General features: G+C 35.9%; 3 protein-coding genes and 2 long non-coding RNA genes across 7 annotated transcripts; 4 read left to right on the top strand and 1 right to left on the bottom strand.

Annotated features, from left to right (window-relative positions):
- Positions 1-15,011: 15,011 nt before the first annotated feature.
- On the top strand, positions 15,012-15,598 carry LOC113466822. The gene is made up of 2 exons (XM_026822524.1): positions 15,012-15,160; positions 15,299-15,598. The coding sequence occupies exons 1-2, from the start codon at positions 15,043-15,045 to the stop codon at positions 15,493-15,495; spliced, it is 315 nt and encodes a 104-aa protein (XP_026678325.1). The 5' UTR covers positions 15,012-15,042; the 3' UTR covers positions 15,496-15,598.
- A 30,298-nt stretch (positions 15,599-45,896) lies between these two features.
- Positions 45,897-114,897, bottom strand: LOC113466894. 2 transcript variants are annotated; one of them, XM_026822673.1, is made up of 5 exons: positions 114,545-114,897; positions 114,155-114,200; positions 103,099-103,168; positions 102,077-102,176; positions 45,897-46,083 (listed from the first exon to the last, which is right to left on the bottom strand). In XM_026822673.1, exons 1-5 carry the CDS (start codon positions 114,566-114,568, stop codon positions 46,036-46,038), a joined length of 288 nt encoding a protein of 95 aa, XP_026678474.1. In that variant the 5' UTR covers positions 114,569-114,897; the 3' UTR covers positions 45,897-46,035. The 2 variants fall into 2 exon arrangements, with proteins under 2 accessions (XP_026678474.1, XP_026678469.1); XM_026822668.1 differs by lacking the exons at positions 102,077-102,176; positions 103,099-103,168; positions 114,155-114,200; positions 114,545-114,897 and adding exons at positions 86,645-86,983; positions 87,140-87,576.
- On the top strand, positions 104,835-109,073 carry LOC103507867 (galactoside 2-alpha-L-fucosyltransferase 2-like). 2 transcript variants are annotated; one of them, XM_026822657.1, is made up of 7 exons: positions 104,997-105,142; positions 105,471-105,608; positions 106,516-106,761; positions 107,200-107,326; positions 108,041-108,567; positions 108,657-108,842; positions 108,941-109,073. In XM_026822657.1, the coding sequence occupies exons 1-5, from the start codon at positions 105,079-105,081 to the stop codon at positions 108,468-108,470; spliced, it is 1,005 nt and encodes a 334-aa protein (XP_026678458.1). In that variant the 5' UTR covers positions 104,997-105,078; the 3' UTR covers positions 108,471-108,567; positions 108,657-108,842; positions 108,941-109,073. The 2 variants fall into 2 exon arrangements, with proteins under 2 accessions (XP_026678464.1, XP_026678458.1); XM_026822663.1 differs by lacking the exons at positions 104,997-105,142; positions 108,941-109,073 and adding an exon at positions 104,835-104,981 and having other exon boundaries at positions 108,657-108,825.
- LOC113466904 lies at positions 106,824-107,097 on the top strand. Its single transcript, XR_003391161.1, has 2 exons — positions 106,824-106,927; positions 107,025-107,097. It is a non-coding gene; the product is annotated as an uncharacterized LOC113466904 (long non-coding RNA).
- Positions 111,215-112,031, top strand: LOC113466901. Its single transcript, XR_003391158.1, has 2 exons — positions 111,215-111,265; positions 111,525-112,031. It is a non-coding gene; the product is annotated as an uncharacterized LOC113466901 (long non-coding RNA).
- Positions 114,898-121,200: the final 6,303 nt, after the last annotated feature.

A 121,200-nucleotide genomic window follows, 5' to 3' on the forward strand; every position in this document is an offset into this window, starting at 1 on the left:
GTATTATGCGTTGATCACTTTTATGACCATTTCTTCTTTCTCGCTTGAAACGTTCATGTATATCTTTTGAACTTGCTAGTATTACATATGTATGTACCTACTTCTTTACTTCAACGGTACCTACTACCTATAGATCAGGTAGGTATTATGCGTTGATCACTTTTATGGCCATTTCTTCTTTCTCGCTTGAAACGTTCATGTATATCTTTTGAACTTGCTAGTATTACATATGTATGTACCTACTTCTTTACTTCAACGGTACCTATAGAATGAAATTTTTTCAGGGTCTCTTGTTTTGAATATTATACTGAAGTTGTGTACAACGTAATCCTAATCACCAATGAAACCTACCTATAGAATGAAATTTTTTCAGGGTCTCTTGTTTTGAATATTATACTGAAGTTGTGTACAACGTAATCCTAATCACCAATGAAACATACACCAACAGATGAAATAAAATTAATGTATTACCACGAACATCGTTTTTGTGAATTCAGCAATAAAACTTGATAAACAGCCAACACATTCAGTTAATTCAGTCTCAGTGCCTAAAAAAGATAAAAATCAACAACTATTGACTGACTATCCATTAGGATCTCAGTTGTGTTTGCTCAAATTTTGTTAAAGCCTTCTCATAACAGTATAGATGAACAGCAGAAAATATGTACCTTGATTGAAAAGAACATCATGTTCTCAAACTTGTTCCGAAATTCATTTAAACTTGAGAACCCCTACACTTCTACATGAAAAACAAGTATCCCAGTCCGTTCCAATGTGTGAAGCCACCTCCATAAATAATGGCCAATATAAAACTGCTATGTAAACATTAATATTTTTTTAGAAACATGAGTAATGATATTGGGCGGCACTTGACACATTCCGATGAAAGAGAAAATCTTCCTGGTCACCTATCATATTTCTAGAAATAATTAAGGGACCCCGCAATGTGCACGTTGAGTTTACTCACAACTTCTAACTGCATCACACAATTATTAACATATACATATTATGAACTACCTAATTATTAATTATTTTTCAGTTGGCCGTTCTAACGTTGGGTAAAGCCAGGATATTTTTTGTCAAAAGTCACCCTTTGAAATTGGAGTGCACTGATACTAGTAAGTACAATTGAGAATCTAATTAAAAGCCCAGAGAAAAAGGCATAAATTCTGATATAAATAAATAAAAAACGACGGACTTTAACCAAGAACAACAAGAGCACAAACAAGATCACAGACATTCTTTCATTACCAACTCGAAAACCCCAGAAACCAGCAAAATTCCAGCGACACTCTTCAAACACGGGACGCCCAAATTAATGGTACATATTATGAACTACCTAATTATATTAATTATTTTTCAGTTGGCCGTTCTAACGTTGGGTAAAGCCAGGATATTTTTTGTCAAAAGTCACCCTTTGAAATTGGAGTGCACTGATACTAGTAAGTACAATTGAGAATCTAATTAAAAGCCCAGAGAAAAAGGCATAAATTCTGATATAAATAAATAAAAAATGACGGACTTTAACCAAGAACAACAAGAGCACAAACAAGATCACGGACATTCTTTCATTACCAACTCGAAAACCCTAGAAACCAGCAAAATTCCAGCGACACTCTTCAAACACGGGACGCCCAAATTAATGGTTTCTATAGGAATCCATTCTAGGGAATGATTAATACTATACATTACTACATAGTATAATCTTAAATTTTGGATATAAGATTCCAAATTATCTGAAAGTTAGGTTATCAACCTTCTCGCAGACCTGAGGATAGTATCTTGTGTGTAGTCACAATGTGACCGTGTTCTTCAAGTCCAAGCCAACCAGTAAGAGTGAGACGTTCCTTGGTAATACTTGCATACAAATCTTCTTGGGCTGATAGAAATATTTTGGATAGTTTGTGGAAAAAATGCTATTTACTTCTATTGTACAGTAAAGATGGCTTTTGAAAACCATCCTGGTTAACTCCCATCGCAACATTATTCAAATTATTGGTTATTGGATATGTTTGAATCAGGATAGCATTGAGTACATCATCTATGGCTGAACAGACAGACTCTTTCGAAATTTCGGATAACTTTTTACCTGAGAAACAAAATATAATTAAGATTCAATGAAAGTAACTTCAACACAGGACAATGAACACACAGCAGTACGTCTTGTTTTAAAAATCAGTATTCTCTGTCTACTATGGAATTTCCAAACCCAAATGTCTGACACTATAGGTGTATAGGTATGTATTTTCGACCCAAAAGAAGACAGTATAACTTATGGCTGAACAGACAGACTCTTTCGAAATTTCGGATAACTTTTTATTTGATATCGAAAGTGGCATACCTCAATAAATGTACACTTTACAAAATGGATCACAAAATATTCTAGTCATCTTGCTCTTCCAAGTAATTTCAAGAACAGACATGCCTCTCCCTAACGACCATCAGACCCATCTCAGCACTCAGCCTCATCATGTGGTACTCTTTCTACAATCTCAGATACCATTGGATAAATCGGGGGATACCATTTGAATAGAAAACATCATTAATAATACAAAACAACGCATACCTCGGCACCTAAACCCTCAGGAGCGTGGTTAGGTCGGGGGTTTGCGGGGGAACATTTCGCTCCCTAACAGTTTTCTTGTATTGCTCCTGAACACATATTTCTATTCGGCATTTCTTATTAGATAGGCACTTTCGTTTTTCTTTTCTCATTACTACGAGTATGTATTTCAAGTTTTGAAGTGACCTTTCGATGGATCAATGTTCTTTCTTATGTGGTCTAGAATCTTTAGATTACCTATCATCACTGGTATATGCGGTCCCTGATATCAGATAGATTCTCCCTCCTTGGGGGTAGAAATGAATAAATAGATATAAAAAGAATTTTTATTGTAATTTAAGTTTTGGATTTAATTTTAATTAATGATTTTTTTCTTTCTTATTATTATATCTCACTCCAAATGCCTATTATTTTCGACGAAACAAATTTGACTAATAATGTAGCAAGTCGTGATTCAATATGCCAAGCCATTCCAAAAGATGTTTTTTTGTGAAACCATAACATCAAATGTGTCCGTATTACTGAACTTTCTTGACTTGGCGGGGCGGAGCGCTACCGCGCTCCTTAATACATTGGACACTCAAAAATAATACCAACGGAAAGTATCCAAATATATTATTTAGATGTTTTGATAAGAGCTAGAAAATATTTCAGATGTTTTGAATCACACTACTTTCCGATAGGAAAAGAATACAATTTGCTTTTAGTCCTTTCAAATATTATTATATAAAGATTTTGGTTCTCACTCAAGAAAAAAGAAAAGAGCCCGCACAAATCAAATCCAACCCTCCCTCCCTATCAACGATGATCATTTATTTGGATTCTTTATTTTCAGAGATTGGATGGTAGGCGCCAACAAGCTAGGTCTACACTAGATCAATAAAATAAAATATCTAAAGAAATAGATCTTCTTCACAAAGAAAAAAAGTAAAAGTCAAATTATGTGAAACAAATTACATTCTTTTTTCAGGTTAAAAATGACCAAGAGATAATTAGGTAGAAACGATAATTGTAAACATCCTAGTGAATTTAGACGAATGAACCGTGCAGAATTTTCAGCTTTTTAAAAGACCGGGAGACACTTTTGAAATGTGATGTTGAGAAAAATAGAATCGCCTAAATAATGGGATTCACAGTCGAAGATCTAAAGATCTAAGTGTATGAGGTCATTGAGGTCTGTCCTTAGTACTTACTAAGTTCATATCTATCAGATAAAAATACAGAGATGATCAGACCCTCTACCAACATTTGGAGATTTCTAATGTTGGAGAAACAATTTGTTAAAATTCTCTTATTGTGTATCCTATTTATTTAGATTTTAGAAAATCAACCCAATAAATTGAAAATCTTATATTATAAAATCAAGATCCATTCACTCATTCACATTTCACACACTGATCGCTCTATCTCCTGAACCACAACACCTAGAAAGCTGAAATTTGGTAGGAATATTCCTTTTATGGTCTAGGTGTGCAATAAGAAAGGATTTTGCGAAAATGTAAACCGATCCTGAGATGTGATCAATTTTTGATCGCTAAAATGTCCGCGACAATCTAAACCGATCCTGAGATATGATAAATATTTGATCGCTAAAATCTCCATAAGAAATACACAGAGTGATGCAGAGACTGCGGGAGAGAAATGTTCCCCTCTCGACCAACATTTTGAGTTTCGTTTATGTTTTTAGTTTGATAACTATGTAGTTGATAGGGAGCGCGCAGCGCGACCGTATTCTTATTATTTTCTACAAGTTCGGCCATGCCTTTTCTACAAGTTTGGCCATGCCTCGGGATGAACTAGCGGGATTCCGGAGCGAAGCAACGGAATTCAGCTAGTTATGTATAAAAACCAAACCCGATTTTTGAAAAAGTGCCTCAACTCCACTAGTATTTGACACAGTGAGCTAGAACTTTTTAGAATTCATCAAAGAAAACACCAACCTCTGTGAAACCATAACATCAAATGTGTCCGTATTACTGATACATTGGACACTCAAAAATAATACCAACGGAAAGTATCCAAATATATTATTTAGATGTTTTGATAAGAGCTAGAAAATATTTCAGATCTACCACCTCTCAGAAGACATGATTATGGTAAAGTCAATTTTGAGTCACCGAGTCCCAAAGCGAGTTCAAACCGCGTCCTTCTTGACCATCTGGCGTTCAAATGGTATCCACCAGACAGCTCAAATGATATCAACTAAGAAGCATCGAAAGTGTTGAAGTTCTAATGACGAGTCGTATTTTATTATCCCTACCATTGTCATTATTTTCATTTCGTGGGCTTCTCTACCTGGTAATTAGCGCGGGTTATAAACCGAAGAGAAGGTTTCTTTCTACCTTGCCTACCAATAAAACTGGGTCTATGTCCGTGGTTGCATGTTGGACGTGATATGATGTATCAAAGTACCTATTGACAATACCTACATTACAGCACTCATGTTCAATGTTAATGTATTTCTCATGTCTCAAGAACACCGCCAAGTTTTCGGACAGAAAATTGGTAGGTAGGTAATCCAATGGAAAAAATAATTATTTTCCTTTTAGATAAAATCCAAACACATACACAGGCACACACTTCACTTTACTATGAAATTTCGTAAAAAAAAAAAAAAAATGCAAAATTAATTGAACAGGTAAGGAAATCAGTTTAATTATTATCAAAGAAATTGAAGAAAATGTGAATATTTCTTTTAAATTTAAAATTTTGCTTTAAAAGTTTTACAACTAATTGAGACCCAACAATACACATGTATAAATTAAATAACAAAAATAATTTATTAACATTACTAGAAAATTATTTCAATTTATTAAAAAAATAATTGATAATTTAAAATAAAATAATTGTAAATAGGTAATAAGTTTAATAATGATAACGATTGATTATGAAAAGAATGCCGCGCGCGCACACAACCAGTTCGTCACTCAAAGACAACCTGATCTCAACTAACAACTATTACTAAAGTGATCATGAGATTCAAAACCCAACAGAAACCTAAACCAGAAAATATTTTAGTCAAGTGTCTAAAAAAACGGTACATCTCGGCTAAATTTTACAAAGAGCCAGCAGTGCTAGTGAGGGAAGTTTGACCAAGTAATGATTTCAAACTTTTGGATAATAAAACGCTGTTGTCTGCAGTGAGATCGGAAGGGTAGGTAGGTACATCTCGGCTAAATTTTACAAAGAGCCAGCAGTGCTAGTGAGGGAAGTTTGACCAAATAATGATTTCAAACTTTTGGATAATAAAACGCTGTTGTCTGCAGTGGGGAAACATTGGAAGATATTTCAATTCTCATTCAGTTAAGTTCACGTCTGCTGGCCTCGATCTATCGATCTCTCCGTTACAAAACCGCGGGTCTAACCACGAAACCGCCAAGATCGGGGAATGGCCCGACGAAGTTATTATTATCGCATTATGCAATTGGGCGGATTCCGTACTGCCTTTCCATGTTGATTGAGTAAGGACAACGTGAAGTCGGTATAAAAACCCTGTACCCCCACTTCGCTTGAATGACTTCGGACGCTTAACTCTCTGAATGATACTTCAGAATCATTTGCATTCATATTATTACAAGTTAATCGATAAATCGATATGATTTAAATTGAAATGATTAGATGATATAGGTAACATAACTACATACCAGAAAACATTCTGCGTTCACCAAAACTAACGCCACAATCATATCTTCATCAGTCAATGGGCAAGCTAGGATAACTGCATACCCAAGTCTTGGTTTATTCAATTATACATAGATCATTTAACAACAATGAAAATCTGGTGTGAACATCACAAAATATCTATTACCTACATTATGAAACTACATTTTGTACTTTCTATTATACTCGTATTATGAATGGGAACGTACTCGCTAACAACTATTACTAAAGTGATCATGAGATTCAAAACCCAACAGAAACCTAAACCAGAAAATATTTTAGTCAAGTGTCTAAAAAAACTCATTAGACCCTCCATCAAAAAATACTCTACCTGTAATCTTCGACATAAACCTACCCTACCCTTGTTTTTATGTTTTCACAAAAAGTCTTTGTATTCTTCCAAAAACGAATTTTGCTCTCTACCTGTAGTGAGGAGAAAAATATTAGTGAAAAAATATATAAATTTTATAGAAAATATAGGTAGGTATATTCGCCAAAAAATCGACAACTAGGTATAAGTTTACCATAGTAAACTCCGCCAATTTTGAAAATATACCAGCTAAAGTCCCCAATGGAGAGACATGTCAAATTTGTCATAAAACTTGATATTTCGTGCTTATTGAACGCCACAATCATATCTTCATCAGTCAATAGGCAAGCTAGGATAACTGCATACCCAAGTCTTGGTTTATTCAATTATACATTGATCATTTAACAACAATGAAAATCTGGTGTGAAGTGAACATCACAAAATATCTATTACCTACATTATGAAACTACATTTTGTACTTTCTATTATACTCGTATTATGAATGGGAACGTACTCGTATTGGAGTACCTATTGGAATCGGTCCAAATTTCCAAACTCATCAGGGGACCTCAAAACGGCTTTTCCACCCACAATCCTGTAGATTAAATAACGCAAAAAGCCGACACATATTATAAGCAGGTAAAGGTGAAGATTATAAATAATATTCAAATCTTTACTAATACTGAACCAAGGAGGTAGAAGCAAACCTAAATATTGTCACTTGACTTGGCGGTCATCAAAACGATCGCTTTGTCCGCTCGCAAAATAATACATTGATACATAGCACCGGACAATGTAGGCAGCGGATTGTTAATTAAAATGACTAGCCACAGGCGCATATTCATACTGACTGGCCTATATTAATACCCAGTACCACCACCTTATCACATACTAGATGCTATACTCCCAGTCTAATGCGAATAAAGAGCTTTGAAAGCAATGTTATGCGGAAAATTAAAGGTGAACCGTAAAATAGCTGATTGTAGTAGGTGCAACAATAACACTGTAAATACAATGGTATCAGCGAAACTACCAATCGAAGGAGATTCAAGTTCATCGATTGCGATCTAGACAGAATGTTTATGTGCTCACTAAGCACTCACTAACCGCAAAATAATTACATTTTCACACATAATTTCTTTTATAAAATCTTATACCTAGGGATGTACGTGTTCTCCGAAGCTGATGTATAACTAATAACTATAAACCTAATGGTTTCCATTACAACACCGGGCCTTGTCCTAAAAAGAGGTTGAGACCATCTTCAATAGAGTTCGGATTTCAGAGAATTCAAATTTTACCCCAATTTAATATTGTTTCCATATGGGTTCACCCGGTATGTTTTGCAATGGAAATTCTACAATTTATCATATTGCTTATAATTGACTTATTTACATGCCACAATCCACAATATTCTTCTGAGAGGCTCAGCATCAGCACTGGATAACAGTGGCGATGCTTGATTCGTTTTGAGTGGTTCACTGTTTCACCAGTAGTCTTGTCAGTTGGAATGCAACAGCCGCTAATCAAGATTATCCGTTAGCCGCTATTTGTGTGATCATGTCAACAGAGTCAAGATGGAAACAGAATTGGATGTTGATCCCTAAACTTTCCCTTTTCAAAAACCACATTTCTAAATATACATTTTCCAAATTTTCAGCATTTTCCCATGTTATGTTCACAGACCACAGGAAAACGAATGCCAAAAATCGAAAAAAATATTCAAGACCGAAAAATCACTGTGAAAATTTCTAAAAAGGAAATGAGAAAAAGCCATCTTGAAGTCCTTGAAGATAAAGCATCCGAAAAAATTTGGGTACACTTTTTGCACATGAAATGTATGAAAAATCTCCAAAAAATGTTCCAACAGAGAGTCAACATGAACATCGCGGTTCTTTTGATTCCTCAAATATGAAATCCGATTCCTTGTTAAATTTCTTGATATCAAAACTTTTAACTACGCCACTGGTCACAGACAAAGTATTGCAAAGTAATCTTGAGTTCCCTAGGTCTTCATGTCTTCCACAGTTGATGTGCCCCGATGTTCCAACAGAGAGTCAACATGAACATCGCAGTTCTTTTGATTCCTCAAATATGAAATCCGATTCCTTGTTAAATTTCTTGATATCAAAACTGTTAACTACGCCACTGGTCACAGACAAAGTATTGCAAAGTAATCTTGAGTTCCCTAGGTCTTCATGTCTTCCACAGTTGATGTGCCCCGCAATACGGATGATAGCTTGTTTTATTCTGGAGCTTGATATGGAGATTGTTAAAGTGCACTGATTCATTAGAGTTAAAGCTCAAACAGCATTTGAATCAAGTATTGGATTTTCTGCTATTGGTATGCGCTCCTTATTAAAATGAGATCTGTCTGTATACTGGTACAAACTTACAGCAGGCTCATCTATTGATGGAAGATGGAAAGAGGGGTGGCCTGTTCTTGTTAACACTCATAGGGACAACTCTTACGTGCGTTACCTCATCAAACCTAGGACTCAGACATAATGATATGTCTGAATATGTTCCAACAGAGAGTCAACATGAACATCGCAGTTCTTTTGATTCCTCAAATATGAAATCCGATTCCTTGTTAAATTTCTTGATATCAAAACTGTTAACTACGCCACTGGTCACAGACAAAGTATTGCAAAGTAATCTTGAGTTCCCTAGGTCTTCATGTCTTCCACAGTTGATGTGCCCCGCAATACGGATGATAGCTTGTTTTATTCTGGAGCTTGATATGGAGATTGTTAAAGTGCACTGATTCATTAGAGTTAAAGCTCAAACAGCATTTGAATCAAGTATTGGATTTTCTGCTATTGGTATGCGCTCCTTATTAAAATGAGATCTGTCTGTATACTGGTACAAACTTACAGCAGGCTCATCTATTGATGGAAGATGGAAAGAGGGGTGGCCTGTTCTTGTTAACACTCATAGGGACAACTCTTACGTGCGTTACCTCATCAAACCTAGGACTCAGACATAATGATATGTCTGAATACTCTGAATTCAGTCACAGAAAGAACTCATAAAATAACAGTGTGAACACAATACCTAATGTGGCAATTGTGGCATTCTCTCCTATAGAACCTCCAAAAGTGCGAATAACATGTTACATGCATACAGAGTTACAAAGTCTTCACTTTTACATAATTTATCACTGAAAAGCTTAGACTTAACCGCACTTTCTGGTCTTTCTGATTGAAATTTCCACAAAAAATTGACATTTCACAAAGGCTGCAAAGGGAAAGAAATGCCCAATGGCCAGTTTTATTCTTATCAAGATGAGAATCCAACACTCTCCAGTGTACCTATGTATATCTGCACAAGAGCTCAAGCGAAGCTTTTGATAACATAGTAAGAGGAAAGAAAGATAGATGTGAAATTAACGGTTACGATCATGAATAAGGATTACCACTATAATACGAGGCTCGTGGATTTGGGAGCTTACACAAGAAACTCTTTACAAAAGATTTACCTCTTGGATCTTCAAAGAATAGGATATACTTTGTTTATCCTGATCGAATAGGACTTCAAAATCCCTTTACTTCGGCAGTCTGTTTGATTTACCTCTTGGATCTTCAAAGAATAGGATATACTTTGTTTATCCTGATCGAATAGGACTTCAAAATCCCTTTACTTCGGCAGTCTAAATAAGGTCTTATGTATGTGTGCGACTTGCAAAAAATTGTTAGAAAATACCTACGTAAGTGTACATGGTCTCTTGGACTTGAAAACTAGTGAAATTGTTCCATGAAAATATTTATTGGAACATTTGTCGTCCCATATACATAGGTAGGTTACTTGTTACTTCCCATGATAGCGCTTTTCTTCTTGACTTAGAAAATACCTACGTAAGTGTACATGGTATCTTGGACTTGAAAACTAGTGAAATTGCTCCATGAAAATATTTATTGGAACATTTGTCGTCCCATATACATAGGTAGGTTACTTGTTACTTCCCATGATAGCGCTTTTCTTCTTGAGTTAGAAAATACCTACGGAAGTGTACATGGTATTTTGGACTTGAAAACTAGTGAAATTGCTCCATGAAAATATTTATTGGAACATTTGTCGCCCCATATACATAGGTAGGTTACTTGTTACTTCCCATGATAGCGCTTTTCTTCTTGACTACAGACAAAAACATCAAGTTAGTACTGTAAGCCAAGTCTATTGGAAAACTGACTACACATTCCTCAAAGAGTATTCCCCGTAGACGTACACAATGCCTATTTAATAATGCCGATGGTAATTTCTTACAAACAAATTATTGAGGTTATTACTACATCTAAAACTGAAATTAATTAAACGCAGGTAGGCAGTGATAATATTATGCAGGCTCATAACGCAATTATTATGTCGAACACACTTGGATCCATATTGTAGTGATCAACTCATACACTACAGTGGGATACTGAGATGGTGATCCACTAATCACAATCACAGCTCCATACTGATCTACTAAGGATCCATACTAAGATATCCATAGTGATCAACTAATCATATGCCACAGTGAGATATTTGGCGAATCTTCGGCTAGAGCACACCAAACTGATGTCGAACATAAAATTCAAGCTCACCCAGGCGGAAACATACCGACGAGTTGTAAATTGGCAGGTCTTGAATTTGATGACGTAGGTCAGGGAAGATGAGAAGAGAATGACCCGAGAAGTATCATTCACACCAACCAAATTGGCAATAGGGCCCCAGCAATGATGGATTTTTCCCTTGAATGTAAAAGTAAACTGAGAATCTTTTAGAAATAGTGCACAATACAGGAGACTTCTCTTCTCTGTCTTTCACTTTTACTTTATAGACAGGAGTTCGTCAACCTCGGTATAGAGGGTGCACCTAAATCTGAACAATTGCAACAAGAAGTGAACAAATAAACACACGAAATAACAAATCTTATCAGGACACGAGGTACACAATAGGGCTGCCTGGAAGAGACTGACAAGAAACGCCTACCCTACTTGAATAGGGAAAGGCTAGGAAGAAGAAGAACAAATCTTATAGGATATGCACTGCGAAACTTCAGGTTCAGATTAATCTAATCTACAAAATATCCAGACAATTGTAATGGGCAAAGATATAATAAAAGGAAGTTCGATACAAATTTATATCAGAGATCAGACCTAAGTGAACAATCTTTACTTTACTAAAGGTCCACAAAAATGTAACGGGAAAAGGAGCTTTAGGTAAAGACCCTCTAAAAGCTATCGGCCACCAAACTGTCTGGAGATGAATGATGAATGTATGACTTAGAAGGCGAGAGGGGAAAGTTCGTCAACCTCGGTATAGAGGGTGCACCTAAATCTGAACAATTGCAACAAGAAGTGAACAAATAAACACACGGAATAACAAATCTCATCAGGACAAAAGGTACACAATAGGGCTGCCTGGAAGAGACTCAGGAAAATAGGTCTCATGAGAAGAGATGAGAAAGGATTAGGAAGTTGAACAAAAGATAGGAAGAGGTGCTCAAAACAACAAACGAATGAGAGACAAAACACGCAAGGAAAGGCGGAAATGAAAAAAACGAACAAAAGAGCAGAAGAAAAAGTGTAAAAACTTGTGGGGTATGTCTGTTTGAGATTCTTTTTGGGGAAATTATTAAACGTCTGAGGTCATACAAACACAAAACCTACGTCATTCTGATACTGTAAACAAAATTCAAGCTACAAACATCAAACCAAAACTTCAAACACCTAACGAGAAGAAACTAGCTAGATGTGAACAATGAAATAACAATCAACTCCTGATGGAACTCAAGGCTGATGTTGAAGATTTTGATTGGTACTCCATATACTCGTACTCATGTTAGAATTGTGTTTAAGAGTTACAGTTTATACTGATCTACCTGTAGCAAGTACATCACATTGTTTTTGTATTCCTATACTAGAAGAAGCTTAAGTCTATGAACCTACTCTTACAAGACAGGTAAGTCTACACTTACAGGACAGGTAAGCCCTTACTTTTGCATCTACAATGCAATGCTTGTCTGGTCCAATCGAGCAGTCTGAACCAAATTTATTTCATGCAATAATTTACATCAAAATGGTCACTATGTATCGTGTGTGTACAATGCAATGCTTGTCTGGTCCAATCGAGCAGTCTGAACCAAATTTATTTCATGCAATAATTTACATCAAAATGGTCACTATGTATTTGGAAGTTGAGTCGATGTCAGAAGGTGTCTGGCTGAACATCTAAATAGGTATGTAGGTTGGATAGGTACATGGCTAGATGGCATAGAAATGCAAATTATGAACCGAATAGCATGACCACTTCACACCCTCTGTCTTGAAATTCATCAGAGAAGACAGATATGAAAATATGAAATCAATCGTAAATAACGTACTCGTATCCCTAATAAAAACAATCTTGCTTAACCCCTTTGTGACTTAACGGTGAGAAATTATTGACAACTTCCATTACAAAAGGAGTATTTCCTTTCGGGAAATTGACCACTGCTTCATTCAGATTTCAGTTTCCATTGGAGCAGTGGTCAGTTTTCCGAGAGGAAAATGCACCTCAAGTTGCTCTTTCCTTCTTCACCCGTCCATCTTCTCAAAGAACACATTTCTTCGTCTAAGTCTATTACTCTTGTACAAGTTTGAGCCTTGTTAGGACCAATACATCATGGGTTAAACGGCAACTGAAAATATTTTTTAGGTTTTGCTATTACTCTTGTACAAGTTTGAGCCTTGTTAGGACCAATACATCATGGGTTAAACGGCAACTGAAAATATTTTTTAGGTTTTGCTCATAAAAAGTAATTATAAAATAAATCTCATACAGAGAGATTCAAAAGTCTTCCTTATTATTGTTCATTCGAAAAGGAAAGTCTTCCAAAAACTCTAAAAGACTGATGTATCGAAATATGCTTTGAAAGAGATGAAATCGGGGGCATTGTCTGAGATTTAATCGGTTGTCAAATCATTCCCAGGACTGTCAAAAAGATAGGTAAGTCAGAGCATCTGACATCATAGAAACACACTGTATACTTCTCGATACCATAATATGTACAGGATTTTAATTATGAATAGAGATAGGTAAGTCAGAGCATCTGACATCATAGAAACACACTGTATACTCCTCGATACCATAATATGTACAGGATTTTAATTATGAATAGATATAAAATGAAGAGAAAAAATATTAATAGATCGATATCAACAAATTCATTAAAAACATGTCCGAAGTTTTCTGCCTTATCTTTTAATTAATATTCCACAGAGAATTCAAATCCTATAAAGTAAAGCCTTCTTCGTTCAAACAAAAGTGTTCTACTGAATCTGAAAATAATTAGAAAAATGCTTCAACGCTTTGCTTCGACCTTAACCTGTTGGTTCCTTGTGAGTTCAAATCGGTAGACCTCGAGGGGGCTTTTATAGATCGTAAATAACAAGAATGCAAGTAGGCACCTACTTACCTAGCTTTATAAATAAATCCTGCTATTATACATAGTTGAAAACTTGCTGATGAAACAGAGAAATGAAATACAATATTTATCGTCAGTCTCTCCTATTATATTAGTTATCTGCTGATCATACTCATAGTCATGGCTGATTGATGAAGAATCTTGAATTTCCTTTAATTTGTCTAATAGCGAGTGTTCAAAACATTGACTAATATTTTATAGCCTCAAAAAATCATGTAGCATAGCCTAGATCCTATAAGTTAGATGTTATCTCATCTCTTTATTCCAACTGAAAATAAAAGAAATCCAAATAAACAAAATCAATGATGGAACTCAACTATCATAAATAAGTTAGATGTTAGATGTTATCTCATCTCTTTATTCCAACTGAAAATAAAAGAAATCCAAATAAACAAAATCAATGATGGAACTCAACTATCATAAAAACGAGAACACATTTAATAAAATAAAATATTCAAATAAGAAACACAAAAACATGGAAAATACTTTAAAAATAAGAGTACCTCAGACCTTCTCTCTGTTGAGTTTACAATGGTATCCTATTCCTACATGAGAATCATCCTCAAAATCTCTAGTGAAGTATACCTACCGAAAGATCATCTGAATTGGTATAGGTACCTTACAGTGGATTATGATGATAGTAGAGTAGGAGGTACTTTCATAGATCCTCAGCTACCCTGCATGAGGTCGATAGGAACCTAATATCTGGCACCCTTTCAGAGCTCTTGTGAGACGATATAAAAAATCCAATAGCTCTGATGATGCACTCCTTCGTTCTTAATTATTAAAGTATGTTCCACATTGCTGGCATACGTTGTAGATCAACTATTGAAATGGATCTTCCATTAAGTGGTGAATTAGGCCGACATAGTCTTCACAAAAGCATCATCTTTTATATTTTGTTATCAGGTAGGTCGAGGGCTATATTACCTATGCGTTATTAAATTTCGGCCTCAATATTTTCGAAGCATTCAATACAAGCAAGAATCCATCATTTTCAATATTCATCAAATCCAATAGCTCTGATGATGCACTCCTTTAGTTCTTAATTATTAAAGTATGTTCCACATTGCTGGCATACGTTGTAGATCAACTATTGAAATGGATCTTCCATTAAGTGATGAATTAGGCCGACATAGTCTTCTCAAAAGCATCATCTTTTATATTTTGTTATCAGGTAAGTCGAGGGCTATGTTACCTATGCGTTATTAAATTTCGGCCTCAATATTTTCGAAGCATTCAATACAAGCAAGAATCCATCATTTTCAATATTCATCAAGAGACAAAAGCATCATCTTTTATATTTTGTTATCAGGTAGGTCGAGGAATACGAATATTACCTATGCGTTATTAAATTTCGGCCTCAATATTTTCGAAGCATTCAATACAAGCAAGAATCCATCATTTTCAATATTCATCAAGAGCATCTGTTTCGAACAGTTTCAAACATGGTGGGATTTATGCACATGGTATTGGTTTATTGGCGGCTACTTCACAGTACACACAACCTAGTGAGTGAGTCTAGGTACTCATAGCCATCTATTCTTGAAAGTCAGTTCCTGTATAGTGTATAAGTTTTGTTTAAAACCACCGTGTAGAACCCTGTATTAAGAGACTTGATTAATACAGTCAGGTACAAACGGTAGGCCCTGTATAAGGTATAAGTTTTGTTTAAAACCACCGTGTAAAACCCTGTATTAAGAGACTTGATTAATACAGTCAGGTACAAATGGTAGGTAAGTGATGCTAAGTAAAGTGCTCATGAGAAAATGAACAAATAAATTACCAGCAAATGGTGTGATGATAAAAATTGTGAAATAAAGTGCTCATGAGAAAATGAACAAATAAATTACCAGCAAATGGTGTGATGATAAAAATTGTGAAATCAAGAAGCCTTTATGACACCATTTCTGCACATCATTTGGATTTTATATTTTATGATATTCATGTATAAGCTAAAATATGAAAATTGGAAAAGGTAGATAGATGGAGGAGGGACAGAAAGAAAGGACGAGAGTGACCTCTTTCTCAGACGTGAACAGCCAAAGATTGAGATCCAGTATGGGTTAATTTAATGGGTAATATTTTATGATATTCATGTATAAGCTAAAATATGAAAATTGGAAAAGGTAGATAGATGGAGGGACAGAAAGAAAGGACGAGAGTGACCTCTTTCTCAGACGTGAACAGCCAAAGATTGAGATCCAGTATGGGTTAATTTAATGGGAGCGTTATGATAAATGTTGGTCTCATTGTTAAGTTAACACTGGTACCGTAACCTCCTCTATCTATCTCTGTTCCTCTAAAAAAAATCTGGTTCTTATTCTGCCTGCCCTCACAGAAATCCGATTTGGTTTTCAAAATACATATAACCACTCAGTATCCAGGTCTGATCCAGACCAAATACTACTGGAATGTCGCGTCACTAAGGCATGTTTTAGAGACACCCAATATAGCTACATAAGAAAGTGTTCCGGTAACATTGTAAGACAAAAAAGGTCGAAACCAAATGATAAGGTTATCTTGTAAGTACCCAATATTTGGTACAAGATCCTACACATGGGAGTGCAGTAACACCGAAGTAGTCTGTGCCCTTCCGAACCAGGTTTATCTAACACTTGGAAGGAAGTTTGTCCAAAACCTGGATGCAGGTGCAGGCTTGTCTAAAAAGGTTTCTAGTTTCTATGAACAGTATAAGAACCTTTAGTAAATTAAGAACAAACAGGTACGTAGATAAATATAACAAACTGAATATTCAGGTGAGTTGAAAATACTTTCAGATCAGTCGATGATGTGTTATTTGCAATTACATATTGCACATGAATATAAAACTTCTAGGTATTCTAAAAAAAAAAAAAAAAAAAAAAAATAACACCGAACAAAATTACCCTTGTCTGTTCAGTTTCTGATATCTCTTTCACTGCAAATGGATATTTGGTCTTAAAAAAAAAAAAATGCTGAAATGAAAAATATAAACAAATAAAAAAATGTGATTATAATAAAGCAAGAAGAATAATAGTGAGAGAAGAAAGAAGAAAAAAGGTAAAAAAAAGCAAGAGAGCGAGAGAGAGAGAAATAGCCTGTAAGGCAGACAGGAGCGAGAGGAGATTCGGAACTTCGGAGCGGCTCATGAATGGAAAGCTGAAAACCAGTTGTTACTCTCGGAGTAAGAGAGAGAGAGAGAAATAGCATGTAAGGCAGACAGGAGCGAGAGGAGATTCGGAACTTCGGAGCGGCTCATGAATGGAAAGCTGAAAACCAGTTGTTACTCTCGGAGTATGGAACTTGTATAGCATAGAACCGGTTGTACAGTGAGATGGAAGTTGACATCATTTCACTTGCCTCACACCGCGCCGCACGCGGGTAAGTTCAATAGTGAAGTTATCGTATTATCGAAAGAACGGTTGTTAAATGCATGAAAAATCTTTACATTCTTCAATGATTCCTCTGTCCGCAAGTACAATTTCTCACATTTCAGCGATTACCTGTTGAATAATCCAACAAATTTTTGATCTCTTCCGTTTCATTTTCATCTTCTGGAGTGCTATACAATCGAATTTTCCAGAGGTCCTACAAAACGGTCCACAAGGATTCAATTTCCAGTGATGCCAGTAATAAGGCCGCATGCCACATGTTGGCGGGTTAGCACTCTCATTTCAAGTTGATCCTGTGCCGCCCAAAGTTCAGGGCAGGAAGATATAATGAATGAAGCCAAGAACATACAATGTGGTAATCAAGTACCTATGGGTATATCAACTGGAATAGTAAGTTGTACTGTTTGGAACCTGACCTGTCTATCGTGTTAAGCAGTCCATTAAGATGTTTTTGATGTTCTTTAGTTGGTCAACAAGCTATTGCAAGACTTACAGAGCACACTACAGTGCAGAAATCAATAAATTGAGCTCATAATAATATTACTCCCATTATCATGTATATCTAAACGAGTATGATGTGTGAGATGGGTTGTAAAACGTCTTCTCTTCTACTTTTACTATCGAATAAATACCTACTCGTAAAATTTCTGACCAGACAATATTTCAATGCAGATATATCTACATCCAGGTAGACGATAGATTTTGTACCCAGTAGATGTATCCTATCTGATCAAATGATGTCAATGGGAATTTCGTTTCCTCAGAGAAAAATTGCCAGATAAAACGTAACGTAATGTGGTTAGATGATGACATTAGAAGATAGTATCATTGAGTGAATATTGGCAAGAAGCTACCCATTACCTTAGTAGCTCATTAACCCCAAACTGAAGGTTCGTCCACACCATAATATTACATTGAGCAATATTGTTGTACATCATTAATCCTTACTATTACCCAGTAGATGTATCCTATCTGATCAAATGATGTCAATGGGAATTTCGTTTCCTCAGAGAAAAATTGCCAGATAAAACGTAACGTAATGTGGTTAGATGATGACATTAGAAGATAGTATCATTGAGTGAATATTGGCAAGAAGCTACCCATTACCTTTGTAGCTCATTAACCCCAAACTGAAGGTTCGTCCACACCATAATATTACATTGAGCAATATTTTTGTACATCATTAATCCTTACTATTACCAACATTAGAATATCGTCGCTATAGACACAAAAGGGCGTAAGTGCAAAAATAGCAATTTTGGTTCTCTTGTATAGGTATATACCTAGGCATCTAAGATTTAACCCAATTTAACTTATAGCTTATACTACCTACATGAAAACACCTTGACCATTTTGTAGAATTTCATCAGTAAAAAAGTAGGTGCCCCAGCATGCTTAAAAATGGGACAGAATTTGTGTCAACATTAGAATATCGTCGCTATAGACACAAAAGGGCGTAAGTGCAAAAATGGCAATTTTGGTTCTCTTGTATAGGTATATACCTAGGCATCTTAGATTTAACCCAATTTAACTTATAGCTTATACTACAATACTACATACATGAAAACACCTTGACCATTTTGTAGAATTTCATCAGTAAAAAAGTAGGTGCCCCAGCATGCTTAAAAATGGGACAGAATTTGTGAAATTCAGAAACAACTGATATGTCATTAAAATATCATACACTCGTAGGTAGTTCCAACTAAATATACCTAACTGTTTTCCAAATATTTTATTTCATTTTATGAGTTATGATTTTATTGAGTCCTTAAGATATATTAACCCATACTGTCCCTGAGGTGATGATGATTTATATTTCATCTCGTATAGGTACTTGAACTGTCTCTCGCATGTAAAAATATTGAAATTTCTCACAAGTAAAAATCGTTTCCCAAGTTACGAGTAAAACCCTGAACTTACTAGTGCTGGAACAGGTTAAAGTGTTTTATTGCCTTTATTATTACTTTTTATTCCACAATAAGAACTGATAACGCGAAACTAGTTCAGAGGCAAGTACATGAGATTTATAAGGAAAAATGTTTGGAATTTTCGGTATAGAATCCTATTAAAATGAAGAGTTAAAAAAAATTGTGGTCAAGCTGCAAAGCTAAATGTAAAATTTGACTAGAAGTAGTACACGTAAATACAACTAACTGCTTGGCTTCACTGAGAGCAGGGCTTACTAAATCAGAATTGAGATGAATCTAAGATTGAGCTATACCCAGTTCAATCCAGAATTGAAGCCAATTCCGACGTCGTAAAACGCGATCTAGAACTATGGTACCTACTAGGTACATTGCATTACCTACGACTATCTAATACTTACTAGGGAAAAAAGGGTACATTAAAATCTAATATGTACAACTAATACCTAGACATCAAAAGGACCAGTGGGTGTTGTGAGAATTGCAGAAATTGTTAGCGCAATTTACTTCAATAAGATTCGAGGCCAACAGAACTGTTCGGTTGTGGAGCAGTTAAAATGTCCCAATGCGAGCATAATATGCTCCTAACATAATATTACGTGTATTTGAACAATGTGGAAACATTAAAAAATAATCCAGCCCTTCAGTTGTTCATTGCACTGGACATCTTAAGAGTAGCCCATTAGCTCAAGTTTCTCAGTTGAGTTTTTCACGTGAATCCTAAAAGCTAGAAATCAGAATCGAATCAATTTCATATCAGAGGTACACACACTCTACGTCACTTTGGCACCGAACCAAAATCATTTTTCTGAAGGATTGGTCAATTATCGATGAAGTAACCTATATTCTACAGGGTGGGTGGGAATACTTGAGTAACATACTGGTTCTACAAATATCTTAACATTATTAGGCCTTGCGAGATTTATAACAATATTATTAAGAATAATTTTATCGCATGTACATCCCATACTTAACAAACAATAACCTGAAAGTCGGTCTAACAATGGCCAATGAAGAAACTGTACTGCTACACAATCAAGAGAGCACTAAGATTTTATTTATGGAGTGTTTTCCTCATTGATAGGTACTAGTTGGTAATGGTCTTGTTATCAGATAATAACAAGTAATAAGCAAGTCAACTAAGTAATACCCCACAAAATGAATGGCCTATGGTAAGCTCACCTATCACAGAATAGGGTGATATGAATACAACATATATAGGTGTACATAATAATATTAGGAAAGTAAAAAATATGTCTAAAACCCAATAAATATCAGGGTTTCTAGAATTTTGAAGTAAGTATAGGTGGGTATAGGTACCCTGTACATATTATTACTGAGCTCGAACTTTGAGTTATCCTCAACATACATTTCTGCTAGATGTTTTCTCTCTTCTTTCTTCATTAAGACCCAGGACAAGACATTACATACTCTCCTTTTAGTTCTATTGAATTCCTTGCTTCTCATCTCTATTACTGGACCAGGTTCTATTCCAGATCATTTGCGTCGTTTCGATTTGAACCGTTTGTTTCATGTATATTGATTGACCTTAAAAAGAAAAGAGGATTGTGCGACTGACTATCTTCAAATAATTCATCCAGAAGATATCGGGCAATTTTGCAGATATCCGGATCATGATTTTAAATTGAGAACCTCAAAAACTGCTAACCACATGTACTAAAAAAATTCACTTGGTTCATAGGAGAATAGACAAAGCGTTCATTAGACCAAGAAATAAATCCGATCCATACCCCATTTGCCCATTACCAAGGTATTACCAAGTTTCACCAAATCACCCCAAGAGAGAGGTAAGAGTCCGAATTAGTCCCTTTTCCACCCACAGTCCCTTGAGATTTCGATCATTCGAGAACGGCCTATCCGATTTGGATAATTTTTTCGAAATTCTTTGATAAGGCGAGTCATGGAGCCTATCTAAAACTTTTCAAATCATTAGAGTTACGTCCAAAAAAAAAGTAGCAATAGAATGGTAAGTATAATAAAAAAAAAGTAAAAATAAAAATACTACGGAAAGCTCATGAGGAAATACATACATAATGGTTCAGCATGTTATTTTTTCCGTAGCAAACACGAGTCAGACTGGCTAGTCTTTTTCACATACATGTGTATTTTTTTGCCTTTTTTTTTTTTTTTTTTTTTTTTTAAATCGTAAAATATACTTGTTTCTATGGTAACCAGGCTCATATCTATTTCGTGAGAGAACAAATTCAATCTGACACTTACAATCCACAACGAAACTTGAATATCAACAATTAAGAGCGCTCTAGTAACTCCTTGTCCAAGATGTATGTGCAGAAACAGTTAAGATGACACTTCAGCTAAAGCCAATACCTAGACTAGATAGGTATCTGTGGGATCTCACGAGTCCATAGAATCTACACGAGGTGTCTACAGAGGGCATACTCAGCATACTGACTTGGAGAATTCAAATGATATAAGATGCTCTGCCTCTGCATATCTTGGACACTTTTGGTATAAGGATAATCCATAAGTTCAAACGACTGGTGGTGAATGGATAATTTTCTTTTTGAAATCGTTTTTGAGTTCTACTCCAAAATGTATAATGTGTTTTCCCTCATTCTAATAGGACCTTAATAGATTTTGACGGTTCAAGTCTTGTTCCAACGACCCCAGTCAAATTTAGTTGGTTTTTATATTCAATTCATTTTATCATCATCTGTTTCCAAACAAAATCCTCATCTCAGGATCCACTGGTTTGCTCTTTGCTAAATTCAAATTCATATTTTTATTATCGAGTTCATTTTCTCGACCCATTGTATTCTTTCTTTCATGCCAACCTCTCTTTCGTGCTCCGTCTGCAACCTATACGTGGCATAATAAATATAAAGACAGATAGAAAAAGAATAGGTAGAGAATTTCTTATTATACTGTCTGTTAAGTTCGGGAATAGAACCTGTTTTCAGAAATATAAGTTTAGTTTGCTCTGTGCTGTGTGTAGAGTTAAAAGACTGAACAGAAATTATTATTATCATTCGGATTTTGCTGGATCTCAGATAAGGACTGGAATTGGATTAAGATTGCGCTTGGATTCAGTTTCATCAGATCCCTGCTACCTGGTTTCAGCGCCTGCCCGGCACAGTTCCTCCCTGTCGATTAAATTTGGTAATCCACGACCCGTAATGTAAATTTGAAAAATCAAATACCGAATGATTCCATACTGGTAGCTCCTCTGTTAAGTTCAAAACATCTCTTTAAATGCTCAAATTTTCAAGGCTTGCAATTTGCCGGCTCGCTAAAATTGTGGGCACTTGTAAAAATGGGCAAATAAACAAATGATTAGGTCGGTAAAAAGGTACTACAATGGTACATACATAGCTATTTTTAGTTACATGTAGAAATGGAAGAGATCTCACCATCATCCTAAGTGAATCAATGTATCCTGCACTGACTCAAATTCCTATCTATCTATTTCTACTAACTAGATTTTAGATTACTCAAATTTTCAAGGCTTGCAATTTGCCGGCTCGCTAAAATTGTGGGCACTTGTAAAAATGGGCAAATGAACAAATGATTAGGTTGGTAAAAAGGTACTACAATGGTACATACATAGCTATTTTTAGTTACATGTAGAAATGGAAGATCTCACCATCATCCTAAGTGAATCAATGTATCCTGCACTGACTCAAATTCCTATCTATCTATTTCTACTAACTAGATTTTAGATTTCAAACATCAAACATGGAAAAAAAGGCACAACTTTGTATGTTAATTTGAAATTCAGGAATGCATTTGGTTTGGTAGGTACATCTTTTGGTAACGTGAGATCTGATTAAGGTACATGTATTTAGATGTAGGTAAGCAACTTTTGTTTTTAGTATAGGTACCTTATTTTTTGGTGCTGTTTTTGATTCCTTTACCTACTTTATACAGAGGAACCTTTACTATAACTTCGACACTTCAAATGTATACAAGAAAGATTTTTTTGTTTTAAATTAAAACTAATAAAATTTGATTAATTTGTTAAGTTTTATTTTTTACACAAAAAGACCATTTCCATGTTTAAAATAATGATATTACATATTTCGTATCAAAGAATAATAATACAAAGAATAATTTAACATATCAAAGAATAATACAGAATGTTGCAAAAAGTTTCAATTTGGTAGTTTAATTTTGATTTGCAGAGTGTCGGTGTTTGATTCTTACTTAGGTAGAAAACATGAATAAATTACAATTGCTTTAATTGAACAAAATTACTTGCTTGATTTATTCTTATAAAAGGAAAAAAGGACGTTAACAAAGTTAGATATGAAAAAAGATGACTTGTGGAAAAATCTTGCTTTTGAATCTTTTCCCTTTGGAAAATTCTAAAATTTTCTGATGTTTTGAAGAAAAAAAACCGGGCGAGAGCATGTCTGTGAAGTTAGAAACCAAAAAGAGAAATTATTGAAGCAAGGTTGCCAAACCTCACGCCCGCGCCAGTCGGTGCTTTTGATCTTTTGTCACCTTTTGGGTGCTATTTACAGCACAAGTTCAAGTTGGTGATATAACCCATTTTGTTTAAAATTGCGTGATATCATTATGCACGTATGTACTAATAATGTATTGTGATAAAGGTCAACTGAAACCTTGTGGGATTTGCAAAGCTTTTTAGGGCAGTATGGTACTGTGTGGTTTAGGCTATTAAAGGTATAAGTATAATATTTTGTTTGGAAAGGGATTCGAAACAGGCAACCTCTTAATTATTAATGTTTTTTCCAGTCGGTGCTTTTGATCTTTTGTCACCTTTTGGGTGCTATTTACAGCACAAGTTCAAGTTGGTGATATAACCCATTTTGTTTAAAATTGCGTGATATCATTATGCACGTATGTACTAATAATGTATTGTGATAAAGGTCAACTGAAACCTTGTGGGATTTGCAAAGCTTTTTAGGGCAGTATGGTACTGTGTGGTTTAGGCTATTAAAGGTATAAGTATAATATTTTGTTTGGAAAGGGATTCGAAACAGGCAACCTCTTAATTATTAATGTTTTTTAATCGAGTCAAAAATGTTTAGGTTGATCACTCTGTATTCACATGATGCATTAAATAAATCTACCTCTATCCTATGCCCATGTAATCGAGTCAAAAATGTTTAGGTTGATCACTCTGTATTCACATGATGCATTAAATAAATCTACCTCTATCCTATGCCCATGTTATACATTTCACTTTATTCAAATTGTTATCTTTTTTCAACTTTTTTTATAGATATTATTTTTTGGGCTGGTTTGATTTTCAATGAAACATAAATCATTTTTTGACATCCAAACATAAGCACTAACAAGAGATCACTCACCATTGCACAATGCTTTACCCGATTTTCTTCAATAAGACGAGTATCAAATCAATGGTGAATTTGGTAGCCATTGTTCCCCCAAAAAGTAGCTTCATCAAAGTTTTAATTATATCTAGAGTAGATAATAACGGCTACTTTCCCTGTCGCGTATAATATCTCTAGTAGCGCGGTCAAACTTTCTTGACTTGGCGGAACGGAGCGCTACCGCGCTCCTTAGTAACTCCACCTGACGGGGAGTTTCCCACGATAAATCTTGGCGAATTTCACCAACAAAAAATCTAATGAATTCGGAGCGCAGTTCTTAGTTAGGTACTCCTTGCATGGGACTTCCTTAAATAAGATTTTCAAATCAAAGCTTTTAATTAACTATTTTTCTGGGAGTAATGTGGACGCTCAACATAAATATAATAATTATTAAGAAGTACATGCATACATATTACTACTTTTAACAAACATGCAGTCATGTCATGATCACGTTGCTTTAGTGTAGGTGTTGTTAACACGGGGAACACTGCATTGGAGGGAATCAACACGGGGAATTCGCCGAATCTCAAGCCCAGAGTGTCCACAGACAAGTTGCTGTCGCAGCTTTTCATAAACGCCTCAATTTCTAACTCTAACACACTTTAGGCAGGGAATCAACACGGGGAATTCGCCGCATCTCAAGCCCAGAGTGTCCACAGACAAGTTGCTGTCGCAGCTTTTCATAAACGCCTCAATTTCTAACTCTAACACACTTTAGGCAGGCAAAGACAACCAGAATTTAAAATAACTTATCTATTAGGAACGCGGCAGTGCGCCAGGCCAAGTTCTGGCTTCAGTATAAAGTTCATTACAAATATTGAGGACTGAGGAGATTCTTCCTAGATGGATAAATGCTTGGACCTAGAACCCTGTACCATGGAGGAGGCATCCACTTCTTTGTAAGTCAACTTGCTATTATAAAGCCGCAATTACCTGCTAGATTTAATAAGGTGGGAGGTTTGTACTATAAATTTTGACGGCGTGAACCTAGAACCCTGTACCATGGAGGAGGCATCCACTTTTTTGTAAGTCAACTTGCTATTATAAAGCCGCAATTACCTGCTAGATTTAATAAGGTGGGAGGTTTGTACTATAAATTTTGACGGCGTGCGTTCTTTTCTTTGAGAGTTCTGAATTTTCAAGCAATCCTGACCCTCAAGCCTCGTGCTAATCAAAATATTAGCATGACCTCAATTAAAATTTATAACTAAATTGGTAGTAAAATATTGGGATTCAAAAAGATGTATAACGCAAGGTACCAGGCTCTTCTAGAATCTAGACCTATCAAAATGAAATTTATAGGTTTCCGAACCAAAACATGTGAATCAGTTACCGGTCTGAACCCAGAACCGATCCAAGATCCAATACCATCCTCGCTAAATACTTGGTCAGTGATCAATGGTGCAGAAATTTGAAAAGCAGATAAAAACTAGTAGAATTTATGACCTTTCTGTGCGCTATTTATGATTTCATAAAATGCAACTCAAGTCTTAATTATAATTTAAATTGATTTTTGGTCATCGGGAGAGGTGAAATGTGTATTATAAAAGGTCTTTGAGAAAATATATCTTTGCACAACTAACTATTATCTTAAAAAGTTAAACTGAAGAGTAATGAGACTAATGAGAAAACCACCTACAAAATACTCATGTATAGGAAGTTCAGGAGGTACAGTCCAAAATAATGACAACCTGATAAAAGGCAATCACTTCATTGCTAGGTCCAAAATTTCTTTCGAATCTTTTTGACGACTGGTTCTCGGGTTAATGCAACTATATACACAATGAATACAAATTTATTTTGCAGAGATTTCAATACCACAAAGTAACATAACTTCAATCCAAGTATTGTACAGTCAACGATGATATTACCACTTGCTCAATTGTGTTTTGTATTACCTGTTCTAGCTCAGTGCCCGCCCGCATCCTTCATCAGCTCATCAAATCATTTCAAGGTGTTAGTGGTTGATGTCAACATTATCATTTCAACAATAATCACAGAAAGGTTTTTGTCGAGACTCTCCTTGTTTCCACTATACGAATTTTACGATTTTCATAAAATCTTGTCAATATGAAGTTTACGATTTTCATCTCGTCAGAAGAGCTTGCGGTTTTCCATTCTGAGGGTTTCTTTTATTAACCTTCATTTTAACTCCGGGTATTTAATTTTACCTCATGAATGATTGTAGGCACCAGGTAAGTGATTTATCAAACCAATCATAATAAGTGCCTCCTAGGAGGAGTTAAACAGTTGAAACTTGAATGGGTTGAAGAAAAAAGTCCATTTTGCTACCTACTCACTAATCGGAAGTCAAAGCAAGGACAGTCACAGAGTCTGGTTTAAAAGTTCACTGACGAAACAAGAGTAATTATTAATGCTCGAGTAAGGGTTTAAGGCATATTTTTCCAAGTGTAATATCAAGCCGCCAATGGTTTGTCTTTTCTCTGTCCGCTAATGGTAACGGTAGATATTGAGAACCTTAGCCTACTTGGCCTAGAATCCTGGAAACGAAAATGTCTAGATAAATATGACTTTATCCGGTATCGTTTTCCTCATTCAATGAGTAAAAACTAATTATTCCAAGTTCTTCACACATAAAGAGCCATCACAGACGGTAGATATTGAGAACCTTAGCCTACTTGGCCTAGAATCCTAGAAACGAAAATGTCTAGATATGTAAATATGACTTTATCCGGTATCGTTTTCCTCATTCAATGAGTAAAAACTAATTATTCCAAGTTCTTCACACATAAAGAGCCATCACATCACCGAGATATCTTGTTGCTACCCGATTGAAGTGTTGGCCCCAAGGTTTACGATTCAGAAATATAAACTTTTATTAGATATCACTTGAGATGGGAGCTCCCGATGAAACACATACTTTTAATAATGATATAGCAAGAGCGTTATTAAGAGGAATAAAAGACGAGAGGAGAAAAAACCTAGAGAAATCTGTATCATTAAACCTCAGAACACATCCAAAATAAATTCCTACCAAAAGAATTTTTAGTTTGAACTCACATACAGGGTGTTACAAGACAAGATTGGGTTTTAGAATTTGCGTTTATCCTGAAATTTTTTACTTCAACTTGAAAATTTAAGAATTCATGTTTTAAGGTCAAATGAAAGTCAGAAGGTGAAGAAGATTAATTAATAATTGTTCAACTGAACGTAAACAAAATAAACAAACCCTAATTAAGTTCAATTAAAAAAAAAACCTCAAAAACAAGTTGATCTACACTAGTACCTACACTGTACATCTCATGATACTACTAATAAAAGTAATTATAATTACCTACAACTACAGATTCATGCACTCCGAAGTCCAAGTCTCAATCAATCATCAATCAAAGAACACATTGCAAAAATGTTCGAAACTCAATAAAACTACCTGGAACTTTCACAATAGAGAGCTGAGAGTCCTTCCTGGGCATTTCAAATCCTAACTCCTCACCTAACATGGGATGGTGAGGAATTATTTGTCAAATCATGATTAGGTGTGATTCTGATGGTGAGAAACAAAACTCCTATTACGATTGGTTTCAACAATGACGTCAGCGGAGATTCCACTAAAATAGGAGAATTTTAATCATCCTAAAAGGGGTTATTAGATAATTCTAGATTTGAAGGAGTTACGTTTGCAAATTGTTCAAAAACCCATTTAACTAAGTAGGTAAGTACCTCCTTTAAATCTAGAAATAACTATTCTTTTTGGATAATTTTTTGTATACTCTCACCCATCTGACATACTCCGAAATGAACATGCTACGACAAAGACCCTTAAAGCGTAAAGTCCACGTAATCCCTCAATTTAGAGCCTTAAATTAAACTACATAGAAGAAGCTTTTCCAAAAAAAAAAAATTGTGTTCACAAACTATCTAGAACTAATAACATTTGAAACGATCTAGAACCAACAAAGTACATTTCAACACATGGAACTCTAGGTTGAATAATATTGTTCAACTAGGTTGAATAATACTGTTCACATGTTCAGTAATATGAAGGACTAATGGTATGTAAGGAGTGCCGAATGTTTGGCCGGGTCTTTTTATGAAATGGTATCGGAATCATAATCCCCACCCTCTTCATTGATCTTATCAACCGATTCAGTAGATCGGTTCAACGTATTGAAACTCTGCTAATCACATGTACTATTACTCCTAGAAGGAAGCAAATGAGATTTTTACCATCTCGCGGTTCAAGATTAGGGGTGTTGGGAATTGGAAAATATTAAAACTAGTTTGTTTGCAAAATGGGGCAATAGCAAACAAACCTAATGAGCCAAGTCGAGTTTGTAACAAAGTGGATCTCCACTAACTATCCGTGGCAGGAGTTAAGTGACAAGTTAGTTTGGTTCATCTAAGTAAAATAGTAATTAGGTGGTGAACAACTGTTAGTGAAGTGATAAGGGCTTGGACTTCGGATCTGGATGTTAGAGCACAAGTTAAGGCATCAAATTTAATATCTAAGTAGTGTATTACATCGCGGGATGGGGGGACGACGTTTGTGTTTAAAATTCCTCACAGTAAGGAGGAGTTATTCTTCCCAACTTAAGTTCTACTCCAAATAAGTGATGTAACACGTGAGAATCTTACTCTTCATTTGAACTCGCACTAAAACTTGTACTAAGCTGAAGCAAAAGTAACCAAAGCACTGTAATTTTCTCTCCACAAATTGGGGTTATGATGTTGTATACAAAAACCTAGATTTAAACCCAGAGCCTCAACGTACCTATTTCCTATTATAAAACTTGCCCGACTAAATAACCTATGCCATGCTCTTTCTCCCTCCTCCATTTTTTAATTAAACACTATTTTTCTTCCTCTCTCTTTTTCTCGCAGTGCTTCTCTCTTTATCGAAATAGTTTACTACACCTAGGCATCATAGTACCAAACAGGGGCGGCTCATGACATATCCACAAGGGAGGTGCTACATTGTAGCACCACTGCTGCAAATAAGAAACCAGTTGGGAATGGACGAAAAAAGTTGATCACAATCAGGCTACACCTAAGACAAATCACGAAAAAAGGTAAAACTGATGTTTTAGAAGAGTGTTTTTACTTGAGAAGCCAAAAACTCATTTGAAGTTTTCATAAAATAAAAAGATAAATGTACTGACCTATGTAAGTATAACAAAATATTGTGGCTACATTGTTGCCAAGTTACTCAGCTGACGACACACTTGACAACACTGTGTCACATAAACATAGTCACGAGCCGCGTAACGACGGAGTATCTATAATATTTTATGATATTAAAAAGATTGTAATATATACCTTGTCCGCTGATTACTTCCAAAGTTCAAAATTAAGTATGTATATTCAAATTTGCATACGTACATAAGTCAGATCTTCTTTGAGTATGATGAACTAGACGTGTGCTAGTTTGAGAATTTTGGAGGGTTTTTTTAAACCCAAGTCCACATTTCATGATGAGAGATTTCTCAGTCTGGATTTTTTCCCAAAATTATAAAATTTAGATGACCAGTGGACTACGTGATAGCAGGAAGTCAAAATTACCTCCACATGACCGAATAATGTTCTCTCTCTAACTTACTCTTCCTTTCTCTCTCTGACTCAGCAAAAACATCTCTAGGTGTGAATTTCATTTTATTTGATGACCAAATGGCCAAGCTGGTAGAAATCAACATCCAAAAATAGCCATTCATTTCACCCGTTAGTAGTTAGTACTTTGGTAGTTAGGTATATCTACATGTTCTACAATGATCTCAATGTATACTTCGTTTAAATAGTCCCCTCTACAGATCGGAATGTCCATAAAAAACCCAATAACCATGGCGAGAGAGTACCCCATTTTAATAGCCAGGTACAGTACCTTTATCTACATATTAGATATTGTAGATACATATTCAAATTTGCATACGTACATAAGTCAGATCTTCTTTGAGTATGATGAACTAGACGTGTGCTAGTTTGAGAATTTTGGAGGGTTTTTTTAACCCAAGTCCACATTTCATGATGAGAGATTTCTCAGTCTGGATTTTTTCCCAAAATTATAAAATTTACATGACCAGTGGACTACGTGATAGCAGGAAGTCAAAATTACCTCCACATGACCGTTCTCTCTCTAGCTCACTCTTCCTTTCTCTCTCTGACTCAGCAAAAACATCTCTAAGTGTGAATTTTATTATATTTGATGGCCAAGCTGGTAGAAACCAACATCGAAAAATTGCCATTAATTTCACCCTTTAGTAGTTAGTACATTGGTAGTTAGGTATATCTACATGTTCTACAATGATCTCAATGTATATATCTCGTTTAAATAGTCCCCTCTACCGATCGGAATGTCCATAAAAAACCCAATAACCATGGCGAGAGAGTACCCCATTTTAATAGCCAGGTACAGTACCTTTATCTACATATTAGTCCAAACTAAGTACGGTTCAGGAAAGTACGTCAGGATAAAAACGGTTGTAAAAATTGCTCGTCGTAAAACGAAACTCCACATAAGCAAAACGTGGATGGTGTCCAGGGCCAAAGGGATTGGAGGGGGGGGGGTATTTTGGACTTCATTTTTTGGGGGATGCTTTGGAGAAATAGAAAAGGAATACGAAGGTCCAGGTTTCAACATTCGAGCCTGAGAAATGTGATAAAGAGATGACCCAGATAGTAAAGGGGCTTTTCAGTCGTATGGTGGCAGTAGAGTTAACTTCTGGCAATATGGTGAAATAAGAAGGGAAGGAGAGGACGATAAAATAGCAATGGCGGGCAAGAAGTGGGATGAAGAAGGCTCGAACCCACGTACCCTCATACTGAAGCTCGGTCCTGTACCTCTAGGAACATCAAGATGAAATACGAGAGTACGAGGAGAAGAATTCAATTAATACATGATGCTAACTTTACTCTTAGCCTATTGGGTGCGACATTCCCGGCATCGGATAGGTATGAAAATGGATGTGGGGAAAATGAACCCATTAGTAGATAATTAGATATTAATATGAAATCATCTACCTTCTGAAACAGAACCATGCTTGATTTGTTTTCGGATTCACTGCAAGATGAGGACAAAACCAGATGAATAAAATGATTAGCAAACCCCATTGCTACGTAGCAACGTTCCGTCGTAGATGGGCAAATGGTAAAATCTTTCTGAGAGACACGTCAAATTTAGTACCAACCTACATATAGTATTTGTTTTTGGTCACAGAAATAGCCCCACAAGCACTGTTATTCTGCAGCGTTCATTATCATAGATAAAGACGCGGTTCCGCAAAACATACGCTACAATGGGTTAACATACAGGTACCTTCCTCTGGTACTCTCTGACTTCTCTACTCCAGTTAAAAAAAGTACTAACTTTGTACCTATACAGTTAACAGTTATAGCCCGCTAATACTTCTGCCCAATGGTTACCCTGCAAAACAAAGTGTTTATATTTTTTTTTGCTGAACAAATAAAACGTTTTTATTTAATTTCTCAAATAGGTTACACAGCTTTACACTGTAAGGTTTTACAATAGATGGTCGACTTCTTTGGGAAGATACTTTACAAGAGGTGCTGTTACCGTGGACAAGATTCTGCTGAACAAATAAAACGTTTTTATTTAATTTCTCAAATAGGTTACATAGCTTTACACTGTAAGGTTTTACAATAGATGGTCGACTTCTTTGGGAAGATACTTTACAAGAGGTGCTGTTACCGTGGACAAGATTCTTGTCATGAGGTGTTCTTTGGAATAAGTGCGTATTTGTTTTCTCATTTAAGGACTTGGGAGCTAGGCCATTGTGTACCTACTTGTGGACCAAATGGTTCCCCTTGTGAGTGTGTATGTATCTCCCTTGCTTTATTCCTACATCAGCTCTCCTTGTTCGGAGATGACATCCTTTTCTGTTTTGGGTGTCAGAAAAGTACATATTTTGAGATTCGCCAAGAAGATACTCTTTGAACTTAATAAAGTAAACTTACATCCAGTTAAAAGTCATCATTTTGAAAAAAAAAAAAATCGATTGATTTTTTTTCCGATCTAGAAAATGATTTTCAGGATATTTAAAACTAATCTTCTGCATGATGGAAGATGATCTTTCCATGCACAGGACCACATGTCATAATAATATGTGAGAGATCAGTAAAAACACCAAACAATATCGCTCTGTACTAAACAATATCTGTACGAGGCACACAAACTACCTTACAATAGAAATTTAACAAATCTGTATACCACTGTCCTGATAGGAAGGCAACAAGTTATTATCTCGGTACAACGCTACAAAGAGTTGAAATGACCACGGTCTGCTCCGTGAGTAGATGAGTACTACAATAGTCATGTGTTATGCTGGAATGTCTATAGCATTTCAACTTTCTAGATCCGGACAAAATGAAAGTTATGTGCCTAGTATTATCCTACAGCTCGGTGATGAATTGTGATTTCAAAACCGAGTCAACATCATAAGTTTCAGACCTTGATCGATCCGAAAAAGTTTCATGTTCAAATGAAATGCCAAGTAATAACTTGAGCAATCCGAAACAAAAAGTTACGTACCTATGTCAAAATGAAACGCAAAGTAATCAAAAGAATAACAAAATGTATTTCTTGGCTATCAATATGAGAGTGGTCAACCTTTATCAATCGCGGAAAAAATTTGTGACTGAAAAGAAAAGATTCTTTTATTTTTTTACTCATTTAAGTAGTACCCACATTCCGTTCTTAATACTTTTCTCTTCACATAAGTACCTGGTAGCCCTAATAACAGTACATATTAGCTCCTTCAGTGCTTACTTAGGAAATACTTCACACTGTAATGGGTATCACTCTTGGATACATTGTGCTGGGAGTGGAATGCAAAGACCAAGCGAGGGTCTTTATGAAACATTAGATCTAGCCATACCATGCTCCACACAGATGTCTATAAATTAATGGAACAAGCAAAGACACACTATATAATAGACTATCGCTTGATTATCCCTGGCCCTCAGTCCTGAACCAACTCTACATTGTAGCACAATACCTAGAGCCTGTAGAATGCACAGGTTGGGTTGCAAACAAGGAGATATGTTCCTCTAACAATATTTTAGGTTGGGTAATTGTTGGCCTTATGTTATGTTTTGGTGGTTGACAAAATGCCCGCTGTCTTACCATTGGACAACAGTTACCCAACCATGTAACCATTTCCCAACGATGAGCTAAGTTATTGCTATGTTCATCACGTTTCCACTTTTCCTACCCTTTTATTATCTACATACCTCTTAGTAGTTTTATAGATCAGCAAGATGCGTGCACCTAACTATAAGTAGTATTATGTACCTATAAATTTATTAACGGGTCGGAAGCTTTGATCCTCAGATTCCTAAGTAGCCTAACTTGATTGCACCTATCACATAAATCGATCCATCCTTTTACGAGATACGTTCTTCACTTTGAACAAGAAAAGGATCTCTGTACGACTGAAGTCCTAGCATTGGTTCTTTGGATCAGGTAGAGAATAACCCTCCTAAGATTCCAACTAAGAACCAAGAGCTCTTCACAAACATCTTGTACGTTTCTGGTTGAGTAAGTTTTATTATTTATTTGGTTTAGTTATCTGGTCTGATGAGTGATGGTTCGAGGGTTCGGTCCCTACTCCGCCCTGTTTTGTCTCTGGATAATTATATTATTTCAACATGTTTTTGTGCGTGGACTGTTTGTCTTGTAGGGAGAGGTTCTTCAACAGGACAGGAAAAAAAACATGAGGACAGAACAAAAGCCAATTAATTTATAGAGGCTGTGTACTATGCACACATGATAAACCAACTCAGAGAAGAGGGTAATGTTTTAAGATTTGCAAGCAGAGTTGAGTCGCAAGAAGGAACAAGGTATGATCTATAAATAATTAAATACATAAGTTCTTGTGCCCCAACTATTTCGTACAGTGATTTCTAATATCTATATGTAGGTACCTACTGAACTTTTCCTGGAACGGACTACACCCTAATTGAGTTCAAGTTAGTCTTCCAAGCAGCACGGTATCTTATATGACTAACCTAGAATTAAACAGAAAGTGATTTTTAATTGTAAAACTATTTCAATAAACTCTTGGTAAACTCACAGCTTTAGAACTGTGAATTGTTTCGCTCACTCCTATAAACACATAAGTTCTCGTGCCCCCACTATTTCCTACAGTGATTTCTAATATCTACCTACTGAACTTTTCCTGGAACGGACTACACCCTAATTGACTTCAAGTTAGTCTTCCAAGCAGCACGGTATCTTATATGACTAACCTAGAATTAAACAGAAAGTGATTTTTAATTGTAACTATTTCAATAAACTCTTGGTAAACTCACAGCTTTAGAACTAGAAGGATTAACAAGACTCGAGTGTTCGTTTTGCACAACATACCTACTCCACTCTGGCGTTCTCGGTTGTATTATTAAGTACAAACTAGTTGGAAGTTCGAACACACGATATACAAATTACAGTCCGAATTGATGCTCAGTTCACGACCAGAACACCAGAGCTCACAGCTCAAAGCTCCTGCTAGTTACTGGTAACGTTTCCGCTCTCTGACTCCTGGTCCAGAATTACCTGTCTCTGTATTTTCTCCTCTGGCTCTTTGTTTCCGGCTGTTTCAATATAGTTCCGTTTCCGTCCATGCTTGTTTAATTTGAATGTTGTTTAATCATTATACCTTCATAGTTCACAAACATACTGAGTTCCCTACCTGAATGCAATGTACACATCACTATGTGTTCATATGTTTGTCACAGAGAACTCAGTGGGCTTGTTTAATTTGAATGTTGTTTAATCATTATACCTTCATAGTTCACAAACATACCGAGTTCCCTACCTGAATGAATTGTACACATCACTATGTGTTCATATGTTTGTCATAGAGAACTCAGTGAGAAATGGTTTCGGCATGAGCAAGTATATCAAGGTCTTTCAGTAAAATGATGATGGCATTCAATAGAGATCATCTAAACTCAGTGAGAAATGGTTTCGGCATAAGCAAGTATATCAAGGTCTTTCAGTAAAATGATGATGGCATTCAATAGAGATCATCTTCCACTGCAGTCTCGAACCAGAATATAGGTACTCGTACAGCAAAAACAGTGAGATTTGTATGAAAATCAAGTACCTAACCGCGGTATAGGAACTGACTGAATCAACGGGAGCTAGAGACATCATTTTCATCCTGAACAATAAAATCATTATAAGTAGATAAGTGAAGAGCAACACGCTGCGTGGTTAAAACAAAGACTCCAAGTTGAAGAACCAGAGGGGAATCGTCTAGGCCTTCATATCAAAATTAAAAGAAAACAAGAAGATGAAAATCAAGTACCTAACCGCGGTATAGGAACTGACTGAATCAACGGGAGCTAGAGACATCATTTTCATCCTGAACAATAAAATCGAATGTCACTATCACTACACTCAACATCAAGTTGGATATTGGTTGGCATTTATAATGACACTTCATGAAATAACATTACATGGCGTTGGGATTGGGATTTTTTCATTAATGTTACGAAACCATGTCCATTCTAAGTGAAAGAAATTGTTAAAGATGACTCAACAAGAGGAGAGTCTCAATTCTGCCTTGGCAAACATAAGTTTGCTCTTAGAGATTGCGCTGAAAAAATTAACAATGTTGAAAAGCTTTTGTTACACTAATATTTAAGAAGATAACACAAACAACTGATCTACTTTCAATTTGAACGACACATTGTTTTGCTTGCTAGTTGCTAATACACAGAGGTCAGCCATACAGACCTACATAATATTTTGAGCCTTATGGTCTTATACTCTTATCTCTCATTCTTGAAACAATAACCTAGAATTTTGAAAAGGTGAAGCATGTACATACATTATTTTCTGAGCTAGGTTCTACTTCAAACGTCAAAACAGTTCGCACTGACTGCTTGTTTGGAGACATCAGCACTTTTTTGGTTTTTACAACCTGGGTTCTAAGTGAAGAATAAAATCTGGTTACCAGTTGAGGTATTCCAGTATTTTCTGCTGTGGTGAGCACATAAAAACTAGTCTGTGGTCACCCAGAGTGCATAACAATGTACTCATATATCACTCTTTTTGACTACTTACATTTGTTACGTCTTGTACATTTATATCCCCATTTATCATTTCATATTAAATGAATGCAGGCTTGATTTTAAAATCTTTCAAGGACTCCTACAAAGATGACTTTTCCAGTTTCCGGTCCTCTGCAATGTCTGTCTTGAATTCTTCTCAAGATTTTAGATATTTTAGAGTGAAAATCCTTTGCTGTATGGGACAATGGGATGACCAAGCATATTGATTTACGGATTTTAAAGGGGTTATGTTGAATGTAATATTTTCTGTTTGAGTATTTTGCCCAATTAAAATAAGATTAAAATAAGATAAAATAATTAAAATGGGATAGCACCATTAAATTTTCACAATCCAATGGTAATCTGTTGACGACATGGATGGAAAAAACCAAAAAAGACATGTACATAACTACTTTCTGGAGTGTTCAAATTAAACCTCTCCTCGTTTGTTTTATCCTTCACATTTACTGATGGGATAGCACCATTAAATTTTCACAATCCAATGGTAATCTGTTGACGACATGGATGGAGAAAACCAAAAAAGACATGTGCATAACTACTTTCTGGAGTGTTCAAATTAAACCTCTCCTCGTTTGTTTTATCCTTCACATTTACTGCATCTTGGAATCGTTCCTGAAGATTTTTTGTATTTATGCTGGAACACAACAAATAAACAACAAACACGGAACATTAAATGTACAAACAGCTTCTTCAACATGAAGAGCCTCATGGCATTCACGCAGTGAGAAATTCTCACGCTTCCAATTTTTGCTGCAGACATCAACCAAATTGTTCAATAAAATTAACTAACTTGATTTCATGACTATTATTTTCGATGGTAGGTACCCTCCAATCTTGACTAATCCAAATTGAATTTAAACACTTTTCCTCAACTTGATTTCATGACTATTATTTTCGATGGTAGGTACCCTCCAATCTTGACTAATCCAAATTGAATTTAAACACTTTTCCTCAACTTTGCCACTTGAGGTGAATCAGACACGAATTTCTACTAAATAATATTCCCAGTAACATTTTTGTTGATTCTATTGTATCTGTCATTGACCTGTGTATAACAGTTTTGAAATTGATGTGCACGAAATAAAAAGAACATTTGAATTTGAATTCTATTGGTACTCAAAATTTTCCGTTTATTTTCAATTTTTGGTGGACAAAAATGCTTTTACTATAGCAGGTATAGAGATGGGAACTTGACATCCTCAGTTCTCACCGAGATAAGAATTATTGCTTGTTTGATGGGAATTTGTTCTTGTAACTGAACCAATAATAAATTATTAATTTAATGGTCTTATAATTTGGAAAGCAATAAAATGTTCTAAAACTCAGTTACCATTTCGCACCACGTAATTGATCTGTGTATAACAGTTTTGAAATTGATGTGCACCAAATAAAATAAACATTTGAATTTGAATTCTATTTGTACTCAAAATTTTCAGTTTATTTTCAATTTTTGGTGGACAAAAATGCTTTTACTATAGCAGGTATAGAGATGGGAACTTGACATCCTTAGGTAGTTCTCACCGAGATAAGAATTAATGCTTGTTTGATGGGAATTTGTTCTTGTATCTGAACCAATAATAAATTATTAATTTAATGGTCTTATAATTTGGAAAGCAATAAAATGTTCTAAAACTCAGTTACCATTTCGCACATGCTTGTTTGATGGGAATTTGTTCTTGTATCTGAACCAATAATAAATTATTAATTTAATGGTCTTATAATTTGGAAAGCAATAAAATGTTCTAAAACTCAGTTACCATTTCGCACCACTTAAGTTCCCTGATAACGCCTAGGATGATAAAGAAGATACCTCCTACCATTGACATCAACTCATTTGAACCTAGGGAATACAACTCACATCAAAGTAGTCAGATCTATTCTGATTGGTGCTTGTGGTTTAAAGACAGATTTTAATTTTTCAATATTTCGTCCCTATAGGTAGTTGAGGGACATAACGAGTCATAAAAGCTGTGCCTTCATAAAACAGTAACATTTTAATGTATAAGTTTATGTCCTAGCCTTCCAACCATAACGCAAGTTTATGGTAGCAGGTTCATAAATTCCAACTTGGAAAAAGATAACTGCTGATTGAAACTCAATGACACTTTATGGAAAGTCTTCGATTTTTGTGAACAAGGTTAGAATTTTCATTGCAAACAATTTTATAATCTTGGTGCTTGCTGTCACGAACTTTGCGTTAACGTGAAAGTTGAATTATGTTTCTATTTTATCTCCTAGGAAGTCAGGGCCAGGTCCTCTGTAAGTCAATGTAAGATGCGAGGGCGGTTTAAATCACACAGGGAAAAAGGCAGTGTAGATGGAATCAGCCAAGTAAACCTTTGAAGGGTAGGTATAATGAGCTCAGGTGGTAATTATAAAGCTGCCTACCTACCCAGCTCGTTAGTCAAGCTAGCATAAAACGTTATGATGGAACTGTAGATATCAGGAATAAAGTCGGAAAAATTACGATATCTATTATTTTCTAACAAGCATAACTATTTATGTCTGTTATCTTTGTTGTTATGAGCTCCAAAAATTGGGTATGGAAACCTTTAGTACCTCATTGTTCAACACCTTTGGTACTTTATTGTTCAATATTACTGCCTTTCTTATTGGTAAATTTCAATTTCTTCCAGGTAAAATCGTCACAATTCCTGCTCCTTGACTGTCTTGGCGTTGTGGAGCGCTATCATGTTCCTTAAAAACTTGATCATGTTTCACGTTACATACAAACACACAATGTATGGTGTTCCATTCATACTAGCATTGTTACTAGTCACTATTATGCTAATGGCACGGCAACCTAGATGAGAAAAACAACCTGTTGCACAATTAACTCGGGAGTCTTTTGTTGACGCTTGGGTCGGACGAGAGGCTCACGAAGAGTTAGAGGCGAGGAAAGGTATTCAAGAGCGCAAGGTTGAAGTTACCATCTTGAATTCCTGATGCTCAAAGGTTGCCAATTTGATCCTACGCTTTGCTAGGTGATATCATTCGATCGAGATGAATTCTGTTCAACTTTATTGTTCTCTAAAGACAGTGGAACTTGAAGAATCGTAAAATAATATGATGTGGAGGAAAGCAAATTGTATTCATAAGCAAATGCTCCTTGTCAGTAGGGTTCAACATGTCCCGAGATTTCATAACCTTAGTCAACCATTATCAAGATTGGGTACGATTAGAACAAAGATTTAATCAAATTAGAAGCACACTCCTTCCAAAAACTGATTTCACCAAGGTGTCAAACAAAGCACACGGTGTGGATACTCTTCAAGTGAAGTATCAAGTGGGCGCCGAAACAATGCTAAGAATATTTTGGGCGTTAAGCTGAGGTTAGGGAAAAACAATGCGTTTTGTGAGTGTAATTGTGACTGAGAAGACAATAGCAGACTTTGGTCTGAATAAAATTATAACGAGAACATAAGAACTCAATCCTCCTCAATTCTATGAGCTTTGCCTATTGGGGAGAATTCTGTATGACTGTTTGGACAAAGGAAGGACGTGGGAGTGTTGGCGGAAGACTTAAGAAAGTCTGAGGCAAGGACCAAGTAGGTACTTTAAAGAATACTTATATGAAATACTAGGGATAGATCTGGGTCAAAATACCCCAGAAAATCCTGTTGAACAGTTACTAGAAAAGGTTGTAGGAAGCTAACTGACAGATTCGACGAGAATACAGAAAAAGTATCAAGAACTCTCGATAGTCCCAAGTACCCATTTAAGCAAACGATGGAAAACTTTATAATGGGGAGAGTTAATAGATTCAAATGACACAAAAGTATAGATACTATATTGAGAACAATCTCAGAAGGTATTACCTACCATGATATCCTTGGGGAAAATCAATTAACTCGATTAACTCGATTGAAAGTTAATGGGTCAAATACATCTCATTACCTTCTTTCAGAGTGTTTGTGTACTATATTTTTTATGATATCGATATCGCTATTTTTTTTTTTTTTTTCAACAGTTGAAGTTTGATAGGTGTTATCTACTGTATACAGGGTGCCTAGAATCCGCGATGAACAAGATTTGGGTGACTTTTGTAGTTCTTCAAACATAGAAATTCAGGACTGGCGTTATCATTGTTTAGGGCCGATCAACTCCCAAAGGGGCATTCCTATTTAGCTGAGTTCATTCATCTGGTTTAAGTACACATCTCCTCAGTAAAACTTTGCATATCCTTATGAGTATAATATGTACATCCACAATCCTTACTAACACCCATGAGTGTTCCTCCATGTTGTGATGACCATTGGTACTTTGAATATGAGTGACTTTTGTAGTTCTTCAAACATAGAAATTCAGGACTGGCCCTAAACAATGATAACCATTGTTTAGGGCCGATTAACTCCCAAAGGGGCATTCCAATTTAGCTCATTCATCTGGTTTAAGTACACATCTCCTCAGTAAAACTTTGCATGTCCTTATGAGTATAATATGTACATCCACAATCCTTACTAACACCCATGAGTGTTCCTCCATGTTGTGATGACCATTGGTACTTTGAATATAATATGTACTAGCAGGTGAACATACTGTGGAAGAGTAAAGAGCAAGTCGTTCTATCATGACATTCATGACCATGGTTCAAGATCGGCATGAGAACAATAGCCAATACTTTGTAATTTTGTCCACTGACCAAGGGTCACACTGGTCGTCCTTGTGTCACTTCAGAGACCATCACTTGTTCCAAACACTTAACAATGTTCCACCCTGTAAGTAGATTCCGCCGCGGCATAATGAATCTTGCAGCAGTTATGCATTGGGTTTGAATTCTACGTATGTAACAATACTCTAACTTTGTCCACTGACCAAGGGTCACACTGGTCGTCCTTGTGTCACTTCAGAGACCATCACTTGTTCCAAACACCTAACAATGTTCCACCCTGTAAGTAGATTCCGCCGCGGCATAATGAATCTTGCAGCAGTTATGCATTGGGTTTGAATTCTACGTATGTACAACAATGTATCACCCTGTAAATAGATTCCGCCGCGGCATAATGAATCTTGCAGCAGTTATGCATTGGGTTTGAATTCTACGTATGTACTGAGCTCGGGAGTCAGGACTGCAATGGATTAGAGATAATCTCTCCGCTTGGAACGGATCATGTCGGTAGCTTACTGGTTGAAGAGGGTAATTGCTGTTCATTCGAACATAATTAAACTTATACGGTCATTGGTCACTAGCAGTTCCGGCTGATTGGTTCGGCAAGCATCCGTCGGGACCGCTGTTGCATGTATTGTTTATTTTAATTTTTTTGACTGATCAGAGCGCTATGGGAGAAAGTGATCACAAGACGTCAACAAATTAGTATAATGTGGTTGAACCCTCTTCAAGTCACACACGTATAGGATCAGAGCGCTATGGGAGAAAGTGATCACAAGACGTCAACAAATTAGTATAATGTGGTTGAACCCTCTTCAAGTCACACACGTATAGGGAGTGGTGACCAGAAGTTAGGAGAAATGTTGGAGGTGATATTCGCCAGAGAGATGATGTAACAAACTATAATCATATCAGTCAGTCCATGTTTGAAATTTCTCAGAAAGTGCCCAGCATGTGAGAGGTGAGACTTGTATTATGCAATTTGTCACAGAATAGGCACTCTATGTACCAGCATCAGGAGCAAAACAGTATTCTCAGTGACCAAAACTTTTGCAGAATCAAACTTTGAGAAAATAGAACTAGTTTAACCTAATGCCATCGGGTGACGGTGAACACAGCAAGGACAGACGAACGGAAGAGCCCAAGGTATTATGCTAAAGTATACCTAGGCATTGTAATAACAAACACAATGTAACATTAATGTTCCTTTATCTTAAGCTAATCATGAAAAAAAGAAACAAAAACACGCCAAATTAAAGAGAGAGTAAAAGACCATAAAATAAAATAATGGCAAAAAATACCTATGGGTTCCCCATGTAGGTGAATGATAGTACAGAAGACAATACCAACAAATCATTTCGTTCTTTTTAATAATTCAATAATAAAAATAATAGCTCAGTAATAAAAAACAAGGATTATATTTTTTATTATTTTTGTGTACAGAATAGATCATTTTGTGTTGGGAATAGCATCTCCGCAAGTGCAATAGGGTTTGAGCTATATGCTTCACTAGTTCATCAAGATACTGGTGAGTGGTGACTAGTGGTGATGTACTGTACAATGAACTAAAACCATCCGAGGTACTCCTCATTTGGAGAAAAAAAACTCTTTGAAAAGTTTCAATGTTTTCTGGTCTGATCAATGATTTCAAATGACTTTTCTTATCCTACATATACTACCTACTACCTAGGATATTATCTTAATAGGAAAGTAGTTTCCTCATTACGTAGTTGATAAATAGGTGCCTACATTTAAAACTAGAATAAATTAAGTAGGTAGGTACATAGGTACCTATTAATAATTCCTCATTAGAGCTAAACATCGAAAATTCGACTGTAAGGTCACTTGAAAATCAGTTCCAAATTAACTCTGTAAACAAGCTTGTTTGTATTTAAATTATTAATTTATACAAATCAAACATTCACTCTTGAAAAAGTAATTCCTTCAGGAGCCATAATAACCAATACTTATCATAATAGTTGGTATAATAATAGTACCTACTTCTGAAAAAAATAATGTTAGATCAATCACGTTTAATTAATTCTTTTGAATCTACTTATCATAATAGTTGGTATAATAATAGTACCTACTTCTGAAAAAAATAATGTTAGATCAATCACGTTTAATTAATTCTTTTGAATGATAATGGTGAAGTTTGCCTTCAGAACTGAGGTAGGACTTGGGAACCACCAGCTTTGCGTGTTATGCAAAAGTCTTGTTTTGAGAATACTCGTACGTATAACGAATAACTCAGCAACGCAACGGTTAATTAACTTGAAGGTTCAAGTTTTTAAAAACTTGAGCTGATCTTGAAGTTCATGGGACGCATTCCACTGATCTTTGTGTGATTATCCTAATAGACCTGAACAGCCTCCATATTAAAGCTGTTACCTGACTAACAATTTCAACATCTTCATGGTTGTTATAGGAATAGTGGAATTACAAAATACTGCCAGGTCAAAGGGTACTTGGCTGTCTAATATATTCTATTCTAACACAAGTCCACCCATATCTAATAGACTAACACATATCTAGTAGACATCAGAATCATTGAAAGTTACCTACTCGACACCAAAGATGAAGTTACCGCCATCGCCATAAGGATGCGTTCACAACAATGGTGCGATGAGTTCAGGATTTTACGGAAGTAAATGAAAACAAAATGTACCTCACTATTTCAATTCAATTACCTGGAAATATGTAGGTACTTAGAATGTATGAGGATTTGGTCACAGTTGGCATATAATTTTCAAGAGCAAAACAGCACACAAGTTGCACCTTTTTATGGCTTTACCTATGAGTAGGTACTTATTTATGATGAATTGATGGTGTTACTTGGAGTGAATAGAAACCATCTCTACTACAACTACCTAGTATGAAACAACAATAAATTCACACAGCTAGAACTCTGTGTTTTCTCTGCCGAACATTGTACGTAATACTATGGATATTATGATAATCCACTATAATTAACGAGATGTGAACGGTACCTTAGTAAGGAACCCTAACAGTGTCAAGCCAAGATTTGACAATCCATTGAACTTTGGACCCAGCACAGCAACATGTGAGAAACAAACACTCTAACGTATCAATTTATTATGGGATTTATAAAAATAAATCGAAAACTTTTGAATATAAAAACCAGTTCCTCTCATACCTTTCTAAATAAACTTGGTGGCTCAAGTCTCGATTCAAAGAACTCAGGAGCTTCCAGACAAAATCAACCAAAATGTACTTATCTATAATATCTAACTTGGGTTTTGAGTATTTTGATACTTCTCATAAATATAACTTGAGCTTACCAAAGAAAATATGTGAGGAAAATCAAGAATCGTTGAACAATTTCTAAAACATACAATAAAAATGCAAAATTAATTGAACTCATAAAATGATGTGTAGGTAAGAAAGTAGGTACTTTTTTCACATTACTAATTTAATTTCAAAATCAAGTGCATCACTCTGGGACATAAAGTTTCTGAGCCGCCTTAATCAAAATCAACTAAATTGTAATACCTATGTATACACTAAAATAGTGTTTATCCCCAAAATCTAGTGATTTGTTGATATTTCTAAAAGTTAGATACAGTTGTAATAGTTTAATAGAAAGTTACATTTATTATGTCTGTGCCTACATAACATGAACACATTATTCTAGCTCACAATAATTGAGACCTTTATGACTATAAAATATGTAAGAGTTACTATTTTCGAAATTTCCACTTTCTATATCACAAATAGGGGTCAATATGATGTAAGTTTTTATTAATTAGGAACTTATTATTGTTTTTATAGGGAATACGAGTAATAAGTAGGCAAAAGTAACAAAAAATCCGAAACGAGTTTTTGGAGTCAATTCCTGGAATTCTAAGACGACTAACGACAATTCAATAGTAGGTAAATCAGTCAATTACAAGCACGTGTGGTAGGCAAAAGTAACAAAAAATCCAAAACGAGTTTTTGGAGTCAATTCCTGGAATTCTAAGACGACTAACGACAATTCAATAGTAGGTAAATCAGTCAATTACAAGCACGTGTCCTGTTGGCTCTCGCTCTACACAGTATTTAGGTACAAGATGTACCTTTGAGAATCAGATATATTTGTAATATTTGAAAAATGTTACCTCTCTGAGAACATTAAGGAATTCTTTGGACCATAGTTTACCATCAGATAATTCCTTAAGTTTAATTTTATATGTCAAAATCAAAGAATTGAGACAAAGACAAATTTAAGCCTATTGAATGTGTTCGAAGGTGAAGATGACATCCAAGAGATTTGGACAAAATGACAACTGATTAAATAAAGCTGATTATAAGAAGCTTCGTTGACGGCTAACTTCAAAAGTCAAACTGGATTAGATCTTTAAATATGTCACGAAATGAATTGCCTGTAATACCGCTCCAAGAACGTTTGACCAAATGGTATGTCGATGAGTCATTGAAGTCTCTGAGAAACAGGCTATCAGCGTACATAAGACGTAATGTATTGAACGATAGACCGAGAATTGTAGGGTATGCTTCATATACCTCAATTAAATGTAAGAGATTCCTACACCCACTGTGGGTAAATTCCCTTAAAATTAATACATAATATATTAGACATCTAGGATCTGTTGGTACCTACTTCATGTCTTTAAACTATGAAAATGGCAAAAAATCGAAGACACACCGTATTCTTGAGGAGAACATCAATAAACTGAATTGAATGAAGTTCCAACTTACCTACTCATGTTTTAGCAATGATGGGTATTTTATTCTCAAAGAACTTCCGAACAGGCAAAGAAATGTTTCCTTATGATTCTTACCTGAAATCAAACAAAAAACATGAATAACATTAGTTTGTGGTCAAATATGGCAAAGACTTGGTCAAGTCGAAAAAACGAAACAATAGCATGATTATTGGTCTCTCATAACAGTACACAAATCACGGTTATTATCCTCGCGTAGCTCTGTGGTTTCCAAAGTACTCATAATTACATATAACAATGGAAATTATAAAGTTAAATGGCAAAGTCATGGCGGTATAGCCGGAGAACCTGGACACATAACATATTATCAGGATGGAAAAAACCTGATGGCAAAAATCATTAAAATTGGAAACGATTGGCTAGATCATCTGTGTCCTTACACTCGAGTCTGTTTCATTCCTAGGAATATGATGAGAGTTTCTTAAGCAAATATAATATCTTTTGATCAAATTAAAATCCTATGAATCATATTCCAAATTCCTTTATGAAAACTATGAACCATTACAGGAAGTAGAGATGGGAAAAGAACGTACGAACGAACTGTAGGAACTTGTTCTTTGAAAAAGTTCGTTCCTGAACGGAACTGTTCTTTCTGGACAAGTAAGCTACTTACGTTGTTTTAGCCTGTGGTGATGTATATAGGTATTTGTACTTTTCCTGATAATACATTGAGTGCCAAGACCATTAGCATGCGTCACTGCTCTAAATCTACCTACAAAATATTATAATCTTGGTAAAGAAAACTGATTGCAAAGACTGGGTACCTAATGGCATTCTAACAAGCTGGGTCCGTCCCTCCGGGAATTTTTTAGTCCGTAGTTTATTCGATCGTGATTAGAGAAAATCAGTACCTATGTACCTACCTCATTTAAGCAAACGATGGAAAACTTCATAATGGGGAGAGTTAATAGATTCAAATGACACAAAAGTATATTGAGAACAATCTCAGAAGGTATTACCTACCATGATATCCTTGGGGAAAATCAATTAACCCGATTGAAAGTTAATGGGTCAAATACATCTCATTACCTTCTTTCAGAGTGTTTGTGTACTTACTATATTTTTTATGATATCGATATCGCTTTTTTTTTTTTTTTTTCATGATTTCTAACTTTGAAAATGAATCTATTTTGGAATCAGATTTCATTGAACTCGTCATAAGCTGTTCTAAACTCCACACACAAAGCTGTATTAGGATATGCTAATACTGAGCAACATTCTGAATAGAAATTATAAACAACTTGCACTACATGGCTAAGTAGAATGATCATGTAGGTCTGCTTTCATTATCAGATCGATCTGACTGAGTTTCAATTTCAGTCTCAAGGTATGTGAGCTCGTTGATGAATCAGATCTCAGTGGAATATACCTTACAAATGATGAATTTAATTAAGTTCATCGTATCAGAACGTAAACCTTGGCTACATTGCTACTATGTATTAGAATGTTTCTCGAGGATTTAGGAATTATGATTTGAGTCAAATAAATATTGGCGCCTCGGATCAACTAAGCAAGCGTGCAAAAAACATTGATTCAGACTTGGTGAACCTCCTTATCTTCTGGTTAGTAAACAAGGTATCTTATGGTCTGAGCCTGAACTAATGCGGCCTGAGTGATGAATTTTCTCGGTCATTTTTATTCATCTCAGTTTGGATATTGCTCGTTTAATCTTTACCAATTCTGTTAAAAGAGATAATGTTTTACCTTTTGAACTTCGGCGAGGGCAACTTTCTCAAGAAATGACGTGGGATAGCTTTTAATATTAGATTCGTTGGTGGAAGTACTTGTAGGTAGTTCAATATAACATCAATAGTTGAATAGTATCAATATCATTCCCATCAGAATAATTACTTTAGAGCTGACATTGATAGTTACATTTTTCTCTACAAATGAAACACCTCTCTGCAGTTTTCTAGTTATGCAACATCACATTCTACACCATTGCATTGTATGTAGGTTAGGAAGGTATGTGGCTATTAAACTTTTTGTACATTGTCTTTCAAAACAAAGCTCATCTCGTGTCGGGTCCTAGCATCAGACACACCGATCTCGTTTTGGAGGTTTTCCCCATTCGACATGGCCATTCTACCCTGAAGCTATGATTGGTTGTGCAATCGGTTAGTAAACAAGGTATCTTATGGTCTGAGCCTGAACTAATGCGGCCTGAGTGATGAATTTTCTCGGTCATTTTTATTCATCTCAGTTTGGATATTGCTCGTTTAATCTTTACCAATTCTGTTAAAAGAGATAATGTTTTACCTTTTGAACTTCGGCGAGGGCAACTTTCACAAGAAATGACGTGGGATAGCTTTTAATATTAGATTCGTTGGTGGAAGTACTTGTAGGTAGTTCAATATAACATCAATAGTTGAATAGTATCAATATCATTCCCATCAGAATAATTACTTTAGAGCTGACATTGAGAGTTACATTTTTCTCTACAAATGAAACACCTGTCTACAGTTTTCTAGTTATGCAACATCACATTCTACACCATTGCATTGTATGTAGGTTAGGAAGGTATGTGGCTATTAAACTTTTTGTACATTGTCTTTCAAAACAAAGCTCATCTCGTGTCGGGTCCTAGCATCAGACACACCGATCTCGTTTTGGAGGTTTTCCCCATTCGACATGGCCATTCTACCCTGAAGCTATGATTGGTTGTGCAATCTCTTGACTGCTCATTAAAACTATCAATGACAGTTTCATCCTGGGAATATAACTTTCATTTAGATCTACCTGTAGTCCTATCCTATACGTATGTGCATATTGCCTGATAAGGCATGAAGGTGAAATTACAACATTGGTTTGCTCTGAGCTATAAGTTAGTATAAAATAGTTTGAATAATGAAGAACGAAGAGCTGATTATCATATGTAAGTAGTAAGTACGTAGTGTGCCTACTTTAAGTTTAGAATATCATCATCTGGCATGCGGTACTCGCGTGCAGCATATCAGATTTCCTTAGCGACATCAATATAAGGATTATATTTTTTATTATTTTTGTGTACAGAAAGATCAATTTGTGTTGGGATTGTTGGGAATAGCATCTCCGCAAGTGCAGTAGGGTTTGAGCTATATGCTTCACTAGTTCATCAAGATACTGGTGAGTGGTGATGTACTGTACAGTGAACTAAAACCAACCGAAGTACTCCTCATTTGGAGAAAACAAACTCTTAAAAAGTTTCAATGTTTTCTGGTCTGATCAATGATTTCAAATGACTTCTAACCTAGGATATTATCTTAATAGAAAAGTGGTTTCCTCATTACCTATGTACGAGTAGATTAAGTAGATAAATAGGTGCCTACATTGTACATTTAGAACTAGAATAAATGAAGTACCTAGGTACGTAATACCTACCAGTCTTAAACATTAATAATTCCTCATTAGAGCTAAACATCGAAAATTCGACTGTAAGGTCACTTGAAAATCAGTTCCAAATTAACTCTGTAAACAAGCTTATTATACGTATATCTGGATCTTTAATTTAAGTATACCCTATATTTAAGATCACTTTCACTTTCTTCGACGCAAAATAAAGCCTGTGTGTGTGTGTGTTTGTGTACTAAACTGACAGGTTCAACCATTTTTTCGTTATCAGATTTTTACAAAAAAGTAAATAATCATTATGCATGAAACTTAACGGTTGCATAATATGAGGATAAAGATAAAGTTTCGATAATGTTCAGAATTTATTCACGGACCATATTGAATATTGGAAAACCTGACTAACAATTTCGACATCTTCATGGTTGTTATAGGAATAGTGGAATTACAAAATACTGCCAGGTCAAAGGGTACTTGGCTGTCTAATATATTCTATTCTAACACAAGTCCACCCATATCTGATAGACTAACACATATCTAGTAGACATCAGAATCATTGAAAGTTACCTACTCGACACCAAAGATGAAGTTACCGCCATCGCCATAAGGATGCGTTCACAAGAAACAGTTAAGTATTTCGGTGATCTTTGCTGATGATTCCAAAAGATTGCAAGATGTTTTACTTTCACATCTAATATGAAATTGTGAAAGAAGTACAACTACCCAAATCTACCTTTACCAATCAAGAAGAATACACATTAGAACGAACGGTATAAGTATATGTAATGTAAATGTCAGATAGCATGATCAAAGGAGTATTAGAACCTTTTTGAGAATACTGATGTGTGTACTTCACAGGTAGGTATACTGCGCCTACGCCACTACAAAAACTAGGTGCCTACCTTGGTAGCTTAGATACAAACTTACAAGCCTAAAACTGCTTCACTTTCTTCGACGCAAAATAAAGCCTGTGTGTGTGTGTGTGTTTGTGTACTAAACTGACAGGTTCAGCCATTTTTTCGTTATCAGATTTTTACAAAAAAGTAAATAATCCAGCAGAAGAAACATTATGCATGAAACTGACCTAACGGTTGCATAATATGAGGATAAAGATAAAGTTTCGATAATATTCAGAATTTATTCACGGACCATATTGAATATTGGAAACAGTTAGGTTTAGGTATTTCGGTGATCTTTGCTGATGATGCCAAAAGATTGCAAGATGTTTTACTTTCACATCTAATGATCTAATATGAAATTGTGAAAGAAGTACAACTACCCAAATCTGCCTTTAAATATAATAATGAGAACATAAAAAAGTAATTAATAACAGATATCATGATATCTCAGTGGAGTTCTTTGTTTAATAACGACTGCCCTTTTATTGGTAGCAAATTGTACCTATCTACAAATTTGGAAACTGAATATATAAATACAAAATTTGATTCGAATTATATCTTTGACAGTTAGATCGCTTTTACTTGCATAATTATTCGGTGAAATGAGTACCAGGCGTTGGAGAAGTGTCAAGCCTATCGACCAGACTCAATTTCATGTGGTGTGAGTATAAAATGTCACTATCACCACACTCAACATCAAGTTGGATATTGGTTGGCATTTATAATGACACTTCATGAAATAACATTACATGGCGTTGGGATTGGGATTTTTTCATTAATGTTACGAAACCATGTCCATTCTAAGTGAAAGAAATTGTTAAAGATGACTCAACAAGAGGAGAGTCTCAATTCTGCCTTGGCAAACATAAGTTTGCTCTTAGAGATTGCGCTGAAAAAATTAACAAAGTTCTAAAAGCTTTTGTTACACTAATATTTAAGAAGATAACACAAACAACTGATCTACTTTCAATTTGAACGACACATTGTTTTGCTTGCTAGTTGCTAATACACAGAGGTCAGCCATACAGACCTACATAATATTTTGAGCCTTATGGTCTTATACTCTTATCTCTCATTCTTGAAACAATAACCTAGAATTTTGAAAAGGTGAAGCATGTACATACATTATTTTCTGAGCTAGGTTCTACTTCAAACGTCAAAACAGTTCGCACTGACTGCTTGTTTGGAGACATCAGCACTTTTTTGGTTTTTACAACCTGGGTTCTAAGTGAAGAATAAAATCTGGTTACCAGTTGAGGTATTCCAGTATTTTCTGCTGTGGTGAGCACATAAAAACTAGTCTGTGGTCACCCAGAGTGCATAACAATGTACTCATATATCACTCTTTTTGACTACTTACATTTGTTACGTCTTGTACATTTATATCCCCATTTATCATACAGATATCATGATATCTCAGTGGAGTTCTTTGTTTAATAACGACTGCCACAAGATATACAAAGATTGTCCATTGCATGCAAATTCTCTAACAGAAAACCACGTGTGGTATAAAAAATATTATAAAATTTGCGACTTGGAATCATGGATGGGTTGAAACCACTTGACCTTGGACAGGGTCATCAGCATCTTGATGCGCCAAGCCATGAAGAAAGTTGATCAGAACTAAGAATAAGAAGAAATCCATGAGTAGTGATTCAAAAATGTTCGGTATGCCGTTTTGCATTTTGTAAAGGAAGTTGCCTGGTTTTAGCTTCAAACCAGCTTCAGCTCTTTTCAAATTTACAAAGCACTCGATTAGATGAAGACCCTAGTACCTAATGAATTTGTGTTCGGTGCGATTGGCTCGGGATCCATTTTTATATCACTGTGGTCTGAAGGTTCTCAAATTAATGTGGGTCGGAATGTCGCTTGGCAATTATTCCGGAAATTCCTTTTCTAACATTGTGTTTCTAGAACCATGTCTAAAAACTTAACTCTACATCCACTGCTTATGTTGACTACAAACACTTGGAAAATTATATCATGTGTATTATATGAAATATTTCCTAACGTTCACACCCTGCCATTGAGTAAAATTAACGTAAAAGGTCTTTAGAGTTTCAAAGTTATTAGTGTATTTTCTGATACTGACAGTTCAAAGAAAACTCTACCAAGGAGAGAAAGATTTTCTGTCTGTCTCCTGATGACCTTATTCTTTTTTCTAGATATATAAATTTAATTAAATTTTTAAAACTAAATCTCGGTAATCTGTTCGCCATTTGTTTCTCTGATCTTGAAACTCGGTCACTTTCTTGAGAATATCTCACATGACTGAAGGCTGCCAGGTTTAGCTTAGAGATTGCCACTCTCCCAAACTGTGGCTAAGAGGTGTGAGGTGTTTGCAAGGGGGTCGTCCTTGGATGTGGATACCACAATGACCTGGATTACACGTTATGAGTGCACTTGTTGTACTAATCAACTGGATTACTGGACTAATGAACTAAGCCAGAACTTTAATAGGAAAAAACACATTTATCTCTTCACCTATCCTATGAATGAATGACTGAATGCATGAATGATTTTTCATCGTATCATTCTTCAAAACTCGCAAAATGCGAACGGACGAGGAGATTATAACAATTATATTCGATCTTCATAATTTTGTACATGGATTGGAATTACGTAAACTAAGAAAATTAGGTCGGCATAATCCACAAAATAAACGTAGGTACCTACTTCAGTTTCAACATCCGAAGAAGAACATTCTGGTTAATAATGTTAGCAAACGACAAAATATCCATCATGTGTCATCTGAACAACATGTCATACTTCCGGTATGTCATTCTGTCGTTCTGTTTGTAGATATTAGCATATTAGACACGATCATAATGTTAATACAAAATATCTTCACTAACAACGTGCATGGATGTATATTGACAATCGTTATAACTAAGGATAAACATTTCCTGCAATCCTGCATTATTATAGCAAGGTATCTATTACAAATTGTTACATTTTCAAAATACTTAATCAAATAGGTAAGTACACTTAAAACATGACTTGAAGTAATTTTGTACGTGAACCTCTTTCTACTAATGAAATGGTATCTACAAATTTGGAAACTGAATATATAAATACAAAATTTGATTCGAATTATATATTTGACAGTTAGATCGCTTTTACTTGCATAATTATTCGGTGAAATGAGTACCAGGCGTTGGAGAAGTGTCAAGCCTATCGACCAGACTATTTCGTCCCTATAGGTAGTTGAGGGACATAACGAGTCATAAAAGCTGTGCCTTCATAAAACAGTAACATTTTAATGTATAAGTTTATGTCCTAGCCTTCCAACCATAACGCAAGTTTATGGTAGCAGGTTCATAAATTCCAACTTGGAAAAAGATAACTGCTGATTGAAACTCAATGACACTTTATGGAAAGTCTTCGATTTTTGTGAACAAGGTTAGAATTTTCATTGCAAACAATTTTATAATCTTGGTGCTTGCTGTCACGAACTTTGCGTTAACGTGAAAGTTGAATTATGTTTCTATTTTATCTCCTAGGAAGTCAGGGCCAGGTCCTCTGTAAGTCAATGTAAGATGCGAGGGCGGTTTAAATCACACAGGGAAAAAGGCAGTGTAGATGGAATCAGCCAAGTAAACCTTTGAAGGGTAGGTATAATGAGCTCAGGTGGTAATTATAAAGCTGCCTACCTACCCAGCTCGTTAGTCAAGCTAGCATAAAACGTTATGATGGAACTGTAGATATCAGGAATAAAGTCGGAAAAATTACGATATCTATTATTTTCTAACAAGCATAACTATTTATGTCTGTTATCTTTGTTGTTATGAGCTCCAAAAATTGGGTATGGAAACCTTTAGTACCTCATTGTTCAACACCTTTGGTACTTTATTGTTCAATATTACTGCCTTTCTTATTGGTAAATTTCAATTTCGTTATGATGGAACTGTAGATATCAGGAATAAAGTCGGAAAAATTATGATATCTATTATTTTCTAACAAGCATAACTATTTATGTCTGTTATCTTTGTTGTTATGAGCTCCAAAAATTGGGTAGGACCTTTATGGAAACCTTTAGTACCTCATTGTTCAACACCTTTGGTACTTTATTGTTCAATATTACTGCCTTTCTTATTGGTAAATTTCAATTTCTTCCAGGTAAAATTCGTCACAATTCCTGCTCCTTGACTGTCTTGGCGTTGTGGCGCGCTATCATGTTCCTTAAAAACTTGATCATGTTTCACGTTACATACAAACACACAATGTATGGTGTTCCATTCATACTAGCATTGTTACTAGTCACTATTATGCTAATGGCACGGCAACCTAGATGAGAAAAACAACCTGTTGCACAATTAACTCGGGAGTCTTTTGTTGACGCTTGGGTCGGACGAGAGGCTCACGAAGAGTTAGAGGCGAGGAAAGGTATTCAAGAGCGCAAGGTTGAAGTTACCATCTTGAATTCCTGATGCTCAAAGGTTGCCAATTTGATCCTACGCTTTGCTAGGTGATATCATTCGATCGAGATGAATTCTGTTCAACTTTATTGTTCTCTAAAGACAGTGGAACTTGAAGAATCGTAAAATAATATGATGTGGAGGAAAGCAAATTGTATTCATAAGCAAATGCTCCTTGTCAGTAGGGTTCAACATGTCCCGAGATTCCATAACCTTAGTCAACCATTATCAAGATTGGGTACGATTAGAACAAAGATTTAATCAAATTAGAAGCACACTCCTTCCAAAAACTGATTGTTACCATCTTGAATTCCTGATGCTCAAAGGTTGCCAATTTGATCCTACGCTTTGCTAGGTGATATCATTCGATCGAGGTGAATTCTGTTCAACTTTATTGTTCTCTAAGGACAGTGGAACTTGAAGAATCGTAAAATAATATGATGTGGAGGAAAGCAAATTTATTCATAAGCAAATGCTCCTTGTCAGTAGGGTTCAACATGTCCCGAGATTTCATAACCTTAGTCAACCATTATCAAGATTGGGTACGATTAGAACAAAGATTTAATCAAATTAGAAGCACACTCCTTCCAAAAACTGATGAGCAAATCTAAAGGAATAGCTCCAGACAATTGACAAAATGCTCTTAATGCTCCTTGTCAGTAGGGTTCAACATGTCCCGAGATTTCATAACCTGTCAACCATTATCAAGATTGGGTACGTTATACGTTTAGAACAGAGATTAATCAAATTAGAAGCACACTCCTTCCAAAAACTGATTTCACCAAGGTGTCAAATAAAGCACACGGTGTGGATACTCTTCAAGTGAAGTATCAAGTGGGCGCCGAAACAATGCTAAGAATATTTTGGGCGTTAAGCTGAGGTTGTGGATACTCTTCAAGTGAAGTATCAAGTGGGCGCCGAAACAATGCTAAGAATATTTTGGGCGTTAAGCTGAGGTTGTGGATACTCTTCAAGTGAAGTATCAAGTGGGCGCCGAAACAATGCTAAGAATATTTTGGGCGTTAAGCTGAGGTTAGGGAAAAACAATGCGTTTTGTGAGTGTAATTGTGACTGAGAAGACAATAGCAGACTTTGGTCTGAATAAAATTATAACGAGAACATAAGAACTCAATCCTCCTCAATTCTATGAGCTTTGCCTATTGGGGAGAATTCTGTATGACTGTTTGGACAAAGGAAGAACGTGGGAGTGTTGGCGGAAGACTTAAGAAAGTCTGAGGCAAGGACCAAGTAGGGACTTTAAAGAATACTTATATGAAATACTAGGGATAGATCTGGGTCAAAATACTCCAGAAAATCCTGTTGAACAGTTACTAGAAAAGGTTGTAGGAAGCTAACTGACAGATTCGAAGAACATAAGAACTCAATCCTCCTCAATTCTATGAGCTTTGCCTATTGGGGAGAATTCTGTATAACTGTTTGGACAAAGGAAGGACGTGGGAGTGTTGGCGGAAGACTTAAGAGAGTCTGAGGTAAGGACCAAGTACTTAATGAATATGAAACACTAGGAATAGATTTGCGTCAAAATACTCCAGAAAATCCTGTTGAACAGTTACTAGAAAAGATTGTAGGAAGCTAACTGACAGATTCGACGAGAATACAGAAAAAGTATCAAGAACCCACATTGCTACAGTCTGGTATACGTTAATACGTACAAAAAAGTAATTATTATGGACCGTGGAATCAACACTCAACAGTTGATAGGTGTTATCTACTGTATACAGGGTGTCCACGATCCGCGATGAACAGGATATGATGGGTGACTTTTGTAGTTTTTCAAACATAGAAATTCAGGACGAGCATTATTATTGTTTAGATCCGATCAACTCCCAAACGGACATTCCTTTATAGATAAGTTCATTAATCTCGTACACATCTCCTCAGTAAAACTATATCTTTAAGAGGATATGTATATATTTTTTCCCCCCGTTTCTATCGGATGTATATCCACAAACCTCACTAACACTCATGGTAGGTACTTCCTCCATGTTGTGATGACCATTGGTAATTTGAATATAATATGTACTAGCAGGTGATCATGTTGTAGAAGAGTAAAGAGCAAGTCGTTCTATCATGACATTCATGACCGTGGTTCAAGATCGGCATGAGGACAATAGACAATACTCTAACTTTGTCCACTGACCAAGGGTCACACTGGTCGTCCTTGTGTCACTTCAGAGACCATCACTTGTTCCAAATGCTCTAAATCTATACCTACAAAATATAATCTTGGTAAAGAAAACTGATTGCAAAGACTGGGTACCTAATGGCATTCTAAAAATAAAACCCTCGATAGTCCTACAAGTAAGCTACTTACGTTGTTTTAGCCTGTGGTGATGTATATAGGTAAGTATTTGTACTTTTCCTGATAATACATTGAGTGCCAAGACCATTAGCATGCGTCACTGCTCTAAATCTACCTACAAAATATAATCTTGGTAAAGAAAACTGATTGCAAAGACTGGGTACCTAATGGCATTCTAAAAATAAAACTCTCGATAGTCCCAAGTACCCATTTAAGCAAACGATGGAAAACTTTATAATGGGGAGAGTTAATAGATTCAAATGACACAAAAGTATATATACTATATTGAGAACAATCTCAGAAGGTATTACCTACCATGATATCCTTGGGGAAAATCAATTAACCCGATTAACTCGATTGAAAGTTAATGGGTCAAATACATCTCATTACCTTCCTTCAGAGTGTTTATGTACTCACTATATTTTTTATGATATCGATATCGCTATTTTTTTTGCATGATTTCTAACTTTGAAAATGAATCTATTTTGGAATCAGATTTCATTGAACTCGTCATAAGCTGTTCTAAGCTCCACACACAAAGCTGTATTATGATATGCTAATACTGAGCAACATTCTGAATAGAAATTATAAACAACTTGCACTACGTGGCTAAGTAGAATGATCATGTAGGTCTGCTTTCATTATCAGATCGATCTGACTGAGTTTCAATTTCAGTCTCAAGGTATGTGAGCTCGTTGATGAATCAGATCTCAGTGGAATATACCTTACAAATGATGAATTCAATTAAGTTCATCGTATCAGAACGTAAACCTTGGCTACATTGCTACTATGTATTAGAATGTTTCTCGAGGATTTAGGAATTATGATTTGGGTCAAATAAATATTGGCGCCTCGGATCAACTAAGCAAGCGTGCAAAAAACATTGATTCAGACTTGGTGGACCTCCTTATCTTCTGGTTAGTAAACAAGGTAGGTATCTTATGGTCTGAGCCTGAACTAATGCGGCCTGAGTGATGAATTTTCTCGGTCATTTTTATTCATCTCAATTTTGATATTGCTCGTTTAATCTTTACCAATTCTGTTAAAAGAGATAATGTTTTACCTTTTGAACTTCGGCGAGGGCAACTTTCACAAGAAATGACGTGGGATAGCTTTTAATATTAGATTCGTTGGTGGAAGTACTTGTAGTTCAATATAACATCAATAGTTGAATAGTATCAATATCATTCCCATCAGAATAATTACTAAAGAGATAATGTTTTACCTTTTGAACTTCGGCGAGGGCAACTTTTTCAAGAAATGACGTGGGATAGCTTTCAATATTAGATTCGTTGGTGGAAGTACTTGTAGTTCAATATAACATCAATAGTTGAATAGTATCAATATCATTCCCATCAGAATAATTACTTTAGAGCTGACATTGAGAGTTACATTTTTCTCTACAAATGAAACACCTGTCTACAGTTTTCTAGTTATGCAACATCACATTCTACACCATTGCATTGTATGTAGGTAGGAAGGTATGTGGCTATTAAACTTTTTGTACATTGTCTTTCAAAACAAAGCTCATCTCGTGTCGGGTCCTAGTATCAGACACACCGATCTGGTTTTGGAGGTTTTCCCCATTCGACATGGCCATTCTACCCTGAAGCTATGATTGGTTGTGCAATCTCTGGACTGCTCATTAAAACTATCAATGACAGTTTCATCCTGGGAATATAACTTTCATTTAGATCTACCTGTAGTCCTATACACGTATGTGCATATTGCCTGATAAGGCATGAAGGTGAAATTACAACATTGGTTTGCTCTGAGCTATAAGTTAGTATAAAATATAAGAATGACTGCTCATTAAAACTATCAATGACAGTTTCATCCTGGGAATATAACTTTCATTTAGATCTACCTGTAGTCCTATCCTATACGTATGTGCATATTGCCTGATAAGGCATGAAGGTGAAATTACAACATTGGTTTGCTCTGAGCTATAAGTTAGTATAAAATACGTTACTAAAAGTTGAGTGAGCACCAAAGCAAAAATATTTACAATCATTGAAATTTGAAATCTGAATATTGGCCACAAGAAAACTCCGGGATTATTAACCCACTTGAAACCTGTGGAACAAAAGTGCTCAATTAAATACAGAAAAATGGCTTGGCAAGTTATTGGTTTGGACACAGATATGAAATAGGGATAAACTGAACCAACTTCATCGAACTGAATATCTTGCCGCGCTTTACATTGACATTGACTAACTTCTTGGGAGAGCTGAAAAATTTATACATGAACAACAATAAGCAATGTCTGAGAAATATAAAATACAAATAACCAAAGAATTCTGGTGTGTCAAATAAGGGCCCGTAAAGCACGGGTTGTTTCAGAGCGTCTGGCATGCTCACATGTACGTAACCGTCACATCCCGAATCCAAAGGGGTTTTACCCATCTCCAACTCTGGAGTTTCCAATAATGTGACGGAGCCTTCACTCCTGCAACTGTCGGGGACAGCATCAATATAAGAATCAAACAAGGAGAGTGCGTATACTTTCTTCTTCTGTTCCTCGTATCTCCCTTTATCATCTTATATTAGAAGATATTTTATTACATTATTATTTAAGATAATAGACCCATGTCTGGTGTTACATTTATACCTACTGCAATTGATGGTTCGACTTATCCAATAGTTACTAAGAGGTCAAAATATCTTCTCTAAAATAGGGCATAGGTATAAGGCATTTTTAAATTAATTCATTATAATCCAAATTTTCCTACATTATCCAACGTTTTTGAATGTGTGTCGGATCTCCTGAATGAAAATCTTTAAAATCTAGTTCTACTGTTACAAGATAATAGACCCATGTCTGGTGTTACATTTATACCTACTGCAATTGATGGTTCGACTTATCCAATAGTTACTAGGAGGTCAAAATATCTTCTCTAAAATAGGGCATAGGTATAAGGCATTTTTAAATTAATTCATTTTAATCCAAATTTTCCTACATTATCCAACGTTTTTGAATGTGTGTCGGATCTCCTGAATGAAAATCTTTAAAATCTAGTTCTACTGTTAGAAAGTTACCCAAAAACGCACTTGACAGAGAGACACGTTAAACCACAGAAAACAGAGGCTGTCAAGTGTGTAAAAATACTTTGGCACCTTACATCATCATCCAAAAACGCACTTGACAGAGAACACGTTAAACCACAGAAAACAGAGGCTGTCAAGTGTGTAAAAATACTTTGGCACCTTACATCATCACTTGTTTGGGTATATCGAATTTCAAATTCGGGCATTGAATTTCAAAGCCCAGTAAACTTGTACCTAAGCGACCGATGGATCTTTAACTTTTTATAAGCTTCTAATTTTATCACATCACTTCCATTGCTGATACTTTCTCAACTGGTACCAGTCTACAGACATATTGCATTACATTTGTTGCTCCAGCTTATGCAAGCAGATCAGTAATGTTAATTTACTTTGGGTATATCGAATTTCAAATTCGGGCATTGAAATTCAAAGCCCAGTAAACTTGTACTTAAGCGACCGATGATCTTTAACTTTTTATAAGCTTCTAATTTTATCACATCACTTCCATTGCTGATACTTTCTCAACTGGTACCAGTCTACAGACATATTTACATCATCACTTCGTTGGGTATATCGAATTTCAAATTCGGGCATTGAAATTCAAAGCCCAGTAAACTTGTACCTAAGCGACCGATGATCTTTAACTTTTTTATAAGCTTCTAATTTTATCACATCACTTCCATTGCTGATATACTTTCTCAACTGGTACCAGTCTACAGACATATTGCATTACATTTGTTGCTCCAGCTTATGCAAGCAGATCAGTAATGTTAATTTAATCCATTATTATTAATCAGATAATCAGGAATGTCCATACTCGATACTCGGGCAAAAAACTAAAGCCCGCTCTCTTACAAAGAATCAACAACAACAATTATACGTATATCTGGATCTTTAATTTATACCCTATATTTAAGATCACTTTCACTTTCTTCGACGCAAAATAAAGCCTGTGTGTGTGTGTTTGTGTACTAAACTGACAGGTTCAGCCATTTTTTCGTTATCAGATTTTTACAAAAAAGTAAATAATCCAGCAGAAGAAACATTATGCATGAAACTGACCTAACAGTTGCATAATATGAGGATAAAGTTTCGATAATATTCAGAATTTATTCACGGACCATATTGAATATTGGAAACAGTTAGGTATTTCGGTGATCTTTGCTGTTGATTCCAAAAGATTGCAAGATGTTTTACTTTCACATCTAATGATCTAATATGAAATTGTGAAAGAAGTACAACTACCCAAATCTGCCTTTAACAAATCAAGAAGAATACACATTAGAACGAACGGTATAAGTATGTAATGTAAATGTCAGATAGCATGATCAAAAAGGAGTATTAGAACCTTTGAGAATACTGATGTGTGTACTCCACAGGTAGGTATACTGCGCCTAGGCCACTACAAAAAGTAGGTGCCTACCTTGGTAGCTTAGATACAAACTTACAAGCCTAAAACTGCGGATTGAGGTATGTTTTTATTGCCTTTTGAGTAAATGGTTCCGTAGTACGTAAAACCTTTCCTATATCCTTTCATTATTTAGGTAGGTATTAGGTCCTGACGTAAATGCTTCCGTAATGTAGTAGGTAAATAAATTCCTACATCCTTACCATGTTTTTGAGTAAATGGTTCTGTAGTAGGTAAAAACATTCCTACATCCTTTCATTATTTAGGTAGGTATTAGGTCCTGACGTAAATGCTTCCGTAATGTAGTAGGTAAACACGGAGAGAAAAATTAGTCCTAACACTCTGTAAATGCAAACAGGAAAGAATATGACCTATTGGTAAAGAAAAACTTTACTAATTTGCGTTCACAACAATGGTGCGATGAGTTCAGGATTTTACGGAAGTAAATGAAAACAAAATGTACCTCACTATTTCAATTCAATTACCTGGAAATATGTAGGTACTTAGAATGTATGAGGATTTGGTCACAGTTGGCATACAATTTCAAGAGCAAAACAGCACACAAGTTGCACCTTTTTATGGCTTTACCTATGAGTAGGTACTTATTTATGATGAATTGATGGTGTTACTTGGAGTGAATAGAAACCATCTCTACTACAACTACCTAGTATGAACAACAACAATAAATTCACACAGCTATAGAACTCTGTGTTTTCTCTGCCGAACATTGTACGTAATACTATGGATATTATGATAATCCACTATAATTATAGAACTCTGTGTTTTCTCTGCCGAACATTGTACGTAATACTATGGATATTATGATAATCCACTTTAGGCAGGTAGGGTAAACTAATCAGGCATATAATTAAGTTATGTTTCAATTGTACAACTTCTACTTACGAGTAACGAGCTATACTTTTACTAACCATTTACCATTGCTAGTAAATCCCTATCACATAACACAGTTAAAATACGTAATAAAATGTCAAATATGTAGTTAAAAACTAGATAAAAACATGTCGTCAATGTAGCAGGTTTACTTTTACGCAATCTAGATGTAAATGCCATGCAAGAAAACTACCTGACTCAGATCAAACTATTTAGATCAAGTTAAACGTCTTGGAGAAATTTCATTAAAAGGTGTTTTGATATTAGAAAACTAGTAAAGCACAGCAAAAGTTGAGGGCTTTGTCAAAGAAGTTCCTTCTTAAAGATTTAGAGTTCAATTCACTTCACAAGTTTTATTCTAGTCACAATGTAGGTACTTGGACCAGAACTTTGTCAACCATTTTACAGTAACAACATTATTAAACCCTCTCTCTAAGAAAACAACCGAATCCTCTAGGATCAGATACTCTTTTTAGTTATACAAAATAATACAACATGTCAAACCTTTGATATAGGTGAAATATTCTTTAAATTAAATCAGAAATTTTCCGAGTTTCTTAAGCCTATTTCCCAAGCTCTCCTATGTGGAAGGACCAGTGTTGTCAGATGGCTTCAGTGAAATTATACTAGATTCGTGCTAAAATTATACTAAAATTTGAAAAATTATACTAAATCACTCAAAACGACCGCGGACCGCGAAATTCAAAAAAATCTTAGTACTTTTGGTCCATGGAAGTTAAGCAACGTCGAGCGTGGTTAGTAATTGGACGGGTGACCGTCTGGGACCTACTCTCACGACGTGATGTTGGCCTTTCCCAGAGAGAAATGTAGGCCAGAAAGTACTTGCCACTTGATATGCCACTTTGATTTTTTGACAGAAGTTAATAAGTTAATTGTTAAAGTTTAAACTTTGATCACTTTGAAGTTTGAATTTTGATCACTTTCACTTTGATGTTTTCCTTTAATTCCAGAGAAATTATAAGTGAAATCATCTAGTTTCATTTTACAGTAGACTTGAGCGGAACTTTGTTACCATAGGATTATTTTTAACCCCCGAAACTAACAAAATTCACTAGGAAAAAAAATTACAATATAGGTAATCGACTAATCGGTAATCGACTCTAGCGCTCTTGTCGGTTGCGGTGCTCTTTGATACTATCGATATTTTGGGCCCTGTTTTATAAATAAATTGATACTATCGATATTTTAGGGCCTGTTTCGTTAAAAAAAAAATAATAATAAATAAAAAAAATAAATAAAAAATCCACTGGTCGCTGCGGAAAAAAAGGTTTTTCCCTCATGATAGATTCTTACAAATTATACCAAAAATTATACTAAAAAAAATCTAAAAAAGTCTGATACTAAAAATTATACTAACAGGTTCAAATTATACTAAATTTAGTATAAATTATACTGATCTGTCAACACTGTTAGGAAGAGGAAATAGATTCAAGAGAGCCGACATGAGCTGAGAAGAATTTGAATCGGTTAACTCCGCCACAGTACCCCCACTTCTTTTCTTTTTTCTCTCTTCTCTCTCTCTCTCGTGTCCAGCGTGTGCTATGAATCTTGAAGCTATCCACTTGTAGTACATCCAGTACAAATCTGTAAGCAAATCTAGTACCATCTAGTACCTATGCACTTGAATCTCTTTACTTTGTACTTCCTCGTACATATTTCTGCAGAAGAACTTGTACTTATCGTGGAGATCTCACTGCCCCCCCCCCCTTGAATATGCATTCTACATCAGCCTAGATCAAGTGAACGCCTGACTGAACTGAACTTATATTGGGAACAGTTCCATGAAAGGAACTGAACGGTTGGAACTTATTCCCTAAAGTGAACCGATCTTTGCCACCTCTAACAGGAAGAACTGAAACGACGTGGTTTACCTATTCATCATGAGAATCTTTTAAAAGTTTCTCCCTTCCGCTATTAAAACCATCGGTCAAAATGTCAAACCAATCATCAGAACGTTTTTAATCTATTCACAATTGATTACCAATCACCCATATTCTTCAATATTTCCGTGCTCTATGATGATCATGAAACATGGAAACTTGTTGCTGGTAAAGCTGATGATGACCATAATGATAATAATGTTGCAGTCAGCAAAATACATGATCATGTTCTGCGTTCACCTGATTGGCTGGGATGTAATGAGAGCAGCATGGGTCACTAGGAAAACATAGCAAGTTCAGGATTATGAAGATTCGTGCAAAAACATGGATCAATAATAGTGGTGATGATTCTGACGCTGATGATTAAATAGAATCAAGTCCGATTACAGGTGAAGATTAGAACTTGGACTTCGGAAGTAGGCCAGTCATCTAGTGTCCGGCGTGGATTCTGTTTTGTGTACAGACGTTGATTATGTTTAGTACGGACGTTGATTATGTTTTCCTACTGGGTGACCACCGCACCGTCTAGCTAGAGGTTTAGTTAGATTGCAGAACTGTGATGAATAGCCTGGTCCTACTGGGTGACCACCGCACCGTCTAGCTAGAGGTTTAGTTAGATTGCAGAACTGTGATGAATAGCCTGGAAATATTATCATCCTTGTGTTTTTCTTTCTGGTGAATTTTGCTATTTCTCTCATACCAACGTGATGTGATTCTTCAAATGAAGTAAAAGAAGACAGTGAATTTAAAATTGACTATTTAAATGAGCTGAAAACAACTAGATCTAATACGTAAAAATCCATATCTCCTTTCTATGAGGTACGATAACAATTTCTTACAATTACGTAGATAAGGTACCTTTACACTGGGGCAACCTAACCTAGCAACAGGCAACAGCGACCTGCGGCGGATTGCTTGTTGCTGATTATGTTTAGTTCGGACGTTGATTATGTTTTCCTACTGGGTGACCACCGCACCATCAAGCTAGAGGTTTAGTTAGATTGCAGAACTGTGATGAATAGCGTGGAAATATTATCATCATTGTGTTTTTCTTTCTGGTGAATTTTGCTATTTCTCTCATACCAACGTGATGTGATTCTTCAAATGAAGTAAAAGAAGACAGTGAATTTAAAATTGACTATTTAAATGAGCTGAAAACAACTAGATCTAATACGTAAAAATCCATATCTCCTTTCTATGAGGTACGATAACAATTTCTTACAATTACGTAGATATATGTTCGTATAGTTTCATTTAAGGGAGTTCCACCCTGCATAAACACATGAGATAAAATTACCAGTACACTAGCCATAGGGACCATTACACTTGATTTACGTAAAAATCCATATCTCCTTTCTATGAGGTACGATAACAATTTCTTACAATTACGTAGATATAGTTTCATTTAAGGGAGTTCCACCCTGCATAAACACATGAGATAAAATTACCAGTACACTAGCCATAGGGACCATTACACTTGATAGTGTGTTAATAGTAAAAACTATAATGATAGACGAGAGAACTGTAGACTTTAATAAAATTACATTAGCAAGTATCCTGTTATTCAGAGCAAATACGTTTAATGTGTATTGTATGTGAATAAAGTTTGAAAATTTCATTTTATATGACGGTAGAAAATGTATTTATTGTTGTGTGGTTGAAATCAACTCTGGCTTCATTGCCACCAGTTCTAATGCCATAAAAGAGCTACATATTTGAACCAAGTGTAACGTCTAGATCTTTCATAGCATACAAAAGTTGTGATTTGCAAGCAATATAAGTTTGTTAGCAGAGTACGTAATAATAAATTTAATTGTACAAATCCAACACATAAAATGAGGTTCCAAAAAAGTGTGCAGGAACTGGGCAGACCGGGCTCTAAGATCTGAATGCTGATGCTGGTGAAAAAAATGAAAAGGGTTTTCTAAAATATACTTATTATAATGTATATGCATTTGTTTTGGCTTCAATAAAATTTTAAATAACCAAGACTCATACATGGAGCTTGAAACTATTGAAGAAGAAACATATGTTTTATAATAACCAAGAACAAATCTTTCGGATTAAATACAGAAAAACTCTCCATCTCCATAACATATCTCTTAATTTATAATAATGAAGAAATTGCCAAATAGAATGAAAATAATTATACACACATTTATCTCTAGCATTTATCTCTCGAAGAACTTGGTAATAAATCCATGTTAGGCTCCAGAGTCCAGAGTACCAGTGCTAGGCAGAATATTAGCACTCAGGGTGGTCAAGCAACTCCTCCCAGGGAGACTTAATAGCTGGAAAGTTGAAGCTATTTTGCACATGGCTGTTATTGGTTGGAATCGACAATAACTGAAGAAGTTTTTGAAGATTGCTTTCATGACAGATGGTGCAAATAATGCAAATCATCAAACGTGTCCGATGTAATCGAGTAATCTCTGAAACTGCTATTTTATTGTTCAGCACTTTTATGAAGGAATGTCAAAAAAAATCAATCCTTATTGAAATATTCACTCCTAAATACCTATTGAATTGAATCTTGTGAATATCATGAACACTACTTTATTTGAATAATGAAGAAGGAAGAGCTGATTATCATATGTAAGTAGTGTGCCTACTTTAAGTTTAGAATATCATCATCTGGCATGCGGTACTCGCGTGCAGCATATCAGATTTCCTTAGCGACATCAATACTTGATAAATATGTCATTTGATACCCTGGCTTTAATATTTCCTATTGATACAATGGCTGGGTTTGTTGACCAACAATAAAGAAATGATGCCATTAAGTTTCATTGACTAGTTCGTTAATATTTTTTATAATGAACACCAAAGCTTCAGGCATTGTGTAGCTATTTTTATTTCAAACCTTCAAACGTTTGATCTTATCTCTAATGGCGCCAAATTTAAATTCTATAGATATTAATTTCTTGAATAAAAAAAAATAGGAGTGTAAGAATCAAAATTCTAAAAGTTCGAGAAATCTTACGACCTGAAAAACTGTTTCTTATCACTGATCTTTATCTGAGGGGACTTGTGACAACTTTTACAATGTTTACTAAGTAGGACTAAACCAGCTGAACATAGAACATACATAGATTATGTGTAGTGCACTTGTATATATTCGCAAACCTGTTATTGTAATAACTTACTACTACCTGATCCAACCAGAAATGAGTTTGCCGGACTTGGCGGGTGAAAGTAATACAATCTGGTCGCGGACAGTGTGAGAATACTTCAATATACTCCTCATCCTGACTCCTGACGTGATGTGTAATCATAGTTTTTATCAAGAAAAATGAAATTGATATCGAGCGTCAACTACAAACAGATAATTCCAATTTATTCTTGGTGTAATTTCTCTTTAAACATGTCCATTTTCTTATGTCAGTGTCTTTCTGTCATATTTTTGTCATGTTTAAGATATTACACATAATTGATTGATAGCTATATTAGCTATGATTTCGTTTCTTTATTCAATATACTGGACCGTTCCACAGGCAAATTCTTTGTGGTCTGACAAAGTTGTATTGATGGGATGGGAAGGACATACTCGTATGCTTCGAGTAGGGACGATTACAAATTATGGAAACTTTTGGAGATTTAACTATAGGTATACAAGACACAATGAATAAGACTGAGCTTTTATACTTTATACGTATACGATGATTTTGTGGTTTCATCATGAAAGACAAATGGACTTGATCTTAAGAAGATGTTTGGATAATAAGTACATAAACAATAAATATTAGAAACTGCTTTATCTTTGGTGTATTTTATGTGAAATGTGAAATGATTACTCTTTCAATTCTTTGTTTACATACCTATAGGAGTAATAAATAATGCTTGTAATTATTACCTTTCTTCTTTATGTCCTAGGCGAGAAAAATCGATATCTGCCTAGCAACCAGTATCGATATTTTACACTCCCTAGCAACCATTCTCTCATTAAAGTTTAACTAAATAATATTCTAACACTTCCGTGTTTAAATCGCGACTTTCGCGACATTCCCCACCGGAAATGAGCCCTCTAAGGCTTAAATACATCAAAAGGTATCTTCTTTATGGTTTACAAGTACAAGTGCATTCTCTCTGGCAATTCCACATCACTGGCAGAGGTTAATATAATCTCTATTCCATTCATTTCATTGATGTGAGCGTCTTGATCCTCAGCAATAATGTTATTATCTAACACAATTTTGTTTTCAACATTAATTGCATTGCTTTTTATGTGAGGAAGCTTGTATTTCCTTCTGTTTCTTTATTTCCATAAGCAACATGTAATAGCATAATTTACTTTGGCTCATATCTGATTACACAGTCACATCCGATTATCTGATCTTTAAAAACACCTGCAAATGAATTGAGAGATATAAAGACAAAGACCTTTTACGAGAATAAGATAATCCGTTTTCATTGTATGATGCAATCACTCAGTCAGTGATCAAATTATTGAGCATGTTTATGTATATTCCAGTAGGTATGTTAGAGAACATGTTTGGTAAAGTCTAGTATAGAGAAGTTGATGTTCGAGTTTGAGTAACAACTGATGTAATGCTGCTACTGTGTACCAATATCACTCTGTATAACGATCCATTGTTCCGAACAGTTTGAAGATATCCAATAGAAGTCTCGAGGAAAACAAGATTATCTTGGGTTAAGTTTGAAACAGTTTCTCCTTATTAAACACATAGCGTCACGTGCCTATCAAGAATACCAGTGAACATGTTTACTTGTCAAAAGTCTGTTGTCCTCATCAATAGAGATTGCAGTAATCATCTACACGAGTCTAAATTGGATTGGAAGTCCAATGTTATCTTCCAACATTATTTTCCTACAAATCAAGAGAACGAAAATCTTCACTACATATTAGGATAACTTATCACCGTAAAGGGAAGCTGTAGAAGATAAGCAAAATGAAAGAAATGAGCATTCTGTGCCAATTGTGGGTACATTTTTCAGAACATTAAACAAACACATACATTCCTACATGTTTTGAACAAAGTTTTATGTTAAAATAGATCTTACATTGAGTACATTTTGTACCTAAAGTATAGACCTTACATAAACCGTCTTGAGAAATAGGTACCACGAATGGAGCACAGATCACTATTTTGATATAGATACCTATCTTCACACTGGATCTTTGGAACTTGGATGATCGAGAAGGGTTTCATGGAGGGCGGAATCTAATCATTTTGTACCTAGAGGTAGTAAGTATAGACCTTACATAAACCGTCTTGAGAAATAGGTACCACGAATGGAGCACGAATCACTATTTTGATATAGATACCTATCTTCACACTGGATCTTTGGAACTTGGATGATCGAGAAGGGTTTCATGGAGGGCGGAATCTAATTGTTCTTCTAGCACAATACATATTTCATCCTTGAATGAGTTTCCTACACAGCTTCACATTCTTGTTTGAATTGTTTTTCAAATCCACATAAACCATGAAGGGATTGGGTTTGGTTTCGAAAATCTACAGGGTCCGAAGGAAGTATTCCCCACAAGATACAGTTAACACATTTGAATGAATCTAGTCTCTTTCTATTGAAAGAGAAAACTCGACTTTTTCCCTCCAAATTTAATAAAAACTTGAAATTTATGATCAATTGCACGCGCTATAAACTGGACTAAAAGTGAAAACAAATGAATGCTCGTGAAACGTAAGTACAGGTAAATAAATCATGTGTTTAAGTCTGGGTTCAGGTACTACAGGTTTCTGTAAACTATCTTCGTTCCGTCGAGATTAGATGAACATATAGGGATTGGGTTTGGTTTCGAAAATCTTCAGGGTCCGAAGGAAGTATTCCCCACAAGATACAGTTAACACAATTGAATAAATCTAGTTTCTTTCTATTGAAAGAGAAAACTCGACTTTTTCCCTCCAAATTTAATAAAAACTTGAAATTTATGATCTATTCATAGTTTCTTTCTATTGAAAGAGAAAACTCGACTTTTTCCCTCCAAATTTAATAAAAACTTGAAATTTATGATCTATTGCACGCGCTATGTTTCTTTCTATTGAAAGAGAAAACTCGACTTTTTCCCTCCAAATTTAATAAAAACTTGAAATTTATGATCTATTGCACGCGCTATAAACTGGACTAAAAGTGAAAACAAACGAATGCTCATGAAACGTAAGTATAGGTAAATAAATCATGTGTTTAAGTCTGGGTTCAGGTACTACAGGTTTCTGTAAACTATCTTCGTTCCGTCGAGATTAGATGAACATAAAAGGCTCAACCGTGTGTAACCAACTGACAGGTTACAATAACATTGTATAACTTGCATGAAAACAAAAGTTGAACAAGTGCGTCCTAATGTAAACAGCTACCACTATGGAAGACGGATCATTCAGGTCACACATCAACTTGATATCTTATTACAATGCTCAAATACCAGCTAGAAACACCTTCTGAGTCACCTGTATACAAACATCTTAGGATCTAACTTTAAGGATAAGGGCATGCGTCGATAATTCAAGTGTCCTAGATAGAAGATGCATAGCCTACCTATGTATGTAATTGTAAGTGAAGTTGTAGAAATTCTGGAATAAAATCTGAATGCCTTGAAGGAAACATAAAAAAAACCAAAATGTCTTTGTTTGCAAAGATTAACATTTTCTTTCTCATGGAACAAAATGCGTGTGAAATAATAGACTATGAAGTAGGTAGCTTTAGGGGAGAAAACTTGACAGTCGAACAATCATAGTACCTACCTATAAAGGCATACCCAGATAGGTATAGCTGAAGAAATGTCAAATAAGGAAAGGTCATTATTCAAAATGATTGATTATTAAATGAGATTCCAGATAAAGGATACTATGACAGATGATGGTAGAAACGCTCTAGTCACTAGCCTAACAAAATAACATCTAAATCTAAATCAGAATCATTCCAAACAGACTAGACGGGATCAAAAACATTGACTGAGGCATCCCAGTGATTAGTAATAATACTAACAAATGAAGATATTGACAAGGAGTTAAATGAACTGAAGACCTGCAGACAGAATTGAATCTTGTCTGAGTCTCAAGTCTGGAGATGATGATGTTGATGTTACGAATGTTGACTCAGCTCAAAAGTTACACAACAGAGCGATCGGGGATGCATCGAGATTTTGAATTCGTGACTCGCGTTACAATGAGCAAGGAACAAGTTTCTTGCTTTCATTGCCATACAGAGACTAGAGGAAACTACAGTAGAGACTTACATCAAGTACTTTCCCAAGACTGAGCAGAAGGTACTCGGTAGAAACTGAAGTAATATTCAGGCGTAACTAATTTGCTGAAAAAGTTTCTAAGCAAAAGTGTTTTTAAATGGTTAATTTAAACCATTTTTTAGCAAAATTTAGCACACAAAAATTAGGATCACATCAAAACAAAAAAAAAAAAAAACTTGGTAGAAATGAAGTTCTACCTAATAATGCAGAAGCATTAGGCTTCTGCATTAATTCTTCCTTGGGAAACTTCAATTTGGTTCTCCAACCAAAGCTATTCACAAAAGATTCAACGTTCCTTACTACAAAATCAAAGCCCTTCATAACAACCTCGTCTCGTGTCTCCAACGGATAATAACATGACTTTTAATGAGATTCTAGTGCTCGATCTCAAGAGAAGACAATACGATGCATTCTCCAACCAAAGCTATTCACAAAAGATTCAACGTTCCTTACTACAAAATCAAAGCCCTTCACAACATCCTCGTCTCGTGTCTCCAACGGATAATAACATGACTTTTAATGAGATTCTAGTGCTCGATCTCAAGAGAAGACAATACGATGCCATTTCATAGTAAGTTGAATGCAACAACATTCCAAGCGCACTCGTAACAATAACAAAATCAGTGACATCACGGGTCAAATAAATCACGAGATCACCTGATACAGATATACCTGTTTCTACAATGCTATGTACTTGCTAGCAAAACTATCGAAGGCTAGTTGCTCAGTGCACTCGTGGATGCAATATCCTTCATACGTATCAAAAATTTACATTTTTACCCATGGATGTTGGAAAATTCGTTAAGGATGTAAATGTAAAGGTTATGCGTATCAAAAATTTACATTTTTACCCATGGATGTTGGAAAATTCGTTAAGGGTGTAAATGTAAAGGTCGATTAAAAATGAGACCATGTAGAAACAATATTCTGATAAATTTCAGGAGGATTAGGAGGATCAATTGGTTTTTGCATGCACAAATAGATAAAAAAGCTGAAAACAAGCCGGACTACCATTATGAGGTTGTAGTACTTTTAGATGGTGAAGAACTATAACTTGAGGATTCAAATTGTTAATGTAAAGGTCGATTAAAAATGAGACCATGTAGAAACATCAATATTCTGATAAATTTCAGGAGGATTAGGAGGATCAATTGGTTTTTGCATGCACAAATAGATTAAATAGCTGAAAACAAGCCGGACTACCATTATGAGGTTGTAGTACTTTTAGATGGTGAAGAACTATAACTTGAGGATTCAAATTGTTACATGTTAATATGTAGCATTGTAGCTACATAATACGAAATACCTATGGGTAAAGGAAAATTGTAAATGGGTTCTTATTTTTTCAACACTTGAATTATTGACCAAGGGGACAATATGACCGAGGACCAACAAACATTATGAACCTACATAAAATAGCTATCATTTTCATCTTAATTCTAAACTATCTAGGAGAACAATGGAAAAACAGCAAAGTTATTCCAAATATTTTCCCAGTATGCAATTTGCTCATTGAGTTTCCCTTTTATCACAGTTAGGAAATAGGTAACAGTTATCTTCATGTTCATAGAAGTAGAAAAACTGTTCACATGTTATTGGACTCCATTATCGATTTAAATAATATATTGGTTAGCCAAATACAAACAAAATATTTACAAATATAATGCATTATACACGCGTATGATTGAAATCTAGATTATAGATTAGAGCTAAAAAAAGGCGTGAAATATTACTCTCCGATTGGTATAAATGAAAATCAATGTAATGTAGTTTCGTACAACTACAAAATATTGGTTAACCGATTCAAGGGATTAAAAATACCATTTATAATGAAGACAAAGAATTAACAGGCAAGGCGTGAAATATTACTCTCCGATTTGTATAAATGAAAATCAATGTAATGTAGTTTCGTACAACTACAAAATATTGGTTAAACAATTCAAGGGATTACAAATACCACCTATAATGAAGACAAAGAATTAACAGGCAGCGTAAGTGTACGTACATAACTTTCAACTTTTAATAGTAGGATGAGTAATAGAAAAACTGGGCGTGAAATATTACTCTCCGATTGGTATAAATGAAAATCAATGTGATGTAGTTTCGTACAACTACAAAATATTGGTTAACCGATTCAAGGGATTAAAAATACCATTTATAATGAAGACAAAGAATTAACAGGCAGCGTAAGTGTACGTACATAACTTTCAACTTTTAATAGTAGGATGAGCAATAGAAAAACTGACACATCCACCATATTCCACCATCTCTACATATTTTACATTATATCATTATCATTCTATGAAATCAAAGAAAAATTAATTTATGTGGCACATTTGAACAATTTTAGGATAAGAAATATTTTAGTGATGGGACTCGAGTGAGATTTTTCAACTCGATTATTTTCTACTCGATTATTTTCCAACTCGAGTTGTAACTTAATAGAAAAACTGACACATCCACCATATTCCACCATCTCTACATATTTACCTTTTACATTATATCATTATCATTCTATGAAATCAAAGAAAAATTAATTTATGTGGCACATTTGAACAATTTTAGGATAAGAAATATTTGTGACACATCCACCAATATTCCACCATCTCTACATATTTACCTTATGTGGCACATTTGAACAATTTTAGGATAAGAAATATTTATCCAAGGATATTTATCCTTGTAGTGTACAAACATACAATTGGCGTACATAATAATACTCGTACTGTGGTAAAACATGATTGCAATCGATATCTAATTATTAATAATTTTGGCAGACGATCAATGAAAGGCGAAGATCTAAGTATTTGAAGGGCATGCAAAAAGTGAAATTTCTAATGGCTTAGATCACTTAGACTAGTCCTATCATTTAAGTAGGTTATTACTATACATAGGTACTACATTAGGAACTATTAGGTACCTACTTCACTTACAAAATACTAGTACGAAACTACGTACAACCTTTTGGAATATTGATCACATAGACTAGTCCTATCATTTAAGTAGGTTATTACTATACATAGGTACTACATTAGGAACTATTAGGTTTAGGTACCTACTTCACTTACAAAATACTAGTACGAAACTACGTACAACCTTTTGGAATATTGGTCACTTGATTAAGAATTTAGTATTGCTTAGATCACATAGACTAGTCCTATCATTTAAGTAGGTTATTACTATACATTACATAGGTACTACATTAGGAACTATTAGGTACCTACTTCACTTACAAAATACTAGTACGAAACTACGTACAACCTTTTGGAATATTGGTCACTTGATTAAGAATTTAGTATTCATTATAGAAAAAAATATATGAATAGTTATAATACACTAAAGATTTTGTTATGAATATGAAATGAGTCCTTGAAAGTATAGTGTATGTAGGTACCAATAACAACCAGTGACTGAGTTATGTTAAGCCAATATCACACATAACCTCCGGAGCTGAACTGAAAGCACAAAACTTCATCCAATCAAGTGTATTAACGCTATGCCAGACACTCGTAACTCATAATTAAATTCCAGACATTCCTACTCCCTTAATCCCTGGTTCTGAATCTGAACTCGATTAGGTACGAAGCTACTTTACTGTGTAGTTTCTGTTGATATGCTTAGAGACAAGTTTGATGTTCTTAGTAGATAGCAAACTAACATTTTCACCCAGTACATACATCAAATATGTCAACCTTTATTTTTCCTATCAATAAATGTTTAGGTTTTCCAGACATTCCTACTCCCTTAATCCCTGGTTCTGAATCTGAACTCGATTAGGTACGCAGCTACTTTACTGTGTAGTTTCTGTTGATATGCTTAGACAAGTTTGATGTTCTTACTTAGTAGATAGCAAACTAACATTTTCACCCAGTACATACATCAAATATGTCAACCTTTATTTTTCCTATCAATAAATGTTTAGGTTTTCGCCTTTCATTGATCAAAAATGTAAAAATTGAGCATGAATTCCTTCGGACAGGTACTTAAGTAAAGCAAAAATTTTTACCCAGTACATACATCAAATATGTCAACCTTTATTTTTCCTATCAATAAATGTTTAGGTTTTCACCTTTCATTGATCAAAAATGTAAAAATTGAGCATGAATTCCTTCGGACAGGTACTTAAAGCAAACTTGCTTGGTGAATGGCGGGAAAACACAATACATTGTAATTGGCTTAGTTGTTAACATACTTAGCATGGTTAGTTTAAGAATTAAATACGAGTACGGGTAACAGTGTACCATATATGCCAACTTTTTTTCCCAGGAATCCAGTAACACAAGGTCTCGGAGAACATTCAGAACAATGCCAAGTCCCAATATTATAATATTCATTCAAATTATTCACAAGACACAGAAGATTATAAAACACACCGGGAATTATGATTTTGATTGCAACATTGTTCTTCACGAAATCACGAAACAATTTATAAGAAAAAGGTTGAAAACCATGTAACACCAGTGGAACTGATAAAAATTTACAATACATTGTATTAATAATTACCCAATACCTAGGTACATAAAATTATTTAACATGTTAGAATCACATTGTGATAACATGCAAATGAGGAAGACTCGATAATTTTGAAATGAAAGTATAGTTGCTGTGAGAAGTATTCATTTTTATCTCAAATTTGGGTCGTGAGGTAGGTATAGCTATTACGACGTCTTTGCAGATTCTTGTGATTGTGCCAATATTTTTGATCAAACTAATGATACATTGTATTAATAATTACCCAATACCTAGGTACATAAAATTATTTAACATGTTGGAATCACATTGTGATAACATGCAAATGAGGAAGACTCGATAATTTTGAAATGAAAGTATAGTTGCTGTGAGAAGTATACATTTTTGTCTCAAATTTTTGTTGGAATCACATTGTGATAACATGCAAATAAGGAAGACTCGATAATTTTGAAATGAAAGTATAGTTGCTGTGAGAAGTATACATTTTTGTCTCAAATTTGGGTCGTGAGGTTGGTATAGCTATTACGACGTCTTTGCAGATTCTTGTGATTGTGCCAATATTTTTGATCAAACTAATCCTCAAATTGGGTCGTGAGGTAGGTATAGCTATTACGACGTCTTTGCATATTCTTGTGATTGTGCCAATATTTTTGATCAAACTAATTTGAGGTCGATGTCCATCAGGTGTTTAAAATGTCAAATATCTTTCCATTGCAGCTTTGAATGACACTAACCTCTTACATTTAGAAGAGGATACTGACTTCAAGAGCGAAGGTACAATAATGATGATCCTTTCTATGTGACTAAAGCTTTGAATCTAAAAGGTTAACAACTCAAGAAAAGCATAAAAAGGCGATTATTTTTAAATCCGTATGATTTTCTGATCAGTTCTTAATATTATATCCTAGCGTAGAGCGTCTATCGGGTCTTCAAGTGATATTCTTCTGTTGAGGAAGCAGGTTGCATCACTGCCTATCACCTATGCAAAACAATCACCGTTATCATAATGCAGTAGGTATTATTTTTAATGACTCCTGCTATTGAAAGCTTTTAATTTATGTTTTAATGAAGTTACGCTTTTACGATTTGCTTTTTTTTTTACTGCGTGGTATTTGGCCAAGTCATTTACAAATGGGTTCAAAGCTTTTTACATTGGTATTTTTGTGCTCATTCATTCTATTAGTGGTAACGCTAATAATTATTTACTGGTACACTTCGATTAGAAGATAAGTTCTTAATTATTTCCAATCAATCAAAAATGGTATCCTGCGGCGCTTCTACATTAGAAACATGTCCGTTTAAATTTTAGTTTTGTATTTCATTATCATTGATGAAAAAGAACTTTTCTAATTGTTCATTTTAGGTTCTTAATAATTTCCAATCAATCAAAAATGGTATCCTGTGGCGCTTCTACATAAGAAACATGTCCGTTTAAATTTTAGTTTTGTATTTCATTATCATTGATGAAAAAGAACTTTTCTAATTGTTCATTTTAGCAATCAAATGGTATTATTTTTAATGACTCCTGCTATTGAAAGCTTTTAATTTATGTTTTAATGAAGTTACGCTTTTACGATTTGCTTTTTTTACTGCGTGGTATTTGGCTAAGTCATTTACAAATGGGTTCAAAGCTTTTTACATTGGTATTTTTGTGCTCATTCATTCTATTAGTGGTAACGCTAATAATTATTTACTGATACACTTCGATTAGAAGATAGGTTCTTAATTATTTCCAATCAATCAAAAATGGTATCCTGCGGCTCTTCTACATTAGAAACATGTCCGTTTAAATTTTAGTTTTGTATTTCATTATCATTGATGAAAAAGAACTTTTCTAATTGTTCATTTTAGCAATCAAATTTTGTCAGTTCCAATTTAGAGGCGTGTTAAAATGGCTGAACCGTTTCAACAAGTACATAACATGAGCTCATGATAGCATAAAAGTATTTAAAAGAGTAAGTTCAACTTTTATAAAGTATTACAGTAAGTAAATGATGGCCATAGTGTCATTCTATCACGAATGATTGTTATAGATGTCATGTAGTCCTAACTGAATCATGTAAACTATTCAATTTCCAGCTACACCCACTAATAAAGTTATTCACCGGCACAGTGCCATTATTCCAAACATGTTCCAACTTTTATAAAGTATTACAGTAAGTAAATGATGGCCATAGTGTCATCCTATCACGAATGATTGTTATAGATGTCATGTAGTTCTAACTGAATCATGTAAACTATTCAATTTCCAGCTACACCCACTAATAAAGTTATTCACCGGCACAGTGCCATTATTCCAAACATGTTGAATCAATTTTTTTCAGTTCCGAATTAGAGACGTGTTAAAATGGCTGAACCGTTTCAACAAGTACATAACATATGAGCTCATGATAGCATAAAAGTATTTAAAAGAGTAAGTTCAACTTTTATAAAGTATTAAGTAAATGATGGCCATAGTGTCATCCTATCACGAATGATTGTTATAGATGTCATGTAGTCCTAACTGAATCATGTAAACTTTGTAAACTATTCAATTTCCAGCTACACCCACTAATAAAGTTATTCACCGGCACAGTGCCATTATTCCAAACATGTTCGAAAATGAGTTCATCGTTATGGTCAAGTCAGCGGTCTACTTCTATTCTAACCTAAACCTCCTCTGCATACCTAGCTTTCTTACTTTAACCGCAAAACATGCTGAAAGTTTCACTGGTATTGACTATAAGCTATAGACTGTAAGGCCCATAGGCTATTGATACGGAATAGTACCTATACCATGCATGCTACACACTCGGCTCCGATGTCCCAGCTATAGTTGTTCACTTTGACCAATTGTACAAACACATCTATTTGTCCCAGCAGTCCCGAGCACAAACATTGATTGATCTAGTAGGTCGCTCCATGAGAGAGATACTCATGATAACGTTAATTAAACGGTCAATTGGTCAAGTATTATGGAAATTTGAAGTATCTATGTACTGAAAGTTTTCTAATGTTAGAATTCGACAAGAATGAAGATTGTCACCAAGTGCCCCATAGTCATAAGTACAAGAACTAGAGACCAAAGTTCATCGGGGTATTACCAGGCAACCTGTCCCAAATTCACAATTACACACACTTTTATGTTAATCATGCATTCCTCGAATAATCCTCTCTATTTCTCCTATGGTGCTTTAGAGTTCGGTGTACCACTTACTTTATCTTCTCTGTTCACTCTTTATACCTGAGTGAAGGTAGGTTTGTAGAATTGTGTTAAGAGCTTGAAGTCAGTTATGACCCAACCAAGGTTAACCTTTTCTTTATTAATATTTGCATTCTTTAGGTAGGTTTGTAGAATTGTGTTAAGAGCTTGAAGTCAGTTATGACCCAACCAAGGTTAACCTTTTCTTTATTAATATTTGCATTCTTCTGGATTATTTTTAATATATGTATATAAAAATAAATGTGTAGTTTATCTTTATGATATAAGATTGGCGAGGGATTCCCTGGTGTTTTCAAATAACGAGGTATAATTTGATATGTTTTGCTCTTAAATGGTTGATAGTTTTCAGAATTGAATACGATAATCTTGCCTTTCTGCAATAGTTTGTTTGGAATTTCTTTGATGTTTATTTACAAAATAAAAATTTATATGTATTTAAAAATAAAAATAATAATAATTAAAAAAAAAATACAAATTAATTAATTAAATTAAATAAATGTTTAATGTAAATTAATAATAGAAGAAAACAAAATACATGTATATATTTGAAAAGAACGCAACACACGGCACCTCTTCGTTCACTTGTGTATATTCTCTACTGATTCTAGAATCTAGTTGTGGAAGAGTAGTACTGATTCCTCAGATTCGAGATCTCATCTAACCAGAGTACCTAAAAACCAAGGCAAGTACCAAATCTACTATCTCTACTTCTCTACACTGCACTGGTACGGACTATAATAGTAACCAGTTCCTCTCTTGTTGTACAGGGTTCAACAATACTACTGGACTAGTCCCCAAGTAAATTGAGTTCAACTTTACTGTTTCATATATGTATTATAGTGGATGTGTCAGTTTTACATTTTATTTTTAGGAGTTATCAAAGTTCGGTGTCCATTTATTTATTTTTTCGAACAAAAGATTGTCAATCCCCTAATATAGTTTTATTATGATAACCCATAACAAAACTCTCTTTGGTAAATTTTCGGGTTCCCACTTCATCTAGGTGTCTAGATAAATATTTCAAATGGGACCTACATATTAGGATTTCTGGGAAACTACAACTTGCATTAAAATTGTCATTAACTTTAATGATTTTATTGTAAACAAAAAATTCAAGAAAAAACTAATCTATTAACCTTAGCCTCAACAAAGTCGGGTAACTCTCAAAAGACCAGGATCAAAGCAAGGTGTGACCCTGTAGCTACCAGTTGCCAGCAGCATGTACGAGTATACCTATATCGTGTACTGGTATTGACTATAAGCTATAGACTGTAAGGCCCATAGGCTATTGATACGGAATAGTATACCATGCATGCTACACACTCGGCTCCGATGTCCCAGCTATAGTTGTTCACTTTGACCAATTGTACAAACACATCTATTTGTCCCAGCAGTCCCGAGCACAAACATTGATTGATCGGTCGCTCCATGAGGGAGATACTCATATGATAAACGGTCAATTAAACGGTCAATTGGTCCAGTATTATGGAAATTTGAAGTATCTATGTAATGGGTCAATAGTCCAGAATTTGAAAGCTGTCTAGAACCATCCCTAGATATCTACTCGCACTCGTACGTTGCGTTGTGGGCATTTACATTGAAATGGGGGCCTTTTTTGACGAAATTCCTATGTGTGGAGTCCAGTTTGTAGGACTGTTGCACCCAATGGTCCTACATACTGCGTTGTGAGCACTGAACTGTACTTTTCAACACCAAAGGTAACATCAGGGGTATAATTATGTAATATATTTTTCACGAGTACAATAACAACCATAATAACATTATTACAGTTAGAATCTACTCAGCTAGGAGAGAGTAGGTATGGACGATATTATAGAGGAATATTATCATTGAAATTTATTACAACACAGAACACATACCTACCCTCTCGCTTTTCAATTGATCACCTACATCCAACTTACATTCCTTTTTATCTTTAGTGATATTCTCTTCCTGGGACATTCCACCCTGAGGAGCAATGTGTTTATAATGTTTATTATTAGATTAGAAATATTTTTATTGAATACGATTCATAATCTCCTGAACTCATCTTGGCATTAATAATTAAGACTGACATGTTGTTATTTTGAATTTAATATTTTCAAAGTTATATTTCCTCTTCAGAACCAAGAGCACTGAACTGTACTTTTCAACACCAAAGGTAACATCAGGGCCCCGTTTGATGAAACTTATAAGTCCTGTAATACAGGGAAATTGCCTCTATTAAAGCCAAATTTTAAAGATGGTCGTTTCACCGAAATGTACATCTCCACAGACTAATATTACCTCTTTCTGGTTCTGGGCTCATTCTTTTTCAGCCATAGTCAATGTTCTATTATCTATAGGCAGGGACTTGGATGTATCATCTTATCTTACTATTCAGTGATGGGATCAGAAGAGGTCAACGTTTTACTTTGTTGTAGGACATTAAGGTCCTATCTCTTATCAGTTCACTCATCAATATTATTGATATTTTCTCAAGTTGTTTGCCTTTTCTAATTCTCTTCCTGCTTAAATCATCTTTAGAACTAGCTCTCCCTACACAAAATATTGATCTTAGGTTGAAGATGAAGGTAGGTATTTCGAACTATTTAAAAATTGAGGCCATCTTCAAATTTTGTCTCCTAATAAATGAATTTATGAACTCCATCTCCTATCTCTTAAAAAAATCTATTGGCACCTTGATATAGTCAGGTGATTGTTGTCGATATCTTCAACAACTTCAACTTTATTTGTTCATAGTCTTATCACATGTTGTAGGTCATTAATTTGTACACGACTTGAACATATCTCAGATTAATGTTCAACTCAAATATTTCTGATTTTGTCATACTTCTTGAACATAACTGACCTTCTTCTGTGAGCATATTTTTCCAAGCATATATCCATTAATCCATGCTTTATCCTTTATCTTCATCAGTGTCATCAAGACAGGCACCAATCCAGATATTGGTTCAGGGGGAGAGGTAATTCCATGAGGAGCTTTGTTATTTTAATGTATGATAGATAGTATTTTAATTGCTGTTTTACAATACTTGGGTAGATAGGTAATAATTAAATGTCAATTTTAGTTTCCATTGGATAAGAGGCTTGGCAGTGAAACAAAGATTTTCCCTCTTTCTGGAGTTTCTGGATTATCAAAAGTACTTCAATACAACTGAATGCGTTCCTGAAGGCAAGCGATAAATTTCGTATGTAATAAATTTTCTTCCAACATCACAGATTCCTTGCACAACAAAAAGATTCCTCAACAATGGTCCTAGTTTCATTATGTTATTTGGAGGAATATCTAGTTTTTGCATTGTTATTTTAGGTACTTGAACTGCTTGAACATATTCATTGAAATTTATTGTTATCATAAACATAATTCTTTTACATTGAGATAGTCGAACTTCCTGATTTCATTGATGAAATAAGTTCAAAGCAAGTAGGTAACAACAATGACAGTGTTCTCAATAGACGTACCTACATAGATGACTAGATATTTACTCAGCGCGTGCTAAGTGTTTTTAAGACAGTTGAAACGTTACGTAAACGTACCTACAATCCTACATAGATGACTAGATATTTACTCAGCGCGTGCTAAGTGTTTTAAGACAGTTGAAACGTTACGTAGGTATGTCGTACTGAATGTTGGGACCAAATTTGCAGCGTCCATATCTCCGAGTCCACTGGGTTAATACAGTCATGATTCTGGGACCTACCATCAAAATGTACTGATATATTGCCGTTGGTTTTCAGTTTTGACTCTGCTTACAAAGGATAAACATATTCCTGAATCACATCCGTCTTTACAGATTGCTGAATTGTGTACAATATGATCATTACGAAGGTACAGTGTTGGAAAGAAAACTTGGAAATTTATGCCGAAAAAGAGTCCTCAATCTTATCCAAGTTTAATTACTCTTTCAATTCTTTGTTTACATACCTATAGGAGTAATAAATAATGCTTGTAATTATTACCTTTCTTCTTTATGAGTAAGTAAGTAAAACAAAATATTGTGCCTACATTGTTGCCAAGTTACTCAGCTGACGACACACTTGACAACACTGTGTCACATAAACATAGTCACGAGCCGCGTAACGACGGAGTCCTGGATGTTAGAGCACAAGTTAAGGCATCAAATTTAATATAGGTAGTGTATTACATCGCGGAATGGGGGGACGACGTTTGTGTTTAAAATTCCTCACAGTAAGGAGGAGTTATTCTTCCCAACTTAAGTTCTACTCCAAATAAGTGATGTCCCTAATCGATAGGTAGCCAGTATAGGTAATAGATACCTTCTTAAAATGCAAAAAGAACGAGAAAAATCTGCCTATTCAAACTTAAAATAGAGTCCATACTGAACCTGAACCATATTTTATTAGTTGACAGCTGACCATAAGTCACAAGCTGTAGGATGTTCATATTAAATTTGGTCATGGCCCACAGATGTCCTGAATATCCTAGTTCATTAGGAACATGAAATTTTGACGGAAACCAAATTTCCCGGATTCACTGCAAGATGAGGACAAAACCAGATAGATGAATAAAATGATTAGCAAACCCCATTGGTACGTAGCAACGTTCCGTCGTAGATGGGCAAATGGTAAAATATTTCTGAGAGACACGTCAAATTTAGTACCAACCTACAGATAGTATTTGTTTTTGGTCACAGAAATAGCCACACAAGCACTGTTATTCTGCAGCGTTCATTATCATAGATAAAGACGCGGTTCCGCAAAACATACGCTACAATGGGTTAACATACAGGTACCAAATTTCAAACATGGTGATGGTTAAAATAAAATCCACCTAAGTAATAAAAAAATCATACTGATCGCAGTGATTGGTTTAATAGGAACTTAGGAACCTATGACCTGACATAACTGCTGATTTTCTGTTCAACAGTTGGGTATAAGGTAAGTCAGTAAGATATGATTTGACAAGGTAGGTTTTAACTGTAAAGAGAACAGTTTTAATTTCAGAGTTAGAAAATCTAACAGAAAGTCGTAGCTTAGGAAGACAAGGCATCAATTTCTCTCCCAGGTAGTAAGTACAACATGATGTGGGGACCCAAAAGGGAAAAAGAAATGGAGTAACCAATTCTTCAATTTATCGATGATTTACATCAAAATTTGGAAATACACTCGAAACATTCAGTTAAATTAAAACGATATTGTGTTCAAATGAGATCATTGATTCATTTTCATATAATCGCCTACTTAAGTACTGCATTGGTCATTGTGCCACGACTGCCACGTACATAGGCATAGTTACACCTAAGGAAGCACCTATATATATTGTGAAAGTCACGTGGCAATCGAAGGGTCACGGATTCGACTTGACAATCAAAGGGTCAGGGATTCGATCCCCAATCAATGACTCAAAATTGGAGGGAAAATAGAAATTGCTGCACCAGATGAAAGATAATAGGATTAAGGTAAGCAAATAGATTAAAATTTAGAGTAATTTCAAAGGTGAAGATTTATTGGACCAAGAGATGAGTGGAGAGTAAAGTTAAAGGTTACACCTGTAGGTTGTTCATATTAAATTTGGTCATGGCCCACAGATGTCCTGAATATCCTAGTTCATTAGGAACATGAAATTTTGACGGAAACCAAATTTCAAACATGGTGATGGTTAAAATAAAATCCACCTAAGTAATAAAAAAAATCATACTGATCGCAGCGATTGGTTTAATAGGAACTTAGGAACCTATGACCTGACATAACTGCTGATTTTCTGTTCAACAATTAGGTATAAGGTAAGTCAGTAAGATATGATTTGACAAGGTAGGTTTTAACTGTTTAAAGAGAACAGTTTTAATTTCAGAGTTGAAAAATGTAACAGAAAGTCGTAGCATAGGAAGACAAGACATCAATTTCTCTCCCAGATAGTAAGTACAACATGATGTGGGGACCCAAAAGGGAAAAAGAAATGGAGTAACCAATTCTTCAATTTATCGATGATTTACATCAAATTTGGAAATACACTCGAAACATTCAGTTAAATTAAAACGATATTGTGTTCAAATGAGATCATTGATTCACACTTTGCTTTTCATATAATCGCCTACTTACTGCATTGGTCATTGTGCCACGTACATAGGCATAGTTACACCTAAGTAAGCACCTATATGTATTGTGAAAGTCACGTGGCAATCGAAGGGTCACGGATTCGACTTGACAATCAAAGGGTCAGGGATTCGATCCCCAATCAATGACTCACGTTGGTTTTCAGTTTTGACTCTGCTTACAAAGGATAAACATATTCCTGAATCACATCCGTCTTTACAGATTGCTGAATTGATGAAAGTTTTCTAATGTTAGAATTCGACAAGAATCAAGATTGTCACCAAGTGCCCCATAGTCATAAGTACAAGAACTAGAGACCAAAGTTCATCGGGGTATTACCAGGCAACCTGTCCCAAATGTTATTTTAGGTACTTGAACTGCTTGAACATATTCATGGAAATTTATTGTTATCATAAACATATTCTTTTACATTGAGATAGTCGAACTTCCTGATTTCATTGATGAAAGAAGTTCAAAGCAAGTAGGTAACAACAAAGTGTTCTCAATAGACGTACCTACATAGATGACTAGATATTTACTCAGCGCGTGCTAAGTGTTTTTAAGACAGTTGAAACGTTGCGTAGGTATGTCGTACTGAATGTTGGGACCAAATTTGCAGCGTCCATATCTCCGAGTCCACTGGGTTCTTATTTCTTATGGGATGGAAAAAGTAAATGAAGATGGATAATGGATCCACGTTTTGAGAAATGAATGATACCAAAGATGGAGGGAATATAAGAATGTACAGCACTACGTAGGTATGTCGTACTGAATGTTGGGACCAAATTTGCAGCGTCCATATCTCCGAGTCCACTGGGTTCTTATGGGATAGAAAAAGTAAATGAAGATGGATAATGGATCCACGTTTTGAGAAATGAATGATACCAAAGATGGAGGGAATATAAGAATGTACAGCACTTTAGGTACTTGAACTGCTTGAACATATTCATGGAAATTTATTGTTATCATAAACATATTCTTTTACATTGAGATAGTCGAACTTCCTGATTTCATTGATGAAAGAAGTTCAAAGCAAGTAGGTAACAACAATGACAGTGTTTAGTACCTATGTATAATAAGTGTAGGTTGTATACGTAAAATTGTAGATACCTAGCTCCTTACTGAATGATTTTGTAATAATAGGGTATATTTCTTGTAAAGCGTATTGCATACATACTTCTTGCAAGGCACTCATAAAAAATACACGACAGTTTTTCTGCAAGTGGAGTAAACAGAGAGAAATGGAGAGTGGTTTGTGGAATAGGGCCCAAGCGCCCAAGTATGTACAGCACTAGTAACCCTCTTGTATCAAGGTGGAAGCAGGTGATGTAGATAGCAAGGTGTTCAACACTCATGAATATTAATCATGACTGTTCACCTCAATGTATCTATACCTTTGGTATTTATATCTTTATATTCACCATCAATAATAATAATAGCAATGGCTGTTACCTGTTTGAATCCATCCAGCCGACCCATGCTCTTGGAAACTTGCATCTGACGAGGCAGTTCAAGGGACACCATCGATTTCGAGGTGTGCAATATGGGCAGTCCAATTTCTTGGTCTCCATTTCGTCGAGATTTTATCTTCTCGATTTTCCTCTTGGATCGTGGCTTCATATTTCCTCCGTCTCCGCCAAATCCACAATCTTCCGGATCAGATTGTACTTCCCGAAATTCTTCCTTCAGACTTCGACGATGTGCGGGGGACTTGGAGAATTTCTTCCTGGACATGACAGGTGAAGTGACTGGAGATGTCAGAGGACTCAGGGTTTGGAGTCGCTGGACGATGTTGCTGAACACATCTTCTGGATCAGATTGTACTTCCCGAAATTCTTCCTTCAGACTTCGACGATGTGCGGGGGACTTAGAGAATTTCTTCCTGGACATGACAGGTGAAGTGACTGGAGATGTCAGAGGACTCAGGGTTTGGAGTCGCTGGACGATGTTGCTGAACATGGTTCTGACATTCAAAAGATGTGGGCGAGATCCTCTCCTCTTAGGAGAATATTAAAGAAGACATCGGAACAAAGGATTCAACTACAATAAACTAGGGAAATCATAAAAACAATGAATATTTCTACCAAGAAACTATACACAAGACTTTATATATAATAAAAAGGAGAAAAAATATGAAAACAAAAAGATGTTTTGAAATTAGGTTCCCTTTGTGAGAAGACCTTTGTTTGTGAAACTCGTAATAAAAGAATAAAAACATTTATAAACTCATTACAGACCTTTCCCTATTTCTTGTGAATTAGGTCTTGTTAAAATGAAAACCAAAATTGAACTAAAAAAATATAGCTTTCTTGTAAATTATAACATATCATAATTATTCGTATGAATAAAAGTTATTACCAAACAATGGGAAAAAGGGAAAATATCTAAGAAAGAGAGGTACATTTAGGATTTACTTAAAGAATATTATCAAACTGTATGTAAATAAAATAAAGAATCAAGTCGAAAAAGCACTGACACTAATTTATTGAAAACTTAGGTATTTAGACCTTTCCCTATTTCTTGTGAATCAGAAGGTCTTGTTAAAATGAAAACCAAAATTGAACTTAAAAAAAATAGCTTTCTTGTAAATTATAACATATCATAATTATTCGTATGAATGAAAGTTATTACCAAACAATGGGAAAAAGGGAAAATATCTAAGAAAGAGAGGTACATTTAGGATTTAAAGAATATTATCAAACTGTATGTAAATAAAATAAAGAATCAAGTCGAAAAAGCACTGACACTAATTTATTGAAAACTTAGGTATTCCAATAGGTATAACTGTTATTTAAGAAAACACACACACTAACTCCATCTGAGCAAACACATTGAAAAAATTGTAAACGAAAAAAATAATTGAGTTGATACAGAAAATATTCAAAAATCTGGACACCACATGGTTTTGAACGAAATTTCCGTTGTTTGTTTAATTTGATTCTGTTATTTTTTTAAAAAATACCAAGTAAATTGAGTTCAACTTTACTGTTTCATATATGTATTATAGTGGATGTGTCAGTTTTACATTTTATTTTTAGGAGTTATCAAAGTTCGGTGTCCATTTATTTATTTTTTCGAACAAAAGATTGTCAATCCCCTAATATAGTTTTATTATGATAACCAGATAACCCATAACAAACCTCTCTTTGGTAAATTTTCGGGTTCCCACTTCATCTAGGTGTCTAGATAAATATTTCAGATGGGACCTACATATTGGGATTTCAAGGAAACTACAACTTGCATTAAAATTGTCATTAACTTTAATGATTTTATTGTAAACAAAAAATTCAAGAAAAAACTAATCTATTAACCAGGCATTCTGAACCAATGCTTCGATTTCGGACAAAACAGTCTCCTTATCTTCCAGAACTGACGCAGAGGGAGTAGTTTATCTTTATGATATAAGATAGGCGAGGGATTCCCTGGTGTTTTCAAATAACGAGGTAGGTATAATTTGGTATGTTTTGCTCTTAAATGGTTGATAGTTTTCAGAATTAAATACGATAATCTTGCCTTTCTGCAATAGTTTGTTTGGAATTTCTTTGAATCCAAGGACTTGTGAGTGTTTATTAGAATGATTAACCTATGTTGGCACCAATATTGAATCAAGGTATGGACGATATTATAGAGGAATATTATCATTGAAATTTATTACAACACAGAACACATACCAACCCTCTCGCTTTTCAATTGATCACCTACATCGAACTTACATTCCTTTTTATCTTCAGTGATATTGTGATATTCTCTTCCTGGGACATTCCACCATGAGGAGCAATGTGTTTATAATGTTTATTATTAGATTAGAAATATTTTTATTGAATACGATTCATAATCTCCTAAACTCATCTTGGCATTAATAATTAAGACTGACATGTTGTTATTTTGAATTTAATATTTTCAAAGTTATATTTCCTCTTCAGAACCAAGGGACCTAGGTACATATTGGGATTTCTAGGAAACTACAACTTGCATTAAAATTGTCATTAACTTTAATGATTTTATTGTAAACAAAAAATTCAAGAAAAAACTAATCTATTAACCTTAGCCTCAACAAAGTCGGGTAACTCTCAAAAGACCAGGATCAAAGCAAGGTGTGACCCTGTAGCTACCAGTTGCCAGCAGCATGTACGAGTATACCTATATCGTGTACTGGTATTCAGTCAATGTTCTATCATCTATAGGCAGGGACTTGGATGTATCATCTTATCCTACTATTCAGTGATGGGGATCAGAAGAGGTCAACGTTTTACTTTGTTGTAGGACATTAAGGGCCTATCTCTTAGGCAGGGACTTGGATGTATCATCTTATCCTACAATTCAGTGATGGGGATCAGAAGAGGTCAACGTTTTACTTTGTTGTAGGACATTAAGGGCCTATCTCTTATCAGTTCACTCATCAATATATTCTATAGGCAGGGACTTGGTTGTATCATCTTATCCTACTATTCAGTGATGGGGATCAGAAGAGGTCAACGTTTTACTTTGTTGTAGGACATTAAGGGCCTATCTCTTATCAGTTCACTCATCAATATTATTGATATTTTCTCAAGTTGTTTGCCTTTTCTAATTCTCTTTCTGCTTAGATCATCTTTAGAACTAGCTCTCCCTACACAAAATATTGATCTCAAGTTGAAGATGAAGGTAGGTATTTCGAACTATTTAAAAATTGAGGCCATCTTCAAATTTTGTCTCCTAATGAATTTCATCAATATTATTGATATTTTCTCAAGTTGTTTGCCTTTTCTAATTCTCTTTCTGCTTAGATCATCTTTAGAACTAGCTCTCCCTACACAAAATTAATATTGATCTCAAGTTGAAGATGAAGGTAGGTATTTCGAACTATTTAAAAATTGAGGCCATCTTCAAATTTTGTCTCCTAATGAATTTATAGTTGTTCACTTTGACCAATTGTACAAACACATCTATTTGTCCCAGCAGCAGCAGTCCCGAGCACAAACATTGATTGATCGGTCGCTCCATGAGGGAGATACTCATATGATAAACGGTCAATTAAACGGTCAATTGGTCCAGTATTATGGAAATTTGAAGTATCTATGTAATGGGTCAATAGTCCAGAATTTGAAAGCTGTCTAAAACCATCCCTAGATATCTACTCGTCTATTGACACCTAGTCAGGTGATTGTTGTCGATATCTTCAACAACTTCAACTTTATTTGCTCATAGTCTTATCACATGTTGTAGGTCATTAATGTGTACCTACACGACTTGAACATATCTCAGATTAATGTTCAACTCAAATATTCATGATTTTGTCATACTTCTTGAACATAACTGACCTTCTTCTGTGAGCATAGTTTTTAAAGCATATCCTTTAATCCATTCTTTATCCTTTATCTTCATCAGTGTCATCAAGACAGGCACGAATCCAGATATTGGTTCAGGGGAAGAGGTAAATCCATGAGGGGTTTTGTTATTTTGATGTATGATAGTATTTTAATTGCTGTTTTACAATACTTGGGTAGATAATAATTAAACGTCAATTTTAGTTTACATTGGATAAAAGAGGTTTTGCAGTGAAACAAAGTTATATCCTCTTTCTGGAGTTTCTGGATTATCAGAAGTACTTCAACACAACTGAATGCGTTTCTGAGGGCAAGCGATAAATTTCGTATGTAATAAATTTTCTTCCAACATCATCACAGATTCCTTGCACAACAAAAAGATTCCTCAACAATGGTCCTAGTTTCATTATGTTATTTAGAGGAATATCTAGTTTTTGCATTGTTATTAGAGGTGGCACTTATATTTTTTGCTTGCTAGATTCCTATACCAACGAACCTACCAACAGCTTGATCAAGGAAGTGCTCAATCTCCACAATGATGTACTCGAGAAGTAGACGGAGGCCGAAAAGAAGGTGGATCGACAACTTTGTGCCAGAGGATCGCATCGAACTAGCACAAGATCGAGCTAGCTGGAGAGCCCTGATAGAAGGAACACTGAGCCAAACCAAAGGGAACACTGAGCTGGAAACCAAAGGGTAAGTACAACTACCAAACCTAATAATGAAACAATTGATCGCGAATCTATGGTTTAAACATGAGGCAAGCAGCATATTCGGACATGAAAGTAACAAATCCTTATTAACTATCAATACTATCATATCAAATTCAGATGCCGGAATTATCAGATAACTGGAGAGCAATGATACATTACATTATATTTTTTGCTTGCTAGATTCCTATACCAACCAACCCATCAACAGCTTGATCAAGAAAATGCTCAATCTCCACAATGATGCCTCGAGAAGAAGACGGAGGCCGAAAAGAAGGTGGATCGACAACTTTGTGCCAGAAGATCGAGGTAGCTGGAGACCCTGATAGAAGAAACACTGAGCCTGCTTGAAACCAAAGGGTAAGTACAACTACCAAACCTAATAATGAAACAATTGATCGCGAATCTATGCTTTAAACATGAAACAATCAGGATATTCGGACATGATAGTAACAAATCCTTATTAACCATCAATACTATCATATCAAATTCAGATGCCGGAATTATCAGATAACTGGAGAGCAATGATACATTACGGTGTAAAGCGTGAAACCTACAAGGTGGCTAAACAATGACTGTAATCTCTTAAGGCCTCTCGCACATTATCAATATTACTGACACTACTTCTAGAAGGTTTGTAGTTTGTAGCGGGTGGTATTGGGAATTCCGCACAATGTCGCGTGACTTATTGTAGCGTGGGGTCTGACCCCAAGGGGGCTCTTATCTCTAATAAAGTAATAACATTTCTATTTCTACAATTTCTGAGTGAGTTCTACAATTCACTTAAACACACCCGTGAACTAAACAAAGTGTCGGAATAATTGCGGCTCAACCTGTAATCAGCTGATGGAACTGATGGATTGAGTGATGAAGCGTTTCATCCAGTAAATCGCGGATGAGTAGTCAGTGGCTACCGTTAGAGAAAACCAGTGCCGACGTTTTAATAGAAAAAATGACTAAACGGTTAGAGATTTTGTAAACGTTACTATAGAACATAAAAATAAGCATTATTCAATAGGATAAGGAAAGTCGTGTGATGTTCACACCAGATTTTTTTCATTAGATTTTGACCCCAAGGGGCCCCTTACCCTTATCCTCTAATAAAGTAATAACAGATTTCTACAATTTCTGAGTGAGTTCTACAATCTCCTGAAACACACCCGTGAACTATACAAAGTGTCGGATTATTTGCGGCTCACCCTGTAATCAGCTGATGGAACTGATGGATTGAATGATGAAGCGTTTCATCCAGTAAATCGCGGATGAGTAGTCAGTGGCTACCGTTAGAGAAAACCAGTGCCGACGTTTTAATAGAAAAAATACGATCCCTAAAAAGTGAATTCTAAATTTTAACTTTTCGATTGTGATTTTACGAGTAGTAGGTATGTCTGTTTGTTCAACAATAATTCTCGAACGGTTTGACCCCCTTTTGATGAAATTTGGTGTTTAAGTAACCCATAAATTCAGAGGCAATTTTCTCATTAAATTTTGGACTCATCAGACATTTAGGGTCTAGAAGGTTTGTAGCGGGTGGTATTAGGAATTCCGCACATTGTAGCGTGACTTTTTGTAGCGTGTGGTCGACTATGCTTCCAATCTGCGAGAGGCATTCAGCACATGAATAGAATTGTTCCTTTTATCACAAAAAGTTTTTCAACGAATGAAGTAAGTTCCAAGTTTTAACTGGATAATTCTTCCTCTAGTTCTAGTTTGTCTGTGTGTTAATAAGTTTGTGTCACCATAACTCTCGAACGGGTAGTCCGATTTTGACGGAATTTGCCAAAAATGTTCGTCACACAAAGGAAAGTATTTTTACTTTCCATATCCTATAGGAAGGAAAGTATTGTAATCGGGTCAAATTTTCTGAGTGAGTTCTACAATTCACTTAAACACACCCGTGAACTAAACAAAGTGTCGGAATATTTGCGGCTCACCCTGTAATCAGCTGATGGAACTGATGGATTGAATGATGAAGCGTTTCATCAAGTAAATCGCGGATGAGTAGTCAGTGGCTACCGTTAGAGAAAACCAGTGCCGACGTTTTAATAGAAAAAAAACGATCCCTAAAAAGTGAGTTCTAAATTTTGACTTTTCGATTGTGATTTTACGAGTAGTAGGTATGTCTGTTTGTTCAACAATAATTCTCGAACGGTTTGACCCCTTTTGATGAAATTTATAATTTAATGACTGGAGGATCTATACATATTCGTGTCAAAGGTACCAGCACATCGCCAGCGTGAGAAATTTTGGAAACTCTCAAAGACTTCATTTAAAACGTTCAATAATTTAATGACTTGAGGATCTATACATATTCGTGTCAAAGGTACCAGCACATCGCCAGCGTGAGAAATTTTGGAAACTCTCAAAGACTTCATTTAAAACGTGGGTAGGTAGGTTCAAAATATTTTATCATCAGATTAAAACGAAAAATTTACATGAATTTAGAATGAAGTGTAGGGTACCTACATTATATTATTTGACCTCTTTCTCCTTCTAGACGTGGTTCTAGACTCAAAGATCTACTATGCAAACTCTAGGTAGACTTGATTCAGCTTGATACCTACATAATATTATTTGACCTCTTTCTCCTTCTAGACGTGGTTCTAGACTCAAAGATCTACTATGCAAACTCTAGGTAGACTTGATTCAGCTTGACTACTACTAACCCAACACTTGCTGAGACTATAAAGGAACTTTTTGAGACTGTAAAGGGTTTATTGTTCTGACTTTTTGGTAGGCTGCTTTAAAAGTTTACATGAAGGTAGGTATTACTAACCCAACACTTGCTGATACTATAAAGGAACTTTTTGAGACTGTAAAGGGTTTATTGTTCTGACTTTTTGGTAGGCTGCTTTAAAAGTTTACATGAAGGTAGGTATATGTATAGATGTACCTAGATTACCTAGTGTCCTTCTGAAAATGTAGGATCTATTTTCCTGCTAGAGAAAAGGGTTAGTCACTAGTCACTCGATAATAAGTACAGAAAATAGATTGCGTACAAGTAAGTTAACTAAAACAGTAGTTCCTCCAACGTGAAACTTTCCTTTTCATCTCTAAATTGTATTTAGATGGATAGTATTTAGAGGGTGCGATAAAAGAATAAAATTGGAACTTCGTTTTCGTTCAGGACTGACACTTTTTACATAACAACGTAACTAATTAACAGCAACACCATATAGTAAAGTTATTGGTATTCTATTCTTCATGGAACTAAAACAAAATTCTCTATATTATGAAGTGTTAAAGTGCTCTCCACTTTTTAATTAAGAACAACATTTTGTCACATTTCAACCACAAATATGGTGTAGATCTGTAGATGAATCCATTCGCAACCTACCTTATGTGTTATGCAGTTATAACACTGGCTTTCATGACTATCACGAATCTAGGAACATCACAAAGCCTAGGAACATGCAAAGATTTCCCTGGTAGGGTGGTAGGTAAAATATCTTAAGGCTCACAGTGAAAGAAAAGCTCAGTGGTCAGATGGAAGAGCTACATCAGGAGAACAATGCCGCTATAAGTAAAAAGGGTGTCAAAAGATGCGCAAACGTAAGAGTTTTACTTAGATCCCCACAGTTACCCAGGTATAACCTTAACCTTAGGTACTTTAAGTCTGTTTTGATGTTGAATAATGAACATCAACACCAGGTATGTGGGTCAATATTTCAACAGAGTTTAGAGCACCGATTTGGTGACTATCCCAAAAAATAAAACTCAAGACTGGGATACCAAATGGATGTTCACACGCTTTTGGTGCAATTAAAAGAAAATTTAATGTCTAATGAAATTATTGCACTATAAAAGTGAGATAAAAGAACAATTCTTCATCAAGTATCATGCATATGTGTGTGAAAATCATTACATTAATACATTAGGAATATTAATCCATTTGAGTAAGGTACAACGTAAACCAGGTAAAGATGTACCTTACGTTTACGTTGAGTTTTATGATAATTTACGTCGGTCGGAGGCAAATAATGTGTGAGATGAAATAAATACATTTTTGAGCACAGGTAGGTACCTACTAGACTAGAGGGGAATGGTCCCTTGACTTTTCCTCATTTACCTTCCTTGATATGTTGTCAGTTTCAGTAGTTTATTTACAAAATAAAAATTTAAATGTATTTAAAAATAAAAATAATAATAACAATGTTAAAAAAAATTCAAATTAATTAACTAAATTAAATAAATGTTTAATGTAAATTAATAATAGAAGAAAACAAAATACATGTAAATATTTGAAAAGAACGCAACACACGGCACCTCTTCATTCACTTGGGTATATTCTCTACTGATTCTAGAATCTAGTTGTGGGTTGTGGAAGAGTAGTACTGATTCCTCAGATTCGAGATCTCATCTAACCAGAGTACCTAAAAACCAAGGCAAGTACCAAATCTACTATCTCTACTTCTCTACACTGCACTGGTACGGACTATAATAGTAACCAGTTCCTCTCTTGTTGTACAGGGTTCAACGATACTACTGGACTAGTCCACAAGTAAATTGAGTTCAACTGTTTCATATACATATGTATCATAGTGGATGTGTCAGTTTTACATTTTATTTTTAGTGGTTATCAAAGTTCGGTGTCCATTTATTTATTTTTTCGAACAAAAGATTGTCAATCCCCTAATATAGTTTTATTATGATAACCCATAACAAAACTCTCTTTGGTAAATTTTCGGGTTCCCACTTCATTTAGGTGTCTAGATAAATATTTCAAATGGGACCTACATATTAGGATTTCTGGGAAACTACAACTTGCATTAAAATTGTCATTAACTTTAATGATTTTATTGTAAACAAAAAATTCAAGAAAAAACTAATCTATTAACCTTGGCCTCAACAAAGTCGGGTAACTCTCAAAAGACCAGGATCAAAGCAAGGTGTGACCCTGTAGCTACCAGTTGCCAGCAGCATGTACGAGTATACCTATATCGTGTACTGGTATTGACTATAAGCTATAGACTGTAAGGCCCATAGGCTATTGATACGGAATAGTATACCATGCATGCTACACACTCGGCTCCGATGTCCCAGCTATAGTTGTTCACTTTGACCAATTGTACAAACACATCTATTTGTCCCAGCAGTCCCAAGCACAAACATTGATTGATAGGTCGCTCCATGTCCCGAGCACAAACATTGATTGATCGGTCGCTCCATGAGTGAGATAGGTACTCATGATAACGTTAATTAAACGGTCAATTGGTCAAGTATTATGGAAATTTGAAGTATCTATGTAATGGGTCAATAGTCCAGAATTAAGCACAAACATTGATTGATAGGTCGCTCCATGAGAGAGATACTCATGATAACGTTAATTAAACGGTCAATTGGTCAAGTATTATGGAAATTTGAAGTATCTATGTAATGGGTCAATAGTCCAGAATTTGAAAGCTGTCTAAAACCATCCCTAGATATTTACTCGCACTCGTACGTTGCGTTGTGGGCATTTAAATTGAAATGGGGGCCTTTTTTGACGAAATTCCTATGTGTGGAGTCCAGTATGTAGGACTATTGCACCCAATGGTCCTACATACTGCGTTGTGGGCACTGAACTGTACTTTTCAACACCAAAGGTAAGTAACATCAGGGATATAATTATGTAATATATTTTTCACGAGTACAATAACAACCATAATAACATTATTACAGTTAGAATCTACTCAGCATAATACATGTAATTATGTAGGTATATGATAACAGCAGTTTCTTATCTACAAAATCCGTCAGTCAGTTCAGTTGTTCTGTTAATGCCGGGTCCACAAAGTGAGATACTCCGTTTCGGATAGTTTCAGTACCTATGTATAAATTGTAGGTTGTAGGTACCTATTCGCAAAATTGTAGATAGCTCCTTACTGAATGATTTTGTAATAATAGTGTATACTTCTTGTAAAGCGTATTGCATACATATTTCTTGCAAGGCACTCATAAAAAATACACCTTCTGTTAATGCTGGGTCCACAAAGTGAGATACTCCGTTTCGGATAGTTTCAGTATGTATAATTTTAGGTATACGTAAAATTGTATATATATGCAGCTCCTTACTGAATGATTTTGTAATAATAGGGTATATTTTTTGTAAAGCGTATTGCATACATATTTCTTGCAAGGCACTCATAAAAAAATACACGACAGTTTTTCTGCAAGTGGAGTAAACAGAGAGAAATGGAGAGTGGTTTGTGGAATAGGGCCCAAGCGCCCAAGTATGAACCATCCCTAGATATCTACTCGCACTCGTACGTTGCGTTGTGGGCATTTACACTGAAATCGGGGCCTTTTCTGACGAAATTCCTGTGTGTGGAGTCCAGTATGTAGGACTATTGCACCCAATGGTCCTACATACTACGTTGTGGGCACTGAACTGTACTTTTCAACACTAAAGGTAACATCAGGGATATAATTATGTAATATATTTTTCACGAGTACAATAACAACCATAATAACATTATTACAGTTAGAATCTACTCAGCTAATTATGTAATATATTTTTCACGAGTACAATAACAACCATAATAACATTATTACAGTTAGAATCTACTCAGCTAGGAGAGAGGGTAGAACATCAGGGTTTTATAGAGATCTCTTCAGATCTAATTCATCTTGTGAAATACAGTCATGATTCTGGGACCTACCATCAAAATGTACTGACATATTGCCGTTGGTTTTCAGTTTTGACTCTGCTTACAAAGGATAAACATATTCCTGAATCACATCCGTCTTTACAGATTGCTGAATTGTGTACAATATGATCATTACGAAGGTACAGTGTTGGAAAGAAAACTTGGAAATTTATGCCGAAAAAGAGTCCTCAATCTTATCCAAGTTTACTAGCAAATCTGTAAAACCAAATCCAATCAAACCTGGATACCTGGACCACTATCTATCTTCCAAGTTCTCGTGATTTATAAATCCAGACCAAAAGAACCCTCTTGGTGTAGGCTCCCCCTTGCCTCTCTTTTCTTTATTGTGCTCTGTTTCTCCCTCAACTCCGAAAAGGGATTGAAGAGATTTCGAAAAACACCCAACTGGGCGTACCCCAACTGTTGGTTTTGAGTTTTGACTCTGCTTACAAAGGATAAACATATTGCTGAGTCTTTACAGATTGCTGAATTGTGTATACAATATGATCATTACGAAGGTACAGTGTTGGAAAGAAAACTTGGAAATTTATGCCGAAAAAGAGTCCTCAATCTTATCCAAGTTTACAAGCAAATCTGCAAAACCAAATCCAATCAAACCTGGATACCTGGACCACCATCTATCTTCCAAGTTCTCGTGGTTTATAAATTCAGACCAAAGAGAACCCTCTTGGTGTAGGCTCCCCCTTGCCTGTCTTTTCTTTATTGTGCTCTGTTTCTCCCTCAACTCCGAAAAGGGATTGAAGAGATTTCGAAAAACACCCAACTGGGCGTACCCCAACTATCTCCTAACAAGACGCTAATACCATGTTCGAACCCGTGTGGAGCCAGGTATCTCTGATACATAACTCCACAAACTCCTCATCCTGATTCTTCTCCCGTAACAGCCTGTAATCGTAACAGAGAACTATTAGTCTACTCGTATCTGTTGTTGAAATCATAACACGAAACATGTCCTACTTCGACAGTCTAAAATTTTAAGTAAAGCACTCTAAAAGTTTAAATACTAATTTAATGCTAAGCCAAGAAGGCTTTTGGTCTTGTCGTAATCAACGATACCTACATAATTATATCACATACCTTATACTCGTATCTATGTGTTTCCACATACCATGCTTTCTTCTAGATCTCTTCAGAGAACAGATGTTTTTCCACAGAACATATGTACATAAATCAGTAGTTTTACCTCAAGCTGTGTTCGTATCTATGTGTTTCCACATATCATGCTTTCTTCTAGATCTCTTCAGAGAACAGATGTTTTTCCACAGAACATATGTACATAAATCAGTAGTTTTACCTCAAGCTGTGTTCTGTGTTCACACATGGTCGACGACCGTCGATCGATGTCGACTAAAACCGTCCACACTGCCTCGACAACATACGTAGATTCACTTCGTTGATCGACGGCCATCGACTATGTGTGAACACAGCGTCAGAAAAACTAGTATCGCTCGCTTACTGTAGTAATAGAAAGTAAAAAAATTGACCACCGCCCTAAAAATCGAGGGGGTCCTCACAAGTTTGTAACACAAAACTATATCTATCTTCCAAGTTCTCGTGATTTATAAATTCAGACCAAAAGAACCCTCTTGGTGTAGGCTCCCCCTTGCCTGTCTTTTCTTTATTGTGCTCTGTTTCTCCCTCAACTCCGTAAAGGGATTGAAGAGATTTTGAAAAACACCCAACTGGGCGTACCCCAACTATCTCCTAACAAGACGCTAATACCATGTTCGAACCCGTGTGGAGCCAGGTATCTCTGAGGATACCTAGAAGATCCAAGGTATGATATATCCCATGTTATCCCTGAGATGTAACTCTCTAACTATTCGAGAGATGAGAATAACGACTTTTTACATTTTACAAGAAGGTAGCGCTAGATTGCTGGTTCGATTCCCGCCCTGGACGAACTTTACCTTAAACCCTAAACAGATAGAATTCGTTACTGTATCCCTGTCCTCTCTTTCATTTCGGGACGATAAGGCCTCCTTTGTTATACTTCCCTCTATCAAATCTCTTGTGATTGATCATTATATTTTTTGCTTGCTAGATTCCTATACCAACGAACCTACCAACAGCTTGATCAAGGAAGTGCTCAATCTCCACAATGATGACTCGAGAAGTAGACGGAGGCCGAAAAGAAGGTGGATCGACAACTTTGTGCCAGATCGCATCGAACTAGCACAAGATCGAGATATGTAGCTGGAGAGCCCTGATAGAAGGAACACTGAGCCTGCTTGAAACCAAAGGGTAAGTACAACTACCAAACCTAATAATGAAACAATTGATCGCGAATCTATGGTTTAAACATGAAACAAGCAGGATATTCGGACATGATAGTAACAAATCCTTATTAACTATCAATACTATCATATCAAATTCAGATGCCGGAATTATCAGATAACTGGTATCCCATGTTATCCCTGAGATGTAACTCTCTAACTGTTCGAGAGATGAGAATAACGACTTTTTACATTTTACAAGAAGGTAGCGATAGATCGCTGGTTCGATTCCCGCCCTGGACCAACTTTACCTTAAACCCTAAACAGATAGAATTCGTTACTGTATCCCTGTCCTCTCTTTCATTTCGGGACGATAAGGCCTCCTTTGTTAGAAGTGAGAAAAATACAGAAAAATTAAGCAGCAAGTCCAGGAAGTCAATGAAACTGGGCCCAATAAGACCAATTACAGCCAGCCTAGTTAGCTTAGTTGGTAGTGCGTCAGCCTTGTAAGCGCTAGGCCGCGGGTTCGATTCCCGCCCAGGGCGGATTTTATCCTGATGGGATAATGTTCGTTCTCGGAACGGCTGGCTTTCTCCTATCCTGTCTTCCTTCTCTCTTTGATTTTGGGACGATAAGACCATAGCAGTTACAGTTCCCTCTGTCAAACCTCTTAACAAAAAAATACATGTGTTTTTTTTTTTTATCCTGATGGGATAATGTTCGTTCTCGGAACGGCTGGCTTTCTCCTATCCTGTCTTCCTTCTCTCTTCGATTTCAATAGCAGTTACAGTTCCCTCTGTCAAACCTCTTAAAAAAAAAAATAAAAAAAAGACCAATTACATAACCTTAGGCTAAAATTCTTCTACTGACCACTGAGAAAACTATAGCCAGAAAACTGACAAGTGATTTTTATGGTGTAGATGAGTTGTTTTTATTCCATTCGCAACCTACCTTATTTGTTATGCAGTTATAACACTGGCATTCATGACTAGCACGAATCTAGGAACATCACAAAGCCTAGGAACATGCAAAGATCTCCCTGGTAGGGTGGTAGGTAAAATATCTTAAGGCTCACAGTGAAAGAAAAGCTCAGTGGTCAGATGGAAGAGCCACATCAGGAGAACAATGCCGCTTTAAGTAAAAATCTGGTGTGAACATCACACGACTTTCCTTATCCTATTGAATGGTGCTTATTTGGGTGTTCTGTTGTAATATTTACAATATTTCTAACTGTTTAATCAGTATAGCTGAAAACCGCCAAAAAGCGGTCGAAACCCGCCAAAAAGCGGTCAAAATAACGCCAACCGCAACACCTATTTTAAACAAATGTTTTGGGTTGCATCCTTGTCACATTTGTGAATTACATACCAAATTTCAAGTCTTTAGCTTATACCGTTCCCGAGATATTGTTAAATTGCACCGAAAAACGCCAAAAAGCGGTAAAATGCCGCCAAGCGTTGCACCGGTCTTAGCCAAAAGTTTCGTGTCGCATCCTTGTCACATTTGAAAGATACAGTTACAAGAAGGTAGCGATAGATTGCTGGTTCGATTCCCGCCCTGGACGAACTTTACCTTAAACCCTAAACAGATAGAATTCGTTACTGTATCCCTGTCCTCTCTTCTACTCCGTTTCGGATAGTTTCAGTATGTATAATAATTGTAGGTTGTAGGTATACGCAAAATTGTAGATAGCTCTTTACTGAATGATTTTGTAATAATAGTGTATACTTCTTGTAAAGCGTATTGCATACATATTTCTTGCAAGGCACTCATAAAAAATACACGACAGTTTTTCTGTAAGTGGAGTAAACAGAGAGAAATGGAGAGTGGTTTGTGGAATAGGGCCCAAGCGCCCAAGTATACCATCAGTAAAATAATTCAAGATGAGTACTTACCGGTAATTGTAGGATTGACTCGAGAGTATACTGAGCTGCTCCTCTCCTATGTCGACATAACTCCGCCCAAGTATACCATCAGTAAATAATTCAAGATGAGTACTTACCGGTAATTGTAGGATTGACTCGAGAGTATACTGAGCTGCTCCTCTCCTATGTCGACATAACTCCACAAACTCCTCATCCTGATTCTTCTCCCGTAATAGCCTGTAATCATAACAGAAAACTATTGGTCTACTCGTATCTGTTGTTGAAATCATAACACGAAACATGTCCTACTTCGACAGTCTAAAATTTTAAATAAAGCACTCTAAAAGTCTAAATACTAAGTAACAGAAAACTATTGGTCTACTCATATCTGTTGTTGAAATCATAACACGAAACATGTCCTACTTCGACAGTCTAAAATTTTAAATAAAGCACTCTAAAAGTCTAAATACTAATTTAATGCTAAGCCAAGAAGGCTTTTGGTCTTGTTGTAATCAACGATGCATAATATGTCACATACCTTATACTGGTATCTATGTGTTTCCACATACCATGCTTTCTTCTAGATCTCTTCAGCGAACAGATGTTTTTCCACAGAACATATGTACATAAATCAGTAGTTTTCCCTCAAGCTGTGTTCACACTGCCTCGACGACATACGTAGATTCACTTCGTTGATCGACTGCCGTCGACTATGTGTGAACACAGCGTCAGAAAAACTAATATAGCTCGCTTACTGTAGTAATAGAAAGTAAAAAAATTGACCACCGCCCTAAAAATCGAGGGGGTCCTCACAAGTTTGTAACACAAAACTATCCCCCATGATGCCATGCCGGTCGTTCTTCAACAGACATAGCAGGACGTTTTAATCTGCCCTTGCGCGTTGTCTAGCACCAAGGAAATGAGTTTTGATTTTTGGGCGGTCGTGCAAGCCCGTTCGGCAAATGTGTAGTTTCTGAATCCTAGGAAGGTCCTGATGTAGTCGTTCTTCAACAGACATAGCAGGACGTTTTAATCTGCCCTTGCGCGTTGTCTAGAACCAAGGAAATGAGTTTTGATTTTTGGGCGGTCGTGCAAGCCCGTTCGGCAAATGTGTAGTTTCTGAATCCTAGGAAGGTCCTGATGTCTTAATTCTACTTACTCTCGCGCCTGCCGATGTACCTCCTGGTATTTTTCATACTGGTCCCAGAACTCAGAGGAAAATATTGCACCTGGAACAGTCAATATCATACGGGCATTTAGAATTCTGTAAATATATGGTGTAGATGAGTTGTTTTTAATCCATTCGCAACCTACCTCATGTGTTATGCAGTTATAACACTGGCATTCATGACTATCACGAATCTAGGAACATCACAAAGCCTAGGAACATGCAAAGATCTCCCTGGTAGGGTGGTAGGTAAAATATCTTAAGGCTCACAGTGAAAGAAAAGCTCAGTGGTCAGATGGAAGAGCTAGATCAGGAGAACAATGCCGCTTTAAGTAAAAAGGGTGTCAAAAGATGCGCAAACGTCAAGAGTTTTACTTAGATCCCCACAGTTATCCAGGTATAACCTTAACCTTAGGTAGGTACTTTAAGTCTGTTTTGATGTTGAATAATGAACATCAACACCAGGTATGTGGGTCAATATTTGAACACCCAGGTATCCCTGCCTTCGAAACTGGCACATTAGTGGGTAGTGGCACATCGCAGTTCTAATCTTAACCTTAGGTACTTTAAGTCTAGGCTTGATGTTGAATAATGAACATCAACACCAGGTAGGTATGTGGGTCAATATTTGAACAGAGTTTAGAGCACCGATTTGGTGACTATCCCAAAAAAAATGAAACTCAAGACTGGGATACCAAATGGATGTTCACACGCTTTTGGTGCAATTAAAAGAAAATTTAATGTCTAATGAAATTATTGCACTATATTTGAACAGAGTTTAGAGCACCGATTTGGTGACTATCCCAAAAAATAAAACTTAAGACTGGGACACCAAATGGATGTTCACACGCTTTTGGTGCAATTAAAAGAAAATTTAATGTCTAATGAAATTATTGCACTATAAAAGTTGAGATAAAAGAGACTGGGACACCTAATGGATGTTCACACGCTTTTGGTGCAATTAAAAGAAAATATGATGTCTAATGAAATTATTGCATTTATTGCACTATAAAAGTGAGATAAAAGAACAATTCTTCATCAAGTATCATGCATAATTATGTGTGTGAAAATCATTACATTAGGAATATTAATCCATTTGAGTAAGGTACACCAGGTAAAGATGTACCTTACGTTTACGTTGAGTTTTATGATAATTTACGTCGGTCGGGGGAAATTAATGTGTGAGATGAAATAAATACATTTTTGAGCACAGGTAGGTAGTATCATGCATAGGTATGTGTGTGAAAATCATTACATTAGGAATATTAATCCATTTGAGTAAGGTACAACATATTCCAGGTAAAGATGTACCTTACGTTTACGTTGAGTTTTATGATAATTTACGTCGGTCGGAGGCAATTAATGTGTGAGATGAAATAAATACATTTTTGAGCACAGGTAGGTACCTACTAGAGGGGATTGGTCCCTTGACTTTTCCTCATTTACTTTCCTTGATATGTTGTCAGTTTCAGTTATCAGTTTTTGTTTGGTGTTGGGCTGTACAACGTACTTAGTCTATTGGACGTATTGCGCCCAATCGCAATAGACTCGATGGTTTTTCAGATTAATACAAAAAACATTCAAACGGCCCAATGATAGAAAATTAGTTTGTCAATAGCCGTTGATTTTCGTTTACATGTGTACCTAGGTAGAAAAAATGTTGAGGATATATTTTATTATTATTATTATTATTATTATTATGATTATTATTATTATTATTATATACAACATTCAATCTGTGAATATTGCCCGGAGTACAACTTCAAGCTTATTGCAGTATAAAAATTACTGTCCGGACAAAATAGTCACCATGTTCAATTCTCAAGGGAGACTTGGTAATCAGATGATGGACTACGCCACCATTTACGTCGTAGGTAGGTATCGTACAAGATTCAATCTGTGAATATTGCCCGGAGTACAACTTCAAGCTTATTGCAGTATAAAAATTATTGTCCCGACAAAATAGTCACCATGTTCAATTCTCAAGGGAGACTTGGTAATCAGATGATGGACTACGCCACCATTTACGTCGTAGGTAGGTATCTATACAGATTCTTCGTAATACCTTACGACTTTATTGTCACGGTGTCACCTAATTATAAAAGTTTTTGGTTCACGTGAAAACTGTTATGATTTGGAAAATGTTTCAGCAAGAGAGTTGGGATATGTTGGATTCCTAGATAATTACCTTACGACTTTATTGTCACGGTGTCACCTTAGTTATAAAAGTTTTTGGTTCACGTGAAAACTGTTATGATTTGGAAAATGTTTCAGCAAGAGAGTTGGGATATGTTGGATTCCTAGACTAGTTATAAAAGTTTTTGGTTCACGTGAAAACTGTTATGATTTGGAAAATGTTTCAGCAAGAGAGTTGGGATATGTTGGATTCCTAGATAATGCGCACGACAATTTGAATAGGATATTTAAGCATATTGAATTGCCAGACCTAGGAGAACCATGTCGAACACGATTGGAAAAATCTCATTGGGACACTACAACAGGTGCGTTGTGTGAGGTAATACATAAATGAAACTATAATTAATTAGTTATTTATGCAACTGATTCATAGCTAATAGGTATGCACCTAAAGGTATTTGTGACAATATGTGACGGTTTCATGTTTGTGGGAGATAAAAGTATTGAACATAATGTGGAGACATATTATATGTTGGTATATACCTTATTTATCTAAATATCGATAAAAATTACCTGTAATCGATATACACAATATGTTAGGTATTACATACATAGGTAGGTACATATCCTTAAGTTGTTCTGTTTGGTGGAACAGGTCAACTATTCATAAAACCTCTCCACTCTCCACCAAGTTCTATCGTTAACATATTATATGTTGGTATATAGTACCTACCTTATTTATCTAAATATCGATAAAAATTACCTATAATTGATATACACAATATGTTAGGTATTACATACATAGGTACATATCCTTAAGTTGTTCTGTTTGGTGGAACAGGTCAACTATTCATAAAACCTCTCCACTCTCCACCAAGTTCTATCGTTAAGTGTGGAGACATATTATATGTTGGTATATACCTTATTTATCTAAATATCGATAAAAATTACCTATAATTGATTTACACAATATGTTAGGTATTACATACATAGGTAGGTACATATCTGTTTGGTGGAACAGGTCAACTATTCATAAAACCTCTCCACTCTCCACCAAGTTCTATCGTTAAATTTTTGTTGGTTTTCAATGAGACTGGGATTTTGATTTCTTTTGGTGATATCTTTGTTAATTTGATCATTCCATCTCAATCGTGGTCTACCTTGCTTTCTGGTTCCTTCTATATTCATTTGGAGGTATTTTTTAGGCAATCTATTCTCAATCTTTTTGGTTTGTGAAGCTTGTGAATTGTAAATCCTTGTTTAATGTTTCAGGGAGGAAATTCTTGGAACTCTCCTATAACAGATCGACTAATGCATCGGATATGGCCAAAGTTACAGCCTCTTGTGATACTGTTGTATTCGGTCATTACGAATGGGTACCAGTTCTGTTCCTAAAATATTTGGATGAGCTTAAATTCCAATTTCAATTTAGAGATCTATTTATGAATCAAGCACTGACCACTATTGATTTAGTTAGCCGACTGTACCTGGGTAACACCATACCTCTTCTATTCGTAGGTAAGTTGCAAGGGATGACTCAGAATGGTGACACCCACCACTAGTCTCTCTCTCTCTCTCTCTCTCTCTAACCAATTTAGAGATCTATTTATGTATGAAGCACTGACCACTATTGATTTGGTTAGCCGACTGTACCTGGGTAACACCAAACCTCTTCTATTCGTAGGTAAGTTGCAAGGGATGACTCAGAATGGTGACACCCACCACTAGTCTCTCTCTCTCTCTCTCTCTCTCTAAATAAATTTCCTGATTACTATCTACAGGGGTTCATGTGAGACGAGGAGATTATCAGAATCATTTCAATGCTTTGTATCATACCAAACTTCTGGGTCCGGAACTCTATTCGTAGGTAAGTTGCAAGGGATGACTCAGAATGGTGACACCCACCACTAGTCTCTCTCTCTCTCTCTCAATAAATTTCCTAATTACTATCTACAGGGGTTCATGTGAGACGAGGAGATTATCAGAATCATTTCAATGATTTGTATCATATCAAACTTCTGGGTCCGGAATTCTATGTGAAAGCTATGGAATATTTCAACGACAAATACTCAGACAAACATTTGTAAGTAATTAGAGATGATATTTTTTTTATATTTTCATTCCTGGTTCTTAACCTCTGTTAGAAACGAGAAAGACCCATGCTTTTTGCTTTTTATCAAAAAATTTGTCCTATTTTTAGTTGTTTTTGAATGGTTTTAAATTCTTCACGATCAGACAGTATTAGAAAGTGGGTAAGTGGGTATACAGTAGTGTGCTTCCTACCTGAGGACCTAGGCCCATGCTTTTTACTTTTTATCAAAAGATTTTGTCCTATTTTTAGTTGTTTTCGAATGGTTTTAAATTCTTCACGATCAGACAGTATTAGAAAGTGGGTAAGTGGGTATACAGTAGTGTGCTTCCTACCTGAGGACCTAGGTCTCAAACTTTTTCCGCCACATACGTTAAGACGGTCCGACAGGCATTAGCTAGATAAGCATTTATGTTATTTATGACATCATGAGTATTCAACGATTACCTCATGTGAACTTTGTGACCATGCTTTCTATTTTCCAGGGTGATTTTCCTCGCAGTGACTGACGATAACGATTGGGTTAACAAGCACCTCAAATTCGAGCATAATTAGCTAGATAAGCATTTATGTGAGATAAGATGAGATTTGATTTATTTGAAGTAGGTATGTAAGATAAGCATTTATGTTATTTATGTTATTTATGACATCATGAGTATTCAACGATTACCTCATGTGAACTTTGTGACCATGCTTTCTATTTTCCAGAGTGATTTTCCTCGCAGTGACTGACGATAACGATTGGGTTAACAAGCACCTCAAATTCGAGCACTTTTACGTCGTCTCCAAAACAGCTAATGCTGACATGGCCCTCCTCAGTATATGCAATCACACCATCACCGACTATGGTACCTTTGGCTTCTGGCCATCCCTATTCCATGGCGGGGAACATTACACGACCAACGTGTATGAAGACTTCATTGTGGCGCCAATGTATCAGATCAAAGGCTGGACTGTGGTCAATGTGACCACACCTCTAAGCACGGGACATAATATTAATCTAGAGATGTGGCAGGATAGGACGAATCTCGTCACGCCTCAGCCTGAGGACCCTGTGTTTATAGAACTAGGGAACACGGGTAGCAGTAAGGCCAGCAACTCACTAGCGGGTAGCAGTAGCACTACCATAACACGGTAGCAGGAAGGCCAGACCTGACAGGTCCGCCTGTTAGGTCTACCTGATATCTGATGAGCACACACACTATCAGGTAGACCTGATCAGGTGTAATTGTCAGGTCTAAGTGGCTAGTCCGCCTGTTAGGTCTACCTGATATCTGATGAGCACACACACTATCAGGTAGACCTGATCAGGTGTAATTGTCAGGTCTAAGTGGCTGGCCTAAGATATCTCTGAACTGGGAAGGCTAGGCTTTGTGCCTGGTAGTTCACTGAAACGTCCAATGTACAGGTCGGACGGACTAACATTAGGGCAGTCATTCACGCTCCGACAGTCTATGTCGGACAGACCTACATAGATCTATCCTACAGTCAGACGTGTGGCTCGCCTTAGGTATAATAGACATTAGGCCAGTCATTCACGCTCCGACAGTCTATGTCGGACAGACCTACATAGATCTATCCTACAGTCAGACGTGTGGCTCGCCTTAGGTAATAATGAGATTGGGGACCCAAGGGGTTGACCCACGACTCAGAGGTTGTCCCCTGGGCCCTTGATTGGGCAAAGTGGTGATCCCGCTGATCCCTCATCTCTCATTTGCCCCTCAGAACTTCTAGAATCCCCTCAGTTTCAGGAGTGCCTGAGGAGTCTGACAGACATAAGCCTGTCAGGCAAAACTGAACGTGGCAGAAAAATTCATAGTTCTGATGTGAGTGATCGTCCTTAGAAACAAGATGGATATTCTACAGATATTACAGAATCTATGGTTTCTTAGGATTAAATTGATCCCAAGGGCAAAAGTAAACCTTTAGTCAGTTATTATACTCTTGGTAAATGGAACGTGCCTTAAACATGTGATGTGTTTCAAAGGCCCTTTGAATTTGTTTGTCTGTTAATTCGTCTGGACCCATTTGTATGAAATAACGCTCACATGAGGGTCTGAAATTGTAAATTTTCAGAAAATTTAACATTACAGTTTCAAGTAAACAAATACAGGTATCTATCAGGTGCCAATATCTATCGTCGAAGAACAAGGTTTGGCATATTGGTCTGTTCTGGCTTTGGCGCTGGCTGGCATTGCTACAAGTATGTACGTCGTTGTAGGCATAACACCGTTAGCAATGTTTGAAATTATGTAAAGTACGTATGCAAAACAATTAGGTCTTCGTCATACTGAGCTAAGAGACCAAAGTAGAAACCTTGCGACTTGTGAGACCTCTCATTGGAGACAAAATGGTAAACCACAATGCTTCTTCTAGAAAAACGCATTGCACTCTTGAACAACTTCAAGACAATTGGCCATGAAAGGCCTGTCTATGATTATATTTTGATCGCTTAGAGTTAAACGTCACTACAGGAAAAAAAGACAGAGAACAGGTTCTATTTACAATCACCCAAAAGATTTAAAGAATAATTGACCTTTTTTTAGAAACAATAGATTTACCTACCAAGAATTGGGGTCTTTGAAAAAAAAAATGTTTTTTTTTTTTTAAAGAAAAAACAGAAGGGTATACAAGGGTCATAAATGCGGTAATTTATCTATTGCCATCTTCAAAAGTTTGAGACCAAAATTGGACCTGGGACACGAAATTTCAAGGATCGACGTGTCTTGATTCAAGGAAAATTTCAAAGTTCATCAAAATCGGACCAGGCAATCGCGAGTTATAGCGGAACAAATAAACACACACAGATCTAAACCAAATGCAAAATGGTCGAGTTCAAATATAGACCTTTCACTTCGTTCGGTCAACTATGTATAGATTGTATAGGCACTACCATACCACAATTAATATTGAAAAGGTAGGCATGTATTTCAAAGGTAATAAGAGTATCTTTGAAGTATATCTACATTACCTACCTATTTGTCCAAATTAATTAAAATATTCAATCAAAATTTTAATCACTGGACCACTGTCACAATAGATTTCATGTTCCTTCTTTCCACGCATACTAAATGCGTTACAAGTAAGTAGTGCATATTGCGTATCCCATAGTAACACGGCGTTATTGAAACTAGTTAAGCACATTGCATACTCACATTGTAATCAGGCTCTCATACAAATTGTTTCGCATCTACATTACCTACCTATTTGTCCAAATTAATTAAAATATTCAATCAAAATTTTAATCACTGGACCACTGTCACAATAGATTTCATGTCCCTTCTTTCCATGCATACTAAATGCGTTACAAGTAAGTAGTGCATATTGTGTATCCCATAGTAACACGGCGTTATTGAAACTAGTTAAGCACATTGCATACTCACATTGTAATCAGGCTTTCATACAAATTGTTTCGCCTAAAGGTTAGTAAACTCTCATACTGTAAATACCTATTACCTACAATATATAAAAGTATGCTGGAAATTTTGTCAAGGAAAACTAATACATTTAAGTTGGGTATACCTAGGTAATTTTTCCAGGGAGGAATAACCCCAAGCACACAAAGAAATATAAAAGTATGCTGGAAATTTTGTCAAGGAAAACTAATACGTTTAAGTTGGGTATACCTAGGTAATTTTTCCAGGGAGGAATAACCCCAAGCACACAAAGAAATAGGTACCGAACTACTTAGGTAGGTACATTTATATTTTATAACAACAAACAACCAAGGTTATAATAGGTTCTTCAGATAGGTACCTACTTATCTACAGGTTATGGGAATTTTTTAAAAAAAAATTTGCACCGTCCAGGCAACTATGTAGTTACATAGAAAATTTTATGTAAATTAATAAATCCTCAAACATGATTGAGGATTTGACAACAAACAACCAAGGTTATAATAGGTAATGTTAAGGTTTCTAACACATAAGATAGGTACCTACTTAGGTATCTAAGGTTATGGGATTTTTTTAAAAAAATTTGCACCGTCCAGGCAACTATGTAGTTACATAGAAAATTTTATGTAAATTAATAAATCCTCAAACATGATTGAGGATTTGACGAGCATTTCAAACAATGCAAACAAAGTATTTCTGTTCACGCCATGTGACCAGTCTTAATTTAAATTCCCTCCAAACCTATAAAATCTGTCATATGATTATTAATTTTGACACCTCTTTAACACATAAGATAGGTACCTACTTATCTACAGGTTATGGGATTTTTTTTAAAAAATTTGCACCGTCCCGGCAACTATGTAGTTACATTGAAAATTTTATGTAAATTAATAAATCCTCAAACATGATTGAGGATTTGACGAGCATTTCAAACAATGCAAACAAAGTATTTCTGTTTATGTTATTAATTAATGAAAACTCCAAGCTTGTTTTTCAGGAATATGTAAAATACATGCTTCCCTCAGTCAGTATAATATGCCGGTATAACCTAACTTACGTAACACAAGAAAATAGTCACTGCACCTTATTTAAACAAGCTAAAGCTTATTGAACAAAGCACTCGATATTGAAATGAAAAGCAATTTTAAACGTTTAAGTAAGAAGTAGGTTCCTAAAAATATTATAGTAGATAGGTAGATACTTATACACATTAGTAGGTAGATACTTACCCTTGTACATAATATAATTATTAGACTCTTCATTTGTTTCATGTACACAAATAAAAGAATTTTATCACAAACAAATTGGGCAATGATTAATTAGGGCAAATCTCTACCATTGAATCTTGCAGACTGACGTTCTACTTTCCCTGTAGTTCTTGCCCAGGAAAACTTTCTGTGATTTTTAGCTAAATCCCCTTCAGAGGGGTGAGCTATTTAGTTCTATCGAAACTTTGGGTCGGGGTTGTGTTTTCTATATATACTCACCCTGACCAGTGACATTGGACTTGAAAGCTTCCTCAATGACAAGAACATCTCCTTCTAAAAGCGACACGTCTGCCAAGGGATCCACAGATGCCTTCGATCCGGCGAGTCGCAAACTGTATGAGTCACTGTCCAAATTGAATTCGCCACAAATGCCCTGGATCAGCCTTTCAATCGTCTGGGGGGACCTTCCGAGTATCTGGGGGAGAAAGAGAGGGAACAGTTGAGTTTTTGATTCGTATGGGTAATTGGTGTATAATGCTGTGTCCACACATAGTCGAGAGCAAACTGTTGGCCAGCAAGAAAGGAGGCAAACTATTTTTTTTAAGAGGTTTGACAGAGGGAACTGTAACTGCTATGGTTTTATCGTCCCGAAATCGAAGAGAGAAGGAAGACGAGAAAGAGAAGGAACAGTTGAGTTTTTGATTCGTATGGGTAATTGATGTATAATGCTGTGTCCACACATAGTCAAGAGCAAACTGTTGGCCAGCAAGAAAGGAGGCAAACTATTTTTTTTTTTTTTTTTAAGAGGTTTGACAGAGGGAACTGTAACTGCTATGGTTTTATCGTCCCGAAATCGAAGAGAGAAGGAAGACAATGATGTTGCCAGCCTCCTCTGTATCATTATTGTAGGTATTTTCTATTGTTCTATTCTATTCTACAGATATCCCAGACGATCTGCCCGGGGTTCAACAGAAGCTCGCGCTTCTCTCCCTCCTCCCGCGCTCACGTATCAAGCGCATCCTAAACCACTGGTCCCATCCGCTAGCCGTCATGCTACGCGCGCGCGAGCATGCGCTAAGCGTGTTGGTGGGTATGACCTGACAAGACCTAAAGACAGTAAGTCATTTGTCAAAAAACAAATACCTATAGGTACCTGAGTATGACTCCAGCAACTTGCTTGGATAAAAGTTTTAATGGATCCCATCTAAAAGTATTCTTGTCTCTGATGGGATCCGAATATTATTCTTGGTCGACGAAACAGCCCTAAAATAAAAACCTATAGGTACTTATGTATAGCAATGTGAAAGAAGAGGCAGGTCCGCTCGAGGTTTAGGTACCTAGAGTTCCGGAACTCAGTCACTCAATCAACACGTAGTAGCTGTAGGCCTTTCCTGTAGTGACGTTTAACTCTAGGTGGCGTTCCGATCCTAGCTGCCGGGTCGCGCTGCCGAGCTGTGCGACCGCAGCCTACTGCTTCCTATGTATTCTTATGAAGTACTTTCCGAACCAAGCTGCCGGGTCGCGCGACCCGGCAGCTAGGATCGGAACGTCACTTTTATGGCGCTCCTTGGGTCCCCAATCTCATTATTACCTAAGGCGATCCACACGTCTGACTGTAGGATAGATCTATGTAGGTCTGTCCGACATTGACTGTCGGAGCGTGAATGACTGGCCTAATGTTAGTCCGTCCGAGTCGTGGGTCAACCCCTTGGGTCCCCAATCTCATTATTATACCTAAGGCGAGCCACACGTCTGACTGTAGGATAGATCTATGTAGGTCTGTCCGACATTGACTGTCGGAGCGTGAATGACTGGCCTAATGTTAGTCCGTCCGACCTGTACATTGGACGTTTCAGTGAACTACCAGGCACAAAGCCTAGCCTTCCCAGTTCAGAGATATCTTGAGCGACTGGGCTACGCGACCCAAATAGTGCAGCCGTGTCGCACGACCAGGAAGCTTGGTTCGGAAAGTACTTCATAAGAATACATAGAAAGCAGTAGGAAGAGACTCAGAGGTTGTCCCCTGGGCCCTTGATTAAGCAAAGTGGTGATCCCGCTGATCCCTCATCTCTCATTTGCCCCTCCAGTAGGAAGCGGTCGCACAGCGGTCGCACAGGATCGGAACGCCACCTTTAGGTTTAGCATTGCGCCCGACGCGACAGAAGGTTACTGATGTGGTTTTTGTTTTCATTTTTCACCAATGACTATGGGTCACTTACCGATTTTCCCCTTTTCATTCGACCAATCAGAGAGAACGTTGGAGAGCTGTGAACAAAATAAGAATGGAGGCAAAATTTAGTATAAAGAAAGCGTAACAGTCCGATAATCTTATCAAAGTACACACTTTGTTCCTTTGTAAATATTGGTTACTTTTCAGGAGCTTTGTTTTTAGCCCCGTCCATCCTTTATTATTACGATAGTAATAACAAAAGGTATAGTGGACGGGCTATTGTATTCGCTTCGGTGTCTGTCTGTCAGTCTGTCTGTCCGTTTGTTTTTAGCTCCGTCCTTCCTTTATTATTACGATAGTAATAACAAAAGGTATAGTGGACGGGCTATTGTATTCGCTTCGGTGTCAGTCTGTCAGTCTCCTGAGGAGTCACACTTACCTGTTGAGTCACACCTGAGCACATCTCCGCCAAATGATGTAGTGGTACAAACAAGATCTCATACTCCAAGTCAGATATGTAGTCCAGACGTCTGAGGGGTATTCCGTATAGTTCTGTTGCTGATTGAAGGTTCGTGATGTAGGCCACTTCTCTGTACAGGAATAATTCGGTGTCCTTGAAACATGGATCATGATCTAGAAAAAGAGAAAATTCAAGAGTTTAGTTGTATTTTCCTCTCGGAATTTAACTTCTTTCGAAACTCGTTTTCTCTCTGGAAAAGTTTAGTTCAGACGTTATCACGCCAAGAAAAGGGAAACGAACTTCAGAAGAGGGGGAATGAAATTACGTCTGATCTCATTAGAGATTGGGAATGTGCCCTCATGGCTCTTGATATTTTTGGGTGCAAAAACGGCAGTAAAACTTTGTCTACTCTTTGTTTGTACAGGAATAATTCGGTGTCCTTGAAACAAGGATCATGATCTAGAAAAAGAGAAAATTCAAAAGTTTAGGTACCAATAGTTGTATTTTCCTCTCGGAATTTAAATTCTTTCGAAACTCGTTTTCTCTCTGGAAAAGTTCAGTTCAGACGTTATCACGCCAAAAAAAGGGAAACGAACTTCAGAAGAGGGGGAATGAAATTACGTCTGATCTAGTGATCTCATTAGAGATTGGGAATGTGCCCTCATGGCTCTTGATATTTTTGGGTGCAAAAACGGCAGTAAAACTTTGTCTACTCTTTGTAACTAGTAGTTCTGTGAACTGTAGACCTCACTCAGATTCTTTTGCCCAAGCTGAGAGGAAGGTACGAATGAATGCTACATAGGTATTCACATGTATTAAATTAGAACAGGAGGAGTACGTCTTACGTAATAAAAAGACAGAGAACAGGTTCTATTTACAATCACCCAAAAGATTTAAAGAATAATTGACCTTTTTTTAGAAACAATAGATTTACCTACCAAGAATTGGGGTCTTTGAAAAAAAAAATGTTTTTTTTTTTTTAAAGAAAAAACAGAAGGGTATACAAGGGTCATAAATGCGGTAATTTATCTATTGCCATCTTCAAAAGTTTGAGACCAAAATTGGACCTGGGACACGAAATTTCAAGGATCGACGTGTCTTGATTCAAGGAAAATTTCAAAGTTCATCAAAATCGGACCAGGCAATCGCGAGTTATAGCGGAACAAATAAACACACACAGATCTAAACCAAATGCAAAATGGTCGAGTTCAAATATAGACCTTTCACTTCGTTCGGTCAACTATGTATAGATTGTATAGGCACTACCATACCACAATTAATATTGAAAAGGTAGGCATGTATTTCAAAGGTAATAAGAGTATCTTTGAAGTATCTAAAAAGACAGAGAACAGGTTTTATTTACAATCACTCAAAAGATTTAAAGAATGGTTGACCTTTTTTTAAAAACAATAGATTTACCTACCAAGAATTGGGGTCTTTGAAAAAAAAAAAGTTTTTTTTTTAAAGAAAAAACATAAATGCGGTAATTTATCTATTGCCATCTTCAAAAGTTTCAGACCAAAATTGGACCTGGGACACGAAATTTCAAGGATCGACGTGTCTTGATTCAAGGAACTCAAAATTTCAAAGTTCATCAAAATCGGACCAGGCAATCGCGAGTTATAGCGGAACAAATAAACACACACAGATCTACACCAAATTTAATGCAAAATGGTCGAGTTAAAAATATAGACCTTCACTTCGTTCGGTCAACTATGTATACATAGATTGTATAGGCACTACCATACCACAATTAATATTGAAAAGGTAGGCATGTATTTCAAAGGTAATAAGAGTATCTTTGAAGTATAAAAATGGGACCTCGGACACCAAATTTCAAGGATCGACGTGTCTTGATTCAAGGAACTCAAAATTTCAAAATTCATCAAAAACGGACCAGGCAATCGCGAATTATAGCGGAACAAATAAACACACACATAAACATCTAAACCAAATGCAAAATGGTCGAGTTAAAACATAGACCTTCACTTCGTTCGGTCAAACAACAAGAGCTGACCTGTGCAGTTACTGAATTTTTCTGGGTTTCTAACAAGTCCCTTGATGGCACGGCACAATGCCTTGCCCTCTCATAAAGAATTGCGTACCAATCCGCCCATCGCCTGTACACGCAACAATCTGTGGAAAGACCAGGTTGGTACGCATTTGGTAACGTGAGTAATGTGAGTATGATGTTGAAGCTGACCTGTGCAGTTACTGAATTTTTCTGGGTTTCTAACAAGTCCCTTGATGGCACGGCACAATGCCTTGACCTCTCATAAAAAATTGCGTACCTATCCGCCCATCGCCTGCACACGCAACAATCTGTGGAAAGACCGGGTTGGTACGCATTTGGTAACGTGAGTAATGTGAGTATGATGTTGCCAGCCTCCTTCTTTGTGGGTTGGTACGCATTTGGTAACGTGAGTAATGTGAGTATGATGTTGCCAGCCTCCTGCTCTCGGGGATTCCAACCTGCGGTCAAAACTACCTGATTATGGTCAAATCTCAAGGGTTGACATCCAACCTGCGGTTAAACATTTTTGGGTTGACATCCAACCTGCGGTCAAGCATTTTTGGGTCGGGTGAAAGCGACATCCAAACTGCGGTCGGCCTCACATTGAAGACAAAATGGTAAACCACAATGCTTCTTCTAGAAAAACGCATTGCACTCTTGAACAACTTCAAGAGAATTGGCCATGAAAGGCCTGTCTATGATCATTTGATCGCTTAGAGTTAAACGTCACTACAGGAAATAATAATAATAATAATAGTGCTTATTTATACTGCTCGCATAGGACTGAAAAGTCCCTTTACTCCAGCAGTAGGCTAGTACTATTATTGTGGTCAAATTCTCAAATTATATTGAGGATAAAATTCCATACCTCGGCTGGGATTGAACCCACGGCCTATATAATAATAATAGTGCTTATTTATACTGCTCGCATAGGACTGATAAGTCCCTTTACTCCAGCGATTTATACTGCTCGCATAGGACTGAAAAGTCCCTTTACTCCAGCAGTAGGCTACTACTATTATTGTGGTCAAATTCTCCGCCCTCCTGTTTACCAGGCGAGCGCCTTGACCACTACACCACCGAGGAAAGGCCTACAGCTTCTACGTGTTGATCGAGTGACTGAGTTCCGGAACCCTAGGTACCTAAACCTCGGGCGGACCTGCCTCTTCTTTCACATTGCTATACATAAGTACCTATAGGTTTTTATTTTAGGGCTGTTTCGTCGACCAAGAATAATATTAGGATCCCATCAGAGACAAGGATACTTTTAGATGGGATCCATTAAAACTTTTATCCAAGCAAGTTGCTGGAGTCATACTCAGGTACCTAGGTATTTGTTTTTTGACAAATGACTTACTGTCTTTAGGTCTTGTCAGGTCATTTTTTTCACTTTTGTTCTTCTTTTCCTTCCTCTCATAATTATCTCCAATTCTGTTTTTCCCTCCTCTTTCCTCCTCCACACATTCATTTGGAGAAATAATTTATGATGATTATTTATGAGGCGCAAGAAGTGAGCAAAATAGCGACCACATGTCGTTAAAAAACTGCGCCAGTGCATGTGTAAAGTGTAAGGTCAGGCATGCCTGTCAGAGGGCTTCATATTTCTACAATATTGTTACAAATGAGCGTCATTTATTGTTGAAAATAGTCGGGAGGCAAACTAAAATGAAAGGAATAATAAAATATACCTAACCTCATTAACCCGCCAAGTCAAGAAAGTTTGATCGTTAAAATTAGAACCCTATTTTCAACTTTTAAGCTGTGTCTAAACATAGTAGATGCCTTCGATCAACTCGATCGATGTAGACTGAAACCTTACACTGCCTCGACGACAAGCTCAAAGGCTGGGCAATCAAGTCAAGATTTGCATGACAGACATAAGCCTGTCAGGCAAAACTGAACGTGGCAGAAAAATTCATAGTTTTTAAAACTGAGAACTTTTTCTGATGTGAGTGGTCGTCCTTAGAAACAAGATGGATATTCTACAGATATTACAGAATCTATGGTTTCTTAGGATTAAATTCAATGACATGTGATATTATAACAATCACATTCGTTATTAACATTGGAACTATTTCACACTGCCTCAGGAGGGGTCTCTTTGTATGTTTCTGTAGAATTGGCTCAGAGAGATAAGGACAATAAAATTATAAAACCTCCATAATAATCCAGTGTTTAGGCAAGTGTATAAATATTATATTTAATTTTTTATAAAACACATTTAAAGTATAGTTATTTAGAAAAGAAATGAGCTCAAATTTTAAAATTGGTTGTTGATTTCTACTTCTACTTTTATTTTACCATCATGGATATCCGGGGGGGGGCATGCAGGAAAAAAAAATCATGTGTGACTTTGAAACTGGAACGCAATGAACGAAAGTGAAACGAATTCTGAGAATTGCAATTTGTAAATTTTGTCTCTTGTTGATCACAGAGCAGTACACTATTTTGGCCAAGAGGGTCAGAAATGTCAGAATCAAAAACATCCATTGAACATGAGCATAAAAAGTGTTAAAGAGCACTTTATTATCCACAATTTTGGTTTGAAGATGTAAACGTTGTACCAGAAGCCAGAAAGTAAAGCCAATGTTCATCTGCTTCTGATACTTCTGAGAAATCAGTTGTTGACTCTTGTGGAGTGTCCTGGATCCTGGATGCAGTACAAGTACAAACCAGACCATTGAGAACTATCAGTCTACAAAATAATGGACATATCATGTTGAGCTCACTAATTGGTTTTATCCTATGACCCGATTATTCGTGGGTAATTAGGCACCTCACTCAGGTACCCAGTAGGTATCCGGTGTAAATTGCTGAGGTCCTATAATGGTGCCATGTAGAACCTCTTTTCTCTTTTGATGCTCGTAGCCGAGATAGATAACTACATTGATTAATTAGTCCGAGTTATTGATCTGAGTTATCTGAGTAACTTTTGGATTTGAGCAGTTTGCTAATACATAAATAAGGCTTGAAAATCTTGAAATCCAAGATTTATCTGAAATTTTTCCATTAAAAATCCATCAAAATTTCGTAAGGTATGTAATAGGTACCATTTAGCACTACACCTCGTGGTGGACTTGAATTAGGTGTCCAAGACAGTAAATTATAGGGAGGTAGGTAGTCCAATGAGCAACCCTACTCCTTTATCCATACTACGTACTTGTACTTATTCACAAATATCTGTAGCTCAAAGCGAGATTTACCAGATCTTTATTAGTTAGCTATACTTTAAATGTGTTTTATAAAAAATTAAATATAATATTTATACACTTGCCTAAACACTGGATTATTATGGAGGTTTTATAATTTTATTTCTCAGATCACGCATAATTCATGCACAGAATTACCAGCAGACCGTATGAATGGTTTTAATATGAAATGGAAAGTTGTTGAATAAAAAATATTAAAAATTATGATGATGATATTTTTTGATTGCACAAATTTTGCCAGCAGTGAAGTTTCGTACGAAGTTGCAAACTCATGAACACCATTTTATAATTTGGATGTTCCAAAAGTGTAAAGCTCTCATTTTACGAACTAGTCCTAGACAGGTTTTAGTGCTAGACGTGTTATTAGTACTGGTTTAGCTGTGAGCTATGCGCTATTATACCTTGAGTAAGTTTCTAGCAGATAGATAATGTGACATCAGTTGCTATTTTTCTTCCTCAGTGTTGTATGCTGAGGAGAGCTTTGGTCTGATTTTCGCTTTGTGACATCAGTTGCTATTTTTCTTCCTCAGTGTTGTATGCTGAGGAGAGCTTTGGTCTGATTTTCGCTTGGCTCCACGTTTTGCATGCAAATCATTGGTTTGTCTTGGTTTTGGAGAGTTCAAATGTTTTTAGAGGTACCTAAATCCAATTTCTTTTTTGGTGAAATTACCACCCTCAACATGTCCGAGATCATTAGGACAGAATTCCTGTCTAACGAACTTAATATTTGTCTTCTACGAGTACGTCATGTTTTTCCTTGACTGCCTGCCATTTGTTTGTCTTGGTTTTGGAGAGTTCAAATGTTTTTAGAGGTACCTAAATCCAATTTCTTTTTTGGTGAAATTTACACCCTCAACATGTCCGAGATCATTAGGACAGAATTCCTGTCTAACGAACTTAATATTTGTCTTCTACGAGTAGGTACGTCATGTTTTTCCTTGACTGCCTGGCAATTCGTCTGGTCTCGCTTTCATTTCAAGAACATCTGGACGAGGGGCATTGACACAAGTGCTCCTCGGGGACCCTGAAATCTCCTTCACGAGCGAATATTGCATTCTATTTTATTTGGCAAACCCACAAGGAATGTGACGACTATTTTCAACAATAAATGACGCTCATTTGTAACAATATTGTAGAAATATGAAGCCCTCTGACAGGCATGCCTGACCTTACACTTGCACTCACACTGGCGCAGTTTTTTAACGACATGTGGTCGCTATTTTGCTCACTTCTTGCGCCTCATAAATAATCATCATAAATTATTTCTCCAAATGAATGTGTGGAGGAGGAAAGAGGAGGGAAAAACAGAATTGGAGATAATTATGAGAGGAAGGAAAAGAAGAACAAAAGTGAAAAAAATGACCTGACAAGACCTAAAGACAGTAAGTCATTTGTCAAAAAACAAATACCTA

The sequence above is a fragment of the Diaphorina citri genome, unplaced genomic scaffold (assembly GCF_000475195.1).
Source record: "Diaphorina citri unplaced genomic scaffold, Diaci psyllid genome assembly version 1.1 scaffold18, whole genome shotgun sequence".
In the NCBI taxonomy this organism is placed as follows: Eukaryota; Metazoa; Arthropoda; class Insecta; order Hemiptera; family Psyllidae; genus Diaphorina; species Diaphorina citri.

Bases quoted from the DNA above. Each gene is read 5' to 3' on its own strand.
- LOC113466894 (XM_026822668.1), bottom strand. The intron at 46,084-86,644 runs GTAACAGCCATT...GTTTGATTTCAG, and splicing joins GGCTGGATGGATTCAAACAG to GTAAGAATCATAAGGAAACA.
- LOC103507867 (XM_026822663.1), top strand. From the start codon at position 104,918: ATGTTCAATTCTCAAGGGAGACTTGGTAATCAGATGATGGACTACGCC. The intron at 104,982-105,470 runs GTAGGTATCGTA...AAAATGTTTCAG, and splicing joins CGCCACCATTTACGTCGTAG to CAAGAGAGTTGGGATATGTT. The intron at 105,609-106,515 runs GTGCGTTGTGTG...TTAATGTTTCAG, and splicing joins TCATTGGGACACTACAACAG to GGAGGAAATTCTTGGAACTC.
- LOC113466822 (XM_026822524.1), top strand. From the start codon at position 15,043: ATGTTCCACATTGCTGGCATACGTTGTAGATCAACTATTGAAATGGAT. The intron at 15,161-15,298 runs GTAAGTCGAGGG...TTTTGTTATCAG, and splicing joins CTTTTATATTTTGTTATCAG to GTAGGTCGAGGAATACGAAT.